The 113,189-nt window shown below is 39.8% G+C and overlaps 8 protein-coding genes and 3 non-coding genes across 16 annotated transcripts; 6 read left to right on the top strand and 5 right to left on the bottom strand.

Moving 5' to 3' along the window:
* The first annotated feature begins 2,820 nt into the window (after positions 1-2,820).
* On the top strand, positions 2,821-8,814 carry LOC105390410 (probable low-specificity L-threonine aldolase 2). Its single transcript, XM_038109296.2, has 6 exons — positions 2,821-3,334; positions 3,529-3,603; positions 3,850-4,016; positions 6,942-7,162; positions 7,522-7,658; positions 7,988-8,814. Exons 1-6 carry the CDS (start codon positions 3,130-3,132, stop codon positions 8,299-8,301), a joined length of 1,119 nt encoding a protein of 372 aa, XP_037965224.2. The 5' UTR covers positions 2,821-3,129; the 3' UTR covers positions 8,302-8,814.
* Positions 8,815-9,228: 414 nt separating this feature from the next.
* Positions 9,229-10,269, bottom strand: LOC105390413 (beta-1,3-galactosyltransferase brn-like). The gene is given in 1 exon segment (NM_001309088.1): positions 9,229-10,269. A coding segment is annotated over 1 exon segment (1,041 nt).
* LOC125488436 (protein C10) lies at positions 10,264-11,087 on the bottom strand. The gene is made up of 3 exons (XM_048626720.1): positions 10,926-11,087; positions 10,583-10,825; positions 10,264-10,405 (listed from the first exon to the last, which is right to left on the bottom strand). Exons 2-3 carry the CDS (start codon positions 10,797-10,799, stop codon positions 10,272-10,274), a joined length of 351 nt encoding a protein of 116 aa, XP_048482677.1. The 5' UTR covers positions 10,800-10,825; positions 10,926-11,087; the 3' UTR covers positions 10,264-10,271.
* An 848-nt stretch (positions 11,088-11,935) lies between these two features.
* On the top strand, positions 11,936-25,222 carry LOC105390428 (transmembrane channel-like protein 3). 5 transcript variants are annotated; one of them, XM_048626716.1, is made up of 16 exons: positions 11,936-12,005; positions 12,601-12,663; positions 12,850-12,986; positions 13,254-13,413; positions 13,896-14,043; positions 14,426-14,671; positions 14,993-15,138; positions 16,985-17,135; positions 19,849-20,087; positions 20,488-20,602; positions 21,001-21,110; positions 21,241-21,433; positions 21,754-21,848; positions 22,865-23,023; positions 23,586-23,719; positions 24,933-25,221. In XM_048626716.1, exons 3-16 carry the CDS (start codon positions 12,866-12,868, stop codon positions 25,187-25,189), a joined length of 2,274 nt encoding a protein of 757 aa, XP_048482673.1. In that variant the 5' UTR covers positions 11,936-12,005; positions 12,601-12,663; positions 12,850-12,865; the 3' UTR covers positions 25,190-25,221. The 5 variants fall into 5 exon arrangements, with proteins under 5 accessions (XP_048482673.1, XP_048482676.1, XP_048482674.1 ...); XM_048626719.1 differs by having other exon boundaries at positions 11,966-12,005; positions 12,858-12,986; positions 24,933-25,222; XM_048626717.1 differs by lacking the exon at positions 11,936-12,005 and adding an exon at positions 12,044-12,062.
* A 1,762-nt stretch (positions 25,223-26,984) lies between these two features.
* LOC105394842 (dynein axonemal heavy chain 3) lies at positions 26,985-105,501 on the top strand. Its single transcript, XM_048626630.1, has 76 exons — positions 26,985-27,162; positions 27,452-27,565; positions 27,913-28,110; positions 28,385-28,526; positions 28,639-28,777; positions 29,023-29,198; positions 29,588-29,791; positions 30,007-30,243; positions 30,506-30,593; positions 30,701-30,769; positions 31,169-31,307; positions 31,627-31,841; positions 32,184-32,374; positions 32,983-33,073; positions 33,546-33,639; positions 34,189-34,306; positions 34,681-34,825; positions 35,187-35,344; positions 39,541-39,733; positions 43,302-43,398; positions 43,936-44,065; positions 46,318-46,495; positions 46,789-47,051; positions 48,095-48,296; positions 48,796-48,966; positions 49,380-49,527; positions 49,865-50,063; positions 50,393-50,561; positions 50,987-51,180; positions 51,610-51,738; positions 52,200-52,401; positions 52,748-52,900; positions 58,466-58,689; positions 60,779-60,947; positions 61,704-61,809; positions 62,190-62,359; positions 62,679-62,793; positions 63,066-63,280; positions 63,681-63,887; positions 63,968-64,039; positions 64,462-64,605; positions 68,580-68,762; positions 69,099-69,212; positions 69,848-69,960; positions 70,335-70,515; positions 71,210-71,357; positions 72,383-72,471; positions 72,882-73,121; positions 73,919-74,079; positions 74,461-74,601; positions 76,176-76,295; positions 76,864-77,029; positions 77,425-77,677; positions 78,412-78,538; positions 79,573-79,684; positions 80,442-80,555; positions 81,022-81,199; positions 81,687-81,791; positions 82,175-82,336; positions 82,600-82,786; positions 83,182-83,302; positions 83,571-83,738; positions 84,117-84,352; positions 89,624-89,807; positions 90,063-90,199; positions 90,560-90,697; positions 91,041-91,278; positions 91,634-91,750; positions 92,081-92,171; positions 92,470-92,720; positions 92,850-93,007; positions 93,492-93,651; positions 94,065-94,247; positions 100,357-100,565; positions 104,334-104,544; positions 105,057-105,501. Exons 1-76 carry the CDS (start codon positions 26,985-26,987, stop codon positions 105,351-105,353), a joined length of 12,339 nt encoding a protein of 4,112 aa, XP_048482587.1. The 3' UTR covers positions 105,354-105,501.
* On the bottom strand, positions 39,881-42,968 carry LOC125489744. Its single transcript, XM_048626629.1, has 2 exons — positions 42,450-42,968; positions 39,881-42,339 (listed from the first exon to the last, which is right to left on the bottom strand). Exons 1-2 carry the CDS (start codon positions 42,523-42,525, stop codon positions 40,226-40,228), a joined length of 2,190 nt encoding a protein of 729 aa, XP_048482586.1. The 5' UTR covers positions 42,526-42,968; the 3' UTR covers positions 39,881-40,225.
* LOC119691565 lies at positions 44,771-44,932 on the top strand. The gene has a single exon (XR_005253954.1). It is a non-coding gene; the product is annotated as a U1 spliceosomal RNA (small nuclear RNA).
* Positions 64,831-64,992, bottom strand: LOC119691567. Its single transcript, XR_005253956.2, has one exon. It is a non-coding gene; the product is annotated as a U1 spliceosomal RNA (small nuclear RNA).
* On the top strand, positions 75,662-75,824 carry LOC119691566. The gene has a single exon (XR_005253955.2). It is a non-coding gene; the product is annotated as a U1 spliceosomal RNA (small nuclear RNA).
* On the bottom strand, positions 102,749-106,165 carry LOC105398421 (GSK3-beta interaction protein). 2 transcript variants are annotated; one of them, XM_038108841.2, is made up of 2 exons: positions 106,011-106,165; positions 102,749-103,912 (listed from the first exon to the last, which is right to left on the bottom strand). In XM_038108841.2, the coding sequence occupies exon 2, from the start codon at positions 103,910-103,912 to the stop codon at positions 103,547-103,549; it is 366 nt and encodes a 121-aa protein (XP_037964769.1). In that variant the 5' UTR covers positions 106,011-106,165; the 3' UTR covers positions 102,749-103,546. The 2 variants fall into 2 exon arrangements, with proteins under 2 accessions (XP_037964769.1, XP_037964770.1); XM_038108842.2 differs by lacking the exon at positions 106,011-106,165 and adding an exon at positions 105,586-105,973.
* An 81-nt stretch (positions 106,166-106,246) lies between these two features.
* LOC105384213 lies at positions 106,247-111,527 on the top strand. The gene is made up of 5 exons (XM_048626922.1): positions 106,247-107,138; positions 107,661-107,759; positions 108,650-108,712; positions 108,853-109,977; positions 110,202-111,527. Exons 1-5 carry the CDS (start codon positions 107,111-107,113, stop codon positions 111,380-111,382), a joined length of 2,496 nt encoding a protein of 831 aa, XP_048482879.1. The 5' UTR covers positions 106,247-107,110; the 3' UTR covers positions 111,383-111,527.
* The last annotated feature ends 1,662 nt before the right edge of the window (positions 111,528-113,189 follow it).

The raw sequence follows: 113,189 nt of genomic DNA, 5'->3' as shown, positions 1-113,189 counted from the left end.
TCAAACCTTAACATTTTGATACTTGAAGATATATTTTTTGTTTACTTACTAAATTCACATTGTGTGAATTTGGGGGGCATTGTGTAACTCAAAAAGATTTTTTTATTTTATTTTATAGTTATATCGGACCAGCGTGCCAAAGAGGGCAAAATATGGAATATTTCTAACTCCTGGAAGAAACAGAACTGGCCGTCCAAAAAGAGAAATTGATGTCTTTACTATGTGTGCCCTTCGTCAACAGATCCAGTTTTTTTATACAGTTGTAATAACGTTATCTAAATAAATATTTATTGGTTTCACTATTATAGCCTTCATATTAACACCTTCTAGCTTGTATAAGAGCTTTTTTTGTGGATGGTAAGTTGTTTTTAAAATACTTACATAAATAGGTAGGAAGTTAACAGGCAAAATTTCAAGTATCAAAGTCAGTTATGTTTCGCTATATAGGGTTGCTACATGAAAGATAGCAGTGCCCTCATTTAATTTCAGGACTTTATAGTTTCACTGTACGTCCAAATACAATTAGTGCACGAACGAACGTTCGTTGGCACTTGATTCCGGATCTTCTCATTATAATTGAAAACATATCGTCGTTACTCCATTCTTTGTTTTTCTGCATGATCTAAATGGCGGGAAATATCCAAGTAATTATCAAATTGGACGTCTACACGCTACGCTCTCTTGCTTCAACTAAGCGTTCGTTCGTTGGCCTTCGGCGACCGTCCAAACAGGGTTCGTTCAAATAGCTTGATTTCTTTCATGTTTGACGCCACGCTTCGGATCGCCGGCACACGCCAACGAGCGATCGTTGGCATTCGCTAATCCGTCCAGATTGCAGCAACGAAGGCCAACGAAACCCGTTTGTTGGCCTTCGCTGGGCCGGTGTGTACGCAGCTTTATAAACGCCAGTAAAGGTGCCGACACACCATCGGAAGCGGCTGTCAGCCATCAATGGGCTGACCTTCTGCTTTCAGTACCCGTATCGTGAAAATTCGAGCTAACGAATAGAATCGAATGCGAGTGCGACTATTGTCAACTTGACAGCACTTTCGAACACTTTTTACCTTTCGAATGAGTTTCGAAAAGAATGACCACAGAGTACATAATATTATTCTGACAATAACCTATGGAATGATAGCTGTCAAACTTTCGTAAATCTGTACACCGCAATACACCGCCATTTTGTTGTTGACAGGTTGACAGCACTTTCGAATAGACTATCGAATAGAATGTGCTCCGTTTTTTCCGGATCGCTCTACAGACGTCCGAGAGCATAGACTTTCCGAGAGCGATCTGGTACGAACTCCCAAAAGACCATGCACACTTAAGGCGCCGATACACTAGTGGATGCGGTTTACGGACGCGGCTGTCAGCCGCGACTGATAGTGTGCACAGTTTTTTGGGACAGTTCGTGCCAGATCGCTCTCGGACGTCTGAAAGCTGAAGGTTACGTCCGTGACTTACGTCCGATAGTTTGAACAGCGTAGTGTATAGCTGAACATAAAAGAGTAGAGAATAATTGAGGGCGTGGCAATCTAAGAAAGTGGCCACACTATTATAGTATTGAAAACGGACAAAAGTATCACGATACTTTAGCAGAAAAAATCAAAACGAGAAATGTTTCAAATATTTACTAATTATAAAATGCCACTTTTTGGGGAGGTTTATGTTAAGAGAAGAAATTAGTAGGGGAGAGGGGGGCAGTCTTGAATGAATTTCATTAAATCAAATCAACTGTAACTTTTATTTCATTGTGTATTTCAAAATGTTTTTTTGCACTGAAACACGTGTTGGTTATCCCATTATGTAATTACTATAGGAGAAAAGTGATAGTATCACACATCGATATTTTATTACAGTTTTTTCTTGCTCAGGAAAAAGTTCAAATGTGCCTCGGCAATTCTTCTAAAACTGTGTTTACCGATTTTCCTGCAACAAATTTTAATTGGTCAGAAAAGCAGTGACTTGCAAATTATTATGTCTGGGGAATTTATACCGACTCTTCTTACACATATTTTTACAATAGGTACTCTAACACGGAGAGACCGACACACATAGACACCTACAGCTGTAAAACTTATCGATACCCTTTTTGAGTCGGGGGTTAGTAAAAAAGTATGTAGACCTGATGTTTTAACAACATTAGCATCCAGACCCTGATGTCATGTAACGTTTGACACTAGTATTTTCTAACCTCTATAAGAATAACAAATACACATTGAAAGGCATTCTATTACATCAAAATAGTACTTTTTTACAAGAAATATAAGCAATATATGTTAATGGTTAGAAATTAAGTACCTACTCACCAGTATAAAACGCTGCTCTTTCATAAACATCGTATATATTGACTAATACTTCTCCAGTCTCATTCTCCGCCAAACATCGTAGGTAAACGCTGTAAATCATCTGTCTAGCTTCGCTGCGAATGGTTTTATTCATTTTCACTTCGTGAACAAACTCAACAATCCACAAAACTCCAAAATTAAGCAAAATTCGATTTGTTTATACAGGAACAGGGCGAGTTTGACATTCAAACCATAGAAACAGACCACAAATCACAAGTTTTTTTTTATTGCCAGGTTTAAATCTGTTTAGTTCCAAAAACATTAATCTCTACTCTATTGTGTTCAGCTATAGGTACATTCCTTACCTAGATATCTTTAAAGGTACCGACACACTATCAGTCGCGTCCGTAAGCTGCGTCCGCTAGTGTGACGGCGGCTTTTTTCTGAGAAGTACTCTGTGCAAAAAAGACCGCGAAGTTTCAAAAGTATGCAAACTTTACCCAAATCAGCCCAAATGTCAAAGTTGTCAAACTTCCTTCTATCGAAATAACCTTGAAAGTTTTGATTGCCTGTTTCAAGTTTCAATTTATCTATAAAACCACTTACACCGTTAAGGAGAGATCCGCTATCATTTCAAAGGTCATACTCTGGGTCACTTTATCACTTACAATCATCAGATCCAACTGCAAGTCATAAAGTATCACCACTTAACCTAAACGTTGGGCGCTTTCGTAATAATATTGAAGAATTTCTGTGAGTGAGCAGTGCGAGATAAACAACGGAATCGATAGGAGACTCGTCTGACATCAAACTATCAAATAAATAAATCCTTTACACAACCATGACGCATATAGTGGATTTGAGATCAGATACAGTGACGAAGCCAACAGATGCCATGAGACATGCCATGGTAAATTCGGCTGTAGGAAACGATGTGTATGGTGAGGATCCCACAGTCAATGCCCTGGAGAGGAAGATCGCCACCATGCTGGATAAGCAAGCAGCCCTGTTTGTTCCCTCGGGAACCATGGCTAATCTTATAGCCGGTAAGTGCTTATCATGTCATAGAATCTATTCAAACATAAGTAATCTGATAATACCTACTTCACAGCTTAACTGTATCCTTTCTCTTTCTGTAAACAGAAACATCAATAATAACTTCTTGAAAATAAATAAAGGTGAGGTGAGTAAAACAATGTCTTTGAAAATTACATTACAAATTTGCTGTTCTGTTTTTCAGTGATGGTGCACTGCAGCCAACGAGGCTCTGAAGCGCTGGTGGGAAATATGTCACACATTTTCAAGTATGAGCAAGGTATGAAACATAAATAGATAAATCTTCTTAGCATGGTGTAAAACAATAAAGTTAGATTGTCACGTCACTGTGGTGAAAGGACTACCTACTCAGATTAGCATCAGACTCCAGGATGGCCATGTTTATTAAGTGCCTACAGTCCACTTCAGGTAGCACCTAAAAATAAAAAATGTTTTAATTAATCCAATTTACCTAGAACCCAAAACAGCCAACCACACCCACACAATGCTCATTTATTTCTTCCAGGAGGGGCAGCTCACTTAGGTGGAGTCTTATTGACAACTCTTGAGAACAAACCAGATGGAACTTTTGACCTGGACGAGTTTGAGAAGCGCATCCGAGGGTCCGATATTCATGAGCCACTTACTGCAATGATTGCTGTGGAGAATACCCACAACTATTGTGGGGGCAAGGTATCATTTAGTAATTTTGGTACAAAAACAAACACACTATCTCTCAATATTCAAAGGGCCTTTTCCAATGCTTAATTTTCATTGATTAGTTATTATTATTTTATTAATTTAGATGTAATCTCTACTTTGTGAGTCTGAACAAATATCTGTGCCATCCAGAAACAAACCTGGGTACATCCAAGAACATAGTTAAGTACAAGACATTTATGTGTAAAAAATGGAAAATAGGCACTTCATTTATTTGTCCACAAAATACACAACCACATCAATACATAATATACGTAGTAATACAAAACAAGGTAACATGTACCAATAATCACTTGACCTCAAAACGCGAAAATGGGAAGATAAGATTGAGAGCACTTGTGACTATACTTACAGTTAGTGATGTAACGAATGTGTGTTTTTGGACATTCGCGAATGCGAATGCGAATGCGAATATCTGAAATCGACATTCGCGAATGCGAATGCGAATGCGAATATTCAGTTTGTGTTCAAATTTGGCGTTATTTGTATGGTTTGGTGGTCTCATACTGAACGAGGTACGAGGGCGGGTCAATAAGTCCGTGACTTTTTGAACAAAATACTGGTTTTTGATATTTTTTTTATTTATTTTTCAACGTAGTCTCCTTTGAGCTCTATACACTTTGTGCAAAGTTTCTGCAATTTTTTTATCCCTTCCAAAAAATGAGGTTTCTCGAGGTCATCAAAATACCCACCTTGGCCTTCTTTGGCGCCGATTCACCCCGAGAAACCCACCGTTTAGACTGATTTTTGGTCTCTGGTGTGTTGTGGTGGATCCACGTTTCATCCACGGATACAAAACGGCGCAAAAACTCGTCCGAATTTCGGTTTAACAACGCCAAACACTCCTCTGCGAAGTTGTCATTCGATTGCGTTTGTGAGCAAACGCGGCAGCCATCTTGCGGAAAGCTTTTTCATACCCAAGTGATCATTCAAAATTGAAACCAGTGAGCCACGTGATATCCCTGTGGCTTCCACTATCCCTCTCACTTTCAATCTCCGATCGGCCAACACCATGTCGTGAATTTTTTCAATCATTTTCAGGTGTAGAGACCTCAACTGGGTGCCATGGACGTCCGGCATCTTCCGTACTTGTACGGCCACAACGGAATTCAGTAAACCACTTTTAACCATAGATATTGATGGTGCAGAGTCCCCATAATCTTTATCAAGCTTAGCCTTGGTTTCAGTTATGGTTTTTTTCCGTAAAAAAATCATGCTTAGTGAGCACACGAAATTCAGTTTTTTCCATTATGTTTTTAAATCACGCGGTTGTTGCTAAGAACGGGTGTAAAACACAAACCAAGTGACGTAACTTGTGCAAATTTTGACAGATGTCTACTGACAGATGCTTGTTGACAGGAGCAGTGTTGTTCTTTCAGTTAAGTGGCGGGAAATTATAAAAGTCACGGACTTATTGACCCGCCCTCGTATGTTCCGGTCTAGGCGTATTCCGAATCAGACTAAACAATACTAGACGCAATTTTTTTTAAACTTTGTTTAGCTCCGTAACACTTACAACACATTGCGACTTTGTGCAGTTTCTGAGGACGATTTACACGAATCATTTAAACGTATTTAAATGTATGGCTATCTTGCTCTGACACTATATTGTCAAAATATGCTTTTTGTTTGTTTATTGACACTCACGGGCAATGAAACTGATCCATTAAGAAAAACACCAAATTACTCCTAAGCGCAAAAAAAATACTTATCGACGACTTCTGCAATTTTTAAGTTCATTTGACCAAGAATTAGAATATTACCAAATAAAAACGTCAATATTTTATTAAAATTTTATATTAAATGTTTAAAAAAATAGGGGCTATTTGGTGTCTGTATTTTTTAAGTGGAACTAGGTATTTCTTTGCACGTGAGTGTATGTTTAAGTCTTATGAAGCTACAAGGTGGACCAATTGAAGTCATCCCATGGTGTTTGGCTCTCATTTATTTTAATGAAAAACTTGCATTTTGTTTTTGATTATGTTTATTTGAACCTTTACAATTTTATTGGTAAAGTCTAGAAGATGATATCGGCAAAATGGGCGCCGTCACAATTGATTGCCATACGGGCTCCTTCTATGGCATTTCTCATAACTCCAGCGAGAACTTCGGCCGAGAGATTCTCGCACTCGCCTTAAGGGCTTCCAGAGACACGGGCTTATTCACATAAACACGGGTCTTCAAAAAACCCTTCAAAATCGTCTCAAACGGCAAAATCGGGTGAAAAATGACAGATAAAAAAAAGGCGTCCCGAAAACTAAATGAGACCAACTTCCAATAGGGTCATTACTTTTGGCCCACCACAAAAAAATAATTAAATAAATACCAAATGATAAAGGTACTTAATGAGATTAAGAGGGTAACTTGTAATAAAAGGTTATAGACGAATGGATTTTGATTTTGTTAACCTACCATTATTTTCAAATACTTTTATCTAAGAAGTTACTGATATTCGCAAAACATTCGCACAAATTTTTGCGAATGCGAATGCGAATATCCAAAAATGTGCGAATATTCGCGAATGCGAATGCGAATGCGAATATTCGTTACATCACTACTTACAGTAACTATGTGGCTCAAGAACTCTGACTGAATACTTTAGTACTTAAATAAAGCTTTAGAACCATGACTGTAACTTTAACATTGCACACTAACCAAAATCCAATTGCACATATTGGCATGTCTCTTGTTGGATTCTAAGGAAAATTCAACAAAAAGGGTGATTACAAAACGGCTGATGATGAATGCATCATGAATTTACATTGGCATTGGCAGTAAATTTTTCAGAAGTTGACTAATCAAATCTGTTTGCATCCTTGCACAAGCCAACTTCTTCCATTTCTATTGCCATTGTAAACCCCTCAGACCATAAGGTTCACCTTGCATTTCTCCCCCCAGGTATTACCGCAATCCTGGCTAGACGACCTCTACGCCCGGGCTACCAAGCACTCCATCCCAGTGCACATGGACGGCGCTCGTCTGTTCAACGCGTGCGCGGCGCAGCGCTCTGAGCCAGCGACTGTGGTGCGCGGCGCCGCCAGCGTGTCCATCTGCTTTAGCAAGGGACTGTCTGCCCCGGTGGGGTCTGTGCTTGTGGGCGACTGCCATTTTATTCAGAAGTAAGTTACATACGGGCAGTTCAACTTGGCATTAGCATCTGGCTGAGAAGAACCAGTTTCCTTTAGCTTTCCAAAAGCGAACCTCCATTGCGCCAGCCTCCCGCTTCGATTAGGTACTCGACTGTGGAGGTTCACAAAAGGATTCTCTCCTAGAGTGACGTATCACCTATTTTTGGTATACCAACTTCCGCTACCTGAGCAGTCAGGCATTGATGCTCATCTAACTGGGAAATCCTTTCATCACGGTGACAAACCCTAGTTTAGCTTTATTTATAGATTCAATACACAAAACAAGCTGTATATAGTGTTTTTTCAAACTTTTCCCCCCATTATCATCACAATGCATTTCTTATTTCCAGAGCGCGTCGCCTACGCAAGATGCTGGGCGGCGGCATGCGGCAGGCGGGCGTGCTGGCCGCGGCGGCGCTCGTGGCCCTGGATGAAGTGGTGCCGAATCTAGAGCATGACCATCGCCGCGCGCAGGTGTTGGCTACAAGTAAGATTACACTACATATTGAATAGAGGGATTTACATGCTGGGCCAGCTAAGGCTATAACCACAAATAGTATTTTACAAGTTACTTACTTTTCTTACTTATTCCCAATCTCCGCTGGGGAGCAAAGGGCCGAAGTGTACACGTTAGATTACACTATAATGCTGAATTTAAATGCTGGGCCAGCTAAGGCTACCTATGTCTACCGCCAACCATAAATCACCGCAATTAGCTTTTTTTCATCATTCCATTTCTTTATTAGTTTCTGTTGGATTTTGGCATTGTCTCTCTCGCCTCATCATAACTAATCACTGCAATTTTCCTCATTACAGCAATCAAAAGCCTCTGCCTCAAAAACTTCACGGTCGACCTTCAAAATACTCAAACTAACATCTTGCTCGTGCGGATACCGGAGTCTTCTCCCATAACTGCTGACAAAGTGGTGCAGAGGCTCGCACAAGTTTGCCTCTCAGAGACACAGGGCGACTGCAAAACGGCTGATGATGAAGGTGTCATAGTAAAAGCGATTTACTTCAATTCTAAGACCATAAGGTTTACATTGCATTGCGGGATCGAGGACGAAGATCTGTGGCTCGCTATTATGAAGATCACGTTCGTTTTTAAGGAGTTCGAAGCTAGTGTTTAGGTGAAGGAGTTAGAAATGCTCTCGTTAATAGAAGTATAGAAAAAAACATGAACAAAATTAAGTCACAAATTGCTGTAAAACAGTAAGTACATAATAGTTAGGAACAATTTTATATTGCAAAAAAGAGGGTCCCATTTCCATGTCTCTCTGAAGTTACTTTTTACCTAATATGTACCTATAAATCTATGTGATGAAATTATGGTTGATCGTGTTACATGAAAATATGTATGTAAGTTATGAATTATGATGCACTCCAATCTGATTCTTATGACACATAAATTTAGAATGATTCGTTAAGCATTGCTATCATCAGATACTTGACTTGATGAAATCAAGTGCCATGAAGTAGCCATTTTTAAGTGCCTTGTACGTGTATGAAGTAATAGTTATGTAGCAAAATATTTTATAGTAAGTAGTCGTAAGACCTATAGTATATTATCTTAAATCAAGTTTAAACACGATTGTGTTATGTTATAAATATTGTATGACTTAAATCTAACAAAATAACATTATTATTAAAACTGCCATTTATACAAATAAAGAAAGTTTATTGCAAGTTTACAAATATGCGTTTTAATCATACTATAGTTCAATAAATGTACATTCTTACACAACTACAAGTACTTTAAACGAAAAAAAAAACATGCTATACCAAATAAAAAAGCGAAATAAATTATTCATATAATTATATGAGAATACAACAGAACTATGATCTTAAACAAACATGATCATGATGATTGACAATATTTTATACTTTAGGTTTTTACTTATAATAAGTAGTAAACTCCAGCAGATACATTCATAAAAATACCTAACTCAAACTTATACATATTGAGCTATAATAGGTGAGAAAAAAAGAAAATAGCACTCATTCAGTCTTCATCACATTAAACATAAAATAATCTCAATCTATTAATTTATATTTTATCAGTTCCAATGTCTCCAGACAGTTATCAGTTCCTTGGGATCACCAAACCCATGAGATGCAATCACTTTCTTGTAGGAGGTCATAGGATGTGATTTTTTATAGAAGTAAAATTCTTCACACATCACAGGTGTTACACCAGCTTTCTTAGCTACAATTCCAAGGTAGATGTCGTCAAAACGGAAGTGCTTCACAAACATACTCCCAAGGTACAGAGTCTTCAGAGCATTATTGGACACCACATATGCACCAGCAGACACATATGGTGGCCATTTGTTCCACGGGTACTCATCTAAGGATACCCTCCATTTGCTACCAAGATACCGGTGTGGTCTAGACTTAAAAACAAAACCAGCAAACAAGGCTTTGCTCTTGTCAGTATCAACTGTGTTAGCCTTTGTTGCATCGTCATAAACTGAGTAAGCAGATCTTTCATGGAAGTTTGTATAATCAAGAAGATTTGCCACAGAAATGTACATGTCATCATCAGAGAACAAGTAATACCTGGCTTCATCACAATGATCGTACGCCCAACGGAAGGCCATCATTGTCTTTATGGTATTGTTGTAATATGCATCAATAAAATCTATCTGTACTATGTCATTGTAAAATGTGATTTCTTGATCAACCTTTTTCTGCAGTGCTGAGTTGGACTCATCAGTCACACCCAAAAAGAACAATACTCTTACAGTTTCATCCATGAGGTTGTTTTCTTTGCCCCATGTGTCTCTGATGGCTGTTCTCAGATCAAAGTGTTCCATAGCAGATTTGACCAATATGAGCAAATCTACAGGTTTTCCGCGGCATTTATCTATAGTTGTCATGAAATTGTAAGGGTATACATTGATGGGTGCTATAGATGGTTCTCTGCCGGCTTTCATATCTTCGATGAGTGGTTTGATATCAACATCAAGAGGGTAATGGAATTCATCCTCAATGTTCAAAGTATTAATATAGTCTCCTATGCCTATGTAGTAGTATAAACTTATGACTAATGTGGTTAAAATTAGATAGTATGTGAGTACCCGGCGGCGACCCATCATGGTTACAGAGATGTGTCGACAGTGGAGCTGATGGAGACAGGGGGCAGGTAGTGCGATCTGATCTGACTGTGCAGCCGGGCCACTTCTGAGTCGAGACTCTCTGTCTCACGCACCAGCTGGGTAAACTGAACTATTCCTGAAAAAGATAATATTTCAAGGTAGTAACAGCACTATTTTAATGTAAGGTTCCTATATTTTATGTTTAGTTTTAAGAGAAACACAGACGTTACAGGATAACAGTCCAACACAAGCAAAGGTTTCATTCTAGTATGACAGGTAGGTACAACGTGTAACACTCTACAAAAAAATGTACCTTCTCTAGAGTTATTGAATCCGTGACGTTTAATAATTTCCATCTCAATCTGTATGACCATGGGGAAGACGATCAGCATCATCTTCAACATCTCATTGCCAGCTGCTTCCTTAGCCTCATCGAGCTTGGATGCATAATCTGGTGATTCGAGGGCATTTATAACTTCTGACAAGATCAGCCTGATTTGATCAATAGAAACATTTTGAGGAGAAGCCATGACACTGATGATTCACCATTTATAAACTGAAACAAAAACACTGTGTTAAACTGAGTGGTAAACACTTGAAATAAATAACACTTGTTTTAGGTCGCCTGAAAAGAAAGCCATAATCGCCGAGATTACCTAGTTGTATAACTCGTAGAATACTTTCCTTTATAAACGGAATATCTTATAATTACCCGAGTGGATTTTGATTCTCAAAACATAACAAATTACCACACAAATCACAAGAAAATAAAATTATACCTACAATACATACAACAAAACCAAATTTCATCCACCAACAGTGTTGCCAGTAGCAGATAGTCAAATATAACACGAATCAGACCAAAAAGTAACATTTTCCCGAGAAAAGTAACATGACCTTTTTAAATATGGATACCGACATAATACTTATTATGGCAGTTTATTATAAAAAAGTAAAATATTTTTCCTGTCCTATTCGGTATTTTTTTTATGTAGCCTCCATCGTTTCCCACTGCTGGACAAAGGCCTCCTTAGATAATGACCACCGTTCCTCAATGGCCGAAAGAAGCACAGGTAAAATTTAAAAAAATCAAAAAACTTACAGTCAATGTCAGTCAAAATTTATTTCAGTTGCACTGAGGAAAAAATACACTTGCAAACACGACTTGTTATTAAATTACTGATTCCATAAAAACGTAGTCAACGCAAATTACAAAAAAAAATAACGACACATAGGTACTTCGAAAAAAGTACCGACTTATCGATTCGCTGCTAGTCAGAGTCAGACAGAACTTAGAGTGAACCTCACTCGACTCACTTGTTCGCACGCCAAGAAACCGGGATGGAAGATTGCGAAATACACTCGACTCACGCGAGTGAGTGAATATGCGGCAAGACGAAGTTGAAAGATTTTCACACCGTTAGTCAAGTACAAGAAAACGTAACAAACACAAAAAAATCCTGGTAAATCTAAAAAGTAACACAAATTTAACATATGGAGTCGTGTAACATGAAGGTAACATAAGAGGGTCAAAAGTAACGTAAAATGTTACTTTTGTAACATTCTGGCAACGCTGTCCACCAACCAAAAAAAAAAAATGTCTAGCTCAGTAGCTCTAGCTAGTCTGTGGCGTGCACAGACTGTGGCAGACAGAAAGAACACAGATTATACTTTCACAGATCATATTGATTCAAATGTCAAAGTTTGTTTTGCTAAAGTTACGAAAATAAACATAGGTAAATATAAATTAATTTTTTGTAAGTTTATTAAGGTTTATTAGTTTTTGTACTTAGGTAGATAAATTATGGTTTTTATTTTTAAATAATTTGAACAGAAAGAAAGTAGTAAGACAAAAGTACAGCTTCATGATAAAACCATTTACCTTCACCACGCTCGCCACAAAAGATTTTGCCCCGGAAATTCAGGGGAAAATGTTTTCTGGCGAATTATATTATGTTTTCGGATGTCTAAGCTATATACTGTAACTTTGCATCTAAAGATTCTCAATCAATTTACTACATTTAAAACCATAAAAGGGAAATTAATAGATACTGGCATCGCATTTTAACTCCATTTTAATTTTAAATTAATGTCATATATTAATTACTATTAAGTGAATTTAAATCATAATAATTTAGTTATCATGAAATCTAATGTAAAGTTGGGTTTTTACCTCTTATGTACCTATCTCCTTGTTTTGCAGTATTTAGATAGAGAATCATTTTACCCCTATCTTATCTTGTAAATTGATGACTAAACTCAATAAGTATTAGAGTTTAGTTACATTGTTTTAATATTATAATAATATGTAGAACTGATTTGTATTTTCAGATGCAGTAGGTTCTTGTTGGCAACAAACACTAGATGTGGTCTATGACAGTTTATACACAGTAGGTACGTAACTATTTTTTTAACATATATTATCTGTTGCCTGTTGAGGAATTTAGAGGAATATCTTAGTGTCTATTTTTATAAACACCATATTTGACTATATTTGATATAAATTTGATAGAACTCTTGAACACTTGTTGTGGTAAGGCAAAGTTTTGATAATTACCTATCTCAACTATGTAAACACAGACAATAAAGCTAGACAATGGAGGAAGACAGCCAGGAGCTGCACCACCGGCCGACGGGAGTGCGGAGAGCGTTCACAATGAGGAACAGTGTGGCCAGGCAGGCCGTGTCTTTCATGCCGTCAAGACAACTGCCTTATAGTAAGTTATACCCTACTGAAGATTAAAAATACTGTTTTGATGTATTTTTGGCTGTAAATGTTTTTTGGGATAAATCAAAAAGAAGTATCAAGTACATTTTTGCAAAACAATATGTTTTTTTCTCATTCAACTAAATATTTTACAGATAAAAGATAAAGATAAAGATAAAAATTCATTTATTGTACATATAAAATAAAATTTCTTAAATCTTAAATAAAACTAAATTTCTTATTCTTATATAGTCTTATCCCACACTCAATCCACCAGACACATTGCGTCGAGCTCACTCGGAGCACAATGCCCTGCTTGAGGATGTGGTGGACGGCAACACGGGCTCCGCCGAGCAGCAAGCCAAAATCATCGTCAGGGAGCTGGAACAGCACGAGCTGCTCATGGAGGATAACCCTGAAGCGGAGGAGCTGAGGAGGTTGGTTGTAGTTTTTTTCAATGTTTATGTTAGTAAGGATGTGTGTATTTGTGTTTCGGTCTGTTGGCAATGGCAAGACAAGGCAAGTAACTTGTAGTAAATGCATTGGCAGATATTATGTACTTATTGTCCAACATTGTGCATTGTGCTATTTAGCCAGTCCCTCATCACACTATCATTGAAACAATTGGTGATGCTGACATTGCATATTATACCACACCTTTGAATAAGCCAATGAAATTAAGTCTACCTACACCTGCGCCCCACGAATTTTTACCCATTTGATTTATATCAGTTGGATGTGGAAGTGCAAGGAAACTAGGAAAGAGTGCTGTTTTGATCCTTAGCCTACGCCTAGGTCCAGCACTGTTTTATTCTTGGCTGTTGATTATCATTTAATATTAAAAAAGGGCCATACTAAAGAATTATACTCAACATATTTTACTCATGTTTACTATAATACCTCCTCTACCACATTCCAGAGAGGCCCTCCGCGACCTGCCCCAAGGGCTGACGATGAAGCGGCAGGTGCGCGCGCAGCTGTCGGCCTCTGTGAGCCACCGCTCCAGCCGCCGCCCGCTCTCCTTCTGGCAGCGGACCAAGTATAGAGTCAGCTTTGGGTGGAAGAGGGTAAGTAGGGGTGGTGATGTGGAAGTGTTGGAAAATATCGACCTCGTTTCAACCTCTTTCTGGCTACCAAATTCGGGTGTAGTCGTAAATTTTCATGAATGTTCTGGAAAGAATTTAAAATAAAACGAAATCGCTATAAATAAAATGATAGAACACAAAACAATAAGCCATGCTATATGATTCTAATAACACGTAAGGAAGATTGGAGTTATGGCTCTCTCGTATCAACTTGTTGTAAACTCGTAATAATACCCCTTACAAGCTATACAAGTAAAAAAATCGACCCTAGCCCGGCTGCCTTTTACCTATGCATCAAACAACCGACCACATTCATATAAAAACCTAAATTCATTCTTTAAAAATATTGTTATCCCTCCCGCAGTCTCGCGATCGTCTCCGTAACTTCATCTTCTCCATCGAGCCGTGGTACGAGGCGATCCGGCAGATCGAGGGCCACTCAGGGTCCGCCGTGGGGGCCTACTTCTGCTCTCTGCGCTGGCTGGTGGCCGCTGACCTGTTGCTTCTGGTGCTGTTGTTGAGCTTCGTGGTGGTACCTCAGGTGCTGCATGATAACTATGTGGTGAGGGAGGAGGTGCCGCGGTCGGTCATGGACTTTGTTGGTGGACAGGTTGGTGGGTTTTTATGATTTTCAACTTCATTTATAGTTGCTGCTGGATATATTCATATTCCAAACAGCACTAATATACTCTGCTCATAGATTGCCTCATCTAAACAATGCTGGCTTCCTTTCTAAGGTTCGTCGGTCTAGAAGGCATCCTGCACTACGTTTGCCTATTCGTGGTCTGTACTCGAGAACCTCTTTACACCGACGACGGTTCTTCTTCACATATTGCCGGCTGCTTACTGCCACTTCAGCTTGCCTAGAGCCATGTTACCCTCGTTTTCTGATGGTTACTCTATAACATACTTAAAGCATATAATTCCCCAGGGCATGTTCTCCGATTCCCTTCTGTTCTACGGGCACTACCACTCGGGCGGCGTGGCGGCGCCGGGCCCGCGCTACTACATGCCGCTCGCGTACTTGTTCACCATGCTGGCCGCGTATGTGGCCATGCTGTGTGTGCTGTGCTACAGGTCAGTTGGAATGAGAGCAAAAAATAAATCATCATCAGCCAATAATCATCCACTGCTGGACATAGGCCTCTCCCAAGGAACGCCACAACACTCGGTCCTCGGCCTTCCTCATCCAACCACTACCCGCCACCCGCCTAAGGTCGTCAGTCCAGCGGGCAGGAGGGCGTCCCACGCTGCGTTTGCCTGTTCGTGGTCTCCACTAGAGAACTCGTCTACCCCAACGGTTATCGGTTCTTCGGCAGATATGACCAGCCCACTGCCACTTCAGCTTGCATAATTTGACAGCTGTGTCGGTAACCTTAGTCCTCTGACGGATAACCTCATTTCTGATACGATGCATCAGAGAAACCCCAAGCATAGCTCTCTCCATAGCACGCTGAGCGACTTTAAATCGGTGGACCGGGAACACCCAAATATTCCGAAAAACTTTTTTCCGAATTTGATAACCCCGAATATGTAATTTACGAAATATTGCAATACCGATTTTTTTAAATACCGAATTATAATAATGACGAAAATTATAATTTCGAATATTATAATCACGAATATTGTTATTACGATTGTTAAATATACGAATGTTAAAAAATACGATTACTTTAATATACGAAAAATAAAATACCGATTTATTATAATCACGAAAAAGTCAAATCCCGATCGGAAATATGATAATTCGTGATTTTGACAAAAAAACGAAAACGTCTTTAAAACTTTAGAACCAAAACCAAAAGATAGGTGCGACGACGAGCAAAGCGAGGAGGAGCGTGTTAGGTGCACATAGATATCGAAAAACAAAGCGGAGCGCAGCGAAGCGGAGCGGAGCGTTTCAAATATAGAGCAAAACAATTGCTAGGATTTTTATGGTGTTTAAACTTAAAAACCTTAGGACCTAAACCTAAAGATAGGTGCGACGACGAGCAAAGCGAGGAGGAGCGTGTTAGGTGCACATAGATATCGAAAAACAAAGCGGAGCGCAGCGAAGCGGAGCGGAGCGTTTCAAATTTAGAGCAAAACAATTGCTAGGATTTTTATGGTGTTTAAACTTAAAAACCTTAGGACCTAAACCTAAAGATAGGTGCGATGACGAGCAAAGCGAGGAGGAGCGTGTTAGGTGCACATAGATATCGAAAAACAAAGCGGAGCGCAGCGAAGCGGAGCGGAGCGTTTCACATAATATAGCTTAAAAAATATTGTTTTTATACGCATTATGCTGCATAATTCATATAACCATTTCTTGTTAACTAAGAAACATTCGGGAATTTGTATTTTCGGAATATTAAAACTTCGGGATTCGTAATTTTAACAATTCGATATATTAAAAAATTGTACTTTTGAAACATCGAAATAATAATATTCGGAAAATTGACTTTCGTCATTTTAATAAATATGTTGTTTGAAATTTCGTTTATAAACTATTCGTGATTTTCGTTATTCGGAAACTTAAAATTCGGGATTGTGAATTATTCGGAACTATGAAATTCGAAATTTTAAAAATCGTTATTTTCATATTCGTAAAAAAGTAATTCGGAATTATGTAGTGTACCCCGGTGGACCAGTCCTACCGTCAGTGTCCACGTCTCTGCACCATACGTCATCACTGGCAGGACGCACTGGTTGAAGACTTTTGTCACAGGCTCTGAGGAATGGCCGAGGAGAATATGTGACGAAGTTTCCCGAATGCAGCCCAACCCAGTTGTGCATTCTGCTATGTGACTGGCCAATCCTTTCAATGTGGTGACAAACTCTAGTCTAGTCACATTGCCTGTCACCCTAAAGCTCTACCTGTGAATAGATATCTACATATTCTACATTCATTCATCCTTCATTTATTTATTTATTTTGTCCACAGAACAGCCAAATCCTACCGTCAAACCTTCATAGTGACGGGCGGCGGCGTGCGCAACGTGTTCGCGAACAAAGTGTTCAGCGGCTGGGACTGCTCCGTGGCCACCGAGCAGGCCGCCCGGCTCAACCACCGCAGCATCTATAATGAACTCAAGGTACTAACACACAAGGCTCACTTTCTAACAACGGCTGGGACTGCTCCGTGGCCACCGAGCAGGCCGCCCGGCTCAACCACCGCAGCATCTATAATGAACTCAAGGTACTAACACACAAGGCTCACTCTCTAACAACGGCTGGGACTGCTCCGTGGCCACCGAGCAGGCCGCCCGGCTCAACCACCGCAGCATCTATAATGAACTCAAGGTACTAACACACAAGGCTCACTCTCTAACAACGGCTGGGACTGCTCCGTGGCCACCGAGCAGGCCGCCCGGCTCAACCACCGCGGCATGTATAATGAACTCAAGGTACTAACACACAAGGCTCACTTTCTAACAACGGCTGGGACTGCTCCGTGGCCACCGAACAGGCCGCCCGGCTCAACCACCGCAGCATCTATAATGAACTCAAGGTACTAACACACAAGGCTCACTTTCTAACAACGGCTGGGACTGCTCCGTGGCCACCGAGCAGGCCGCCCGGCTCAACCACCGCAGCATCTATAATGAACTCAAGGTACTAACACACAAGGCTCACTTTCTAACAACGGCTGGGACTGCTCCGTGGCCACCGAGCAGGCCGCCCGGCTCAACCACCGCAGCATCTATAATGAACTCAAGGTACTAACACACAAGGCTCACTTTCTAACAACGGCTGGGACTGCTCCGTGGCCACCGAGCAGGCCGCCCGGCTCAACCACCGCAGCATCTATAATGAACTCTACCCTTAGACAGGCCTGTGTCACTCCGCGCGTGGGCGGCGCAGGCGCCAGCCTGGCGCCTGCCGCCTCGAGGGGGCAAATCTAGTCGGCTGCCGCAAGCGGAAGACGATACACGCGCGCGCTATTTGTTCCTATTTCGTACTAGTTTATAAATGTCGTATTTAGGTATTTATTAAAATTTATGAATAGAAAAATGGACATAAAAAGAAAAAAAGCAGCAAAAAAATACTGTGCCGTATTTAATTGCTTAAATACGGATCGTGATCCAATTTTATTTTTTTTAGATTTCCAAAAGATGCTGACAGGTAAAACTAATCTAAGTATTTTATTGATTTCTTCTACGTTCCTTATTTGAAATGAAATTAATCCGAACTACAAACCCTTTTTTTCTCCATGTTGAACAAAGTCTATTCCAATTTTGTTTTCGTTAAAGTATTAAATTTACAGACACAACAACCTTCAAAATGTATTAATGAATCGATTATAAAATGTGCGCTGAGTGGGATTAGTGCTTAACGAAACTAACACGTTCTGTATCATAATATAAATTATATCCATGATATAAATTATAACGAAAAAAAAACATGTTTTCACAAAATTTAATGCTTTAGGTACTTAGATTCATACATATTTTATGTACTTCAAAATATCTTAACTATGAAATTGTTATCGTTTTTACTGGTTATTTCCAATAGAAAAAAAGTTTGGAATAGCTTTGTATTCTAAATTCAAATTAATTTTGTTTAAAAACATGACATTCTTTTTACAAAGTCAGTCCGTTGCTTAGTAAACGTTGTAGTCTGTGGTGCTGACGCAACCCTAAGGTGGCTTCTTTTTCAATGCGTATAACCACGTATAACTTATTATGCACCGTAGTCCAGTGAAATAAGGCGCATATTCCCTCAAAAATTAATTGGTAGGTAAGTAAATAAAAACGTGTGCGGCTGGAACGCGATCTAAATTAGATCTTATTGCTTATGGGATGGAGTCATATTTCTTTGCAAGCCATTGCAAAGATGGACTTCTGTACCTGGTACTAGTTATTATTCTGTGCCTTAGACAAGTAACATATCTCTGGTACTACCACACAAGGCTAACAAATTCAAAGTCTAATGCTGAGTTGCACTTAAGCTAATGTCGGCACGAAACCTATGTCCGTATTCTGTCAAAGCAAGGCAGCAATAAATTTTACATACTTTTGTGTAACTCAGCGCATGTCAGCATAGTTCATTTTTTAGGGTTCCGTAGCCAAAATGGCAAAAACGGAACCCTTATAGTTTCGTCATGTCCGTCTGTCCGTCTGTCCGTCTGTCCGTCTGTCACAGCCGATTTACTCGGAAACTATAAGTACTACAGTGATGAAATTTGATGGGAATATGTGTTGTAGGCCTAAACCCTTCCTGAATTGGAAGGAGACCCGTGCCCCAGCAGTGGGGACGTAATGGGTCGTGATGATGATGTGTTGTATGAACCGCTACAAAAATATGACACTAAATAGTAAAAAAAAGAATTGGGGGTGGGGCCCCCCATACATGTAACTGAGGGATGAAATTTTTTTTTTCGATGTACATACCCGTGTGGGGTATCAATGGAAAGGTCTTTTAAAATGATATAAAGTTTTCTAAAAAACATTTTTCTTAAAGTGAACGGTTTTTGAGATATCAGCTCTCAAAGTCGTAAAAAGTATGTCCCCCCCCTCTATTTTTATAACTACGGGGTATAAAATTCTAAAAAAAATAGAGGTGATGCATGCTAATTAACTCTTTCAACGATTTTTGGGTTTGATCAAAGTATCTCTTATAGTTTTTGAGATAGGTTGATTTAAGCTACGGAACCCTTTGTGCGCGAGCCCGACTCGCACTTGGCCGGTTTTTTTATTTTTTTTTAACACAATTCCATGTTTTGTCAGTATTATATTCGTGTATCCAAACATCTTTCCTCCTTCCACATATATTTACTTACACCATAACAATTTACAACAATTTCAGGAGCTGCTAGTGGACGTAAACAAGCCAGTCATAGTCATGACATTCCTCACCAAACTCTGGCGGTACACCGTCAACACAGCAGTATCACTGATAGTGTTGGCACTCATCGGGTCTATAGGCTACGGCACTTGGAGTCTACTGGGCTTGGAGGTGGAGCATTACTACTGGCCGATAGCTGTGTCTGGAATTGTGACTGCTATCGTCACTGTGTGCCCGCTACTGTTTTCTGCTGTTGTCAGGTTGGTGTTTATGGTGGTGTAGAATGTAACCTAACATTTATTAAAAGTGTTTTGTGTTGCGTTTTGTTTCTAGCAAAGAGTTTTTAGAATAAGTGACAATTTCAAATTTTCATCATGCTGATTCCAGTTTTAGGATCTAGCACCGATGACCTAGTACTTAGAATCTAGAAGTCATAAAGCTCCCTGAAACAAGCTTAGTCAGCACATGTTACAGCCTTTATATCAATTACAGCGCCTTTAGAAGAACCTTTCATAAAAGTTATTGCATAACTTTAAGGCGTCTGCCAACTTTAAACCATGGTCAACCAGTGTCCACGTTTTTGAACTAACGCAGTGGTTGAATATCTTCCCTACTTTTTTAACCATGTCTAATTCTAATTATTTACAATGTCAATTCCAGACTGGAGTATTACTCAGCTCGCACGGCGCTGTACGTGACGCTAGCTCGGACGTGTCTGCTGGACTTCGGCACTCTCTTCCTCATATTCTACTTCTGGGCTACGAGCGATAAGAGTGTAAGTAGAGTTCTTTAGTTGTTGTGTGTTTTAGCTAGCACTAAGCACTGCGTGATTGCACTTACATTGTATAGAGTCAACACAAGTCAACTCATGTAGAAAATTTCTGAAATTAAGACCTTTGGTCTTCAACCTAAGCCCCAAGGGTAGAATTTTCTTGCGTTCGTTTAGAAAGGTCAATGTCCAGAAATGAACGATGATTGTGGCCCTAATGGTGTAAGAAATGTATTATTGAAAGGCACAAAAAGGCTCAAGACCTTTAGACAGTGAGACAGCGTGACTTTTATCAAAAGTAATATGACTATAAATGATTTAGATCATGACATGTTGAAATAGGAACGTAATCACTAATGTAGTTGCACATCAATTATGATTTGTTTTATCTTATTTGTTTATAGTGCTGGGAAACTACCTTCGGACAAGAGACATACCGTTTGGTGTTGCTAGACGCAGTGTTTTCTTTGATTTTGTTGCCAGCTTTCGAATTTATTAGAGGATTGGTATATAAGTGAGTTTTTTTTTTAGTTTTAATAACTTTTTTCACTGAAATCATTGTTTTTGTGTGTTATTTTCTTTTATTATGATGTAAGATTATCTTTATACCTATGAAATATTCATATGTATCTTTTAATTTACAGATATCAGCCAAAAGGCTCTCCACCGGAGTTCAACATAGCGTACAACTCGCTAACTCTGATTTACAATCAAACGGTGTTGTGGTTCGGCATGCTATTCTCGCCCCTATTGGTGGTCGCCGTAACGGTCAAGTTCCTACTGCTCTTCTATGTGAAGAAAACCGTCGCTATGAAAGCTTGTTTGCCGGCTAGAAAGGTTTGTGCATGGGTACTTACATCTATTTCCTAAAGCGTGCTAGAAAAAGGGGAAAGCAGGCTAAAAGTGGGTGACTCAGGAGGTGATACTGAAAATTTTTAATCAACGACTATTGAAAATATACCTACTTTAGACTAGTATACCTCTGCACACCATGTATAAAGTAAATTTTGTATAGCAGTATCCATTGAAACTAAAATGTAAAAATAATAAAAAACTAACACAATTCGGCAAATCTGTTGTACAGACACACACGACAGATACGTTAAACTTTTAACACCTCTCTTTTACAACATAATTTACAAATTCTATGTTTGCAGGTGTGGCGGGCGGCGCAGACAGAGACCGTCATGTACATGCTGGTCACCGTGTCGCTGTTCGTCACTCTCTTTGGTATCGGCTCGCTGTTTATGGGGTGAGTTCAATGTGGGATATACGTAGTGTTGCCCAAATGCAAGAACAAGACGAGACTTAGCCAGTCTTGGTCTTGGTCTTGCGCCAATACACCTGGTCTTGGTCTTGGTCTTGTTCTTGCGCAAATACACCTGGTCTTGGTCTTGGTCTTGGTCTTGCGCTCCCAGTCTTGGTCTTGGTCTTGGTCTTGCAGCAAGAGTCTTGCAAGTCTTGCAATTACCTATTAGTCTATTACTATTTATTAAAGTTTACTTTTTGATTTTAATAGATATTTTTTATTCGCTATGTTTATGGTATTAGTCGTAATGTGCATAGGTCCAGTTTTTCATATTCTTTGATACAGTTTTTTGCGTCTCATAGAATTCCTAAGCGTACCTACCTATACACCGAACTGTTACACCTAACTACTCAGTGAAATAGCGCTAAGTCCTAGCTGCAAGACGCAAGAGTCTTGCAGGCTATGTCTTGTTCTTGCTCAAGTCTTGCACGGTCAGGTCTTGGTCTTGGTCTTGCTAAAAATACGCGGTCTTGTTCTTGGTCTTGGTCTTGCAAAAACGCAAGAACAAGACCAAGACTGCAAGACCAAGACTGAATTTGGGCAACACTAGATATACGGTTATACTACTACATTTTTTTATAGTCATTGCTATAAACACATATCGGTATCTTGTCCATGTACTACAGACTACAGACACTATCTTTTCATTTCTTCACCACGGTGACACACCCTAGACCAGGTCTTGTTTTTGTCCCAACACGCTAAGAAGTTTAGGCTATTGGTTATTGTGATGTTTCGTTTTGGTAAGGTATAAGTGTTCATGTTAATGAATAATACTTTTTTATTTCATTTAGTCCCATGGTACATCGGAGGCCGCAGTGATCTAAATACAAATCGCTTCTCCTATAGCACCCTTGGAACAATTCGGACTCTGACTATCCTTTGTTATCAGTTCCTTTCAGGGACTTTCATGCACACACACACACACTACGTATAACCAAAGTTATTATTTATTCCAGTAAGCCGTCCTACCACTGCGGTCCGTTCCGCGGCTACACGCTAGTGGTGGAGGTGGTGACAGAAGGAGTGCTGGGTCTGTCGAAGAACCGTCGGCTCAGCGCGCTGCTTGTGTTTCTGACGAGGCCAGCTGTGATCGGGTTCATATTTGTGTTCTTGTGGTAAGGTCACTGATGACTCAATAGTTTATTATAACGTATAGATCACTGTGTAAAAAAGAAATATTCCAATGCCTACTGCTATAATAGCCTACTCCGACTCTGTCGTGTCATCCACCGCTGCATACTAAAATGCGGAAGTCACTGTATTTGGTCCACGCCGCCGCGTCTACCGGGTGGTAGGTAATAGCCCATGGAGTGATTGGCACTTGGTAAGATTACCTTTATATGGACTTTAACATAACATGGTCCTGAAACATAACCGTTATGTACACACTGCATAGCTGTTTGATCGCCCTTGGCGTTGAAGAAGCACCTCAGTTAAAATACTCCACAAAATTCGGCTCAAAAAATTATATCCTACCAGCACTGCACCTACACATTACAATGACAAAATTACAAATGTACCCTCAACCACATATTATTGTTAGTTTGTTAAATTAATAATTTTGTATAGCTAAGTAATTATTTTGTGTCACTTGTAATTTACTTTTGATAATAAACATATTTTTATTTGTACATACCTTCCAAAAGATCACTGACAAAAATCCCCCTTACATTCCAGTATCGCAGTGTACTACATGCGCGCGCGATCACTGGCGCAGCGGTCTATGGTGGATATTCTGCGACAGATGCTCGTCATAGAGGCTAAAGATAAGGACTTTCTGCTGACGGCCATATCGAAGGTCTCCAATGGAGGTAAGTTGTTGTTCTTTAAACTGGTTGATTGGGTTTGGCGGAGTGGTTTTGTGTTTATTCTTCTAAGCGCACTTACACAATGTTGCTTTTCTACCATTTGATTGAAATTGTTTATGTTTCTAGTCTGGGGCAGAGAAAACTGTCCCCTTCCAGTAGCATTGCTAATCTGGGAGAGGGTCAGATTTCTCATCCCTAAATTTTTACATAATCTTATTTTAGTGCTTGGTATTAATGTCCATTCTCATTTCACACAACTGTTGTCATATAAATAACATCTGTATATAAATAACTTACATAAAACATCTATTGACGACCGAATGGCGTAGTGGTTAGTGACCCTGACTACTGAGCCGAAGGTCCCGGGTTCGATTCCCGGCTGGGGCAGATATTTGTTTAAAGGCAAACATTTGTACTCGGGTCTTGGGTGTTGATATTTATATTTAGTATCTATGTATTTGTGTAGATATATCAGCTGTCCGACACCCATAACACAGGTTCTGCCTAGCTTGGGGTCGGATGGCCGTGTGTGAGATGTCCCCACATATTTATTTATTATCTTATTCACTGCTGTTAGAAAATCATTTATTTGGGTTTTTGTGACATAATATTTGTACATTTGGAAAAGCGGTAATTATGGCGTTGATTTTTCATTAATGTTGCATAAAATCGCCAAAACATTCGGGTTCATTGTATTGTATGGGCGCAGTTCATTTAATTCACGTATGTTTGCTCGTTCGCACTTTTTTATCGTACACTCTTTACACGATTCTGTTATACTAATGTACCTATGTGTGTGTTTTTTGTGTTTGTGTGTTCTGAGTGCCTGCAATCATGATTTCACTACAAGGTATTTATTATTCATTTCACACTTCATTTACTTACTTTCATTAAAATGCATGCTGAATGAAATAATTTTAACCTCGCTTTTTAACCTAAAATAGCAAGTCAACGGTACTATTTACACTAATGTCCCATTTTTATTTTTTTATATGGCGTGTTCAGTCAGCAAAAGAGATATGTATGTATATCTAAGTACTTATTGCTCACCTATTATGGGAGTGTAAGTGCTGGGGTGAATAAATATCTCTTTCACTTACTGTACACTGCTGAGCCTTTATCCTATCAGAAATAATCCTCATCTTTATCTTTACCATAGAACAATGCAGACTCTGTTAACCTCTAACCTCACAAAATCCCAAAAATCTGTCCCCAGAATGGCTCTACAGCCCCCGGGACGACACCAATATCCAGGACAATTCGTACACTTGGAAATACCTGCACGATGACAAAGTACGCAAGCCTTCCAACTCAGGCTATCAGTTCGCTGGACCACGTCTCAACCACGGGGAAACTTCTAGACAACAGAGGGAAGATGTTAAGTCTTTTGTGAAGGAAGAAGGGGATACGGATAGTGAGTTCAGCTATAGGGCCGATCCTAGGGGCGGGGTGGGTCGACGCGAGTGGCTTTAAGTGTAGGAGGTAAGGGGATTTTTTGGTTGCCAGTGATTTAGGCGGCCCCTAGACGGTCAATTTTATTGCGCAATATTGACAATTGTGCAATATAATTCATCGTCTAGGGTTAATATTGAAGATTGCGCAAACGTCATTTGGATTAAAATATATATGTTGCACAGTATTATTGTAGGTCTAGGGTCCGCCTTAGAGATGGGTAGAGCGAATAGAGATAGTCTGTATATTCTAATAAGATGACGCATAATATCGATAAGTCAATTAATCGACGCTCAGTGGCGTCAAATAAAATTTGCATAAGTTTACATAAATGTGGGTGCTGCCTGGTGCAAATATTATCTTACAAGTATAGGGCTTTTTATATTGATTCTTTCTTATCAAACTGTGTAAATAAAGATAAATGTTAGTCAATTATGTATTACGTGCAGTGCTACACAGTATTTTTTGCATTTAAAATGTTTCTACGATTTATTTAACAGTCAGACTAACGAAATATTTTCTGCATTTAAGTATATCGTATATCTAATATGCCAAAATAAGGTGCTATAATGTAATAATTAGATGTAGAATATAATTATTAAAGAATAGAGGCTATGATTATACTTTTGACATTAAACTAATTATTTATTATGCATTTATGCGTGTATTCATACTTTGATAGTGATTTATAATATTTTGAGATTTTATACCATGAGTTTTATATTTTTATAGTAATCCATAATAATTATAATAAGCTGTGAGTTTATTTCGATGTTTATATCTTTTGTACTTCTCTATCAATAAATGTATTATAAAAATGAAATCGTTTTTTTACACTATTTTTTTCAGCTACATTCAGTTATGAAGAAAATAATACATAACAGTCTTTCCTAAAGAACACAAGCCAAATCTGGCTGCATGCAATCTTTATTGAATTAGTTAAACTGGAAAGAGCCACGTTATACTGGTCCAAAGAAAATAAGTAGCTACTCCTCCAACAAGGTGCCTAGGTATAGTGCAATAATGCTGAAATCTTTAAGTTTATGTTTCCTGCTTTTGGCTGGTAACAAATCGATATTATTCCGGGACTCTATGCGGGACAACAAAGCCAGGATTTATTATTCTGAAGGTCATGGGACATTTTCTCAGGCTTTTTTGTTGCTATGGGGAATCGTCGCGACGATTCGTGACGATGCGACGTTACTATAGAAATGTTATGATTTCCATAGCGACGCATCAATTGCTATGTTTACATTCTCAACCATTGTCAACATTTCTTGTCAATACTAATATTTTATTGAGGTTAATAAGCTGACTAAAATTTATTTTATCTATTACACTTATAATAATTAGTTAAAAATTATTAGACTATGTACCTAATTTGACTGTGTTAAGACAGTATAATCGGTAAGTTCTAGCTCAAATATTTCAGGGTTAACATAAAGTTATAAATCCCTCCCTAGTCAAAAGTTGAAGCACTAATTAAATCAATAACATTGAACCACTTCGTGATTTACAAGAAATAAACGGTAGGACTATTAGTTTAATATTTTACTTTAACTTCAGAATCTACTATTCATACTCCGCAATATATATATTCAAAGTCTGCAATATTTAGAGTATGTCTACGAATCACACTAGGGCTAGCACGGGGCGCATTTAAGACGTGTCCAAAAAGTTTTGCATCTTGTTCACTCACATCGCGCAGCCTCAAGAGTGAACGCGACGGAGAAATTTTGTCACATCTTAAATGCGCCCCATGCTGGCCCTTCAGTATATACTTCAGCTTTTATTTGTATTCATAAAGCTTCCCAAAATGGCGAGTGGAGACCGCAAGCGTCGCTCCGAAGACGGCCGCCCCCCGCGCCCCTCGCGCTTCATACCGCAGGCGAGGGGGGCCCCAGTGCTGCCGTGGATGCCCAGAGCGGGATACGACCATGAGTTGGAAAAGGACAGCAAGCTAGTGAGAGCCGCGAGGAGTAACTATCCTGAAGGTTTGTAGAGTTAAGTCCGAGTAAGTAGGTGTACATTAATAGCTAACTATAGGAAACCACTCGGCCTGACTCCATTTACATAAAATGAGACTGCATTCTGTGACCTATGAGTATGGCCTATGCCAAACGAACCCTAGGCTGTGTACCTCTCAGATTTTTATACTTTCCCCTTTATCAATAAAAACCGATAACCATGATTGCAACACCTAAATAAATGGACTACGGAAAAGTTGCATATTTCTAAAGTATTCTGCTTTGAGGACATGACATACTACCATATAATTTCCAGGTGACGGGGAGAACATCTGCACTGAGTTTCCACCGCTGATGCAGGCCAAGTCCTGGACCAAGGGTGTCCCGTACCGCGACAGCTTTGAACACAACAAACCCGCTGATACTATAGGTTACTATCACTTTATTATAGAGAAATCCTGGGAATAGATGTCTACATATTACATATATGTTTAGTTACGGCGATTGTGTGCTGGACTCTGGTTCGATTCCCGGCCAGGTTAGGTAGTTCAAATCTTCAAATCAAATCACGCACCTATTTCCGACAAAAATATGTATTTTTGGTAAGTATTTAATGTAAGTGAAGCACATCATGAGTGCCATATCACAATGTCCTCATCCACTATTGTTTTAGCCAGATGTAGATCTTCATCTGCCTGTCTAAGACCAAAATCAAATTTATAACTTTGCCTGATCCAAAAGTCATAAAGAACATGCTCAAACCTCTTTACCCTTCAGGCAACTGCTACACCCCATCCACAAAGACGATGCGCATCGTCCACATGCCGCCCAAGAAGAGGCCGCCCGCCCAACTGTTCGGCCCTCTCGGCCCCAACGGGGAGACCCAGTTCCCGCCCTTGAGGCCCTGGGCGGAGAGGGAGAAGGAGAGATTGGCCAAGCTGGAGAGAGAGAAGGAGAGGAATGTGGCGCCGAAAGGTACGGGTTTGATGTTGATGTTTTGGTGTGTGTTATTGACCACTGAATCTCTTATAACATTCATTGTTACTTTACTAGGGACATCTATGTTATGACTTCTTTAAGTAGTCTAAGCACCTTCTCATTGATTGTTTTGCATATAAACTAGGCAATTAAACGTACTTTGACTTGTATACAGTCGTGGGATACAGGTTTTAGTGTTTTCAGTCTATACGACGATGATAATTGTACTTTCCTTGAGATTCCTTGATTAGCATATAACTAAATATTTCAGGTATAATACGCCTAGAAGATTTGATATCCGGAGAGTATGAGAGAAAAAAGGCGGCGGAGAAGGAGGCCAAGAGAAGAATGATTCAGAAGAAGAGGAGAGAACAACACGAGAAAGAGTTGGCAGAAAAAGAGGCTTTGAGAAGGTAACTTATTATGAGATACAAATAAAAAAAATCATAAAAATCAGTCAGATCAGTAAGTCAGTACCTACTTAAGACATAAGACATAGTAAAATAATTAAAATGTTTATTCTAGGTTCTTAGAAAAAAGAGAATTCGAGCTTCCGAGAGATCCAGATGACCAGAAACAAGAGATGATAAAAGTAACAGAAGAAGAACTCTACAGACCTCTGGATGAAGATGAAATGAAAAGGATCGATTACTATCTTACAAAGGTACCTACCTATAATGCACTGGCCGAATGATATCGTTGCATCTTTCTAGCATATAAAAGTTGTATGGAAATTGCTTTTAGTGATAACAGTGACACCTCCTTTTGTACCTTTATGTTATAATAAGTTGTTTAGCTTACTGCTTGCTCTACACACGTTTTTGGTCACCATTCCGTCACCACCTTCATCCTCCTATCATCATCCAATTAACCTCTTAAATAACATAATATTTCCTTCTCAACCCCCAGTCTCTAGTAGGCAAGTACCTGCCAGACTTCCCCCAACATCTCTACGAGCGGGCCCGAGCTGCGGTGAAGGCTCAGACCGCGCACATCAAGCGGGGGCTGATGGAACTGACGTACCGGGATTGCGTGAGGCAGAGCGAGCAAGAGATTAGAGAGGCTTTTGAGAGCGCTATGAAAAGGTATTCAACTTGATCCCGGAGCATTCAGTGTCCACGTAGTATTTAGTCAAAATTATTTATTATTCATCAGGGCCCCTATATTATTAGCTATTAGAACGCCCAGGTACAAAGACTCCACTTGGGTGAGCCATGTAGGTACAGGAGCTTCGCATTCCACCAGAATGTTATAGAAAAATAAAATGATGAGAAACTAATGCGATTTTACCTGCATTATTTACAATTCTTCTTACGTATGTTGAATGCTTTGGATTCTTCCGAAAAACAAAGACGGAAATTAACATTCAACACTACGTTATCTGAAAAGCTTAGACGCACTTCCAACTCCCCTCATGCATTTATATTACCCCATAAAATAACTCTTACATCACAAAAACACTCCCTCATTCCAGATGCCTCCTAACCTACATCCTAGCCGACCCCTCAGAACGCCTGCGCCTGCGCATCTCACACCTACCGCCTCTATGGCCCTCGCTGCAAGTGCGCGCCCCCATGCCGTGGCGCGCCGCCAAGGTCAGGGCTAAACAGGCGGTGGAGATGATTTACTTCGAGGGGAACCCCCTCGTTGTGTATTTGACGCAGATGGGTCATGATCGGTGAGCACGTGATTGTAGATTATAGTGTAGATTTTAGGAGAAACTGTAAGGAAACCACCTAGCCTAGCACAGGGCGCAAGACCCGCACGTCAAGACAATGTAAAACAATTTAACCTGTTAGGTATTGTGTTGTATACCATGAGTGGCAAAAGAATCTAATAATTCAGTCACAAAACATCATAACCACAGGAACTGAATCCACCTCTTCCTTCCAGCTTCAAAGACATGTTAATCTGCGACATGAACAAGATGCAAGAGGGCCTACCCTTCCCCCAGTACCCTGCGGAGTTCACGGAACGCCTCACCCGACTCTGCCAGGAGTCAAGGGCTGACCTGGAGAACAACTGGCTGATCGATGTGGCGGACACGATGGTGAGGATGCGGGAACATTGGGCCGTCTATGTGGCCAAGACGAGGAAAGGGTCTACGTATCAGGTGGAGCATTTCTTCAGGTGAGTTTTTATGTGCATTTTGAGTAAAATTTTAGTTTTTAAGTATTCGGCCCCTACACGGGTTCGTTATCGACGCTGATAGTCACCAATCACAGCGCCGAATTCATGGTAAATCGGGATATAGTGACGTTTATCTATGTCTATAACGTACCTGTGCAGCAGGGACTGGTTATGTAAATTGTTATGTTATTTATGTTACCTCGCACGACATGCAAATAATGTATGAAAATGTATCTGAAACTTGGATTTCGTTATTTTTCAGAGCGATACATAGTTTGATGTCGCGTCAAATCAGAGATTTGGTGGAGAGAAGCGTACGACATTTCGCTAGCTATTTCGCCTACTATTTCGTAAGTTTAACTAGCTATTTTATTTTTGTTATGTTATAATTATGATGATATTCTTATGTGAACTAAATAGTATTTGTCTTATCCCCTCCCCCCTTCTCCTTTTATAGGAAGGCAACGACTACGGCTCTGACTATGCAGACTACACGTACACCAAGTGGCCACTCCTGCGCATCAAGGTACCTAATTGTACGGTCAGGTGCAGAGAAACCTGACCCCCCTCCCATAGTAATAATGCTTCTGAGAGGGGTCAGGTTTTTCGGCCCCTTACTGTACTAACATGTATTTACATCATGCTCTTATTAAATTAAAAGTTTATATTTAACTTTTGCATATTAGCTATAAGTTATTTTAAGATGTCTCTGTGAACAGGTATTGAAACAGTAAATAATATTAGGAAGTGTAGACGGCCACTAGCGGTCCTCAAATAAGATTACTTTGCTTCTAAAACTGTGCATGTAAAAAAGTTGCGCTACAATGCCGCTTACAACGAACCACCATTGCACAATCAAATTCAATTTGTATTGTATGTACGATTGCATCTCTCTAACGTAATTATTATTGTTATTATTACGAAGGCTTCAGCGGCGCCAGGTTCAAGCGCCATCGCACTGGACCCGTCGCCGCGGCACGTGCAGACTGCCATCGTCAAGTGCTTCCATCACATCGCGCACGTCAACTATCAACTACCAACGGTTGATTCTATTATGTATCCAGGTACACAGTTGTATTTACGTATGTTGACAGAGGAGTATGCTGATTGATCGCTATCTATATATTTCTCTTATCATTTATACGGACGCTGGTCATTTCAGGCCACAAGTCTGGAATATTTTTCTGCGACTTTGAACATGAATATTTAACTGGTGTATAAGATAGTACTTGAGCGATAAAGAAGGTAGGTATAAGGTCAGGCATGCCTGAACATCTGTTTTCTCTCTAACTATCAACAAAAATCTTAAGTCCCCTTTAAATCACCTTATATATTATATATCAACCCATCACACCAATAACCAACACCAATCAAAAATTCCAGGTGTAAAGCGTCCAAAACCCAACCTATACAGCGTATACCCTGACGAAGAATACATCACACGGATCATCGACGAATCCGTGGAATACTTCAAGCTGAACCGCGCCGGGCCCCAGAGCTACCTGAAGATGTATGAGAAGTATTACTACTTGCTCGATGGGACTGCTGAAAGAGAGCTTGATGAGTTCTTTGCGCTGGATCCGCAACCGTATTTGAGGGTAAGGCTGAGTTGGTTTTTGAAATGATTTGACTTATGGATGAGAACTACTGCTGTATAAACTGTTTTATTTATGTAAAATATATGTCTATGATGACGACATGACATTTTGTTCTGAAAAATTGTAATAGGCACGTCTTATATTATATTCCAATCAAGATTATACTGCCGAAAAGTGGGTGCAACATTACATCTCTATCTACGCAGCCCTTATTTGTACAGCAATTCAATTAAATCGATCATCTTGTTAGCTTTTCGGTGACAAACACTACACTAACGGAGAAGGGTTTTGCACCCTGTTGACAACAAGATTACCCAGTCTAATTAGGAGTTTCCTTTCCAGGAGTTCTCCGAACGCATCCACCAATACGAAGTTCTCCACGATGAGCTTTTATTCCTCCGCCGAGACATCCCCCTCAATATGGTTCTACTGGACTGTGCGCCGCTCAACGACGCATTGTGCGCGTGCGCCCGCCGGCTGCGCGCGCGCATCGTGGAGCATTTCGTGCTGGTTAATAGGAAGTGGAACCGCGAGTGAGTAGCTACAGTCAGCTGCATAAGTAGCTATACACTTTTGTACCTTGTCACTGAAAACGCCTATCCAATCATTGAAATATTGACGGTTTGTCACTTTGACAAGGTACAGAAGTTTATAACGACTTATACAGCTGACCGTACATGATGTCGACGTGTGCTGCTGGACTGCGCGCCGCTCAACGACGCACTGTGCGCGTGCGCCCGCCGGCTGCGCGCGCGCATCGTGGAGCATTTCGTGATGGTTAATAGGAAGTGGAACCGCGAGTGAGTAATGTCGACATTAAATCTATGTCTGTCTCTTTCTGCCTGTATACAGTTAAAGGGAGGCGGCAATATATTTAAGGTCGACATTAACTTAAAGTTGTTACCTGCAACTCAGCGATAGCTTCCTCCAATATTCATTATCTCCAGTCTTAGGTTATGTAAGGCTTAGAATGGCTTAGATTATTGCTATAATTTTTTTTCTTTATTTGAAATCTGCGCAGGGCAGGACGAAATCAATTCGTGGTCTGGGCAGACGGTCGGTGGTGCGGGATCCGGTCGACTGTCTATCCATTCGTCCAGCTGTGTGCCCTAAACTTTATAGTTACCTATAAACTCCACAGAATCTGCAACGTGTACGAGGAGATGGCGGCGCGCTCCTCCGAGACGCCCGAGACCACGGCGCAGCTTGTTGAGCTGATCAGCTACATACAGGTAAAAACTATAATGGTTTGATACTAATAATGTTAGTGTGTAGTAGTAGAATGATACCTCTAGTTTCATTAATTCAATTTGCTATACAAAATGCTCATGCTACAAAGGTTAGGTATTAAATAGTACGTACACTTACCTCTTACGATGAAGAAAAACATCGCGACGAAACCAGCACATTTCCCCTCTTATTCATAGAAAAATTATAGGACGTTTTAGCTATTGAACTGTCTCTTACTCAGAACAAATTGTTCTTTGGTACAAAACAGTTCAATAGCTAAAACGTCCTATAATTTTTTTATGAATAAGGGGTTTAGTTTCTAGATGTGTATACCCTAAGTGCATTATAGTCATTCATGACTACAAAAGTACAGCGAAAACCGGTCACCTCTGACTAACTTTTGGGATTAGGTACAGTCGTGAGCATATTATCTATGTATATATGGTACTAATAGTCGGCTATGTTTAACTGCAGGAGTGCCGCGACTCCGCCATGCTAGACCTGCGGCTGAAGGCGCGCACCACGGCTGAGTATGTGCTGTTTCTGATGGACCACGCGCATTTGAGCAGTGAGATTTATAATGTTTATTGACGACGTTTTATTATGAGGCCTATGCAGTCTTAAGTATAGACTTCACCAGTGTAAATAATGCCATACCAGAAATACCAAGAATTAATTCTGAATCTCTACATCAGCTAGACCGCCGCATCACTAATACTGTTGTTTAGTCAAAATAGCAAAGAATAGACCAGAGGTAGGTAATAGAGTCCACTGCAAGACATGGGCCTCCTCCAATGCTGGATGTTATTGCTATAATCTGTACGCGTGACAAGCGGGTTGGAAGTTGGAAATCATATATTCTCGCACACAAATACCAATAATGACCAAGTTTCATTTAGTTGACATAGCTACGAAAAGGAAAAAGATTTGTTCTCATTGCGTGTCTAATACGTGAGGTATTTATGTATTAACACTACCTACAGTTATTTATGTTATCTGAAAGCTAACTTAAAATAAATTAAGCTCTAAAGGTACTTATACCTGCTTATGTTTTTAGTAAAATGTTTTTTTTTTTAAATCTAATAATTGAAATAATAATATGTAATTTGTTTCACAGACGAAGACATAAACCTGAACACGCGGGTGTTCCAGTGGCCGTTCGACATGGAGGAGAACATCGACCTCACGCTCAAGACGCTCAACACCAAGAAAACCATGGCGGAGGATAAACTGAGGTTAGATTATCAATATTATTTGAGTCTGAAACTATTCATCGATAGATAATTGAACCAAGAATTCTTAGCTAATAGAATGTTTCGTCCGACGAATATTTCGCTCTGAAACCCAGTCCCACAAACATTCTGCGGATTTTCATTACACGAGTATGTGCCCTCTTATTTGCTACTGTATGTACGTAATATAATCTCAGTATTCTTAGTTAAGTATGTATATTATATTTCACCTACTTTCACTAGTAGTCTCCAGTATGTGCGATGATTAGGAAATCCATAGAATATTAAACCCCGCTTTACTTATCCAGTTAGGTCACATGCACAAACCCAAAATTCAGCATGAAAATAGTAGTGTTTTGAAATGGAATCTCTTTCAGGAGCCGCAAAGCAATATTCGAGGAGAAGCTGAAACGGCATGAGAAAGATCTGGACTTGTTCAGAAGGTTCGACCCGCCGCTGCTGAATATCGACCTGCTGACGGAAGTGGTGGGGAAAATCGACGAGATACACAACAACTTGTTGGTAAGTTTAGCAGTCACAATCTATTAGCTGAAATGTATTTTGGGAAATAAAAGGTTTTTTTAAAATCTTATCTTAAGTTTAACAGAAGCCGGTTGCCTAAACCAAAATAACAATGGCCAATGCTGGGCTAAGTAATCGAAGATACGGTCCCACTTTTGGCCATCGTTGTAAATGCTCATCTAACATATTAGTGTTAACTGTTACCGTTATATACATCAGACGCACCCTGACCAGTTAGCGTCTGATGATATTCTGATTGGCTAATCCTTTTACCTCGGTGGTTAGAGACAAACCCTAGCTCTAGGCCACACGCTAAGAAGAAGAAGATAATTGTTAACACTCACTACACTCCCTATTACAGGAAGACAAACGCGAGGCCGACGACATCATCAACGAAGAGACACTTCTAGAGCAAGAAGTCTCAGTCTACTTCAGTCTACAGAGCATGCTGGCGGGGGCTCAGCCCTTCCACCGGCTGTGGCACACCGCCAGAGACTTCTACGAAGGATACCAGCTGTGGTCAGTGATACTAGGTCCATTAAGGTTTCATCTGAAAAATACAGTTTTGTTCAACACAGGGGCAAATGGCCGAACGGAATAGAAAAGAATAGAATATATCATAACCAACCCAAAGTTATGACAAAACTTTTATCTCCATTCATAAACAACAATATAATCATTAATAAAGAATCCGAATTCCTTAACCCCTTTCAGGACGCAGCACTCTTAGAAAACTGGAAGTATGTAAAACATAACATTACAATGATCTTTATTTGCACTTTTGATACTTTTTTTTTACTAATTTTACGTTCTTTCTTACTTATAACTGCCTCTGTGGTCTAGTGGTAGAAGCTTCGCTTCATGACCCAGAGGTCCCGGGTTCGATTCCCGGGTGGGACCATCAATTTGTGTTTCTAAATTGTGGTTCTAAGTTTGGTTTAGGACATAGAAGGCTGATCACCTGATGTCCGAAACAGTGTAACGATCCATGCTGTCGGATGGGCATGTAAAGCAGTCGGTCCTGCGCCTAGCTCTCTCCAGTCGTGTCGGTCAATCCGTCCCATTGGGCTATGAGAGTGATGGAACAGAGAGTGCTCCTGTGTACTGCGCACACACTTGGGCACTATAATCTACTCCTGCGTAGATGGCTGATCTCAATTGAGATTGGCCGCCGTGGTCGAAATTCGGCTAGGAGGACATTATTATTATTATTATTTTGGTTTCTGAATTATGTCAGCTCGGTTTCTTCTATAAGAACCGGTGATTGATGATGCACACGGGCCTAGGCCAAGTGAGCATCATTTTCTAAAGTTGTAGATGTTTGTCTTTGAGATGGCTGGTCGGTTTGCAAGAACTTGCGAACAATTCTGCATGTATTCAATATGGCTGCTTTCTGTAAGATGGTGTAGGTATGTGTAGGAAGATCTAAAGCTTTTAATGATTGGTCTAACTGTTTCGGTATGACTCCTGTTGTTGATAATACTATGGGTACTATAGACGCTGATTTTAAACGCCACATGCGGGTTACTTCGTCTTTAAGGTCGGTATATTTGCTTAGTTTTTCTGAGATTGTGCTTTGTAGATTGTGAGTATTAGGAATTGCAATGTCTATAATCTGGGCAGTTTTTTGTTGCTTGTGTATTATGGTAATGTCGGGTCTATTGAAGTGAGTGGTTCGGTCTGTTAAAATAGCTCTATCGAAGTAAAGTTTATGTGTATTGCTTTCTAGGACAACTTCTGGAACATATTTGTAGTACGGTATGGCTGGTTGCGGTAGTAGACTGTACTTTATTGCGAGCTGTTGATGAATTATATTTGCGACTTGGTCATGACGATGTTTATACTCAGTTTGGACTATAGATTTACATGCGCCTGTAATATGTTGGATTGTTTCTGGTGCTGAGTTGCATTTGCGGCATTTATCATTCTGGGAGCCTGGTAGTTTCATGATGTGCTTCTGATAGTTCTTGGTTTCAATGACTTGGTCTTGTATTGCGATGATGAATCCTTCAGTCTCCGGGAAGAGTTCCCCGCGACGGAGCCACTCGTGCGACGCTAGCTTGTCGACGTTGGGTTGGCTCAGGTCGTGGAGGTGTCTTCCATGAAGAGATTTTCCGCTCCACTCACGTAATTTGTCGTCTTTTTCTAGTTGTTCTTCATTAGGCTGTGATTCGTAGTCTTTAAGGTTTAGGGGAGTTAATTTACTATCAGTATTTACTATTTCTTTGTAAATTGTGGATGTTTTGGCTTTTTCATGGAAGTAGTGTCGGAGCGATTGGATTTGCTTGTTATGTAGGTTCCTGATGTCTATAATACCTCGTCCACCTTCACTTCGCGGTAATGTTTGTCGTTGTATGCAAGCTCTTGGGTGATGTTTCCTAAATTTAGTCATAGTTGTGTTTACAATGCGTTGTAGGTTCTTTAATTCTGTTTTGGACCAGTTAATTATTCCAAAAGAGTAAGTTAAAATAGGTATAGCATAGGTGTTAATTGCTTTGACTGTATTTCCTGAATTAAGTTGAGTTTTTAGAATTGAGTTTAGTCTGTGTTTGAATTGTTGAATAAGTTTGGTTTTGGTTTCTTTGTACTGTATCTGTTTATTTTGACTATAGCCTAAATATTTATAGGTTTCATTTTCAGTAAGTGGTGTGATAATATCCCCTGACATGGTTTCAAAGTGGTGTTCAAAACTTTTACCTTCTTTTACAGAATTAATCCGGCATTTATCAATTCCAAAATCCATACACATATCTTTTGATAGTCGGTCCGTAGTTTCCGCTAATATATTTAGATCAGATTCATTGTTAGCATACAGTTTTATATCATCCATGTACATGAGGTGGTTAAGTTTAGTGTCACAGTTTTGAAAGTGAAATCCAGTCCGGGTATCATTTAATACATTAGATAGTGGGTTTAATGCAAGGCAGAACCACAGAGGGCTGAGGCCATCTCCTTGAAAAATTCCACGTTGTATTTTGATTGGTTCTGATGTGTCATTATTTAATTTTAATTTAGTGGTCCAGCGGTTCATGATGAAATTTAGAAATGAAATTATTTCTGGATGTATTTTATAAATTGTTAAGACTTTGAGTAACCAAGAGTGCGGAACTGAATCATATGCTTTTTTATAATCTATGTACATACTATACAGATCTTGTTTCTTCTTTTGTACTATTTTTAGTATTATTGCGTCTATTGTTAGCTGTTCTTTACATCCTTGGCTGTATTTTCGACAGCCCTTTTGCTGCTCTACCAAAATCTTATTGTTTTCAGAGTGTAAATATATTATTCGCGTAAGGCATGAGGTAATTATTTTGTAGATGGTTTGAAGACAAGTTATTGGTCTAAATTTAGCAGGGTTACTCAAATCTTCTGGATCCTTAGGTAGCATGTATGTGATTCCTGTAGTAATATATTCTGGTAACATATTCGGATTTTTTATGAAATTGTTCACAAAATTTAATAATAATGGGTGGATATGGGTGAATTTTTTGTAAAAATAGTTATGAATATGGTCAGTACCTGGGGCTTTCCAATTGTGCAGCGACTTTAATACATCCTGGAATGTGTCAATGGAGACAAATTCAAATTCCATTGATGGTATTTCCGCATGTTTTGTCTCCTCCTCTCGTATCCAATCAGCTTCCGTATTATGCACAACTGGGTTCTCCCAAATCTTTGCCCAGAATTGTTGTAACTCGCCAGGGGTCGGTGTATCATTGTGTTGTGGTTGTGATGGTGTTTTATTTTCAGTGGTATTTCGGAGGTTGCGATAAAATTGTTTTTCATTGTTAGTAAATTGTGCATTTTGTGTCTTGCGTAAAGTACAGGCCTTATATCTTTTAAGACGACTAGCAGTAACTATCAGTTTCTGTTTTAATGTGTCAAGAAAGTGTGTCAGTTGCGTATTGGGGTCCTCGTGTATTGAATGGGTTTGATAATTTTTTAGTATGTCTTCTACATTTTTTACAAGCTTTCTGTTTCTATTGCCAGCAATGTAGTGTGTTAACTTGCCTATTTTTGATCTTAAGTCTTCTACTCTGTGTTCTAGTCTGATTTGCCATTTCGGTTTTTTATTGCTATTGTTTCTATTGCTTGTATCTGTCGGAGGAAGTGTTAATTTAGTTCCATTACATTTGGCAGCTGTACAGGCTGCACAGTACACTATAGTTTGGAATAGGCTAAATTCAATATCAGGTTTAACATAAACTGGGAGGGTTCGTTCATTAATGTATTCTACTATTTTGGCAAACTTTTTTGAAGTTTTTTGACGTGATATGTATGGCCTTTCAGTTGGTTCAGTGTTTATAAAGAAATCTAATGCATTCTGAAAAGTTGTATCAATTTCTGGGTTACATTCGGGGTGTCTCGGTTCCGGAATTTCATTGGAGTTATCTATCATGCAGTCAGATTGTATATCATTTAGAAATACTGGCTCGTTGGGTTGTTCTAGCTGTTGTACTTCATTGGTAGGGACTATTAACTCTGCTTCAATCTCTTGCCTGATGTGGTCAAGTCTCTCCTGAGTGAGAAGTTTATTATTCATGATAACTCTTCTCTGATCTGCTATTCTTATTTATTATTATTTATTATTATTATTATTATTACTTTTGTCTTATCGCTACTGCTGGTCACCAAAATCATAAAATAACACAGTCTATTCCTCAGCCTACCCACATCATCAATACCCATTAAAAATCCACCCCTTACCCCAGGTACCACGGCCCATTCGCCGGCCTAGACGCGGCTCAGATCACTGAAGACGTGGAGCAGTGGTGGAAGCTGCTATACAAGCTGGGCAAGCAGTTGTTTGAGTTCCCCGGAGCTAAGAGAATAGCCGACATGGTGCGGAACAAGCTGGAGAAGTTTAAAGTGCTGCTGCCGGTGCTGTGCGCTATTTGTAATAAGGTTAGTGTGGTGATTAGAGCTGTTTTATGTAGTTATAATAGGCTTTTGACATTGTATCATAACTTGGTTTTCTGTAGTTCGGTATGAATTATTTATTTATCGTATGGCTTCACTGGTTACATAAAATAGTATTAAAATAAGGATTTATATATGGAGGGTCGGCAGACTAAAGTACACAAGTCATAATTCATTTTCACTTTAGTTTTTACAGGAACAACAAAAAACATAATAAAAATCAATGTATTTGGAAATTAATAATTTATTTATTACACTTACATTATTAAACAAGAAATACATTAGATGAACATAAAAAATCTATAAAAATAAGACAAAAGCGGACTTTGAGTGACTTATGTGATACGTATTATTTACTAACTACACCTTAGACATGACTTAAGTGATTAGGCCTAGTGAAGTGTTGCTTTTATTTCAGATAATAATATTAATCATACACTCACAGAAGAGAGGTGTGTGTGTATGATTAATAATTATCTAATTATTGGACTCTTCTTCACTACTGAAAACATCTGGGAGTGTGTTTCGAGCTGTTTCAGAAGTAGGCAAATTATTGTAAAAACTATGAAATGTGTCAGGTATAAGCGGTAAAAGTGATATCAGATCATCTTTTTTTTCTTTAGATATAGGTAAAGGTTGGTTAGTTATCACTGGTATAGAATCGGGCACTACTGAAGCTCTTCTCTTCAAATTCAAAGTCTGGAAATCACAATTTCGGTCTAAGGTATTCTTGAAAAAAATAATACCAAATTCTTTTTCATACCTTAGCCATCTTTTCTCCAGCCATTTGAACTGGTCTCCCGATGTATCTTTGTATCTAAGGACTAATGGTCCTTTTAATAATGAAGAAAAGTCTAAAAAGTCATTGCGATTCATATGTATGACATTAAACTTTTTTCCACTGGACTTTATTAACTGTATCCAGTCATGGGGGTGATAAATTTCTATATCGGTCTTTTTCTTTTTCTTTTCTATGATACCATGATCCGTATCTACCTCTAAGTGACTATGTCCTGGAATCATAAACTTATGATCTATTGTCTGGACTGGTGTCTTCTGCATGACCCATGTAAACATAGCAGTGACATGGGAATTTCTATTTTGACCACCACATGTGTCAGAATAAAATGTTATATGCTTGGTACATGGAGGAACCATAGTACAGATGTGTTTGTATAAACATGAGGCTATTTGGTTCGCTCCACGTGCTGCTATAGTTTCGTACCATACATAGCAGTAAGACTTTCCCGTTTTGTTGTCGTGTATAGTTAAGTTGAAGGTCCACAGTTGGCGTTTATAAAAAGCAACGGATGATTTTAGCATAGGAGTGGGCAAACATTGTTGCAAATCGAAAGTATAAGTCTGATAGGTGTCATCTGTTGTAGACATATTTGTATCTAATGCCTTTTCCTTGTACGCACCATCCCCTAATTGCACATGCTCTTGGTGCTCCGACATCAGTTCTTGTTTTGCTTCTTCATCTGAACACAGTTTTATTTTCATTTGAAATTTATCACAGGTGAAACAAGTATCGGCGCGGGGTTTTTTAAATGATAATTTTAATTTCTTGAATTCTTGTGTGTAGATTTTTATAGAGGGATGTGTTTGTTCACTGGGTCGAGACAGTTTGTATTGATCATACATTCGTTGTATTGTCAAGTGTGATGGTAAATATTTCTTTGAAGTACTCTTTCGCGTGTAATGGCTTTCATAAGATGGGAAGGAAAGTATGTGATTTTTTATTTGTAATCTTGTGTCATCTGAAGTTTTATTTTTAGGCGTTTTTTTTCCACGTTTATCGTCTGTTTCAGTACCAGCGGTAGAGGATCTTTTTTTTAAAGCTACTGTTTTTATGAAGTTATCACTTTCATCCAAAGTTTTAAGTAAGCAACCTCTACAAACTGGTTCACGTTTTCCATTGACAATGAGATTATACTTATATGTTTTGGTTCTAAATTTTTGCTTATCGGGATCTTCTGTACGTATCCTTACAGATGCTTTATCTTCTATATCTAATAAAGAAGCCATGTACGAAGATCTTTTAGTATAACAACCTAATTGCCAGTATTCCTTAAAAATGATTTGTCGAACTTCTAAAGAGAATCGGTCCTTACATTTCATTCTACATGGTGTCAGATCTTTCAACCTTCTTTCAGGAATTTCTTTGCCTTTTAATGTTTTATAACTTTGGCCTGTATTACGCATTTTTTTCTTCTGTTGTTTCAACACACGCAAGCTTAATCCAGCAACCGCCGGTGGTTCATTTGTAATTTCTAAGTCTGAAGTCGTAGAAGAACTATCATTTGTTGCATTTGGTGGTTCATTTGCAATTTCTAAGTCTGAAGTCGTAGAAGAACTATCATTTGTCACATTTTCAGTTCGATGTGTTCCCGTTTTTGACGATACCGGTTCATTGAATACAAAGTCGGGGTCAGCTATAGAATCATCTGAATCTTCGTACCTGATCTCAACTCCTCTGAATGCGTTTGACGTGGATGGTACTGGCTCCATGTATGGATCATCGGTTGATCTCATTGCTTGAGAAGTCGTCAACACGCTTATGGTGCCTTCGTTTTCTTCTTGATTTTCACCTTGAATAAAGTTAAAGACAAATTAGCATAAGCAATTTCAATTAATGAGTATCTATAAAAATATGCATCAGTTTATAGTTAATTTATAAATACTGTGCTTAAACACTTACTTTGTGTGGGACTTTCATCTTGTACATTTCTCAGCTGCGCCAGTTCCACTAGCTTTTTTCCTCTTCCGAAATTCATTTTTAAGAATAACTCACTTCACACAATATGAACGTACTGTTTTAAATAGAATCAAAGTTAAGACTGAAGCAAAATATCACTTATATCCCACAGGATTGTTATAAAAAATATCGTGTAACCACTTGTAGACCACCCGTAGTTAACAAAATTCTTTGACGATATATTTTTTATTAAGTGGGTAGTAAGACACTTGAGAAACGGTGTTAAAATTATTACGTACCTTATAACATAAGTCGTTCCTTATCGGCACAACGCGACTGTGGAGTATTTGTTCCTTTTCACATAAGTTCACTTATGTTGTTTAGCCTGATTACAAATTGGTAGCTATCAAAATGTTCATAAGGAACAATTTGAGACTTAGCAACTTATAATAGTGATTTGACATGTGTGGTTTAGTCCAGCTATGAGTCAAGCCAATATAATGACCCTGGCGATTTAAAAAAAAATTGAGGAAAAAATGACTTATGTGCTTTAGTCTGCGGACCCTTCATATGTCACTAAAACTACAATTATTTAAATATGCAGTAGCGTTGCTGGTGAGGTTGGTGAAGTCATCGGCAGGTCCGGCATATTTTGTGATAGGACACTCGAAGACAATGTGGTATGAATTTTGTTATTACCCGCCTCGGACTTTCTTCATCACGACCCATCACGTCCCCACTGCTGGGGCACGGGTTTCCTTCCAATGAAGGGAACTTTCTTAAACCTTCGATATTTAAACGCTATAAATCTGTATTTTATTTTAGAATTCATATTACTTATTTATCATTGAACAGGGTATGCGAGACCGGCACTGGGCTAAGATCAGCGAGTTGATCGGGACGGAGGTCATCCACAACCCTGAGACCACTCTAGCAGACATGGTGGAGCAAGGTATGTTTGATTTACTACTAGCATTTACTAGTATTTAGTGCCAGTTTCTATATCTCTATCTATCCTAGTTACTTTCATACGATTATGACATAATCAAAAGTAACAATCTGTCAAAATCGTATGAAAGTACATAACTACCAGTTATAGATAGATAGAGTTATAGAAACTGGCAGTTAGTGATCAAAAATATATTTTTATCTAATACCTACTATTCATACACAATTATTCTCAAATGAAAATATTCTGATAGATGATGATTTTAAAAGGAATGATGCGCCCGTCAGAACATTTTCCTTAAACAAAATGTGATCCGCGCGCTAGCCCTAATTCTGACTAATTATAACAGATATAAGAAGCAGATATACATATGTATTACATTTTTGGGTTAACGCGAGTAATATACCTACAATGCAATGATGAATATTTTTGGCATCATTATCATCATCAGCCTATGTCAACCCACTGCAGGGTATAGGCCTCCTCCATGTTATGTCATATCATGTCATTATCTGTGACATTGCCAATCATCTCCGCCAGGCGTGCACGTGTTCGCGACGCAGCTGGAAGAGATCGAGCAGTACGCGTCCAAAGAGTACGCGCTGGAGACCGCACTCAACAAGATGAAGGAGGAGTGGGGGCCGGTCAAGTTCGACGTCGTGCCTTACAGGTAAGTTGTAAATTATTGTTATTCTAAGGTATTAAAAAGCCGTTGAATTGGTTCCGTACCATTAATTATATGCAGGTTTGAAAAAGTTTACACCCATTACTGGTGTGCTGCACAATGTATAAATATTAGTTAAGTATATATTTTAGTATAGTATATCAAACTATTTTTTTTAACAGTGTTTGTATTTTTATTACAATGTTATTTGCGGTTCGATTTCAACTCAATAGGTGCACTCAAACAGACGGAACTAAAAAAAAATGGTTGTCGCTACCGGTTGGACCTATTCAGTTTGATCCTTAAACAAGACACACTCACCCCTTGTGCCAATACATAATAATCCATTGCAGGGTAGGCATATGGGCATTTCTGCGCCCACTTTTCAGAAGTGATATTTTTAATATAATATATGCTAACTGTAACTGTAGCTAACTTTATTTCATTCCTTGTTGTGGCCAAGACAAAATATGTCTTGGCTACGTTAAAACCGGTAGGTAGCGCCATCTGTGTATTTATCAATGCACCATTAATCTGCGTTGGCACGTAAAATAATGACACCGCGGACCGCTTACAGAGAGCGCCACCGCGCGGAATATGGAACTAACTAGTTCCTAAGATGACAGCCAGATGTCACTATCCCCTAAACTACATCGCGGTATTAAGATTTTTTCTCAACATACGACTACTCGCAGCGAACGTTGTACAAGCATACTTACCTGGCATAGGGGACACCGTGATCAAGAAGGCGGTTCCCCCAGAGCGAGGCCCTTCCATTGCACTGCGGTTGGGTTGACCTTTGCGAATATCCCTAATGTGGATATCTCGGATGCGTAATTTTTGGTAGTGGGGACTGCGTACGCGCCGTCCCCTTCTGATAAACTAATTTGAAGAATAAGTAAATGGACAACATTTCTTAAAACTAAAGCTGCTAAAAACAGAAAACCATTTCGAGATTTAGCTCTAAAGGCCACAAAAAAAATGATTTTGTATATTTTGGATGTATAATTTTCGTGAAAATCATAAAATAGTAAAAAAGTGCTGATGACGTCATGCATCAGGTGCGATGCATTTTGATGATCAAAGCCTATAGATTTAAAAACAAAGTAACTGTCACTTTCGTTTTTGATTGACGTTGACGTTTTATCGTGACGTTGTTGTTTATTTGGGTCATTTTCATAAATTCTGTTCTGACACTTTCTGTCAATTTTTTTATTATTTAAATAAAATGGTTAGTACGTATTAAGATATGACCTCTATATAATGTGTCCCAGAGCATGCCACCGCCTACACAGCTGAAAAAATGCTTCTGAAAAATGCTTCTGCTTATTTTTTTACATGATAAGTACTTCATAAATATCAATGTCATTTGAAAATGACCCATTTGTTGGTTGGCCTGTAAACAAAGTTTAAATGTCACTTGTCAGTGTCATTTATGTTTTTTTTGGAGACTAAGACAATAGACAAAAATAAAAATTCAGCCTAATATGTGACGCCACTTCCGGTTTTAAAATAATTAACTTTAAAGTAAAAAATAACATGCAAAAATTAATGTATATACAAAATAAAAAAATATGGGTTCTCTAATTTTCTATAAACTTTCCGAATAGGTAATAAAAATATAGGGTAAAGAAAATGAAATGTTGTCCATTATAGACATGTGCATTGTGCATATGTTAGCGATACAGGGGTAAGGGATTGTTTTCATCAATGCAAAATAAAAATTAGCCTGAATAATTAATGGTATATTGAGAATAGGGCTTATATCATTTATCTCTCATTTTAACGTATTGATTAATTAATTTCTGAATCATTTAGGTACAGGAACAGGATGTTGTGGAGTGGTATAGTAAGATCTGATATTAGGTATTATAATAATTATTATAAAATGCAAAAAAAAACAGTAACTTTTTAGATTTATGTAAATTTTTACCATCATAGGGCCTGTGTTTCCAAAGTCCCTACAGATAGTTCACAAACGGGCCAGAAAAAACAAAACTGGATTATTTATATAATATCTTTAATATCATTGAATGCAGTTTTGTTGTTGTTTCTAATTTTCTGCTTTTGAAAATGAAGGAATGTTTATTAAAGGACCTACTTCCCCTCCGGGACTCATACGTTTATTTTTTTTCAATTATATTAGGTACCTAGAATAATATTCAATGAAATCAATTAGGTTTTTAATCAGAACTACCTCATTTAAATTAAGGCTACCTCCAATAAAGCTTCAAACCAACCCTACCTTCCCCCCACAGAGACACAGGAGTGGGCATCCTCTCAGGCCTGGACGACATCCAACAACTCCTAGACGAGCACATCCTCAAGTCTCAGAGCATGCGGGGGAGCCCCTACGTGAAGGCTTTCGAGGAAGACATGGTGGCGTGGGAGGAGCGCCTGATACGCATGCAGGACGCGCTGGACCAGTGGCTGCAGGTACGTGGATGTTGGGATGTATGGGTGACATCCAGTGGGGGTAGAAAGTGAAGTGGATGCGGATGTCTATGTATGACTGACATTCAGTGGGCAAAATCGATTGGACCATTGGCTGCAGGTAGCTGGATGTAGACTAATATGGTTGACATCCAACATTAGTAGAATGTCTGCAGATATGTTGGTCGATGTCGATATGTATGGTTAAAATTCAGTAGCGGTACAAAAAGTACCTATTTATTTATTATCGAATAACCAATCACCCTGTATTTTTTCACATTATTTTTCCCTTACAGTGCCAAGCCACATGGATGTACCTGGAGCCAATATTCTCCTCAGAAGACATAATGCGACAGATGCCCACAGAGGCGCGAAACTTCCGAGATGTGGACAAGGAATGGAGAACCATCATGGCGGCCACGACAAAAGACCCCAATGTACTTAATGCCACGGATTATCCCGGCTTGCTGAAGAAGTTGAAGTATAATAACGCACTGTTGGATGATATACAAAGAGGACTGAATGATTATTTGGAGATGAAGAGGCTTTTCTTTCCGAGGTATGTGATAATGAGTGACGGCACCGTAGCTATGGCGGTAGTGAAGCTGCTTCCGAAGCTTGGGCCGCGGGTTAGAATCCCGCCCAGAGCAAAAATATTAAGCATTTGTGTTTGCCTTTGTGTCTGGTTGTCGTTTATCTGTTTAATATGTATCTATTTGTATTAAAATTTTGATATTTTAGGATCACTAACAACTATTTATTACTTGGTAGTCACTATTATAGAAACAGCGAGTCATTTAGAAGTAATAACTGTCTAAGTATTTGTGTAGGTAGATATATCAGCTATCCGACACCCATATCACAGGATCTGCCTAGTTTGGAGACGGATGGCCGTGTGTGAGATGTCACCACATATTTATTATTATTATGATGCTTAACATGTGGGTTATATTGGGAAATATATAAGTAACTACAGATCGGAATTTTATCAGTTATATCAGATGACAAAATGTTCCACTCTGTAGACCGATTATATTTCTTTGTTGTCCCCGTTTAGTTAGGCAAAATAAGACTAGAGGGCGATGTAATCGTTCATTCTATATCGCGGTGTGGTTGCGACTTAGCATACGTCTAGGTTCGTGGTTTCATTAATGTTACTTTAACATTGAAATGATGTGATGATGTGTTATAAGTAAAACCATCACCATGACTTAACAATTTTTGATGCCAGGATTAAGTTGAACCTTAATCGTGGTAATTTAATTCAATTTGTCACTGTAGTTATTGGTTATGGTCAATAATAATATTATGATGGCAATTTTATATACCTATGTATTGTTCAAATGAATAGCATGTATTGTATAGTTCAAATGGTATTAATATTGTACATAAAACATGAATACTGTGTATTATAAGCTTGCTATTCCGCTCGAGCTTTCTTTTACATTCACAGGTTCAAATGCGATTATAAATCTAGTTTCAAGCCCTTATTTTCAACAACGAAATAAAAATCTGCTCTCCTAGTGGATTTGTGTGAATAAGCCCTTAGATATTTTCTTATAAATAAATAAAATATATATAGTACGATATTAATTCCCACAGGTTCTTCTTTCTATCAAACGACGAGTTGCTAGAGATACTCTCCGAGACCAAGGACCCCATGAAGGTGCAACCACACCTGAAGAAGTGCTTCGAGGGCATCTACACACTGGAGTTCAACGCGGCGAAGGAAATCATCGGGATGGTGTCTTCGGAGGGGGAGATGGTGAAGCTCACCAGCTCTATACAGCCTGCTGATGCTAAGGTTTGTCTGATGTACAGCGAGCTTCATTAATATCTATACACTTTTTTCTTAAAAAATCGCACAAACCGCCGTGCAGCAGACGCCTTTTGCTATGAGGCCGGCCGGTCATAATGAGCGTTATCAAAAAACCTTTTAAGGTAGTAAGCCGAAAGAGTCGGTAAAAAGCCACTTGTTCATGTTTTTTTGTCGCGAATATTGTCTTTTTGATTTAATTTCCGGGTTTAGATATGCACATTGCACACGCAGGTTTGGGCTTAGTATACCCTTTTTGCAACCCCTGTACATTAATCCATGACCACTGGCGTATTCCTCATCCTCACACGTCCGCACCAGCGCTCTTAGACCGCAGATGAACGCGCTCAGCAGAACCATGTCGTCTTCTTAGTGTAGACCATGTCGTTTTAAAACACGAGCTGAGTGTAGACCCTTTCGCCTCACTATACGAATCTCCCAACACCCTCTACAACAAAATCAATCACATCATCTCCAACTCCCCCAGGGCATGGTAGAACGCTGGCTGCAACAACTCGAGCAGCAGATGGTTATCAGCCTGCGCGACGTGGCGTCGGAGGCCGCGGCCGGCTACCGGGGCGCCGCGCGCGACAGCTGGGCGCTGGCCTGGCCCGGACAGCTCGTGCAGTGCTGCGCCTGCATCGAGTATACTAAAGAGGTATCATATCACTTGACATAATACATAATATATTAGAGTACATTAAATTCTGCCGAAGAACCGATAACCGTTGGGGTAGACGAGTTCACGAGTGGAGACTACGAACAGGCAAACGCAGCGTGGGACGCCCTCCTGCCCGCTGGACGTCACCTTAGGTGGGTCGCCGGTAGTGGCTGGATGAGAACGACCGAGGACCGTGTGTTGTGCGCTCCTTGTGAGAGGCCTATGTCCAGCAGTGGATGATTATTGGCTGATGATGATGACATTAAAGAGGTAGGTATTACCGGGAAAACGTATTATGACAAACAAATGATACCTAATTACATCATTCGTGCGCCCCAAACTTTATAAACAGAACCCCAATCCAAACCAAAAGTAACCAATCACCAATAAACTTCTCCCTTCTCCCACAGACAACAGAAGCGATAGAGCAGCAGACTCTAAAAGCCCAAGTCGAGCGAAGCACTTCACAGATCAACGCGTTAGTGGAACTGCTGCAGGAGGGGCTGACCCCCCCCGCCAGCCTCACCATCGAGGCGCTCATTGTGCTCGACGTGCACGGTGAGTCAGACTATACAGGGTGTTGCCAAAGTGGTATAGTAAGCCGAAATAGGGTGAGAAAATTTTGTTATACGACTCTTCGAAATTTGCTATTTGTTCTTTTCCTTAAAAACTTGTGTAAAGCTTGTCTAATTTCAAAAGTATCGTTGCGGCTTCCCGTAAAATTTGGCTGCTTATGGACTAGTATACATATCATTGTACTCGTACACATGTTGTGCCATAAATTTTCCAAGAAAAACAAATCTACTGTCATTGTTCGATTCCTCACCTGCTACCCTTAATCCTCAGGCTTAGACAAGAAAAACACAGTGGTTGACATAATTATTTCTGCTCTCAGGCCGTGCCATCCAAGAAGAGCTACTCCGTTCTAAGGTGACCTCCACAAGCGACTTCCTGTGGCTGTCCCAGCTGCGCTACAGCTGGCGCGGGCCGCGGCTGCTCTGCAGCATGGTGACCACCGAGCTGGACTACGGCTTCGAGTACCTGGGCAACAGCGCGCGCCTCGTCGCCACGCCGCTCACTGATAGATGCTACAGGTGTGCTAAACTAGACCTAGCTGGGCTTATAAATAGAGGTACCTTGTATCTGTGCAACATGACTTGTACCTAAAAGCTATTTGGCTGCGTAATTTTCGTGGAGTCATCATTTTCAGCCTGTGAAAGTCCACTGCTGGACCTAAGCCTCTCTATATCACCTGCTATTACAACTACTGGTTTACTTATTCTATGTAACTGACGGTTGCCTCTTAGAGATCGCTCTTAGCTATTTTTAGCTTATTTAATTTTGTCTGTTCTGTTATTTCGGTGACCAATTAAGATACATTATATTCTATTCTTCTAAATAAATGTCCAATCTCTCATTCTAGAACCCTAATGAGTGCCCTGAAGCTGAACCTGGGCGGCGCGCCGGAGGGCCCGGCCGGCACCGGCAAGACGGAGACCACTAAGGACTTGGCGAAGGCCGTCGCCAAGAAATGTGTCGTGTTTAATTGTTCAGACGGGCTGGACTATAAGGCGCTTGGCAAGTTTTTCAAGGTGAGTTAAAGTTGTAATATACAGGAATATGTTGCAATAAGGATTATAGTAAGCCGAAAAGGGTGTTTTAGAACATATTTTGAAAATTCGCGAAAAATATATAAGGCTGCCTACGCACTGGCGACCATGGTCGCCGCGACCTGGCCGCGGCGGCCAGTGAATTCTGGACTTTATATGGCAATCGCTATAGCCCCTACGCACTTAGCGGCCAGCGGACATGTACTGGCGACCATAGACGCGGCGGCCTGGCCGCGTCTATGGTCGCCAGTGCGTAGGCAGCCTTAGCTTTTCCAGAGATATGGTTGGTGAGTTTTTAGTAATAGTTGTAGAACAAAAGTAGGGTCTCAAAATGACACCCTGTCAGGAACATATACCTGGCAAATGGAACGTCGCTGATAATGTTCTAATTTGTTTATCCTTTCCAGGGCCTAGCAGCGTCAGGCTCCTGGGCCTGTTTCGACGAGTTCAACCGCATCGAACTCGAAGTCCTCTCCGTGGTGGCGCAACAGTTACGCACTCTACAGCTGGCGATCCTCCGCCGAGCCAAGCGCCTGGTGTTTGAGGGCACCGAGCTCGCGCTGGACCTCACCGCCGCCGTCTTCATCACTATGAACCCGGGGTGAGTGAGGGTGTCCCACGCTAGCCGCAGTCTGCACTAGCGATCCTGCATAGAGCCAAGCGCCTGGTGTGTCCCATTCTAGTCGCAGGAACGGAAATTTAGGAACGAATTAAGTATAAGAAGGCATAGAAGCGCATGTCGATGTCCATGCCGCAAAAAGCCGTCGAGAGTTCGTTCAGAAAATGAATTTATTTCAACTGACACTGTAGGTACTTACCTATGTACAAATTGTCCGACTGTTAGAAAGCCCGCAAACTGCGGACTTTTAGTCGGCCGATAGTTTAATAGTCTGATATAGAATTTGATATTCATACACCTAATTTATTCTTCCTCTATACACTATTATCTATGACGAATATTTATCACGTGCTTAACCTTCGCAGCTAGCTTCCTACCTTCGGTCTCTCACACTACTTTCCACATTCCCAGGTACGCGGGTCGCACGGAGCTGCCCGACAACCTGAAGGTGTTGTTCCGCACGGTGGCCATGATGGTGCCCGACTACGCCATGATCGGGGAGATCACGCTGTACTCTAACGGATTTGTTAATGCTGGGCCGTGAGTTTAAATCCTTAATTATTTAGTTACAGTCAGCGATGTAAAGGTTGTTTGTTTGCGGATTACGACTAATTTCGATGAATATGTTATGGCCTAAGGTGCAATAAGTATGCAAGGGATAGCACCTTTGGCGAAGTACTTAATATCGTAATCGATCAAGAATGTAACTCTTCTAAGCAAAGAAACTCCATTTGAAGAGGCATGTTATGACCAACAATAGAATACGATAGAGATGAAAATCATCTGAATCGTAAAATATACTTACCTACAGGGTGTTCATGGTAAGTTGGCGAAATTCATCGGAAAATTGGACCACATGCACGCACTGCACTGTTTTTCTATAAACGTTACTTTTTATATTTATACAGATGCATGTTTATGATCATTAAATATTTTTGCTAAGAGAACTTTTACCGCGAGTTTTTCCACCGCTTAATATCCTTAACCATTTCCCCCCACAGCCTGGCAGCAAAGATAGTGCAAGCGTACAAGCTATGCTCGGAGCAACTCTCCTCGCAGCGTCACTACGACTACGGCATGCGAGCGGTCAAGTCCGTGCTGCTGGCGGCTGGAGCTCTGAAGAAGAACTACCCGGACAAGGACGAGACGCAGCTTGTTCTGAGGGCCATTATTGATGTCAATATGCCCAAGTTTTTGTCGCAGGTAGGTCGTTATTGGCCAATCTTGAGAATTTCAAAGGTATGTTGGTAACAGTATCATAGCCCATTCTAAATGTCTAAGTCAGGCCACTAGTATCTGTACTTTTTGGACATTATTATAGTTATAATTGCCTCATTCTACGCAGGAATGTTACAATAGATATATAAGTACAATAAAAGCTAATAGAGGGTGACTGAATTATTTAGCATAACAGCCGGGGTTTAGTCGACTTGCCTATGCGTCGTCTTATTTATAAGTTCTGTCGAATAGATATACAAATAGGTATTCTCAATTTGCACTAAAACACTAGCACAAACCGCAATCTCACCCCCCTAACCATCACCCCCAGGACGTCCCCCTCTTCACGGGCATCTACTCGGACCTGTTCCCGGGCGTGGCGGTGCTGGTCCCGGACCGCGCGGAGCTGGCGGGCTGCGTGCGCGCGGAGCTGGCGCGCAGGGACCTGCAGCCCACGCCCTGGTACACCGACAAGATCACGCAGGTACTATTCCGTGCATCGCCACAGTCGAAGACCGCGCGCGGTCTATAGACGAAGGCGCGGCGCAGGCATCTTGCCAACTTACTTACAAAATGCGGCGCTTGAGTATACTTAACAACGTGCCTGCGCCGCGCCTATCTACTCGCACCTCCCCGCAGTAGGGGTCCCTGCAGCCACGCCCTGGTACACCGACAAGATCACGCAGGTCAGTGTAGAGAGATACCCCGCCGCAAGGTAAGCAACACATCATACAGTTTGTAATGGGTCTTTCAACAAGGACGGGTCGGTGTTAAAATTTAATAATCCTTTTTTTCGCCGTCCGTCGTCAGCCTCGTGCAGACGTGTATTCAGTGTGTCTCAAAATTATAATATATTTTATTTACAACTGTTATAAGATATTATACCTTATCCGTACGTGTACTGAGTCGAGTTTCCAAGCGCAAGCCCAACCGAACTATACGTTACGCTTTGTCATAGATCAAGAAGCGCGTAGAAACGTACATCTTCTGAAATGCTTCGCTCACCGGGAAAACAGTTCGGCTCTAATCCTGAGCTTGCAAATCCCAGCTACCATTCTGACGAGACTGGACATGTTGCTCTGCGTAAAAGAAAACGCGACGAAGACTTCAGCGATTGCTTTAAGCAATTTAGTGAGGAAATTAAAGCAACCCTGTCCACCTGGAAAATCGATATCGAAAAGGATTTGTCGCTGATCAATAGCAATCTCAACAATATAATAAAAAATGACCTAGCGAAATTATACGAAAGCTCACAAGAAATGAAAGCAGAAATCAACAGTATTCGAAAGGATTACGCAGCAGTAAACACTTCAATCAAAAACCTGGATCTGAAATTCAACAACCTAAAAGCCGACGTGTCTTCACTGCAGCAATCCACACAGTTTATAAGCGACCAACACGACGATGTCATGAAAAAGATGGATAGCTTAGACCTGAAAAAAATAGATAAAATGGAATCTGAACTAGTAGAAATGCGGAACCAAAATAAACTACTCAAACTTGAAATCAACACCAACGATCAGAGAGAGAGAAGTCAAAATCTAGAAATCATCGGTATACCTGAGTTCAAAGACGAAAATTTACACGAAATTATCATGAACATTGCGAAGAATGCAAATGTGGTCCTATCTCAAAACGATATATTGCAGGTTAATCGAGTGACCCCCAGGACCAAAGTACAAGGCCGCCCAAGAGTTATCATTGCTAAGATGAGTGCCCGTATCTTGAGAGATAACATAATCGCTGGCTGTCGCAAGTGTCGATTATCTACGGGATCGCTGGGTATACTTGGAGAGAAAAAACCAGTATTTATAAATGAGCATCTAACGTTCTTCAATAAACAACTTCTTAAAATGTGTAAGGACACTGCAAAACTGAAGAACTATCAACATGTTTGGATAAAAAACGGGAGAATCTCAGTAAGAAAGAACGATTCTTCCCCCGTCATAAGGATCTTCTCAGAGGACGACGTGAAGAAAATAGTGTAAGATGTATGTTTATTATAATACTTATGTTTATTTGTATCAGCACCTTCAAAATTATGTCAATACTAAAACACAAATATTGCCAACCAACTATAACTTTGATATCATCAGAGCTCTGTCATATCTATTCAGATCATATGGGCATTGCTTATTCTTTGATAAAAATTCCTAATGTATGCATGCGCAAAAAGCGTGTGCGGTTTCTTTCGCGACATGATCTATATACTGCGCATCCAATCAATTTGTATTTCAAAACAATTATTCAACGTATATGTAATTGTTTTTATCTTAATATTATAAGTAAAGTTTATATTATTTGTATATTAACTACCTATGTTTATCTATCAGAACTATATCTTAAAAATAAATTTTCGTATTGTCAGTCAATAATAAAAATCAGATATTTTTTCTCCATTTTAAAATTCTACAATCCATACCGTAAAATAAAAAAAGACAATGCAGTAATCACCTTTTTATACTATATGAACCTTATTAAATTAACCGCTCACTCATTTAGCGAGCGTTTATTACTTGTTTTCAACTCGCTCAGTAAAGAACACACATTCGTTGAACAACTATTCTATTCTACCCCCGACTTGCAGATACGATTACAAGCTGATTATTTCTCGGACTTAGTTCTCGTCGTAGTTATGCTGTTGTTATATTCTTGCCGTGATATACTTATTATAAATCTCACTTCTCAATGTCTAACCGGAACCTAAATATTTATTATCAGAACACTTGCGGTTTAAGGACAAAAAACCTACAATTTAGTCAAGGAGTCTTATGCAACGACTATGATATATTAATTATAACCGAGACTTGGTTGTATGATGGTATACTGGATGGTGAATTGAGCGACAGTAGGTATAGTGTATTTCGGAGAGATCACAATATAACACAATAAAAAACTCATCTGGTAATACCCTCGATCTTGCCTTTTCTACACTTCCCCTTTTAATTTCATCTTCTGACTTTCCAATCTTAAAGGAGGATCGGCATCACCCAGCATTTGTAATAGAGGTCCTGGATCTCCAACTTAAACCACTCAAGGAAGCGACTGTACCTAAGCCCAACTATTATCGTGGCAACTATATAAATCTAAATAAACACTTCGAACAATTTGAATGGCATTCAACCTTAAATATTTTAAGTACAGTAGAGGAAGCAGTCAATAAATTTTACGAAGTAATAACTAACTCCATTAATGAAAATATACCTATAACTAAACAACAAAGTAAACGGAAATACCCATCATGGTACAGTCAAATCCTGATTGGCATTATTAAAGAAAAAACAAAAGCACATGCCCGTTGGAAAAAGTACAACAACAAACTTGACTATAACGAATTTTCACTCTTACGTAAGAGACAACACCGCATACTAAATGAGTGTTTTAAAAAATACACTACTGAAATGGAAAACAATATTAAAACTCAACTAAAAGCATTCTGGTCGTATGTAAAATCGATGCGAGGTTCCTCCAACTATCCTAAATCGTTTACTTTTAATGACAACAAATACACAAAAGGTACTGAAATATGTGAAGCTTTTAATGAGTTTTTCAAAAGTGTATTTGTCGAGCCCTCTACTAATTACGCTCCAGCCACCGAGTCAGTGAATCTTATCGATTCAATTTCCCATTTCGAGATTTCTCCTACTTCAGTTAAAAAATCACTAAGTAAACTAGATACTTACAAGGGTGCTGGAAGTGACGGTATTCCACCAATTTTCTGGATTAAATGCGCAACTTCTCTTTCAGTGCCTCTAAGTATAATCTTCAATCGCTCCTTAGACGAAGGTATATTCCCTCATATTTGGAAAACCGCTCATATAGTGCCCATACATAAAAAAGGGTCTAAATCACTAATTGATAACTATAGAGGTATATCAATTCTCAATACTATAGCAAAAATATTTGAAAAAGAGGTTTATAATGCAATCTACCCAGTTATCTCCAAGCATATTCCTGCTCAGCAACATGGATTCCTAAGGAAACGTTCTACCGTTACTAACTTAGTGTGTTTCTCGAACTTCGTTTTAAATAACATGGACAACGGCGGGCAGGTTGACGTGATCTACACGGACTTTGAAAAAGCGTTCGATCGAGTTGATCACGTCATCCTGCTACAAAAACTTTCAGCCTTAGGAATTCACGGCAACCTTTTGCGCTGGGTAGAATCATACCTAAGCAAACGTTCTCAGGCGGTTGTAGTGGGTGGTTTCAGATCTAACTTTGTAGAAATACCTTCAGGGGTACCTCAGGGTTCGCACTTGGGACCCCTGTTCTATAACGCATACTTATTTGACATCAGTGAAGTATTTTCAACAGCCGAACACCTTTTGTATGCTGATGACAAAAAAATATTCTATAAAGTTCGAAACCCTCAGGATCATATTGCCATTCAAGCTGACCTTGACGCCTTAAGCAGATACTATATTAACAATAATATTTCGGTTAACATTAAAAAATGTATGTGCATTAGTTTTACTCGGAAACCTAAGCCGACTCACTTTAATTACACATTTAATGACATTGCAATAGAAAGGGTTACAAATGTAAGAGACCTCGGGGTAATTTTAGATTCGAAATTTATGCTATCCGAACACATTGACAACATTACTGCCAGGGCCTACAGGAGTCTTGGATTTGTAATAAGATCTTGCAAACCTTTCAGTGACATTAGCACGATCAAGTTAGTTTATTATGCTTATGTCCGTAGCATTTTAGAGTACGCCTGCCCAGTCTGGTCTCCCCAATACACAATTTACAAAAATCGCTTGGAAAGTATACAAAAGAAATTCATAAATCACCTAAATTATCGTCAACGAAATTCAGTAAACAACTACGCAGACGGATGCCGCGTAAACAACATACCTACACTGGAAGAGCGCCGCACTGTCCTAGATATGTGCCTACTTCATGACATCCTACATGGCAGCATAGACTGTGCATCCCTAGTGAGTGGCGTGGCATACTGCGCGCCGCGGCGGCGAACGCGCCACACCCCCCTGCTGTATGTGCCGAGCCACCACACCAATTATGCCAGCAACGAAACCTTAACGCGACTAGCCAGGACATACATACAATAAACTGTTCAGTGACATTGATATCATCCATTGTACTAAGTCAGCATTTAGAAACAAGGTACTGCATAAAATTAGTGAACTATAAAGGTAGAAGATACTCAGCATTTTGTGTAATTTTGTTTTTGTTAATAAATTATAAAAAAAAAATCTTTACTGTAACTAGGTCGGGATATTCATACTACAGCCCTCTAAATTAATAGACCGTATTGTAAATTTAGAAAAGTATAGTGAAAATATATTTATAAAAATATATAACTAGTATCACTTAATAATATATTTTGTCAGTATAACGTAACTGTATATATAGTATATTTCGTATTTATTGTGAATATTGGTATTTATATGTATTTTTTTTAGTACCTATACATGTATAATATATTAGTCTGAATATAATATCCACCCATACCCTTGACTGTTTTTCTTATAGTAGGTAGGTATACGTAAGGATATGGTATAGGAGATGTAAACAAATATAAAATAAGTGTTAAATGATTACCTAACTGTTTTTTAAGTTGTTTAAGTTTTTAAAGTTACTACTTAATTTAAGTTCATATTTTGTGCACCTGTATTGTATGTTAAATTAAGGAAAATTTGTTATTGGCCTTACTATTTATACATTTATCTTGTAACTGCATATTTAACGCTGTTAATTTTCTAAAAATAAATAAATAAATAAATAAAACAAGATGTGTGTGAGATATTAACAAAATTTCTTTTTTATTTGAAACGCCCTATTACGCCATTTTGGATGGAATATGACATCGTTCAAATATTCGCCGCGGCTATGTAGGTAACTAGCACGAATCCGAGAGTTACAATTTATTTATGACTGCTGCATAGATCCAGCTGATTCTGAGCGATGCCTTGAGTTATGTTGGTCTTCAGTGCAACGTTCGAATGTGGCTTATTGACATAGACCTGTGACCACAACACACATAATATTCACCAGATGACCTGTTCTCTCTGTCCCACAGATATACGAGATGATGCTAGTCCGCCACGGCTTCATGCTGGTAGGGCCTCCCATGGGCGGCAAGACGCAGGCCTACCAGACACTAGCCGAGGCCCTACGAGCCCTGCAGACCATGGTGCCGCCTCCGAGACACAGAGAGAGCGCCGCCGTCTACCGCGTCATCAACCCTAAGGCCATCACTATGGGACAGCTGTATGGGTGCTTCGATCCTGCTAGCCATGAGTGGTAAGGGTTGTCAAATACGCAAACTTTATGTCCGCTGGCGGCATTCATTCATCATAAGTGCTAATCGGTCGCTATTGGTGCATTGTGGCTTTACTCAGCATTGCGTTTCGATGCTATTGAACTATGCCGCGCGGTTGCAATTCATCTAGGGCGGCATTAATGAGCGTCACTATTGGTGCGTGTTATGCCGCATTGTCTCTATTCGTGTATTACCATGCTAAGAATCATTTGTCCATCACTGCTATCCTATACTCTGTCACCTAAGATCCTGGTCAGTAAGACTATTGTCTTTTTACCGCGCTCTAAATCATTCATCCATAAGTGCATTAGTACTTGTACTGTCTCTAAGACTCTAGTCAGTAAGACTAGGCGCACAGCCCCTGGCCGAGGCCCTAAGAGCCCTGCAGACCATGGTGCCGCCTCCGAGACACCGGGAGAGCGCCGCCGTCTACCGCGTCATCAACCCTAAGGCCATCACTATGGGACAGCTGTATGGGTGCTTCGATCCCGCTAGCCATGAGTAGTAAGAGTTATAGTGCGCGCGGAACTAGCTGGCCGCGCCTTAGGTATGTGAGCGGTGGGACGGGGAGGCGGGGGCGCTTGTTGTTAATGTCAGTTACTACTAAGCGCACTCGCACTTTCGCTTCTGCACGTTGTTGTTGTATCTATTACCACAGAATAATAACTAGTACCAGGTACAGAAGTCCATCTTCGCAATGGCTATCAAAGAAATATGACTCCATCTTATAAGCAATAAGATCTAATTTAGATCGCGCTCCAGCCGCACACGTTTTTATTTACTTACCTACCAATTTATTTTTGAGGGAATATGCGCCTTATTTCACTGGACTACGGTGCATAATAAGTTATACGTGGTTATACGCATTGAAAAAGAAGCCACCTTAGGGTTGCCTCAGCACCACAGACCACAACGTTTACTAAGCAACGGACTGAGTTTGTAAAAAGAATGTTATGATATTAAAACAAAATAATTTGAATTTAGAATACAAAGCTATTCCAAACTTATTTTCTATTGGAAATGACTAGTTGAAGCTACGGCAATTTCATAGTTAAAGAACTATTCATAGATCTATTATTTGAAGTAAAAGTAAAAGGAAGAGGTAGATAGGTACCTATATCTACCTAAAACATATACTTCAGTCAAAAAATGATTTTTTTCTTCATAATGTGTGATAATATTGAGATGAAATAAAAATAGTTAATCATGATGTTCTGTTTTAGTTTAGTTGAGCACGAATCCCACTCAGCTCACATTCGCCGCCCCGAGGCGGCAGGCGCCTGCGCCGCCCACGCGCGGAGTGACACAGGCCTGCTATTACTAATATTACTATATATGGTTTAACAGCGTTGATTCAACTTATTTTCAATCAGATCAGACCAGAATATTAGGTATCCCTATTCCTGGCTTTAAAAATATATATTTTTACGATGAATAAACATTTGACTTTGAATTGAATATATTATATGGTTTATGATCGGCATTGTATGTCAGCATAAACACAACCACACCGCGATGTAGCATTGACGTTTGCAGCGACATCTAGTGATCCTCATGCACAGATGTGATTGCCTGATGATGTCTGCGGTCACTCTACCCCACGTTTCTTGTAAAAGAGAATGGCCAAATCTGACTCGCTTTGCAGCCACTAACCAAAACTATTTTTATTCGATGATAAAGCTGTTCTTAATGAGGGAACAATATTTTAAAAAATCTAAACCACGTTTAAAAAAACTTAGTATGAGGGAAACATCTAGTCAGTACAAAGACTTGATCTTTCAGCACCTATATCTTCGTTCTCCCATGCCTCATAATTATAAAATTTATACCAGGATATACTATAGTCATGGGCTATATACATCAGTATATGTTTCATCAATGGGTGCTCTGGCGGGTCATGGTGCCTTAGAGAAGTGGCCATTCTCCTTTGTACATCTCTGATAATTTAAAGAAAGAATATACATTTATTTCACACACAGAAAGAACACAAAAATAGCTTTACGTTGTAATAAAACAGGAAAATATTAAACCATCGCAAGTTTAACTTTATTATAAGGTTTATTTCCGTAGGTCGGACGGCGTGTTAGCCATAGCATTCCGTGAATACGCCGTGTCGGTGACGCGCGAGCGAAAATGGATCGTATTCGACGGGCCAGTAGACGCAGTTTGGATCGAGAACATGAACACTGTGCTGGATGATAATAAGAAACTGTGCCTCATGAGCGGAGAGATTATACAGGTGAGAGAGAGAGAGATGTGACAATAAATAATAATTAAATTAGTTACTAAATAATCGTTGCGTAGAAGGGGTAAGGAGTTTAAATTTTATTATATCTCACTGGCTACCCATCACTACGGCGACAAGCCCTAGTCTAGCTCCAGTCTTTGATACGCACACGAGACTATTATTTGGTCAAATATACTAGGAGGTCAGGTCAATGAGAATCGTGGTGGTGTAAAGTCCCTGGGCCCGCTGGTCATTCATGAGGCCGTGGGTTCGAATGCTGAAATATGCCAATTAATGTACTCATTCAAAAACGGCGATACGGCTCGCGACCTATCACGTAACACACGCACTCACGCCTTGTACTAATGTACTCCCTTGCGGGGTAGGCAGAGGTGCATTGCTGCACCCACTTTTCGCCAGAGTGTTTATGTTAGTCCCAATGTAATAGGGGGCGGGCCTATTGCCATTTTACGGGCACATCCAAGACCCGAGAACAAATATCTGTGTTTAAACAAATATCTGCCCCAGCCGGGAATCGAACCCGGGACCATCGGCTCAGTAGTCAGGTCACTAACCACTACGCCATTCGGTCGTCTAATCTATCACGTGTGTACAGATTTTCAGCGAAAAGCGGGGTGGCAGGCTTGAGAGTCACCTCAGACTATCCCTTTCGGGATTACAGTCGTGAGCATAATATGTACGTCAGGGTCAATGCCCGTTTTTCTCGCTGGCTCCATTGTAGACTATTGAGAGTATTGTACCTTGCAGATGACGAGCAAGATGAACCTGATCTTCGAGGCGGAGGAGCTGGAGCACGCGTCGCCCGCCACCGTGTCCCGCTGCGGCATGGTCTACATGCAGCCCGACCAGCTGGGTCAGTGCAGAGTTTGCTGAAAAAATATATTTGTTCTCCATGGCAAAAAAGTCACGTGACCAACAAAGTTTCTATAGAAAAGGAAATTTTATTTTCGTGAATTTCCAAAACTCGTGCAACAAAAGTTGTTCAGAATAGCCGCCTGAGTTACCCCCTTTCGGCTTAGTATACCCTTTTTGCAACACCCTGTATTTACATAAGTGTTTAGTACATAAGTATACAGGGTCATTATATGCTATTAAGCCGTTACCTAAGAACGCAAATCATATCAATACGCGCACCGAATCATAGTTCCACAGTTTATCTTTGTACCTACAATAACATTTCTGCTGTATGTCTTTTACCTACAAATAAATTACATCCACCCGTATCAACCGCAGGTTGGCGCGCATTCCTGGCGTCCTACAACATCCATCTAACCGAGAAGCTGATCCCAGAGCAGTTCGACCTCATCCAGGAGCTGATTGGCTGGCTCGTGCCCGCCATCTTTGATTTCATACAACACAAGTGCACCATGTTTGTGAGCGTGGGAGAGATACACCAGTTTCATGTGAGTTTCTGTTTGTTTTGCTGGGCATCTTCATATAAACGTAGATAGACGTAATCATTTCGCCAAGTTAAACGCCATTCACGATAAAAAGGCATTTATCTACTTAGATAGAGGTGCCATGCAGCCGAGACTGAAAGCTTTTACTCATTGCTGCGTAGTCATTTGTTTTCTTCACTAAGAAATTGGAAAGATAGACGGCGTTGCAAGAAAATATAAACTGCATAAGTATCCGTATAAGTACTTAGGTACATAAATTTTACGCGATATCGGCGTATAAAATGATCAGTTGTTTGATGATTTCTTCGCTGTTTGTTTCCAGTCTTTCACGCGTCTCTTCACGTGTCTACTGGAGAACGAGACTCAGTTCAGTACTTTGTGGCTGCAGAACATATTCATCTTCTGTCTGCTCTGGGGACTGTGTCCTACTATTAATGGTATGTACCTAACTTTCTACCTACAGTGCGACAAACTTATCTGTTCCGGTGACAGTTAACAGCCAGCTTAATGAACCAACCCGAGAATGTTTTCTTATAAAAAAAAATATCAGTTCATTTCATCACAACAATTTTCTTCACATTTTTTTCCAAGCCGTGTCAATGTCATGTATTTATCACATTACCTAATGTAATCTTTTCGTGTAACCTATACATGTATTTTAATAATGAAATAAACTATTTAACTTACTATCCAACTGTAACCCACGCAGGTGATAGCCGCAAACTCTTCGACTCTTACTTCCGCAAACTCCTCGAGGGCGGCACCCAAGCTCACCCCAAGCCCAAGTCCTTCAAGCTCACCCGCAGCCAGCTGTTCCCGGACAAGGACCTGGTCTTCGACTACGTTTATGACAAGAGGAACAATGGGACCTGGATACCCTGGGTGGAGCTGGAGAAAGAGGCGCATATAGCTGGCAATGCTAAAGTGAGTTGAGGGGAGGGTTGTTTTGATTGGACGGATATTAGTTACATTTCATGAAGTTGAAGTTGACTGGTATAAAACATGCTTTTAGCATTAAGGAATAATTATTAATATATTTGTGCAATAAAGAGGTACATTTATAAACCCAGCTAATTCTACCTATAATTAAATAAATTGGAGCTGCCATTATCATAAACCTGATTCTTTAAATAAATATGCACCCCTAGAATTGAACTCTAAACCCATCATGTATTTGTCGATACAAAAATAACCGACTGAAAATTGATGCACCAATACACACCCGCTTACACTGTAGATACACCTTTTGTACACTTATATGTTATAATTATACAAAGTATTAAATAAACAAATAAAAATACTTAATATTTTGTTCTTCCCGCAGGTAAACGAGATAATAATCCCCACTAACGAGAGCGCCTGCCTACGCTACCTCGTCGCTCTATCAGTGGCGTCCCAGATCCCCATCATCGTGGTGGGTCCCACCGGCACCGGCAAGACGTCCCTCATACTCAACTACATCATGTCGCTGCCTAAAGCCAAGTATATCACGAATACGATATATTTCTCCGCACGGACTACGGCTAATCAGGTGAGAAGGCATATAAATATCAGTGAAGAGGTGATACAAGTTTAGAATAGATAATGTTAAAATGTTGGCTTTCATTTCAGACGCAGGACATAATTATGTCAAAAGTTGATAGAAGGAGGAAAGGTGTCTTCGGCCCATCGATGGGTAAAAAGGTAAATAATAAAATACAATTAGAACCACAAATTTTTATAACAATTTAATAATAATTTAATTGCTTAGTTTATAATTGTAAATTTTAGTAACAATGAATGTAAAATGTTAATGTGTATGTAAAACTATGGGACCTGTGCCTGAAATAAAATGATATTTTTTTTAATTTTAGAACCTAGTAACGGCTTGTATGTTACATAAATCATAATAACGTTAGGGTGAAGTAAATTGGATACTATCCGTAGCTAGACATGAGAGCACTCGGTATTTCTGCCTATTGTTGCAACTATCAGACTTGATTGACGGAGTATCAGAAGCCAAAGCCAGACTTTCTGACGAGCGAGGAAGTGCACCTTATTGGGTGACAACTTGACAAGGCTACACTGTCTCAGTAATAAATCCAGTAACCTTACTTTTTCCCCAGTGCGTCCTATTCGTAGACGACCTCAGCATGCCCCAACCCGAGCAATACGGGGCCCAACCACCACTAGAGCTGCTGCGGCAGTGGAGGGACCACGGCTACTGGTACGAGACTAAGGGCCACGCTCGACAGCAGCTGCTAGATGTGGTGAGTCGTAACAAGATCGAAATAGGGACTATTTTGCAATGAATTCTAGCCACCTTACTCTCTAGACCACTCGCGTGGTGAGGTCTTTATACATTATACACTATAATATATTTAAGTTTCTTTTACAATGCTTATTATAAGGCAGCCCTTCTTCGGGCAGAAGACGGGTTGCCTTGCCTACTTTAATTAATTACTTGTTTCACTACTAAGTCTTAGATTATCAGAAGGGGACGGCGCGTACGCAGTCCCCACTACCAAAAATTACGCATCCGAGATATCCACATTAGGGATATTCGCAAAGGTCAACCCAACCGCAGTGCAATGGAAGGGCCTCGCTCTGGGGGAACCGCCTTCTTGATCACGGTGTCCCCTATGCCAGGTAAGTATGCTTTCACAACGGTCGCTGCGAGTAGTCGTTTGTTGGGAAAAACTCTTAATACCGCGATGTAGTTTAGGGGATAGTGACATCTGGCTGTCAACCATGGTATTAGTTCACCCTTTGTTATTCACGCGTCACGCCGGTGCGTCGCACCCTCTGTTATGTACTCAGTCTGTCTCTGTTAGCGGCCTCGTCGGAGGGTGATTAGGGGCTCTAACTAGTTCCAAAAGTAACAGACAGATGGCACCATCCCACATTATCCGGGTCCAAGTCAGAAACAAAAAAAAGGTTAAGGCCTAATTTCACACCATTCGGTTAGGTTAAAAATACCTCGGTTTGGTTACATTTTGGACCGTTAAAGTTAGTGAGTGTCCCACCATGCTAAATCACGGGGTTAACTCCCTTGATCGGGTGATAAACTTGATTGCTGCTGTGGGGTTCCGCTAAGACTTGGTTAAGACCGGTAACCAGGCAACGGGTTGTTTACTTGTGACTCATTCTGTCAAGATTCAAGATGGAAAAATGAACAGAGTCTTTGATAAACAATATACGAACTAGATGTTGTGTGACATAAAAAATGAAGCGAAATACTGTCTGGGTTTTATATACTGTCAAACCGAGATAAAAGTTTTAATTTAATGTCCTAACCTAACTTGGAACCGCAATATAGAAACACAAATTGATGTCCCTACCTGGAAATCGAACCCGGGATCCCTGGGTGATGAAGCTGAGCTTCTACCACTAGACCACAGAAGTAGATATAAAAAGTTAAACCTAATGACTTAATGAGAACTATTGAATTAAGTGAAAAATCTTCTAACAAAATATTTTAAAACAAGACCTTACTTAGAAATTGAGGTGTTATTTGTTGAGTCCTTTCTTTTGCACTGACACTCCATCTAGTTCGTTGTATTGTTTTTCAAAGGGCATGGCGTAATGATATTATTTTCAATGACGGATGTCAAAAAACAACCTCGATAGAAATAGTAACCATGGCAACCTCAAAACCAAAAAGTTTGGTTGTTTGAGGTTGTTTGAAATCACAGAGACATAGACACCAATTTCAATGAATATGACAGAATATTGAATGAAGTGTGAGTGAATGATTCACATAATGCTTGATTTATGAATGGTCTATTAGATTTTCGTCGTGGGACTCATCCAATTAACAAGGGTAATAATCTCAGATCAACTACAAATAGATTCGCAATCGCCGTGTGCACTATTCTCTTTCTCACTCAAACCATAGATGTTGCCGACAAAAAAATAAAACCTAAATATGGGGAAATTTAACTTATCATAATAACAAAAACAAAACTTGAGTATATCGTCGGTTGATAGGAAAAATACACTAAAGGCTAATTTTTCAATAGCCAGACAAAAGTTTTGCTGGGAAATAATTTTGATGCTGTTGCGTCTCAATGTTTCTCAATGTTTGTATTACCCAGATAACATTTATCTGAATATTGAAAAATCAGCCTTAGTGAGTTTTTCCTGTCAACTGACGATATAAAAAAAAAAAAACTTTACTCATACTTATTTGATTTCAATATAATTATTTAATATACACAAACTGAGTGGATTGTATAATTCATTGTCTTCGTCCAATCGAAACAATCCTCTTCAAAATGTGCCGAACACAATTTTTGTATGTTTCCTTGGTTCCCAATTTGTGCGACCGGTAATGTCTATCCATTTTCTTGATATTTTTTTTTCTGTCGGAAACCTATGAAAGAGATAAATGGATGAGCATGAGCATTATAATCGTGGGCCAAATATGTGATGGGGTTTTTTTTAAAGGAAACACGTATTTCGTATCAATACAATAAACTTTATATTATACAGAAGAAATCACACATGGAAGAAAAAAAAGAAACGAACGTTTCCTCACAATGAGAGGCACCTCATTTGAAAGAGGAGAATGATTTCTACAAAATACAATCTTCACAAAAACCGAATTCGTGCGCCCCATTTGTAAACCCAACCCGAGTCCGTTACAATTTCTAGTATTTTCTTTGCATACTATAATATTTGTGGGTAAAATAAATTTTCAATAACTTGCAACACCATGTGATTTGTTATGATATGGTAACTCGTAATTTTTACTTAAAACTGATACTAAAAGACCTTACAGTATTAAAATTAGTATCGTTTTATATTAAAATCGAGCCAATAGATAGTACTATGATGAATGTAAGCTTGTTAAACTTGATAGTATCTACTTACATGTGAAAATATATCTCATCCATAATTCCATCGTGTTTTCGTTCAATATGCTCTATACAACCGAACAAAATCCACCCACCCATGTCACACACTCGTTAAGTGATTATAATAGTCTAATAAACTTAATAAACACACACAAATCACTAGCAAATCAAAAATAAATAGCATTTAGAAAATTTTGTTGTAACTGTCAGCCTTTGTTTGGCACAGATTTTTCATTTGTTTCATTGTTTGGCACAGAGAACTGACGTAAACAGGCGCCACAGCAAAGAGGACAAAAAACATTTACAGCTTAACGTTTCTTTCTTACGCTTAATGTAGCAAAGCGTCTCTTTTTCGCAATGTCAGAACTGTCACGATTATACCCCTGTGGTAATAATCCTTAAACGCGTCGTCAGCAAATCCGTTATTGAGACTGTAACTAACAGAATCATGAGAAACCAGGTCTAAATGTTTTTATTTTCATTGTTACGTAACCAGATGTAAAATTGGAAATAAATATTTTATGTTGCCTAATTCCTCCTCGTGCTTAAAAAAAGGATTTTTACATCTATGAAATTTTAGGACTTGGTCTACAACTCTACACATACACTCTCTGTGTGCCCACAGTTGCTAGTGTCGGCGTAGTAGTGGCGTAGTGGTTAGTGGACCTGACTGCTATGCCGAAGGTCCCGGGTTCGATTCCCGGCTGGGGCAGATATTTGTTCAAAGACAGATATTTGTACTCGGGTCTTGGGTGTCTATCTATGTATTTGTGTAGATATATATCAGTTGTCCGATACCCATAACACAGGCTCTGCCTAGCTTGGGGTCGGGTGGCCGTGTGTGAGATGTGCCCACATATTATTTATTTATTCAGTTGCTGGTGTCGGCCATGCTGCCGCCCGGCTGCTTCACACATATGTCGCAGCCGGATCGTGGAATCATCCGTTTTACATTATGACTGGCATTAACACAGGGCCGCTTTTTAATGCGGCGGATCAACGTTTAGCCGCATTGTCATTTCGATGCGTTCTTCAACACGGCGGCACACGTTTAGCCGCATCGTACTACTACAGATTTTATAGTATAGGGTGACCATGACTATACTAAGCATTAGAAAGAAAGAAAGAAAGAAAAACTTTATTTGTCTTAGACAGCAATATTAATTTGCATATGCAAAGAAATATAAATATAGGTAAAATCTAATAATTAAAAAAAATAATGGTTATAGATAATAATTATTAATATAATGAAATTGCTGTCGTCGTCAAAATGGTGTCCACTCAGCTACTGCAGCGCCTTTGGTTGGTTTAAACTAGTTTAAAGGACACTGCGCTGGTTTTCAGTGGAAGCTGATGAAGCTGATGAATTACTGACGTGCCCACAGTTGTTGGTGTCGGCCATGCTGCCGCCCGGCAGCTCGCAGCACGTATCGCGGCGGCTGCTGCGGCTCGCGTTGCTGGTGGCCGTGGACACCTTCCCCGACCACACGCTGATGAAGATATTCATGAGTATTACAGATTGGCACTTCGCTAAGGGGTTCGTGGAGTCGCTGGTTAGGCAGAGTAAGGTGAGATTCATGATAATAGTATGTTAGAAGTTAGTACAAAGGAAAGTACATTTATTCATCGAGGTTTGAGGTGTAAAACCTCACACTGGCAAGGGGGTTCTCACTATAAACTCACTAAAATTTACACGCATTTGGTACCGTTAATGCAACCAGATAGGGTCCTGAACTTTCATCGCAGCGCTAACCACTCTTGTTCGTACGTTTTCGATTTACAAAGTGATCTTCCGCTTGCCCACCTGCTTCGTCACGACAAAGTCATCATCAAGTATAATTACCTACAATTTAATTTATACTCTGTATAACTACACATTTATTAACCTCTTGCTTGTATTTCAGGCGGTAGTATCAGCCACAATAGACGTGTACCGCGCGGTGACGGAGTCGTTCCTGCCCACGCCCAGCAAGTGCCACTACTTGTTCAACTTGCGGGACTTGTCACGAGTCATCAAGGTATAGCCCCTGTTTATATAGGAACAATATCAAAATGGCGGCCGTTATAGAAGTGAGATCGCGCGGTGACCGAGTCCTTTCTGCCCACGCCCAGCAAGTGCTATTACCTGTTCAACTTGCGGGACCTGTCACGAGTCATCAAGGTATAACTCCTGTTCTTATAGGAACAATATCAAAATGGCGGCCGTTATAGAAGTGAGATCGCGCGGTGACCGAGTCCTTCCTGCCCACGCTCAGCAAGTGCTATTACCTGTTCAACTTGCGAGACTTGGCACGAGTCATCAAGGTATAGCTCCTGTTAATAAAGGTATTATTATGAAAATGGAGGTGGTTATAGTGTGAGTGCTGCAGCTGATGTGCGAATGGCCGTTTATTGGTGTTGCAATCGTGGGATTCGGAAGGAGTATTGCAGTAGATATGAGATTCATATTGTATTTGTACACTTTATTTATGAACTTTATAACCACGAGACACCATTAGAATTAGAACGCGCTATGCCAGTCGGTCGCTATAATCTATTACGGCATGGACGCGTTCCGAATCCTCCCATTCGTTCATAAATGCAACATGGCCGTAATTTCAGTCAAATTATGTTATTACTAAAGTGACAATTTAACCGTGGCACGTTTCTACAGGGTGTGCTACTAGTCCCGGCGACGCACATGAAGGATCTGAACAAGCTGGTGGCGCTGTGGCTGCACGAGACCTACCGCTGCTTCTGCGACAGACTCGTGAACGATGAGGACAGGTAATTAAGTCCATTGATGAACTATTAACACTCTGTCGTCAATTACCTACCTGCTACATATACGCGCGCGCGCGGCTCACCTTGGGCATACATAACAACTGAAGCTAATCTGACTGATTAATCCTTTCAGCACGGTGACAAACCCTAGTCTATCTAAGAGTTCATCATCGACACACCAAGAAGAATACCACATTTGACAAATAAATTGAAACATTTCACTTCAGATACTCTTTTCGTCAAACATGGAGTACGATCAGATTTTGCACCATAACAAAACTCACAAACTGACAATGCTTGAATGACAAACAAATAGGTGATTTGTGATTTTGACTGGCTATTGGTGAAGCTGACTAATCTATTCCTTATCTCTACAGGGAGAAGCTCTTCGCCATAGCCCACAAGGCGGTCTACGCCAACTTCCGCGTCCACCTAGACGCAGTACTAACAGACCTAGGCTACCTAGAGCCCGGCGAGACTCCTGCGCACGCGCACGCCGCAAGCATCGTGTTCGGGAACTACATGCAGCCTGATGCCGACCCCAAGATTTATGACCTGGTGAATAAATAACAACAGTAGATATACAGGGTGTTGCAAAAAGGGTATAAATGGTAAGCCTAAACCTACGAGTGCAGCATGTTATAATATATCTAAGCACCGCTTAATATACCCTTTTTGCAACAGCAGCATGTATAGTAGGTAACTAAATAACATCATAGATATGTCGCAGGCATTGTGTAAGATCTCGCCGTTTACATACGGCGTCGTCAGCGTACAGCGAGCGTTTGTAAACTGACGACGCCGTATGTAAACGGCGAGATATTACAAAATGCCTGCGACAGATATATAGGCATTACAGATTACGATCGTCATCAGCCCGTAAGCGTTGACTCCTGGATATAGGGTACTCCTAAAGAGCGCCGAAACGAATGCATAGGTTCCTTGGATGCAGAGTGGGATGCTTTTTGACATGCTGGACCGTCAATCTTAGACAGTTAGCTACAAAAATGGTTCAGGAAGCAAGCCGAAAACCTGCAGGACCTATAACAGGGGACTCAAAGTAGTGTACGCTAATTTCATAGTATATTTATAGATGACTTAAAAAATCCTTCTTTTGCTCAAATTCCCTATCACGACTGTAAAACAGCTGCTGGAATTATGACTCATAATTCTCTGCTCATCACTCACGCCTGCCTGTCAGTATTTCTTTAACATATCTCCACAAATCCTAACACATTTCGTCCCACCCCAGGTACAAGACATAGACGACATGGCGGTGAAGATGGAGTACTACCTGGGGGAGTACAACGCGGCGTCGTGCTCGCCGATGCGCCTCGTCATGTTCCGGTGCGCGCTCGACCACGTGTCCAGGTGCGCGCGGGTGCTGCTGCAGGACAACGGTGCGTGCGCCCTTACTAGTTGTACTACATGGGATGTGCCCGCCGCAGAGCGGAAACCTGAGGATCCAAGGGATTTCTTAAGTAACCCAAATCAACAACTGTCTTCTGGCGTGAGTTTAGTGGCTTAATGGCACACCTTAGGGGCCTCTTGTACAAAAGTATTAAATCTAGATTTAGTGTCAAATCTCGATTTAAGTAACGTCAATCCATATAAATAGCCATAAATAACACTAAATCTAGATTTAATATGTTTGTGCAAGTCGCCCTAGATGCTAAATGCGGAAAATCAGTTCGCCACGATAGATAGATACCTACGTAGCTACACGGGTTAGTTATTGACGTCGATAAACTCGTTTAATAAGCGTTCTACCAATTACAGCGGCGTTTTAATGGCGAATCTAGATATAATGACGTTTATCTACGTCGTTAACGAACCCGTGCACCAGGTCTCCAGGTGCGCCCAGGAGTTTCTACAGGACAACGGTGCGTGTACTTGCTTCTGTAGTATGGATAGATAGATAGATATAATATTCTTTATTTGTACACACACATGAAATTAACTTACATAACTTAAATACTAACACATATGTACAAAAATGTTCTTATCGCTTAAAGCAATTTTTTCAAGACAACCTTAGGGTGTAAAGATATTTATGATCAAAGAGGGGTCAAGTGTACTAAACTCTGTTAAATGTACTTCAATATTGCAGAAGGCTTCATTATGCTAGCCTTTTCCGTTTAAGAGTAATTTGGTGCTTTTCTCAGTGGAACCTTTTCATTACCCGTGAGTGTAATAGAAATTACTGAAATGGTGAAAGAAAGTTCCTATTTACAACCGGACATACACTTTATATAGCTTTGTGGTTAATAAACTTTTATTGTATCTGTTTCTACGTATACAATAAAAGTTACGATGATATCGTGATAACTTCTGCCAGACCAACAAACTTTAAATCTCTTTATTACATCAATTGCCTGCTCGTATTGCCTTGGCTAAACATTTCTAATCCTTTATTTCATTTCAGGAAACCTCCTGCTAGTGGGCGTGGGCGGCAGCGGCCGGAGCAGCGCCGTCAAGTTGGCCGCCAGCATTCTGGAGATGAACGTTGTACAGGTACACTGAGATTCATGAACCAAATGGCAACCTAATAATTATCATTAGTCCGTCATCATGTACCTACTGCTGGACACATACCTCTATCGGGGAGCTCCACAACAATTTGTCGGCCTCGCTATACCTATGAACTGCCATTAAATACCTCTACAATTGTTATGAAACTCCAATACTCTCCCAAGGAGAGGAGCTCGCCTTTGACTTACCTTTAAAACCCTACTCCAACTGACTATGACAAAATGCCTCCTCCTTTATATCACTTTTCTGCTTGAATTATCATAAATAAAATATGCAAGCATTTTTAATAATAAGATAAATAAATATTACTATCCTTATTTTTCGTTTGACAGTTAGACACATATTATTGAAAATCTGCTGCACATTTATGTCACTGTTGTTTTGTTCCCCAGATCGAAATCTCCCGCGTCTACGGCCAAGCAGAATGGCGGGACGACGTGCGCAAACTGCTGATGCAGGCGGGCACCCTCGGCCGGCCCCTCGTGTTCCTCTTCGCTGACAACCAGGTCATGTACGAGGGGATGGTGGAAGATATCAATATGATATTGAATACTGGAGATATACCGAATATTTACGGGATGGAGGAGAAAGTGGAGATTCTGGAGAAGATGCAGGCGGCTTTGCGGGAGAGCGTGAGTGTTTGTTGATTGTAGTTTTATGTATATCTTCTTCATCATCAGCCAATAATCATCCACTGCTGGACATAAGCCTCTCGCAAGGAGCGCCACATCACTCGGTCCTCGGCCTTCCTCATCCAACCACTACCGGCTACCCGCCTAAGGTCGTCAGTCCAGCGGGCAGGAAGGTTTATGTATAGGTAGTAGTATATTGTGGATAACTAGGTCATGTACGAGGGCATGGTGGAGGACATCAACATGATACTGAACACTGGGGATATACCTACTGGTGAAAGCGTGAGTGTTTGCGGTTTTTTTTGTGGTTTTAAAATTTATTGTGTGATATTTCAGCCCTGTTTGCTATTTATTTTAACTCTCATTTTACTATTTCGTCCAGCTATCGGGTCCATGATGCGAGCTGGTAACCTCCCGCCCTCGCCTAAGCGACACCTGCAAGTAGGAAGGATTCGTTTTGCCCAAAGTGGTAGTGGTATTCTATTGTGTAACACGCAGCATCAGCGCTGGCAGGTAACATTTGCACTCACTCTAACTGCCAGTTTCAATACTCTATCTATCGAGAACTGACAGTTACTATCATACGATTTTCACACATAAAAAGATGCATTCTGTCAAAATCGTATGAAAGTATCTAAACCGGCAGTAAAACAGTCGTACCTACCACAATTAATAGCGGTACTACATATTTTTTTACACCTTCCACTGAGCGGCTTGCGCTCGTAAACCACCATATTTTCACGTATCCTAAATTATATCCTTTTTAATAACCCCCTATTAATCTTTTCACACCGAAGGGCAAACAGCTAGAAACGACCCCACTCGCCATGTTCGGGTACTACGTGGAACGCGTGCGCGCGAGCCTGCGCGTGGCCGCGGCGCTGTCGCCGGTCGGGGACCAGTTCCGCACGCGCCTGCGCATGTTCCCCTCGCTCGTCAACTGCTGCACTATCGACTGGTAATACGCCTTGTGTGAACGAAGCCTGGATGCTGAATGCGAGTTTACCATTGTTTCAACGCCGATCGGCTAGCACAGAGAAAATCGAACGTTGACCTTTGTATCTACAACCAATATGCCGCCGGCCATCAAGGTTACTGTGCGAGCGTGAGGGTACTATTACAATGCCCGTTTTTCGTTGTAATCCCCGAAGGGGTAGTCGGGGAGGTGACACGCACCCGCTTTTCGCTGTACATTTGTACTCATGTAATGGTCGCGAGAAGATGTGCAGGTTTCCTCAATTTAGAATTGACATCTCTGTAAGAAGAGGGCGCTTAACCGACTGATCTACCACCGCTATTCCACCAATAATAACAGTTCTAATAACCTTTCTTCTTCCAGGTTCACTGATTGGCCTGCGGAGGCTTTAGAACGCGTGGCTCGCATGTTCGTGGAGCGCATGGACGGCGTGGCCGACCAGGGCGCCGCGTGCGTGGCCATGTGCCAGCTGTTCCACACCAGCGCCGCAGAGCTCAGCGCCAGGTGAGGACATGTCCGTGTGTCCCGTGTGTAGCGTGTGCATGTGAGGACATGTCCGTGTGTCCCGTGTGTAGCGTGGACATGTGCCAGCTGTTCCACACCAGCGCCAGGTGAGGTGACATGTCCATAGCGATGTCATAACATCGATATATTCGAATAATAAAGAGTATAATCAAATCAGAATCGGTCTGGTTTCGACCTATAAAAATATTTAAGTACTACAGCAAAGTAAGTTTTTATTATTAATCTTAATTCCCTTTCCCTTTATTACCAATACTCCGTTATCCTACTCCAGTACTCCACACCCACCATTCATTACCCTAGTACAACATGATATTATTTGGTGATATGCAATAACTAGAAAATCTGTACAGATATAACTAGTTATTCTACAAAAATAGATTGTATTAAATAAAAGTCATAAATGCAAAGTCACTTAAAAGTCTTAAAACGTAAGATGTGAAGGAAACCATACCGCGATGTAGACGCAGCGCACCAGCTCCATCTATGTAGCAATATTGTCATTACTTTGTTAAATAATTCAAATTTACAACGAGTAGAGACTGAGAACTGATCTGACTGGCTAATCCTTTTAACCCGGTGACAAACTCTACTCCAGTCTACTCTACTCTCTCACACTATGAAAAAGTAAATGTGTGCTTCGTTTTCCACTAGCATTCACTTTTGGAACGTTTGGAACTAAATTTAATATTTCATGGGTTTGACGCTTGCATATGATTTTACTTCACGATTACTATTTCTTCATACACGTTTATTATCTGTTATTTACCCGAAATATATTTACTCCGCCCTGTACATACCTAAATAGGAGACAGTGCCATCTGTCTGTTACTCTTGGAACTAGTTAGTCCCACTAGTCACCACCGACACAGGGCTTCTAGCCGACTGACTAGTTTACAAAGGGGAGGGTGCGGCGCGGCGGCGACGTATAGGTTGAGCTAATACCAGGATTGACAGCCAGATGTCACTATCCCCTAGACTACATCGCGGTATTAAGAGTTTTTCCCAATAAACGACTACTCGCAGCGACCGTTGTGAAAGCATACTTACCTGGCATAGGGGACACCGTGATCAAGAAGGCGGTTCCCCCAGAGCGAGGCCCTTCCATTGCACTGCGGTTGGGTTGACCTTTGCGAATATCCCTAATGTGGATATCTCGGATGCGTAATTTTTGGTAGTGGAGACTGCGTACGCGCCGTCCCCTTCTGACAATCTAATCAATGGTAGTTAAATAAGTATTAAGCAAATGTAGGTAAAGCAACCCGTCTCTTGCCCATAGGAGAAGGGTTGTTTTATAATAAACATTGTAAAAGAAGAAACTGATATAAAATATTATATTAGAAGGAAAGGAAAATACTATTATAACATATATAGGTACTTTACTTTATTATAATAATAATATAATATTATTAGTCATCAGTATTCTTTCTTCGGCGAATATCTGAGACTGGTGGGAGTGGCCGGCCGGCCGGGGTACGCATGTTTCTTTTGCTGACTATATCTATCTATATAATGCCAATATGTACAGTAAATCTCTATGATTCCATCATCCTCAGGTTTTACGCGGAGCAGCGGCGCAAGGTGTACGTGACGCCCACCAGCTACCTTGAGCTCATCAAGGCCTTCCAGACCCTGCACTCCATGAAGGTGGAACAGATCACCAAGCAACGGACACGGTAAACATAGAATGGAATATATCTTTATTTGTCACCACAAATTATTAAAACATACAAGAAAATACTTATAAACTAGGAACTAAGTGTCTGATAACAGGAAAAAATATCTGCCTAATTAGTATGTCAGTATTACCGCTATTACCAACGGCCACGGCAGGAGAGGATAACATACCTCTATATAGATAGAGGATGACAGGTTTGACATACATACATAGGTATATATTATGCTCACGACTGTAATGCCCGAAGGGGCAGTCAGAGGTAACTCGCAAGCGAGTCACCCAATTTTCGATACAGCCAGCCGTATCACCGTTTTGATAGGTAACCTTAATAAATGTTGATACTTATACTTTCTTATTTGATTGTTAATTATGTTGTATTTTCTCTTGTCTTGTCACACGTTACCCCTTTCTTTATACTTTATATTTCCTTTCATTGTGGTTGTCTGGAAGAGATTACTTTTAGTAATAAGGCCGCCGATTGTACCATTTTTCTTTTCTATGTTTGTGAATCTGTTTCTGTTTGTGTGCAGTAAAGAGTATTTTATCTTTATCTTTATCTTCCACAGATACTCCCAAGGGCTCTCCCAGCTGTCGTTCGTTGGTGATCAAGTGGCGGTGATGCAGCAAACCCTGCGGCATCTGCAGCCGCAGCTGCTCGACACCTCGGACCGCACCGAGAAGCTCATGATCAAGATCGAGCAGGACACCGTGCGAGTCGAGAAGCAGAAAGAGGTGGATAATTCTTGCCATATCCATGACTAGAGATTGCGTCATTGTCACCTTGCTGGTGCAAGGATTAGACAGTTATAGTAAGGACCTTGGTGATTATTCGGAGGGCATCGGACGTGTGAACACATGAACAGTCGTTACATATTATTATCCTAGGGTGGCACCTTGCCTTTGATGATATAATTATCCTGTAAGCACGGTTATAAGTCGTGTATGTATGTATGTAGGAGTATGGTATGAGTAAAATTGCGAAATTCTGTCAGCTGTTTATAATTCTATCGCATGTATAAAATAGTAGTTAACGAGCTGTGTGACATTTTTTTGGCTATCCATAATAATAAAGTCTAGCCCCCAACTATGCAAGATTATTGGCTGACGATAACTTTTTATATCCCCAGATCGTAGGCGCAGACGAAGCGCTAGCCAACGAGGCCGCGGCCGCAGCACAGGCCATCAAAGACGACTGCGAGTCAGACCTGGCCGAGGCGGTGCCAGCTTTAGAATCCGCCCTCAACGCACTCAACACACTGAAACCAGCCGACGTGACCCTCGTGAAGAGCATGAAGAACCCGCCCGCGGGGGTCAAGCTGGTCATGGAGGCGGTCTGCGTCATGAAGGGGATCAAGGGCGACAGGAAGATGGACGCGAATGGTGAGCTTTTAGTTCCGTAGGTGATGGTGCTTAGCTGGTGGATTTGTGTCATTTTATGTTGGCTGTAAGTAACCCTAACCTAGAGCGGCTTATAGAGGTGTCTAAAAGGTAGATTAAATATAAAGTGTAGCGAGACCGAGGAAAGATAGTCGTGGCACTCCTTAGAGCATATGTCCAGCAGTGGACAATTACGAGCTCATAATAAGCATAGAGCAGTGTAGCCAGCTCTAGAGTCACTCAACACGCTGAAACCAGCCGACGTGACCCTCGTGAAGAGCATAAAGAACCCGCCCGCGGGGGTCAAGCTGGTCATGGAGGCGGTCTGCGTCATGAAGGGGATCAAGGGGGACAGGAAGATGGACGCGAATGATGAGCTTTTGGTTTCGTAGGTTATTGTGCTTAGCTGGTGGATTTGTGTCATTTTATATTGTAAGTATAGGTAATATTGGCTGTAAAACCAGGAGCGGCTTATAGAGGTGTCTAAAAGTAAGATTAAATATAAATAATTTGAAGCAAGGCCGAGATCAGTGGACAATACAGGCTGATAATAAGTGTAACGAGGTAGTACTAGAGTCACTCCGCGAATGGTGAGCTTTTAGTTCCGTAGGTTATGGTCCTCAGTTTGTCGTTTTGGTTTTAATACTCATATCAAAATCGACTCAGCCCAGTCCATCATAATATTTCGTACGCTCAGTATTATTATGTGTAAATAACATAAACATGTTATATTTCAGGGCGAATGTACGAAGACTTCTGGGGCCCGTCGCTGAAGATGCTCGGGGACATGAAGTTCCTGGAGAGCCTCATGAAGTACGACAAGGACAATATACCCGTTGCCACCATGAAAAAGATACGGGACAAGTGAGTAACATATCATCATCAAACAACGGGTCACGCCGTTGCTGGGCTTAGGAAACTTTCCAAACTGTCAAATTGCACGAAGAAATTTCTAAAGAAAAGACAGTACAGTACAATTCTAGAGTGTGTCCTTTAATGATAATGGCGACCATCACATGTAGGTACGCTCGAATAGCACAAGTGTGAGTTTCGCTCGATCTTCACTCTTTCCAAGGAGACCTAAAAACCAACATAATGTCGTAAACATTAATGTAACCATGTACTCTGGCACTGCTAGACATAGGCCTCACCCAAAAAGCGCCACAACACACTGACCTCGGCATTTCTCAACCAGCCTTCCATGAGCGGTTACCTGAGCTCTTTAAAATTACTTACTTAGCATTTTTAGGGTTCCGTAGCCAAAATGGCAAAAACGGAACCCTTATAGTTTCGTCATGTCCGTCTGTCCGTCTGTCCGTCTGTCCGTCTGTCACAGCCGATTTACTCGGAAACTATAAGTACTACAGTGATGAAATTTGATGGGAATATGTGTTGTATGAACCGCTACAAAAATATGACACTAAATAGTAAAAAAAAGAATTGGGGGTGGGGCCCCCCATACATGTAACTGAGGGATGAATTTTTTTTTTTCGATGTACATACCCGTGTGGGGTATCAATGGAAAGGTCTTTTAAAATGATATAAAGTTTTCTAAAAAACATTTTTCTTAAAGTGAACGGTTTTTGAGATATCAGCTCTCAAAGTCGTAAAAAGTATGTCCCCCCCCTCTATTTTTATAACTACGGGGTATAAAATTCTAAAAAAAATAGAGGTGATGCATGCTAATTAACTCTTTCAACGATTTTTGGTTTGATCAAAGTATCTCTTATAGTTTTTGAGATAGGTTGATTTAACTGTAATTTTGATTTGCTGCTACGGAACCCTTTGTGCGCGAGCCCGACTCGCACTTGGCCGGTTTTTTTATGTGGTCTTACAGAGAAATCCCAAGAGGTGAACATACGTAAAAATAGAACTTCATCAGTGTATGAATTCGTCAGGTACATCCCGGACCGCGAGTTCGACCCGGCGGTGATCGCGAAGGTGTCCTCGGCCTGCGAGGGGCTGTGCCGCTGGGTGCGCGCCATGGACGTGTACGACAGAGTCATCAAGGTGAACTCACCCTTGTCTGCAGGCAGTAGAGTCTATATTAGTTCGACCCGGCGGTGATCGCGAAGGTGTCCTCGGCCTGCGAGGGGCTGTGCCGCTGGGTGCGCGCCATGGACGTGTACGACCGAGTCATCAAGGTGAACTCACCCTTGTCTGCAGGCAGTAGAGTCTATATTAGTTCGACCCGGCGGTGATCGCGAAGGTGTCCTCGGCCTGCGAGGGGCTGTGCCGCTGGGTGCGCGCCATGGACGTGTACGACCGAGTCATCAAGGTAAATTAACTAGTACTCCCATGTGGTAAGACACATTTTCAAACTAACGTTCCATGTTGAAATTGTAAATTTATTGTTGGAATACAATTTTTTTTAAAAATAAAGAAATGTTAGGCAAATGATAACAACGCGCACGTATTAACTAGCGACCCTAGTGGTCACTATTATAAAACAAGTGACAATGATGATGGCGATGACAAAACACTAACACCTCCCTTAGTGTAAAATTTCCGAATCAATTACGATCACGCCTTGAATGATCAAAACTTGTAGGTTTACACTCCAGTCACAAGTTAATTGTTCCCATTGTAATTATTACTTTGGCGAATTCAAAACAAACATTCTTCTATTATTTCCTTCACTGTTACTTAAATGGAAACTTCATAAATATGTCCATCTCAGTCTAAACAAACTCTCTTCCTTAGACCGTATCGCACCATAATTCAAGTTCATATCCTGAAATAATTCAACTCCATGAAATGTTTGTAGGTGGTAGCGCCGAAGAAAGCCCGTCTGTTCGAGGCGGAGAGCGAGCTGCAGGCGCAGATGAACACGCTCAACGCCAAGCGGGCGCAGCTGCAGGGCGTGCTGGACAAACTACAGGCGAGTATTAGAAGTTTTAGAACATACAACCACACATAAAGTCCACTGACATGGGCCCTCAGGACTATAGAGTAAAGTAGAGTTTTATCATAATAATTATTTCTCCAGAAGCGCCATCATAAGAGTTAGCACCTGCTGCAATTCTTCTGCAGAGGGCCGGAAGGCATCCCACGTTTCCCAGCAGATTATTTGGTCATCGATCATTCAGATTTAAATCCGTGGTCTCAAAACCGTCATTGTCCACATATTCGAACTACTTTTCAGCGCTCTTATTATCGTCTAGTCAGACCACAACCGTCCACTCCTTGACTAGGATTCCTTTAGTCACTACAGGCGACCTGTCTAAACTCTTCGGTCCTTTGGACCAGAGGATATTCTACGCTACATTCGCATGTTCCTGAATCCGCTCGACACATTTGTGACTTTATCTTCTAACCTCACCCATCTAACTCCTCACTCCCCACAGGCCCTAAACGACGAGTTCGCCGGCATGACGCGCAAGAAGAAGGGCCTAGAAGACGAGATAGCGCTGTGCTCGGCCAAGCTGCAGCGCGCGGAGCAGCTGATCGGCGGGCTGGGGGGGGAGCGCGCGCGCTGGGGGCAGCTCGCCGACCAGCTCGCGCTGCTGCTCGACAACGTTATAGGTATGCTGTTACTTTCTTTATACAAACGCAGGGGAAGCCAACTCAAATGAACCGCAGGTGGAAGAAACACTGTGCGAATTCTTGAAATCCTAGATATTCAGAAAAAAAATGGTAGATCTGAACTAACTACGGTAGATTGGTTGGCCATGCCTGGTATAACATACTTACTCCTGAAAATTTTGCCAAAACTCCAAGAAACATTCTGTACCTATTTTCTCATTTGGAGTCGTAGCATGGGAGTGGTGCAGCGAGTAGAAAGTGACCATCGAGTCACATGATTAAGTTGGAGGTCAAAAGCAATTCTGATGATAGGAATGAGAGGTCGATTTTGGAGACCTTTTTTTGCATGGTATTATTGCATGTTTCAGTCCTGTGTTATCATCAGCATCGTCAAAGACCTATTCTATGAGTCTTTTTTCTCACGATTTATTTAAAATTCAAAATCAAAAATCCTCTATAAATCCAGAGAATTTTAATTAAATTCCAGGTGACGTGCTGCTGTCGGCCGGGTTCATCGCGTACCTGGGCCCCTACACCGTGAACTACAGACGCGAGATCATACACATATGGAACGAACAGGCCATCAGTTTGAGTACGTTTTTCATTTTATTGTCTTTTATGATTATTTAAAAAATTCAAATTTATTTAGTTATGTTAGTTTCATGACTGATGTTTGTTAGCAGAAAAAAATAAGTAATTAGTTACTTATTTTTCTCTGTCAAGAAAGAGATAGAATAGACGTAGGAATACAAGAAATGGGTGTCAAAATGTTAGTATAACTCGTGCCAACAACGTGCACAACTCGTAATAGCCAAGATTCGATTGGTGGCTATGTATATTTTATATATTTGTTATTTTCTCTAGATCTGGAACAAGGCATAATATCAATAAGATATAGATTTTTCATCTCTACTTGACTTTTAGGTGCTATCTCTCTCTAGTCTAGGTGCTCTATTCTAAACAATTACCTTCCAGAGATCCCGTGCTCCCCGTCCTTCTCTCTCATCACGACGCTGGGGTCCCCCGTAGTGATCCGCGCGTGGAACATGAGCGGGCTGCCCGTGGACGCCTTCTCGGTGGAAAACGGCATCATTGTGGAGCGGGCCAGGCGGTGGGCGCTCATGATTGACCCCCAAGGTATAATTACACTATAGCCATATTGATTGAAATTGCCATGAAATTACTCAACGGAAAACGTAGTTTTTGGGCAACCGACACCTAAATATACTCCGTGAACGTTAAGATACGTAAGCTATGACCTACTGACTTCCGAAGAGTCCTAATGCTTGTGGCATTTCATACTTCCACCATAAAAATATGTCGAAAATTTCAAGATTCTTATCTTTACAGTTGATGTATTTATTCATTGAAGTAACCCTTATTCTTGTTCCCCCCACCAGAGCAAGCCAACAAATGGCTGAAAAACCTCGAACGCGATAACAACCTGAAAGTGATCAAGCTGACCGACGCAAACTACGTCCGCGTCCTGTCGACCGCCATACAGATGGGGCATCCTGTACTGCTGGAGAATGTCAGAGAGACCTTGGACGCTGTATTGGAGCCTGTGTTATTGAGGAACCTTTACAAGTGAGTCTATTACTACACATCATATCATGAAGCTATAGTTCACCTAAAATATCATGTAACACAAAAAAATGGGCGCCATCTTGAATTTATGCACGAAGGCAAGAGGAGTGCGTTCTTGCCGCAATAGACCAATAGCGGCCAAGCAGCATAGCATGCACCAATGCCGTCACGCAGTTGATGCACATTTTACTTCAAGCACGCTATGCTGCGCATTCGCTGTTCATCTTTCGCTCATTAACGCGATCTATTCTGTGCTGCAGAATGTCATAGATGTTTAGTATGCAGAATATTGCAGAATTTGTAATTCTCCATCACCAAAAGCGAAACTCCATGTAACAATCATTATCTATAGCCGAATACAATTTCATTTGCTTAACCCTCTTAAATCCATGCAGGTCAGCTGGCGTGCTCTGCTTGAAGCTGGGCGACGCGGCGCTGCAGTACCACGATGACTTCCGCTTCTACATCACCACCCGGCTCAGCAACCCGCACTTCTTGCCCGAGACCGCTGTCAAGGTAATTATGCATTTTTTGTTATAGGACATTCTGAGCTGGTGCCTTTTTGACGCGCTGGGTCGCAACCTCTTATATCTTTTTTATATTAATATTGTGTCTATGGCCACATTTGTGTTCTACTTCTGCATAAAGGCATGCCAACTCCACAAGTCCACTTATCTCTATCTTGTAATTCCATCCCCCGTTGAAATAAGTAATGTATGTCAAAACTCACATACTCCCGTAATTACGTGACTAACACCTGTATCTAACACCTGCATCTCACCAGGTCACCCTCTTGAACTTCATGATAACCCCTCAAGGCTTGGAAGACCAGCTCCTGGGCATAGTGGTGGCGCAGGACCGACCAGAGCTCGAGTGGAAGAAGAACCAGCTCATAGTGGAGGGGGCTAATAATAAGAGGACGCTAAAGGAGATTGAGGATCAGATCTTAGAGGTATGTGGTTGATATTGATGCAAAAGTTATAAAGTTATGATACAGCTGCTGTCTGTTGGCTAATCCTTTCATCACGGTGACCAACTGACAAACCTTAGTCCTTGTGCAGCTCAGGTTCTCTGTCAGAGAACGCTATGAATAAGAAGAAGATCATCATCATCAACATGCTTATAGCCCACTGTTTGATATGTTCCTTTCCGTGTCAAGGGTGATGTTTTAATATCCAGGCGTTTTGCATCTGTTGTGAATGCTTTTAATACATCTTACAGCTGTTATAAAATTAGATGGTTATGGTTATCCTACACTGAAATCACTCAGTGCATAAACCTTCGTAACTTATCAGCTTATCTAAAAACTATAATTTTACCAACTCCTCAGGTATTATCATCAGCCGGCAACATTCTAGAAGACGAGTCAGCCAATCGCATCCTCACCTCATCAAAAGTGCTGTCTATGGAGATAGAGGCGAAACAGGCGGCGGCGGCTGTCACAGAGAAAGAGATAGACGACGCTCGCCTACTCTACGTGCCCGTGTCCAAACTTAGCTCTGTCCTGTTCTTCTGCATCTCCGATTTGGGCAATATCGACCCTATGTATCAGTATTCTTTGAACTGGTGAGTTGGTTAACTTTTCATGTGAGTTTTTAAACGTTGTATTGGATCGTAGTAAAAGTAAGTAGCAATGGTATAGTAATAGTAAGTATGTAGGGATATTTTTTCTATTTTTTCTTTTCTTCGGTTGGTACCACTGCAAGCAGTCTAGTTTGTTTACCTCTCCAAGATAATTTCAAATTAAAAATAGTAAACATATCAGTTTAGTGCTAATTTTTATCAACTTACTGAGCGTGTGTGTCGAGTGAAGCCGTAGTAAATGATTCTACTGCGTAAACTATCGAAATCGACTAAAAACATTGAAAACAATAAACAGTGATAAGTGAAGTGTAACTTGCGGGTGGACGAACAAAATATATTAAACTCGTCAACAGCTATTCATACACAAGAAACTCACAAAACGTATTCACATAACGTAAATTTTCACCACGTACATCATCTGCACTGTGGTGTAGTTGTCTCGGCAACTGGTCTGCTAACCCACTGACTAAGTGAGCCGTGGTTCGATCCTGGGAGAAGCAACTTTCATCTTTTTTATTTTTTTTCTTGTGTTGAAAAATTATGTCCGCGGATAAAAAAATGATGCACTGTTCATTATGCCCAAAAAAGATTTTGGTGACCCAGAAAAGAGTACAATGTACGGGAACTAACTGCTCACGATATTTTCATCAAGAATGTGTTAATTTTAACGAAGCTGCTTCACCACGCTCAAAGTGGTTATGCCCTGAGTGCACCTCAGTCCCTCCAAAAGGTGCCGCTCTATTAGAAAGCTCAACATCGCTTAACACATCTTCGATGTCCCAGCAGCAGGATTCCATACTGGCGGAATTGCGGAGTCTTCGCATCGAGATGAATAATAAATTCGAAAAACAGCAATTGCACCTGGAGACGTACAATACTACTTTGACAAGTATTCAGCATGATATAAATAATGTCAAAGTGACTTTTTCCAAGATACGTGAAGAAATGGATGGTATAATTACATCTATGAAGTTCCTATCTGATAGTCACGATGACCAAATAAAGATAAACGAGGAAAATAAAACAACTATGTCTAAATTAATCAAGGAAAACTCTGCACTACATGCTCAACTATCGGAAGTGACAAGTGCATTGGCCCTAATGGATCAGAAGACTAGAGATTGCAATCTCGAAATCCAATGTGTGCCAGAATACAAAAACGAGAATATCTTAACTGTTGTGAAGCAACTTGCAAAAACAGTGTCCTTTGAACTACAGGAAGGAGATATCAAAGACTTTCACAGAGTAGCTAAATTGAATACGGAAAGCAAGCGGCCTCGTAACATTGTTGTTAAGCTCGGAAGCCCACACATAAGAGACAACTTTATCGCTGCAAGCAAAATCTACAATAAGAAACACGAGAAGGAGAAACTGAACACATCTCATCTGGGGATTGCTGGTGATAAGAATCCCATTTATGTCGTAGAACACCTATCTGTTCTCAACAAAAAACTGCATGCTGCAGCCAGAATCACTGCCAAAGACAAAAAATACGAGTTTGTATGGATCAAGAATGGACGTATTTTCATGCGCAAAGACATAAAATCGCCAGTAAAGCTAATTAAAGACTTGAACTGTTTGGACTCTCTTTAAAATTATTATATTGCCAACTAAAATGAAGTAGTTTTAGAATTTATATACATATAAGCTCAATAGTTATACACTGATATATTAAATTCACTCTCAAACTTTATTATCAAAATGTTAGAGGTCTCAGAACCAAAACAGAAGATTTTTATTTGTACTGCTTGCGTAATGAGTTTGATATTATTATTATTACTGAATCATGGCTGAATGCTACGGTATTTGATGGTGAGATATTAGACAATCGGTACAATATTTTCAGACGCGATCGTTGTACAACCGTATCAAACAAGGACAAAAGGGATGGAGGTGGTGTAGTGGTTGCGATAAGTAAGGATTATGAGGTGTTACGGAGGACTAAATGGGAATCCGAATGTGAGGACTTGTGGATTACAATTAAAATAGGTAGAACTATGCTAAATATCTGTGCTGTTTATGCTCCTTCTCCTCTAAAATATGAGTACATGCAGGTATTTCTAAACAATCTTACCAATATATTGCATAATAAAGTACCCAATTCGTCAATTACTTTGCTTATTGGAGATTTCAACCTAACTAACACTGAATGGGTGCCAGACACAAACACAAATGCTATGTATCCCTCCTGTTCATCAAACTCAATTGAAAATATGTGTATAGATAATATGTCATACAATAACTTTCACCAATATAACTACGTTAAAAATAAGAACGGAAAAATCCTTGATTTAGTCTGCTCAAATTTCCCCTTGAATATCTCTATTACACCTATAGAAGACACTAACTCTGCAGTACCACCAGATGACCATCACCCCGCTATCGAGGTTAACTTTGTTAAAATGTCAGAATCTATTATTAAACCGAATAATATACCCTCGCTGAATTTCTTCTTGACTAATTATGAGGCAGTGAATGAAGTGTTGTCATCAATTGACTGGAATGAAAAGCTGGGAAATATTTCTAATGTTGACCTAGCTGTGGATGTATTTTATGCAACTTTGATGCCAATAATTTCGAAACATACGCCTCTGAGAAAACCACGAAATGAAAAGTATCCAGTCTGGTACAGTCCTGCACTTTTGAAATGTATCAAAGAGAAAAAAAAGTACCACAGCAAGTACAAAAAATTCAATAACCTTAGAGACAAATTGACTTTTGACATGCTAAGAGACCGATGTGATGAATTGATCAGAGAATGTTACACTAATTTTAAAAAAAACGCAGCGGATCACCTAAAGCAACACCCAAAAAAGTTCTGGAAATATGTTAACGACCTAAAGCGCAATAGTAACTCACTACCTAATGAAATGACGTTAAATGGTACAATGGCTAAAGGAGGTCAGGATATATGCGATCTTTTTTCATTACATTTCCAGTCAGTCTACAGTAATTATAGTATAAGTGGAAGTACCACACAATTAATTGGTGACAACGTTGTAACTAATAATCTAGCCTTAGATAATTTCACAATAACGGAAGAAGAAGTATTAAAAAAACTGAAAGCATTAGATAGTGATAAAGCCCCAGGTCCAGATCAATTACCACCCTTTTTTCTAAAAAAATGTGCCTGTAATTTAGTAAAACCTCTTACTAAAATATTTCAACTCTCACTCAAGACAAGTTTTTATCCTACCAAATGGAAACTGGCCTATTTAACTCCTATACACAAATCAGGTGATTATAACAATATTGCCTACTATAGACCCATTTCCAACCTATCTGTTTGTGGCAAAGTGCTTGAATCACTAGTCCAAAAATACATTCTAAACCACGTTAAAAACCAAATAGATGAAAACCAACACGGGTTCTTACCAAAGAAGTCGACTGCATCCAACTTAGTTAGCTATGTTTCATATCTCTCTGATGCATTAGACAAACAGAATGAGGTACACGCTATCTATACTGATTTTAGTAAGGCGTTTGATCTGGTAAACCACAGCCTTTTATTGAGGAAGATTGAAGGAATGGGTATTCACGGATCCTTATTGCGATGGTGTGAATCTTACTTGAGCAATCGTTCGCAGCTTGTCTACATAAAAGGATTCAGATCTGTGGAAAAACCAGTACCATCTGGAGTTCCACAGGGGTCTCACCTTGGTCCACTTTTCTTTCTGATTTTCATTAATGACTTATCAAATATTATTAAATCTGAATTTAAATTCTTTGCAGATGATTTGAAATTATATCGTATCGTTAGTGACATTCAGGACTGTGAATTAATCCAAAATGATCTAAATAATATTTACAAGTGGTGCACAGATAACTGCATGTCATTAAACGCTGAGAAATGTCTTCACATAAAATTCACAAGGAAAAAACACCCAATGCCAGCTAATTACAGCATCAACCACACAAGTCTTAAGGAAGTCAACAGCATACGTGACCTAGGTATTATTATCGATAGCTCTCTCAGTTTCCGCCACCATATAGATAATATTATAAATAAAACTTCAAAACTCTCCGGCTTCATTAACAGACAAATGAAATCTTTAAAGCAGCCTTCCGTCACTGTCGTCATCTATAATACTCTTGTTCGCGGAATCCTAGAATATTGCAGTACTGTCTGGAACCCAAGCTATCAGGTTCATATTGATAGAATCGAAAGAGTCCAGAAAAGATTTCTCTACCATCTCGCTTACTCTGACCAGAAGTGTAGAACATTAGACTCTTACTCTGATCGTCTTCGGTACTACAAAATGTCGCCTCTAAATACTCGTCGAAAGTTATTGGACATATGCTTTCTTTTTAAAATAATTCACGGGCATATTAATTGTCCTGAATTACTACAGAGAGTAAATTTATCTATTCCTCGCTCAAACAGCCGCCTTCAAAACCGCAAAACATTCAGCCTACCTCAGTCGAAGTCCAATCTTGGTCTACACTCACCTATATATCGTATGTGCTCCTCCACTAACTACATCAGAGACGAAATAGATATATTCTGTAGTTCTATTACCTCACTTAAAAGTAGTCTGAAGAAAATTTTGTAAATATAATAATAATCATATTCCCTAGTAATCAAGATTAACCCTAATATTAATGTAATTTGGCTAGCATGTGCCACCTAAATTATTAAGTATTTTAAGAAACGCAAGCTGTGTCTGCAACTAGTAGAATATAATCTTAAGTTCTTTTAATTGTTTAAAGTTACATTGCGTAGATTATGTTCAGTTTTGTAGACCAAAAAAAAAAAAAAAAAAAAAAAAAAAAAAAAAAAAAAAAAAATTTATTTTAAGTTTGACAGTAGGGATGCTATTTATGTAGTCAGACATGCTTGTGCATAGATAAGAATAAACTTGAAAATCGTCATTGGCATAGATACAAATCTGATTAAAAGATTTCTTTATTTATACCAGTGTGCAGCACTTTTTAACAACTATTCTAAATTGCGGGCACAACGCCAAATCTGCAGCTTACACATGTTTATGTTAGTTACATGGAACAGAAACATATACATATATCTAATCGTCATATACTTGACTAACAAGCGAGCCACGCGCTTTTCATCACTATAAATTTGTACTCACGTGATAGGCCGCGAGCTAAATCGCTGTTGTTCCTGGCTATATCCACATAAAAAAGAATCCGGAATGACCACCTGAGTTTCCCCTTTCGGCTTACTAAACCTATTTCGCAACACCCTGTGTAGTTCTGGGCGCCAACTCAATCACAGTCTCTATCTACCAACAGGTTCATAAACCTATACAACCAGTCGATCGTGAACTCGCCCCAGTCGACCGACCTGAAGACGCGGCTCGACGGGCTCATAGCCTACTTCACCAGGAGCATCTACGACAACGTGTGTCGCAGCCTGTTCGAGAAGGACAAGCTCATCTTCTCTCTCGTTCTTACGCTGGGGATATTGCGGCCGAAGGTATGTGGAGTTCAGTATTTCTTCTCACATGACACAAAACATACACACGAGGTCTATAAACATATTTTTAATCGGGATTCAAATCATGGACCTTTGGTACTTGAGCTGGTACTCTGACCACTATATCAACTGCGGGATATGGATACTTACACCCATAGTTATAGATACTTGCAGAGTATGAGGTCCATGCTTTAGTACCTATAATCCAAAACAACACCACTTCTTGTATCATATTTTCACCTTCCACATTTCCAGGGTGAAATCAACGAGGAGCTACTATCCTTCCTGCTGACTGGTGGTGTGGTGCTGGAGGCCCCGCCAGCCAACCCCGCGCCCGCCTGGCTCACTGACAAGGCGTGGGCCGAGGTCGTGAGGTGCAGTCTCCTTCCCGGGTAAATGATGGGTTGATGATTCAATCCCCATTTTAATAATTCAATCTTCTTGTGATGAGTATAAGAGCTAGACTAGGGTCATCGTAGTGAAAGGATTGGCCAGACAGATTAGCGTCAGTCGCTGACTGCCCAGGGGAACGGGTAGTCAGCGTATACCACGTGGGAATAGGTAGGTGACACGTCATCCCGATTTTTAGTTACACTCTGCAGCGAAGTGTTTGCGCTAGGCTAGGGGATAAATAAAGTCTTTGAAGCCTCTAGCTGCTACCCTTGACTCATCAGATACAACTACATAGTAGAGCCTCGCTTTCCAAAATAGAAACATTTCGAAGACTTTTAGTACATTTTATTTGTTTTCAGTTTGTCCGGCTTCAAGGACCACTTCGTGAAGCGGCTGCCCGAGTGGAAGCAGCTGTACGACCTGGCGGCGCCGCACGAGGCGCCATTCCCGAAGCCCTACGACCAAGTGGAGGGGATCACCAAGCTCGTCATACTAAGGTAAGCTCTCAATAGCTAGGTCATTCTGAGGAAACACTACTTTAGTTTTAGATTTGTTGATTCTATGGCACCTTTGTGGTACCGAGGGATTTTACGAGCTAGCGCTACGCAATCCTGAACACAGCAACCAGCCCAGTCCTTGTGTTCGCAGCTTGTTTAGATTTAGTGGTTTTTTATCAGACTTCTCATACTATGATCGTCATACCTGACATCCTACCTGTGAATTTTACTGTACTACCTGTCTGGAACAACTGTTTTTGGGCCATTCTAAGGTAATCATCATGAATTTCAACCTGTAGGTAAACCTCTTTTTAACATTTCCCCCTCACAACCTCTTTCCCAGATGCCTCCGTCCGGACAAACTCATCCCTCTAGTCCAAGCCTACGTGGTTCACCAAATGGGCCGCTACTTCATACAGCCGCCTCAATTCGACCTCGACAAGTCGTATGCAGACAGCCACTGTTGTTCGCCGCTCATATTTATACTGTCTCCGGGGGCTGACCCCATGTCTGGACTGATCAAGTTTGCTAGCGATAAGGGCGCTGTCAGCTTTGAGACTATTTCGCTGGGGCAGGGGCAGGTGAGTATTTTAGTTGATAAATTAATTAATTAATTAAAAAACGTTAGGGCATTAACATCATCATAAATAAATAAATAATTCATCATTAACAATGTTTAACTTCTTCATAGAAACTATTTTGGTCACGTGACTTTTTGGGAGAGTTTTTTTTACGAGATCATAATAATATTGTCAATTGACAAAAGCTTTTTTACATCGACCCCTGTGTCCTCTGTCTGCTTACTATACCACCTTTGCAACACTATGTAGAAACTTTAAAGTGAAAACGATGTTTCAACGAATTCATGCCGTGCGTATTTTCTAAAGAGGCCGGTATACGAAGGCATATTTGCTAACGACGATTGTATATTCCCAGGGTCCGATAGCAGCGAGCCTGATCACCCACGCGTGCACCACAGGCGGCTGGGTGGCGCTGCAGAACTGCCACGTCATGCACTCCTGGATGCCCGAGCTGGATCGGATCTGTGCCGAGGTATGTGTTTACTTATATCATCATGGCAAGAGATAAGTTGGAGTTCTTTGCCACATTAGAAGAATAGTGACGGAGCAGCATAGCGAGCACTAATGGCGTCGCGTGGGTATAGCACATTCAACTTCAAACGTCCCAAACCTGTATTTACAGAGGGACATTTCCAAGCGCCTATTAGTGTTAGTCCTAGTTTAAATACAAACCAATACATTCATATGTCTAAATAGCAGATGGTATGCAAAATAACTGCACTTAGCCATATTTTTATTAATTAATGTCCATTGCTTTACTACTAACAAATAACATAATCATCTTTGCATGTGTGACTAACAGGTGATAGTTCCACAAACCACTAACCCCTCGTTCCGGCTGTGGCTGACGTCGTACCCCAGCCCCGCCTTCCCCGCCACCGTGCTGCAGAATGGTAATACTTACTTATATAAATAACATTCTCACACTCAACTTTATTAAGTACCTACTATATTTACTAACCTAGGTATACTTCGTACCATGCAATAATAGCCCGTGCGACGAATACAGTGGATATATCCGCCCATACTACGGTACCTATAGATAGATTCAAAAAATGACTGAAAAAATAGTCAAAGCACGTGAATCCAACCGGACTTGGGTGTAAGATGATACATACAATAGGTATTGACGGCTACATTAAACCATCATTTTAGTTTGAAGGTGTCTTATCCAAACGAATTTTCCAACAGGCGTAAAGATGACCAACGAAGCTCCAAAAGGCCTGAAAAACAACATGTACCGCTCCTACACATCCGACCCGATATGCGACCCCGAGTTCTACATCTCGTGCCCCCGGACCGAGGACTGGAGGAGATTGCTTTTCGCACTGTGCTTCTTCCATGCGATAGTGCAGGAGCGGAGAGCGTTTGGGCCGCTTGGCTGGAACATACAGTACGAGTTTAACGAGAGTGACCTCAGCATCTGTATTATGCAGTTGCAGGTAATGTAGAAATTTTATATTGTTAGCATGGTTTTGTTTTTTTTCACTGTGGTTAAAGCTACTCAGATTTGCGTCAGTTGCTGACTGTTTAGGGCATAGATTACTGTGAATTTCACCAATCTCTTCCAGATGTTCCTAACAGACTACACGGAGACTCCGTTCGTAGCTCTAACCTACCTGGCCGGGGAGTGCAACTACGGGGGGCGAGTCACCGACGACAAGGACCGCCGGCTCATACTGTCTCTGCTGAGCACCTTCTACAATGAGGCTGTTACGAGGGATCCCAAGTGAGGATTGTTTTACTGCCAGTTTCAATAACTCTATCTATCGATGACTGGTAGTTACTTTCATACGATTTTGACAGGTTGTAACTTTAATCAAAATAGAAATAGTATGAAAGTACCTAACTAATATATAGTCAACGGTTGATAGAGTTATTGAAACTGGCAGTTAGTCATTTTATCAGCAGTTCAGTGGTTAAGAGGTCTTCCCAAACTACGTTTGTCTGATATCTCCACTCGAGAACTGATCTATCTCCATAGTCATCGATTCGTTATCGCCATCAGTGCCACTTTATAGCCGGGTGATTCAGTATAAATACCGCCCTGGACGAAAGGAAGCGATCTATTTTTTACAGCACTAATCCATTACTACATTTTGTACCTACCTAACCCGAAGCCAGCCTTCATCTTCGCATTTATCCAGCTAGGGCAGAAAATTGCTGCAGCTTGCAGATATTCATTTAATGTAAACTTCTTTCCTCCCTCCCAGCTATTCGTTCTCAAGCAGCGGAAAGTACCGCATGCCTCGCAGCATGGACTACTCGTCAGTTCTGGAACACATCAAGTCCTTCCCCGACGTCACAGAGCCAGAGGTGTTCGGGTTGCATAACAATGCCGATATCACCAAGGACTATAAGGAGGCTAATGCCGTGAGTTTGTTTATGAGAGTTTATCGTCTTTTCTGTCCCCAGAAGGGATCTATGGCAGTAGTATTTGATGGTGGAAGCTTAATTGTAGCCCGTAGTGAATCTACGGGCTACAATCGGAAGCTACGCTCGCGTAAAAGTAACTACCCGTATGTACTCTCTCAAGGCAGCATCAGCCTTTAAACCCTTCGTCTAACCCTGAAAACGGCCATTAACACGCCTGTTCAGTCTCAATAAACATCACAATCTAAGGAGAATTCCATAAGGATTTTATCCCTCCTTTTTACCCATTGCCCTTTTAAAATAATAACACCTATATTTAACTATGTGTCATGTCATTACAAATAGTTTATTTACCAAATCAGTTACACAATTGGAATAAACTGTTATTAACCAACCCTCTTCCACCCCCACAGCTCCTCCACGGCACCCTCCTCACCCAGACCTCCATCTCGCTCGGCGGCGGCGGCGAGGGCGGGCTGGTGGTCGAGCTCACGGGCGAGCTGCTGGCGCGCCTGCCGCCGCCGTTCGACGTGGGAGACGTGGAGCAGAGATATCCGGCGCTGTATCTGAATAGTATGAATACTGTTTTGAGACAGGTTAGTGATTATTGTTTTAGTTGAAATAACAGTTCATACCTAAAGTAAGTAGGTATATTCCAGGATTTAAAAACTTTCGCATGGATCTCATTGCATTTGTTATTGTGGCCATGTCATGATAAATTACATAGGTACATACTCGTATTAAAATTTTCTTCGCGATCCCCTAGGCGTGTTTTGAAACTATACAAGGCCAGAACGCACCCATAGTGTACTATAGCACTGTATAGTTTCAAGTGAAAAAAAATATTATTTTACTTGAAAATATACACGATTTGTGCGTACTAATCGCGTATACTTTCAAGTTGGTATTTACTGAATCGTACTTGAAAATATACATTGCTATTACGCATATTGCTTGATTGGCGTACTTGTCGCATATAATTTATACCTACATGCTGATTGTAATTTACTTAACTATTTCGGTAAATGTAAATTACTACAATTGACTTGTTCTGCCTGTCATACCTATAAAATGATAATAAATAAAGATGAACAAGCTCTAATTTTATTGATAAATTGATATTTATAGCAATCATGCTTGCAAGTAAGCATATCTACTAATATCTTATTATTTAAATGAATTAAGAGTAATACCTACTACACTCCTGAACGGATAAGACTAGCTTAATGACGCCGTCGGCAATATTAAAGTGCATTTAACAGCGCATCAAAATATTATTATAACCAACTAAAATAGTAAATTTTGATCAAATTTTAAATTTAATGGTTTAAAAAAATTAGGGTCATTTGGTGTTGAATTTTTGCTACTTGGACTTATTCATTGCTCGTGAGTGTAGTAGGTATGTAGGTAGATAGGACACACACACACACGCACACATACGCACAAATACGCGCCCACAGACACCCACACACTGGTTATAAAATTAATTTAAATTATTATTTGATTTTGTGTTCTATTTTTGTTTATTTACCAGTAAGGCCCTAATCTGGAAGACAACTGTCTTCTGAAATACAGATTTATATCTAGTTCGGAAAACAGCGCTCAATATACTTTGTACGTATGTTTTTGGTGAAATAAATAAATCTTTAAATCTTTTCTTTTTAATCTTTTTTTAAATAGACATATTTTTCATCAAGTTTTGAATTCACCGTAATTGTCTTTTATGAATTGTTCTACACCCTCTTATGAGATAATTTTTACTATTAACAACAGTTCTACAGTTTAATATCAATTTACTTTTTAACTTTCGGTGTAAACAAAAAACACGTTACGAAATTAATGCCAAGTGCGGAATGATGATGCAATGTTTAGAAAGCAATAGGCTTATTACTATTTCGCATGAAAGAAAGAGAGAGCAACAATTCAAAAGGGCTACCTGGTAACTAATCACGTATAGTTTCAAGTGCTCGCATTGCCGCTTGGCGCTTGAAAATATACACGATTAGTACGCAGTGGTAACTGCTGCAGTTTATTTTCAAGCCATAATTTTGGCCCAACTTACTTGAAAATATACGCGATTAGTGCGTAATGGCCTTGTATACTTTCAAGTAAATCATGGCACCATTTTAATTTGAAAATATACGCGAGCAGTCCCAACCTCTGCGTTCTGGCCTTGTATAGTTTCAAAACACGCATCCCCTAGCGGTCATTGTTGAAACCACAAAATTGATACGTTAGCATTTTGTTTTTGAAAGCACTTACCTATACATAAGGTACTTACAACTACGCAATCGCTTTGAGAGAAACCCACTGTTGATTTTACCTCCATCATCCAATCAACCCTTACCCACTTTAACCCCTTAGGAACTAATCCGCTACAACTGCCTGACCTCAGTAGTCCGCCAGGCCCTGCACGGAGTGCACCTGACACATTTATACAATACATAAAGTATTTAGTCAAATAAACAAATGACTAACCCCTGCAGGAACTAATCCGCTACTACCGCCTGACCTCCGTGGTCCGTAAGACGCTGCACGGGGTGCACTTAGCCACCCAGGGGCTGGCCGTCATGAGCGCGCAGCTGGAGCAGTGCCACGACTGCTTCCACTCTAGACCACGTTCAGATGACAAGCGCTCAACGCGCTTTTTAATAACGCGCGTTTACAACTACATTGCAGTTGAAGCAGTTGGAGACCTCTGGTCTTACCATCGATGAGCCCCATAAACGTAAACCCAGAGTTGCTATCATAGGAGTTCCTGTGAAGATGCAGGACTCAGACGTCTTCAACTACCTCTACCACCAAAACCTCGCCGACAAACTCCAGGATACTACACAAGAGTCCTTTATGAACAGCATTAAATTAAGCCATAAATCTGGTAAGAGAGATGCTAAGACCTGCAATTTTATCATCGAAGTTCCAGCACTGATACGCAACGCCCTCATATCCCAAGGAAAAGTATTTCTTAACTGGTCATCCTGCCCTGTAAAAGATTTCACAATTGTGACCAGGTGCTACAAGTGCCAGCAGTATGGCCACGCGGCCAAGTCGTGCCGGGAGACGGTCGCTACGTGCGGCCACTGCGGGGAGAGAGGCCACGTGCAGAGTGAATGCACCAAAAAAGCTGAGCCGCCAAAATGTGCAACCTGCCTCCACTTCAACAAGCCCTGCAATCACAAGACGGGGGATGCCGAATGCCCAGCTAAGGTTATAGCCCAAAAACGTTACATTGCGTCAATTAATTATGAAGACGTCTGAAGGCGCCTCTTAGTCAAAATTTTAACTTATTCATGTGTAATATTATATACTGTCTTATATCTTAATTTAATGAACTAGATTATTTCTACATAGGTATTAGAACTCACGGAACTGTCCTACTAACCATAATAATTAACCCGTACCTAAGCTAATTTACTCATAAACAATTATTGAACTAAATCTAGACAGACTTGAGGAAGAATTTTATAATGTACCTACATAATACCTATCGATCTTGACCCACTTTACTAATAAATGATGATACGGTCACCTCTGCACGTTGTACCAGGCCTGTGTCACTCCGCGCGTGGGCGGCGCAGGCGCCAGCCTGGCGCCTGCCCCATCGAGGGGGCGAATCTAGTCGGCTGCCGCAAGCGGAAGACGATACACGCGCGCGCTATTTGTTCCTATTTCGTACTAGTTTATTTTATTTATTTATAAATGTCGTATTTAGGTATTTATTAAAATTTATGAATAGAAAAATGGACATAAAAAGAAAAAAAACAGCAAAATACTGTGCCGTATTTAATTGCTTAAATACGGATCGTGATCCAATTTTTTTTAGATTACCAAAAGATGCTGACAGATAAAACTAATCTAAGTATTTTATTGATTTCTTCTACGTTCCTTATTTGAAATGAAATTAATCCGAACTACAAACCCTTTTTTTCTCCATGTTGAACAAAGTCTATTCCAATTTTGTTTTCGTTAAAGTATTAAATTTACAGACACAACTACCTTCAAAATGTATTAATGAATCGATTATAAAATGTGCGCTGAGTGGGATTAGTGCTTAACGAAACTAACACGTTCTGTATCATAACATAAATTATATGCATAATATAAATAATAACGAAAAAAAAACATGTTTTCACAAAATTTAATGTTTTAGGTACTTAGATTCATACATATTTTATGTACTTCAAAATATCTTAACTATGAAATTGTTATTGTTTTTACTGGTTATTTTCAATAGAAAAAAAGTTTGGAATAGCTTTGTATTCTAAATTCAAATTAATTTTGATTTAAAACATGACATTCTTTTTACAAAGTCAGTCCGTTGCTTAGTAAACGTTGTAGTCTGTGGTGCTGAGGCAACCCTAAGGTGGCTTCTTTTTCAATGCGTATAACCACGTATAACTTATTATGCACCGTAGTCCAGTGAAATAAGGCGCATATTCCCTCAAAAATTAATTGGTAGGTAAGTAAATAAAAACGTGTGCGGCTGGAACGCGATCTAAATTAGATGTTATTGCTTATGGGATGGAGTCATATTTCTTTGCAAGCCATTGCGAAGATGGACTTCTGTACCTGGTACTAGTTATTATTCTGTGGTTGTACATATTATACAATTATTCAGCAAACAATTTTATTTCTATAACAAGGCAAAATTATGTAAAAAAAGAATGTGCAAAACATTCTTTTTTTACATAATTTTGCCTTGTTTAAACTTATTTATAAGATTTTTAGTAACTAAGATTATTTAATTAGATGCTTAAGTTCTTCTATGTAAGATCTTTTTAATCTGAAACACAGGAAAAACTCTGTTATTTCCTAGTTCAGAGCAGTATTTCACCTACCTTTAGCATTAAGATTTGACCTATTTTTAAAATACTACCTATAGTTTTCTGAATAAATATTATTCTTATTCTTACATATATTTTATTCAGGCTGAACACAGGCGTTGTCATCTGAACGTGGTCTTAAAAAGCTGCTCGCATTAATTAACTTGACGCTCCTCTAGCGTTCACTGTAGGAACTACAATTTCATACGTTTTTGGCGAATTACATATACAATTTCATTGATCCGATCTAGTCCGTGCTTAGTACCTATATTATAAACCCTCACCCAGCTCAACCCCTGCAGGAACTAATCCGCTACAACCGCCTGACCGCCGTGGTCCGTAAGACGCTGCACGGGGTGCACTTAGCCACCCAGGGGCTGGCAATCATGAGCGCGCAGCTGGAGCAGTGCCACGACTGCTTCCACTCTAACACCACGTTCAGATGACAAGCGCTCAACACGCGTTTTGTTAACAACTACATAGGTACATTTTATTCAGGCTGTACCTACACAGCGCTTGTCATCTGAACGTGGTATTATAAAGCTGCTCGCATTAATTAGCTTGACGCTCCCCTAGCGTTCACTGTCGGAACTACAATTTTAATACGTTTTCGGCGAATTACCTACATACAATTTAATTGATCCGATCTAGTCTCTGATCAACTTTCTAAGTATAATATAAACCCTCAAACGGCTAAAACTCCTCAACTTCTGCAGGAACTAATCCGCTACAACCGCCTGACCTCCGTGGTCCGTAAGACGCTCCACGGGGTGCACTTAGCCACCCAGGGGCTGGCCGTCATGAGCGCGCAGCTGGAGCAGTGCCACGACTGCTTCCACTCACACCACGTTTAGATGACAATGGCTCAACGCGAGTTTACAACTTCATACATTTTAATCCGCGCGAAGCGCGTTAGCATGTGTACAGCCTGAATAAATTGTATGTAGTTGTAAACGCGCGTTATAAAAACGCGCGTGGTGCGCTTGTCATCTGAACGTGGTCTAAAGTAGTTGTAAACGCGCGTTGAGCGCTTGTCGTCTGAACGTGGTCTTAAAAAGCTGCTCGCATTAATTAGCTTGACACTCCTCTAGCGTTCACTGTACAAATTACCTACGTTTTTGTCGAATTACATAACATTCCATTGAACCGATCTAGTCTCTAATCAACTTTCTAAGTAGGTATAAACCCTAACACACTTAAACCCCACAGGAACTAATCCGCTACAACCGCCTGACGTCAGTAATCCGACACACCTTCCACGGACCTACCACCTTTATTAAATAAAAATATAAATAAGTAAATAACCTCTCCAGGAACTAATCCGCTACAACCGCCTGACCTCCGTGGTTCGTAAAACCCTCCACGGGGTGCACTTAGCCACCCAGGGGCTGGCCGTCATGAGCGCGCAGCTGGAGCAGTGCCACGACTGCTTCCACTCTTAAGACCACGTTCAGATGACAAGCGCTCAACGCGCGTTTACAACTACATACATTTTATTCAGGCTATACACATGCTAACGCGCTTATATAAAATGAGTGTAAGTAGTTGTAAACGCGCGTTATCAAAAAGCGCTTGAGCGCTTGTCATCTGAACGTGGTCTTAAAAAGCTGCTCGCATTAATTAGCTTGACGCTCCCCTAGCGTTCACTGTCCGAACTACAATTTTAATACGTTTTTGACGAATTACATACAATTTTATTGAACCGATCTAGTCCGTGATCAGCTTTGTAACTATAAACCCTCACCCACCTCAACCCCACAGGTACTAATCCGCTACAAGCGCCTCACCTAGGTCGACAGACCCGCCACAGGTTGCACTTAGCACCTTGACTAAATAAATCAAGTAGTATGTTGTGCAATTAAAAAATTAATAACCCCTACAGGAGCTAATCCGCTACAACCGCCTGACCTCCGTGGTCCGTAAGACGCTGCACGGGGTGCACTTAGCCACCCAGGGGCTGGCCGTCATGAGCGCGCAGCTGGAGCAGTGCCACGACTGCTTCGTGCGCGGCGCGGTCCCGCCGGCGTGGATGGACCAGTCCTACCCGACCATGAAGGGTCTGGGGTCATATTTCGCTGATCTACTGGCGAGGTATGTGAAGTCCCATGACAGGACTATTACTATTATTTGCATTTCACTTAAGTGAGTACATAATTTAGAAATTGTTTCAGGTATAGGTTACTTACCATCGTCATCAGTCTCCTAACATGCACTGTTCAAACCCCTTAGCATGAATTTCCATCGTGAACGTGAAGTAGAATTCATCGAATAATTTTGTAGGAAAATATGAACAGCGGCCCTGGCGGTCGGTAGCAGAACTAAAATTTTCTTACAAAATTCATCGAGTAATTTGCGCCATTCCGGCCATCCCTCATCTGTGTTAACTTTTACTGTAACTACCTGGATTATTATCTTGGTATCAAAAGCCCATAGCAAGCTGTTAGATCCTTGACGTCCTTGAGGCATTTTGTATGGATAATAGCCCTCGGGGATGCAACCTCTTATGCAACTTATGAAAGCAGCTCTCTACATAATCGATCTCACCATCGCAATCAACCATGCAGCAGGTCTCATACAGGTTTGACAGTTTGTCGAAAACTATAAAAGTTTACGTTTTCTCGCATACTAAGTGGTGCCTATAATGGAAACTATCATGAAACTTTTGACAGATAGTGTATGCAGATGACAGGAGAAAACGTAAACTTTTTTCGTTTTCATAAATAGCAAAACCCGTACTAGAGGGTCAGGACATTGAAACAGCAGAAAATACATTTAACAATAATTTTATTACAATTTGCTACTACCTACTTACACATACGTACAATAACTAAAATTAAACGGGGTTACCTAGGGGGTAATAAATACAGGTTTGTACTCAGTCTATGCTTGTACTCGACACACGGCTAAATGCTTCTAAAGCTCAACTTTTACTGGCTAATAATTATAAAGGTATTGCACAATACACACACAGGAAAATGGCCAAGCTTTGGCGTCATGGTTTAAACTAGAGTTTTATGTTGTATTATCTAATTGGACTTGTTGAAAACCTTCAGTCCTTGGCTAAGTGAAGGAAAATCATACAAAACTTGCCTACTACACTAGGTAGGTGAAAAATAGTCATATGCGACAATATAATTTCTAATTTATATCTCTTTGGAATTCTATATTTAGGATCCAAACTAGACTGAATTTTTGTTCGTAGCTGTCATACATGTAGATTGTACAACTATGTGTATGACTACTAAGAACAAGGGTCTAGTAGTTTACAAAAATAAGTAATAGGTATAATATGAAATGTAACAAATTAATATCAATATACCTTGTATGAATCCTTAAAAAGCTAGCTTGACAGATTTTATTGAGATTTCTAAAATATGGCAAGCTAACTTTTCGCAGATTAAAGATCTCAAACTATGAATATTGCCTAAACTGGCTCAAAAGTCACAACTCTTTGCTCAAGCGTTTTTTACTTATTTATTTTGTGCCCCAGAAGTAAAATAAACAAAATTCCTACAACCCAAACATTTTTGTACTGTAAGGAATTTGTGAGACTTTTACTTAAATAAAATATATTTTATATCTTCTGTTACTACTGGGAACACCTACAAAAAAAATCAAAAATCTAAAAATAAAACTATCTTTGTTCCTTAATTATTAATGTCTTTTGTAATGTACAGCCTGGCAAAGAGTAGAAAATAAAAATGGACAAATTTGTTATTTTTGCAAAGACTTTCCATCTATAATGAAAATAAGATACCGATTGATACCTATAATATTCTTTACTCCATAGATATGTACTAAATAAAGATTCCATTTATGTTTTTTACTCTTATTTGGCTGGCCATATCTGTCCATATTAACATATTGATACTTTAATGGTCCTTACGAGATTCTGGTTAAAACAATTGATGTCAATTGACGTTCTTCAGTCATCCACGTAACTATAATTTTTGCTTTATAAAAAAGTCACGAATACTTTAATAATAGGATTAATAGGCGAACATCACCATTATCCAATATCGATCTAGAATAATTCAAGATTTTATTAGTTTGTAAAATGGCGGATTTCATACCCTGTTTTCCGGATCCCAAAAATTAAAGTACAGCCTAAAAGTGTTTTTGGTAACTGCTGTACCAAAAACACTTTTGCTGGCTGTACTTTAACGACCCTCTGGACATAATATATGGGTTAATTATGTCCTAGGGACCAGAACAGTCACTGTGCGTTTGTGGGTGTGGTTCCTAAATAGATTCCAGACAGTCCATTTTTGTAAGTGTCATTTATATTATGAGAAAGTAGAGCTGAGCATTGTCGAATCTTGAATTATAGTAAATCGATACATTTTGTACTTAGAAATACACAGTGTATAAATAGGATAGATTTATCGAAAGTATATTGCAATAAACACCAAATACATACAAACATCAACATTGGTAGGATACATTTAAATGTGTTATAGCACTTTTAAATACTGATAGTTACATTCTAATACATAAAGCTAAGCCCTGTGTCCACATATACATGTAGGTACTATAATATGTATTTCCAGACGTCGCACATGTTTTAAATATAAGAAAAAGAAACTAGGTATTGTTTTAATTACCTATTCAGTTATATAATTACTTTTGTACTCATTTAAAAAAAATATTTTGAAAGTTACTAGTGTATATTTCAGTTAGCAGCGGTCCCTTGCGCGAGGCTATTTCTGGGCTCCAGGAAAATTATGACAAAAGTTCTACAAACTCACATCTTATTTAATATAAGTACCATCGGGTAAATCCTTGCTTAACAGATTTCCAAATACCTAGTATGCCGAGCGTAACTAGACGTGCGAGCATGTGTTTAGCGAAAACGCGGGAAGGCTCCTAGCGGTTCTAAGCTTGCAAGTTAGCCACACGCCACAGCCCAGATACTACCATATTTAATATTATTTAATAAAAAATATCGTGGCACAAATCCTAACAACTTCTTACTACGGTGCGACTAAAAGGGCCCAGCTAATACTTTCAGTAAACAAAATAACCCTGCTTGCTAGTGCGACGCCGTCCTACGACCATACCTTACTGCCAGTTTAGCTTTCACACTGCTTGGCGAGATCCAGCAACTTATTCATCAACTCACCGCCAAAAGACTCCCGGTATCCCTGGCTAATGTTATTCAGGAGGGCATACGGAGTTTCATAGTTTGTATGCTCTGCGCTCGACTGGCTTGTATCGTCGTGGTTTTTGCCGACGACCTTGAAGCCGCTGGCCGACATTTGTATGCAGTAGTCGGTGTTCTCCAGCGTGGTGAGGTTGATGTAGATGTGCTGGTTGGTGTTGGGCAAGGCGGCGGATATGCTCGCCTTCTTCACGTGTTTCCGGATGTCGTTGATGGCGGCTTCCGCTTCCTGCGGCCATGTCTCCTCGTTCAGGACTCGCTCTGACGACTCCGCCATCTGAAGCGGAAATAGAAAGAATGTTAATAATTATAATGATGGATTAATAAAAATATAGGTAAATTCAAGGATATGGTTATTAGGGTGAGCCTTAAGACCCCCGCAGACTGCAGACTTTTAGTCGGCCGATAGTTTGGTCGGGTTCTTAATCAGTATGGAGATGTATGGTAGTGCGCACATTCAACGATTATGTTTCGGCCGATAGATACTCCATACTGATTAAGAGCCCGACCAAACTATCGGCCGACTAAAAGTCTACAGTCTGCGGGGGTCTTAATCTTCCATGATATTGTTGAAAGCGTCTTAACCTATAATGTATTATTTGATACTATCCGCCCATAATCTCTTTTTAAGTTACTACAAATCTATCAAAGGCAACTTCCATTGAATAGGACTTTTTCAATTTTTCTTCTACCCACAGGTTAAAGTTCCTGCAAGACTGGATAGACGAGGGCCCACCAGTGGTGTTCTGGATATCCGGGTTCTACTTCACGCAATCATTCCTGACCGGAGTGTTGCAGAACCACTCACGGAAGAACAAGATACCCATTGACCAGCTGCACTTTGAGTTCACTGTCACCAGACTGGAGGCGACAGAGAATAAGGAACCAGATTTCGGTGTCTATTGCAAGGTAAATAGTATTTATTTTCAGTGGGATAAAACAACCTACTGGCTTAGGAAGAACATTGAGCGAAGCAAAGCATAATAGAGACAAGATTTCAAACTATGCAAGCGATTTTAATTACATTGGCATCTTTGGTATTGAGATGTAAGTTTCTGTTCTGACCTCTAAAATAGTTGGCATGAGTTTATGCATCTGTAAATGTATATGAATAACATTTTGATATTATCCTGATTATTTCTTACAAGCAAACACATGTATTGGATAAAGAAGACAAAGAATTCAGTTTCTTTGCCTGGGTAAGTTTGCATGAGTGATAAGCTGAATGCATGGAAGTTTTATAGTATTAATGCACATCTGTGTTGTGTGTAAGATTGCACTATTTATGTTTTTAAGTCAGGTGGAAATGTTTCATACATAAATGAATATGGAAACTTTGGAAATTATAATTAGGCCATTATTATTAGCAACACACATAACATTCCAGATGAAACTAATGATCCTATTATTTCCATATCCAGGGACTGTACCTCGAGGGAGCAAGATGGAACAGAGAAAAATCGAAGCTTGACGAATCCTTTCCAAAAATACTATTTGATCCTATTCCTATAATCTGGTTCCAACCCGCTCTGATTGCCAAGTTCAACCCTCCGCCATGCTACTTCTGTCCTCTCTACAAAACAAGTGAAAGGAAGGGAGTACTAGCGACAACGGGACACTCTAGTAACTTCATCATGTACATTCCACTGTTGTCTGATTTACCACAAAAGCATTGGATCAATAGAGGAGTAGCAAGCTTGACACAACTTGACGATTGAATATGAGTTAAATTTAATGTAGTCATAGATTAATTATGTATTTTTATGGGGACATCTTCTACAGAAGATACATAGTTTAACTGTGATGTTTTCTAGTCTTTGTAATGAATACTTTGAGAAATAAAATAAATATGGATTGTCATGAATATTGATGTTTTTTATTATGAACATATTGAGAATGAGTGAAAGATACAATAAAAATTGAAAAAAGAAGACTAATTTAATTTAGTACTTAGGAAGATATCACATGAGAGGAGGCTGGAGTTTCGCAATTTCACCATGAAAACTTTTAGGCAAATCAACACTTGTGGGCAAAAGGTAGTCTAAATAAAAATACATTTTATTATCAAATAAATCAAGATAAAAAGCAGTGCCAAGAGATAAGTTAGAAGCTATAATGAGTAGATACTCGAAGGTATGTGATCTTAGACTGTGTGTCTGCCAACACTGAAAAACAATCCTGTGCTCTTGAATATCAATAATACAACTAAAATACCTTTGGTTTTATGTGTGGAGATTAGTCACTTTTTGAATGTAATTTGGATATTTCAACGGAACATAAGACGAGAAATATTAAAACAGTTAAACAGAATACAAATCATATTAATATTTTAAATTTCGCGGGTTACGCAAATTGTGCATTTTTATAATACTCACATTGAAGATATTATTGTTTCGTAGAAGTTTCTGTAGTTGTTCGATTAAAATCTGTCCTCTGCCAACTAGATAAAGGTTAATCACAGAAATTTTGATTGAAAAGGACTAATATTTTGACGTGACGACAACAAAACAATGGCTCAATCAAAGACAATCTAGATCATGCTATGTCAACTCAGTACAAACGATCGTAAATATTTCATTACCAGCAGCGCCGGCTGTGAATTAAACATGAAACTTTTTTGACAGTTAAGACATATGTCACATGTCGCAAACGTCAAATTTTGAGTTTGAATTTTGGCAGTTTAGACATATGTCACATGTCACAAACGTCAAGTTTTAAGTTTGAAATTTTTTCACAACCGTCTCTGTTGCGTTGTTTATTTCTGGTTTGCGATACTTTTGGACTTTTATTTGACTTTGCTGCTCTTACGGATTCTGTTTTGCCCACGATTGGACTTTCTTACGGATATCTTAATAAACGACAACTATTGCGCTTTCCCACGGACTCTGTTTTATGCTCAAGTTTTGGTGTGAACATGTCCAGGCTGAAATGCTGTGTACCTGGCTGTGATGTCGTTGCAGGAAGTGGTAAGTTAGTTTGTATACTTCATGATTGAAAAGGTTTCCAAGACAATCACATTTTAAGTTATGATAAGTTATCCAAGCAAACTTTTTTCCAGTGTTACTTATAGGTTATAGTATAGACTCCTACAAGTATTAACTGAACCTATAGGTAGCTGGAGGTCTTTCGGTTAAATTGTCCCTTCCAGTAGCTTAAGGTGTCTGAGAGTATACAACAAATTTCTTCCAACCTAACAGTAGGGAAGGATTTCTTTATTAATTATTGTTTTTGTTCAAGTTCTATATTCATTTTATTATTGGCTTTAAGCTTTACTTGATAAGAACATTGAATATTTTCAGGTACTCTCCTACACACGTTTCCAGATCCTAAGAAGAACAATAAGTTGTTTGAGATTTGGATAACGAGAATTGGTGGTGACCTCAATGAGTTAAATGTGGATTATGTTTACAAGAACAGAAGAGTTTGTCGAAAACATTTTGTGGAGACATACCTCTACCCCAAAAAATTATGTCCTATGGCAGTGCCTTCACGTCTTTTACCAAGTATGTATTATTTCAGCATTATAGTGCCACAAACGTATCTGTTCCGGTGACAGTTCAAGTAAATGTCTAATACTTCTTCATTCTATAAGATTTTAAGTTTGCCCATAGTGGTAATTAGCCCTTGAGGTTTTAATAAACCCATCTAATCTATATCAATATACAATGAACTAGTAAGCAATTTAGTTCGCTCTCACCTCACCGGAACAGATAAGTTTGTGGCACATTAAATCCTAATCCTAACTAATATTATAAATGCGAAAGTAACTGTGTCTGTCTGTTACTCTTTCACGCCTAAACTACTGAACGGATTTGAATGAAATTTGGTATACATATGGTCTAGACCCTGAGAAAGAACATAGGATACTTTTTATCCCGAAATTCCCTCTGGAAAACTTTTAAGGCGAAGCGAAGCTCGCGGGAAAAGCTAGTTATCTATATTTGCTTTTGATTCTCAATTTATACTGCTGTCATCAAATGTTTTGTATAAATACTTATTATAATAATTATACCTTTTTTTCACAGGAGATGTTGAAGATGATAGAAGAAGAAGACCATTACTGATTGCTGAACCAATTAGTAATATGCCACTATTACATATGGATGTACCTAGCACATCACAAGGTAAGGTTAGGTTAGGTTATTTTTACATAAGGACATAAATTTATGCTTAGGAGGTAGCTGGTTTAGTCTCAAAGTTACATGTTACTATTTCTCATTAAATAATAAAAGGGAAATATTAAGTATGTTTGTAAAATCATAATGGAAGGCCAAGTAGTCCTTTCATGTTGGGATTTGATCCAACAACATTGAGATAAAGATGTTATGCCCTTTGCAATATTCCACACCACATGTTAATATGTACATAATAATATGTAGGTACGGTCAGCTTCACAAGTCCCTATACACTTTTGTACCTTGCCAAATTTACCGGCACTAATGATGACTAACTTGACGGTTTATGACTTTTGGTTTTGACAAGGTACAAAAGTGTATAGCCACTTATGATGCTGACTGCACATATAATATTAATTCTCTTGTAATTTTTAGTTTTCCACACCCAAATGGTGCCAACGGGACCCTGTTACTAGGCCTCTGCTGTATGCCCTCAGCAGACTGTTTGTCTTTAACTTTAATATAGTTGGACTTTCAATAGGGATGTGATTAAGTTCACAGAAGATCTAATCATTCCAGAGCTAACTCATAATTTCATACTTCTTACGTTCTGATCGGTCGTTCTTAAAGAATGTCACGTCACTTCATACAAATGAATGTCAACCTGTTCTTGCCGGCCCCTGACCGGACCGTTAAGTGTGTGCCCACTCTTACTCAGTTACATCCCTATTTATTAGGAGGAAATAACCCACAAAACGTCATTTTACTGCATCTAATTAAAAGTCCAACTATATGTCATATAGGACAGTTGTCATTTTCTAAGAGTGTGTATGACTATGACTGTATAGAACCATGAAAAAAAAGATATCTAATATTTACCTTATAAATATGTTTTACAGGTTACAACATGGACACAACTGAAAGACCTGTAGCTGCTGGTGGAAGAATGAAGTCACAATCTCGTAAGTTTAAATATTAATTCATTATATTATACCGAACACAACTCCTAGACCCCATTATGTGCCCCCAATTAGAGCGGCTGATTGCGGGGTAGGTATATTGATTATGCAATAAATTGACAAAAAAAATATCGTTATTCCAGGTCGCCGATACAAGACTATGACTGAAAACGAAAAAGCTCTTCTTAAGTTGTCCTCAAAGCTCCAAGCAAGAGTAAGGTTGTTGCAGAAACAGAAAAATGCCACAAAACATGAAATTAAAATTGTGAAGCAAATGAAGAAACAAGATGAGTTCAAAACTGTATTCGCAGGATTAAGTGAAGGAGCACAAACATTTTTTGCAATGCAATTATCGCAAACGGGTAAGAAACTGAAAGGAAGACGTTTCACAACGAAAGAAAAAATATTCTGCCTAGCTCTTTATAAGCGCAGTCCTAAAGCGTACCGCTTTCTGAGCACTTTCTGCATATTGCCCAAACGAACAACCCTGCAGAATCTTTTGCGATCCGTACCGTTAACTACTGGAATCAATGAAAAAAACATAGTGGAGTTAAGAAAAAGAGTAAAGAAACTACCAAAACGCCACAGAATTTGCGCTCTTCTATTTGACGAAATGGCCCTGGCACCTGGAGTAACCTATGACAGAAATAGGGATGAAATCATAGGCTTTAATGATGATGGGAAAAAAAAAGAAGGAGTAATTTGTGACCATGCCTTGGTTTTTATGGTAAGAGGAATAATTAAAAAGTTTAAACAGCCAGTAAGCTACACTTTTTGTCGCAGCTCTACAAAAACAATGAGTTTAAAAGAGCAAATAAAAGAGGTCATTGGAGAAATTCAAAAAACTGGTTTGCGTGTTGTGGCCACTGTTTGTGATCAGGGAGCCACTAACAGAGCTGCCATAAACAGTCTTCTAGAAGACACAAGAACCACATGCATCAAAGAGGATAAAGAGTGGTCGGGTGGTTACTTCCAACTGGGTAACAGTAAAATATACCCAATTTACGATCCTCCACATTTATTAAAAGGGATCAGGAATAATTTACTCAATAAGGATCTCATATTTGAAATTGATGGAGAAAAAGGGGTGGCAAAATGGAGCCATATTGAAGAGCTCTATACCCGTAAACCTGGCTTCGATGGCCTACGATTGGTGCCAAAGTTGACTGCTGAGCACGTGAAACCAAAGTTTATTCCAAAAATGAGGGTGAAGCATTGTGCGCAAGTATTTAGCCGAACGACATCAGTTGCATTGGGATTTTTGGCAGGTAACAATTTTTTTCATTCATACAGGGTGTAGGTAAATGAAATGACATTCTCCCGCAAAACTAAATCAATTGTTAGTTTGACCAGTACATAATATGGTAAAATTTACCGGGAGCATGTCATTTACACTTGTATTGTATATTACACTTATATTATAATATATCTCTGTGGCTTTGTTCGGCCATATAATATGAGATGATTATATGTAACTTTTCTTATATTTCAGAATGTGGAAAATTACCAGATGAATGTAAACACACTGCAAGGTTACTTCGTCTTTTTGACGACCTGTTCGATTCAGTTAATGGCAGTTATCACCAGGTAATGAATGGAAAAGTGTACAGGGCGGCAGTTACGCCAAAATCACCACACCACGCACTCTGGAGACGAAGCCTCAAAGTTTTAAAATCAATGAAGTTTTGTGACAAAGCCGGCCGTACTGTATCCGTACCTTCCGTACAGAGTTGGATTAAAACAATAGAAAGAATAGAAAAATTGTATCAGCTCTTAAAATCAATGGGTATAGACTCAATTTTACTGAGAAATGTAAACCAAGACCCATTGGAAAACTTTTTTGGAGCTATTCGGTCACATGGCCAAAGCAACACAATGCCCAATGCTTTCGCATTTGAAGCCGCCTATAAGTCTTTATTGATAAATAATTTAAGTTCTGCCCATTCTGTTGGGGCGAACTGTGAAAGCGACGGAGTGCAGTGCCTACAGTCATTAAAATATTTAATAGAAAAACAAAACAATAAAGATACCACAAGTAGTTTTGAAATCAATGCGGAGCATATTAGCATTGATGAACTGAATACAGATGAAATGACAGTAGGCACTAGTCGTACCGAGGTGGAAAGGACGGCAGCGATTGCTTATTGCAGTGGGTGGCTAGTGACCAGGGTCCAAAAATGTTGTTTTAAGAGCTGTCCAACATGTAAAAAAGATTTTGTAAGTGAAGAAAGACAAAATTTTCACAAAAACATTGAATGCAGGGAATATGAGAACAAAGGCTGGCTTTGTTACCCCACAAGAGAGGTGTTTGATTGTTTTTTACAGCTGGAAAACATTATTAACATCGTGCTGTCAGATAAATGTCACATAAAAAATATATCAAATTATATAAAAGTGATAATTGAAACCAATGTTGATTTTAATTTCATTTCTTGTGGGGAACACAAAACAATTAACATTGATTTTATAATAAATAAATCAATTAAATTTTTCATTCATACCTGGTGTACCACCGTTAACCAGATTTTAACAGGCAAACTGTCCTGTTTTAACGAAAACGATAAAATTAAGAAAAGTGCTTTCGAGTATTATTTAAAAAATAAAAGACGTAAAAATTACATATTGTTTTATTTATTCATAAAAATCATTTTTTCAGTTTGTTATCTGAAATAAGACTGCATAATTAATGTCTGTTTTATGTTCAATCTGCTAGATTATATTATTTTCTCCTTCTGGTAAGGAAATCTGTCAGCAGATTGAATAAAAAACAGGCATTGATAGAACAGCTATACAATACAGGTTACCTACCTACCTATACGTATAGTGAGGAATTATAAAAAATTATAACAACGGATGAAAATGTTATGTTTTTATTTTTTGGTGTTTTAATATATTTTGAGTAAATGAAATAACACCGCTATAATCTATAGTTATTAAAATCTATTGTGAAATTACGGTATTTTTAGTACTTATTTAATAAAATGTAAAAATGTGACGGTAAGTATGAATAAATTTCTGTTTTGTTACCATTCTTGGGGCCTAAATAATTAATTAAACTTTAGGTATTCTTTCAATTTAAAGTATTTAAAGGAAAGCCACAGTCTTCTTAAATGACATTATCAAGGGGAAAAAGTCCTATATTCTTTAGAAATCAGTTAAAAATCCAATAATGTCTCAGTTTTGTTACCACAGTCAACAAATCAAGAATATTTTTTAATGCCTGAGGCCTAATTTAGACAACAACACATTTATAACTTTTACATAGGTTGGGGAATAACTAATATTAACTAATTAGAACCAAAAATATTAAAAAAAGTAAACAGTTTTAGACAAAATAGTACAAAATCTTCGAACAGAATGCAGGGACAGCTACTAAACGGACGGTAACAAAATTGTTGGGCTTGGTTTACATGGCACCAGCACAAAATTTGAACATGATAAATTTAGAACATGGGCCCAATTTTACATGAAATTCACTTTAAACATCTTAATAATAGAGTTAAACTCTAAATTGGGTTATATCGCTCGAAAAGCCACATTTATAACAAAAAAAACAATAAATATACAGTCATAGCAATCCAACTTCCGTTATTTAAGTCGCCATGTAAACCTGTCGATTTTGTTACTTTTTCGTTCCATCTATATGTTACCGTACCCTCAGTAACAAAATCGAAGTAACAAAACACGCCCACCTAACCTTTGAAAAAATATATGAGCCGTTCAGTTACTAGAAGTGATAAACCAAATACCACAGTTTGTTTAGCATTAACCATGCCTTTTTATATTAATTTATCGTAAGAAATGTGTCAATAAATAATTGATTACGGTAGTAACAAACCAGACGACAAATTTGGCCACAGTTCGACCGGTAATAAAGACAGTCTCACTGAGCTACCCACGGAGGCATTTTTATTTTTTTTAAGCCGACAATGTCTAAGATCTTAGTATTGCCATATTTTAAAAACTAAAAATAAGCATTTGGTAAATTTTCTATAGGAAAAAATGCGGTAACAAAACCGACATTTCCGGAAGTATCAAAATCAGGGCCGAAATTGTTTTCGATTTAAAAATATAAAACGGCTATTATTCGCACTTTTAATGATATCAAACGATAATTATTTAGTAGATCTTCCGTAAAAACCACTCCAAAAGTTCGGCTACTTAAGAATTTTTTGAATAAATTGAGCTACAAGTTTCATTTTATGCCGGGGACAGGGCAAAATGGTGGGTGGTGACTTATTAAAATATTTTTGAAAAATTCAGTTTAAGCAGGACTTAAATATATTTTAGTTTAAAATAAAGTCAATAAGTTATATTTGCAGTTAAAAGGCATTTTTTACCAATATAAGGAAAGAAATGGCTGCAAATAAATAAAAAAGTTGAGGGACATGCCAAAATGGCCGTTGTTATAAATTTTTATAATTCCTCTAGTATGGTATGATTAGTTCCATGTTTGATTTCTAGATGGCGCTCATCTGCG

The sequence above is a fragment of the Plutella xylostella genome, chromosome 17 (assembly GCF_932276165.1).
Source record: "Plutella xylostella chromosome 17, ilPluXylo3.1, whole genome shotgun sequence".
NCBI classification, from domain to species: Eukaryota; Metazoa; Arthropoda; class Insecta; order Lepidoptera; family Plutellidae; genus Plutella; species Plutella xylostella.
The sequence above is the reverse complement of the archived record's forward strand: the minus strand, read 5'-3'. Positions and strand labels throughout refer to the sequence as shown.

What these genes read in the sequence shown, in the direction of transcription:
- LOC105390410 (XM_038109296.2), top strand. Translation starts at nt 3,130, where the DNA reads ATGACGCATATAGTGGATTTGAGATCAGATACAGTGACGAAGCCAACA. An exon ending in CATGGCTAATCTTATAGCCG is followed by an intron (nt 3,335 to 3,528) that starts GTAAGTGCTTAT and finishes TCTGTTTTTCAG; the next exon opens with TGATGGTGCACTGCAGCCAA. An exon ending in GACTGCCATTTTATTCAGAA is followed by an intron (nt 7,163 to 7,521) that starts GTAAGTTACATA and finishes TCTTATTTCCAG; the next exon opens with AGCGCGTCGCCTACGCAAGA.
- LOC125488436 (XM_048626720.1), bottom strand. Translation starts at nt 10,799, where the DNA reads ATGGCTTCTCCTCAAAATGTTTCTATTGATCAAATCAGGCTGATCTTG. An exon ending in ATTCAATAACTCTAGAGAAG is followed by an intron (nt 10,406 to 10,582) that starts GTACATTTTTTT and finishes TATCTTTTTCAG; the next exon opens with GAATAGTTCAGTTTACCCAG.
- LOC105390428 (XM_048626719.1), top strand. Translation starts at nt 12,866, where the DNA reads ATGGAGGAAGACAGCCAGGAGCTGCACCACCGGCCGACGGGAGTGCGG. An exon ending in GAAGCGGAGGAGCTGAGGAG is followed by an intron (nt 13,414 to 13,895) that starts GTTGGTTGTAGT and finishes ACCACATTCCAG; the next exon opens with AGAGGCCCTCCGCGACCTGC. An exon ending in CTGTGTGTGCTGTGCTACAG is followed by an intron (nt 15,139 to 16,984) that starts GTCAGTTGGAAT and finishes TTTTGTCCACAG; the next exon opens with AACAGCCAAATCCTACCGTC.
- LOC105394842 (XM_048626630.1), top strand. Translation starts at nt 26,985, where the DNA reads ATGGCGAGTGGAGACCGCAAGCGTCGCTCCGAAGACGGCCGCCCCCCG. An exon ending in AGCAGACATGGTGGAGCAAG is followed by an intron (nt 43,399 to 43,935) that starts GTATGTTTGATT and finishes CATCTCCGCCAG; the next exon opens with GCGTGCACGTGTTCGCGACG. An exon ending in CTCGTGAACGATGAGGACAG is followed by an intron (nt 69,961 to 70,334) that starts GTAATTAAGTCC and finishes TTATCTCTACAG; the next exon opens with GGAGAAGCTCTTCGCCATAG.
- LOC125489744 (XM_048626629.1), bottom strand. Translation starts at nt 42,525, where the DNA reads ATGAATTTCGGAAGAGGAAAAAAGCTAGTGGAACTGGCGCAGCTGAGA. An exon ending in AGATGAAAGTCCCACACAAA is followed by an intron (nt 42,340 to 42,449) that starts GTAAGTGTTTAA and finishes ACTTTATTCAAG; the next exon opens with GTGAAAATCAAGAAGAAAAC.
- LOC105398421 (XM_038108841.2), bottom strand. Translation starts at nt 103,912, where the DNA reads ATGGCGGAGTCGTCAGAGCGAGTCCTGAACGAGGAGACATGGCCGCAG.
- LOC105384213 (XM_048626922.1), top strand. Translation starts at nt 107,111, where the DNA reads ATGGCAGTGCCTTCACGTCTTTTACCAA. An exon ending in GCCTTCACGTCTTTTACCAA is followed by an intron (nt 107,139 to 107,660) that starts GTATGTATTATT and finishes TTTTTTTCACAG; the next exon opens with GAGATGTTGAAGATGATAGA. An exon ending in TGCATTGGGATTTTTGGCAG is followed by an intron (nt 109,978 to 110,201) that starts GTAACAATTTTT and finishes CTTATATTTCAG; the next exon opens with AATGTGGAAAATTACCAGAT.